This window comes from Pteropus medius, unplaced genomic scaffold (genome assembly GCF_902729225.1).
Source record: "Pteropus medius unplaced genomic scaffold, Ma_sr-lr_union100, whole genome shotgun sequence".
Classification (NCBI taxonomy): domain Eukaryota; kingdom Metazoa; phylum Chordata; class Mammalia; order Chiroptera; family Pteropodidae; genus Pteropus; species Pteropus medius.
Window position 1 is genome coordinate 4,724,432 of NW_024350921.1, and position 144,179 is coordinate 4,868,610.

Here is a 144,179-nt window from a genome sequence, read left to right on the forward strand (position 1 = left end):
GTTATAATAACCATTAAAATCAAGTATTATAAGTCCAAATTTGTTTTTTTTTAATAATTGCTCTGGCTACTCTATGTCTTTTACACTTATATGTAAATTTTATATTGACCGTATCAATTTCTATAGAAATCTCTAGGAGTTCAACATGGAAGACATTAAATTTACATATCAATTTAATGAGAGATAGTCATCTTTATACTATTGAATTTTCCCTTTCATAAAGAGAAAATTGTTTCCAGCATAAAGGTCTTGCATATTTTTCACTAAATTTATTTCTAGGCCTTTAATGCTTTTTTTGATAAGATTGTAATTGGAATTATTTTTATATTACATTTTCCAGTATTTGGTTGCTAGAATATGTAAATATAATTTATTTTCCTATGTACTATATCCTGTGACCTTGCAAAATCAACATATTATTTCTAAAACTGGAAATGTTCACTTTGTTGCTCAAAAAGTGATTTGTACATTAATAAGAAAGTTCTATGTATATTATAAGATCATCTATAAATAAAGACACTAACTTGTTTTTTTTCAATCTTATATAAAATTTGTTTGTTTAACTTACCTTGGAAATTGGCCAGGACTTCAGGTACAATGTTGAATACAAGTGATAAAAGCAAACATTCTTGCCTTATTTCTAATCTTAATGGAAAAAAACAGTCAATATATTACTATTGAGAGTGTTTTCAGCTGTAGGTTTATGTACACGCTTTTTATCAATTTTAGAGAATTCCTATTTATGCCCTTTTTGCTGAGAGATTCTTTCAATGACAAGCGTTGATCTTTTGCAAATATTTTTTTTTGTAAATAATAAAATGATCATAGATATTTTTCTCTTCATTATGGAATGTAGTGGATTATATTGATTTTGAAACAACCAACCTTAGGTTTCTCAGATAAATGTTTCTAAATGCTTCTATAAATATATGGATATAGATATAAGTATAGATATAGATATGTGTATCTACATTTCTAGATATCAATAACATTTATTATCATGTAATAAATAAAAATAAAAGCATTATCATAAAATAAAGGTATATATATTATATAAATATATAAATATATACTTACTAATATTTTATTGACGATTGGGATATTGGACTGAGATTGCCTTTTCTCATAATGCCCTTATCTGAGTTTTTTATTAGGGTTATTTTAACTTTATAAAACAAGCTAAATGTTTTCACTCCTTTATTTTATAAAAGAATTTTTGGACTATTGAGATTATTTTTTACAAATAATTGATACAATTCATTAGTGAACCTGGCTGAGCCTGGTATTTCTTCATGAGAACATTTGTAATATGCCTACATTTTTTTAATAGACATACAGTTACTGTAATTTTTTATTTTGTTTTGTATCAGTTTTGATAATATGTACCATTCAAGAAATTTATCTACTAAATCATAATTTTTTTCTAAATATTTTCTTATAATTATTTTTATTATCTATATAATATGTATCAATATTCCATTTCTTATTCCTGATATTAGTAATTTGTATACTTTTTTTGTTTTGATTATTCTTTCTAGGGATTTACCAATTTTATTAATCATTTCAAAGAAACAACTTTTGGCCTTTTTTTTGCTATTATTTGACTCTTATTTAATTTCATTGATTTCTGTTCTTACATTATTTCCTGTCAACTACTTACTTTGTGCTTAATTTATACTTCTTTTTCTAGCTTTTAAAGTCATATTCTTAGGTTATTAAATTTAAACATTCCTTTTGTTTATTTTCTTGGGTTTTGAAGGAAGTTTATAATTTTTATGAGCAGTCAGATTATTCTTGATTAGGATTATGATGATAAGTTCTGTGATTGTAGGAGTGATATGAGATGCAAATGACATTTTGTTCCCTTTGTCTCTCAATGGCTAAGGTGTTTAGGTAACAATGTAAAAGTACAATTGAGGGAGTATGAACATAACTCGTGAAACTGCCTTATTGTCGTTCAGTGCTAGTCACTACTATCAGTGTTCTCTATCTTTAAAACATAAAAAAACTTATTGTTAGTATACACTGATATGTCAATAAACACAATTTTAAAGAATAACTATTAAAAATTCAAGACAATCTCTTAAAAATAGAATATTTACCTTTAAATTTACAATAAAAGAAATGAGATTCTGGTTTGAAATGGTTATTTAAAAAGATCCTGAACTCATCTATTCTCAAGTAAACACTGAATCTACAGCTACATATAGAACAATTGCATCTGGAAAAAAAACTAAAGGCTAGTTGAGCAAGGACTACGCAGTAGACAAAGGAGTAAAAAAACACATGAAAGTGAGTAGAGGTGTTACCTGCAAAATATACCAGGTTTTTAAGGAAAGATTACTTTTCTTATAATTTTAAAACATGGAAAACCTTTAATGGAGAAAACACTTTTAGTAACTGGGAGACCATTGGTTATAAACGATTGTCTTATATTTCAGTTCTTTCTGCAGATATAGTTTGTTTAAAATGCATTTTAGGTATCTTCCTATTTTTCTTTTAGTTAGTTCAAAAAAAAAACAATACCTGCGTACATAGATATTGAAATATAAATGTTTGAAAAGAAATTATTTTTATAGATGACTATAAAATGAGTTCTATAGGAGAATCATAAAAAAGAAAAAAACAAAAGAAGATGAGAAATCAGTAGCTATAATCCTGCTTTGAGAAAAAATTGTAAGCAAATTTTGGATCAGGTACTTATTTAACTTCTGAAATATCTTAGATCTCATATGCAGCTTTTTCTCAATGACTCTTGCCCACATATAGAAATAAAGAAAAACACTAGATATTTCAGAGCTCAGAATTAAAAGAAACTTATTAAGCTTTAGTCTGTATCTCTAATATATGATCCTTAACTTGGGTCCATGAGACAATTCAGGCCATCCAAGAACTAACTTGAAGGTGGGGAAAAACATCACACCTTTTATTTTCACCATTTCTATGTGAAATGTAGTGATTACTAGAATTACAAATGTGGGACAGCAAACCACAGTAGTATTATGATAGACATGACTTTGTCACCACTTGAAATCAAGAATAATTTTATATTACATTGGTTGCAGCAGATATTTCAAAATATTATTTAAACTCATGCCCACTTTAAAATCACAGTAGTAACTTAATTCTCTCTGCTAGATCTTATTTTCTGCATTAATAATGAAACATATAGGTGCCCATCTGTTTTTTAAAATATTTTAATAACATCGTTTTAATGTAATTTCTTTTCTTTTCCTATGTATTTTATTTTATTTACTTAAACACACACACATGATTAATAGCATCTTGTAGTGAATGTCTGCCTTTGGACCCTATTTTTTGAAATATATATGCAGAGCGCTCATTCAGTATTCATGCTAAATTGCCATATTTGTTAAGTATTTGAATCAAACTACCAGCTTGCTTCTGCCCTGAATCAGTCTCATAGACTTAATGATGAGGGCAAAACCTTATTCTTTCTTTTTATTGTAGATAGCAATACCTCCTTGCCTAAGGTTTTGGAAGAATAGAATAAGAGGGCATGCATGAGAGCGTCCTTGGGGTCAAGTTCTGGGCCAAAGGAGAGTGCTATGAACCCTATCATTAGTAGAGGGTTTGTATCTGCAATGGGTTTGTATGGACAGTGTGCCTTTCCTCTGACTGACAGTTCACCCACCAGCAGGAACACAGCAAACAGCACAGATTCCCTAGGGTTTTCCAGGAATTATATTCAGCTGCATGAGTTAGAAGAGCATCAAGGTAATTTGCATGTGATTTGCATTAGAGTTGGTATTTGTTCACAAAAAGATATTGGCAAAGTTCAAGTAATTTTCAGCTTCATTTGCTATTGCTGCACTGAGGGCTGTGGCATCTTGCTTTCCTCCTCTGGCTTCCTTTTCCCCTATGAATGTAATTAACATAAGAAACTGAATTAGACAATCGAGAGAGGAGAGAAAGCACAGGCCAAAGGAGGGAGGATGACCCAGGATTGTAAAACTCCCACACATTTCCCTCCGATAATACCCTTTGTCCCGTTAACAATTTACAATAGCTAAGACATCAGGTTACTGTTTCTTGATATTTTATGATTTACCAATTATGAACCCATCTCTTCAGGTATGTCATTGGTATTTGCTCTTTCTGAAATATTCTTCCTCCAGATAGTCATTCATTCATTCATGTTACTCATGTCTTCAAATTAGGGTTGCCAGATGTTGCAATAAAATTATAGGGCATCCAGTGAAGATGGTGGAGTAGGTCAATGCTGTGCTGACCTCCTCTCACACCCACATCAAAATTACAACTAAACTACAGAATAGCCAGCATTGGGAGTCCCCTGAAATCTGGCTGAACAGAAGTCCTACAACTTATGACACAGAGAAGAGCCACCTGGAGAACAGTAGGAGGGTGAAGACACAAAATGGGCTGGTCCCATCCCATGTGTAGTGATTAAGAATCGTGAGAAATATCTTGACTGTGGAGGTTTCCCCGGAGGAGTGAGGGGTCTTGGCTCCACACCTGGCTCCCCAGCCTCGAGTCCCAGTGCCAGGAAAAGAGGTCTCCACAACTTCTGGCTGTGAAAATGAGCAGAGATTGTGACTGAGGGAAATGGTGGGGGGCAGAAGTTGCAGACATTCCTCTTAAAGGGCCCTGGGCATGGACTTACTGCTGTCAGACTCACTCACTCTGAGCTCCAGTGCTGGGACAGTGGCTTGAGGGGCACCAAGGACATACAGGGAGAAACTGAGTTGTTTGGCTTCAGGACAAGGGCTGGAGGAGCAGCTGTCTTCTGGACAGAAATGCTGGCATTGGACATTGTTCCTTTGTTGAGCCTTTCCCCATGCAGACACAGGTGGCCACCAAATGAGTCTCCATTTACCTGGCTAACACTGGTTGCCCTGCTCTAGTGATTCCCTAAGACCCCAGCCCTACCAACGTGCGGGCTCACCCAAGCAGCTTCCAGTAGCTTCTTTATACAAATGGCCAGTCTTGGCTTATGCTGCAGACTTTCCTAAAATCTCTAAAAGGCTCACAAAACCTAAACAAACACCATCTGGCCTCAACATGCCCAACATCGCTTGCTGAGCAGCTCCAAGCCCAGCACTAGTGGAACTGGCCTCACTTTGTGGCTTGGTTTCTGGAGGCACTGCCAAGTCCAGCATGGGTAACAGCCATCTACGGATTGCTGGGTGGCTCATGCTTGGTGGCTCTAGGCAGGGCACAGGCTGCAATTGAACTTGGTCTATGGCAAGGTCCCTCCCAGGAAGCCCCAGCTTACATGCCCAGTGGCTGGCTTTGGTTTAAGCTGGAGCACTACCTGGGGTCACATCTGAGGATGACACACCCCAGGTGCAGACAAAGCAGGCACTAGAGCCCAGCTAGAGCAAATCCTGCTCTGTTGGGTCAGCTCCTGCACAACAGCTCCTCCACTGGTCATAGATAGTCACAACCTATCAGCCTGAGGGTCAAACTCTCCCATTGACGAGCAAACAGCAACCAAGACTCAACTATAATGGGAGGGCACACACAACCCATATGAGGGACATACCTGGAGCACCCAGCTCAGGTGACCAGGTGTGCCACTGAGACGCATAGCATGCTTACTATATAAGGCCACTCTACTAAGACCAGGAGACATAGCAGCTCTCTCTAATACATAGAAACGAACACAAATTGGCAGCCAAAATGAGAACAAAGAAATATGTCCCCCCAAAAAGAACAAAGCAAAGCTCAAAAAATAACTAAACAAAGTAGAGCTAAGCCATCTACCAGATGCAGAGTTCAAAACACTGGCTATAAGGATGCTCAATGAACTTAGGGGAAGAGTAGAGGAACTCAGTGAGAACTTTAACAAAGAGATAGGAAATGTAAAACTAGAGATAGAAAACACAAAAGTGGAGATAGAAACATAAAAAAGAACCAGTAAGAAATGAAGATGACAATAACCAAAATGAAGAATACCTTAGGAGGAAGTAAGAGTAGATTATTTACAACAGAGGATCGAATCAGTGATTTAGAAGATAAGTTAGCTGAAAACACTTAATCAGAACAGTAACAAGAACAAAGAATGAAAAAAAAAATGAGGGTAGTTTAAGGAACCTCCGGGACAACATCAAACACCAACATTCACATCATAGGGATATCAAAAGGAGAAGAGAGGGAGCAAGGAATTCAAAACCTACTTCAAGAAATGACTGAAAACTTTCCTAACTTGGTGAAAGAAAAAGACGTACAAGCTCAGGAAGCACAGGGAGTCCCAAACAAGATGAATCCAAAGAGGCCCAGACCAAGACACATCATAATTCAAATGACAAAGGTTAAACAAAGAGAGAATCTTAAAAGTAGCAAGAGAAAAGCAGTCAGTTACTTACAAGGGACATCCTATAAGACTGTCAGCTGATTTCTCAACAGAAACTTTCCAGGTCAGAAGGAAATGACTATAAATAATCAAAATAATGAAAAATAAAGATCTACAACCAAGATTACTCTACCCAACAAAGCTGTCATTCAGAATCAAAGGACAGATCAAGAGCTTCCCAGAGAAGAAAAAGCTAAAGGAATTCATCATCACCAAGCCAGTATTACAGAAACTATTAAAGGAACTTCTTTAAGAAGAAGAAGAAAAAAGAAAAAAAGATTAAAAAATATGAATAATAAAATGACAATAACTACATATCTAGCAATAATTAATTTAAATATAAATGGATGAAATGCTCCAATCAAAAGATAGTGTGGCCAAAGGATAAGAAAACAAGATCCCCTCATATGCTGCCTACAGAGACTCACTCACTTCAGATCAAAAGATATACAGATCGAAAATAAAGGGATGAAAATAGATGTTTCATAAACATGAAAAAAAAAACTGGGGAAGCAATATTTATACAAGAGAAAATAGACTTTAAAACAAAGGCTATAACAAGAGACAGAAAGGAACCAAGTAATCTCACTTCTGGGTATTTATTTGAAGAAACCTAAAACACTACTTTGAAGGGATATGCAAATTCATATATTCATTGCAGCATTATTTATACTAATCAAGATATGGAGGCCACCTGGGTGTCCATCAGTAGATGAATGGATAAAGAATAGGCGGTATGTATATACAATGGAATATTACTCAGCTATAAAAAAAAGAATAAAATCTTGCTATTTGCAACAACATAGATGGACTTAGAGGGTATTGTACTGAGTGGTGTAAGTCAGACAGAGGAAGGCAAATGTCATATGTGGAATCTAGAGAACAGGATAAACAAACAAACAATAGAAACAAGCTCATGGGTACAAGAGAGTATTGTGATAGTTGTCAGATTGGGGGATGAGAGAATGAGTGAAGCAGGGACATTAAGAGGTACAGATTTGTCGTTACAAAATAGTCATGGATATATAGAGTATAGCATGGGGAATATAGTCCATAGTATTGTGATAACTACGTATGGTATCGGTTGGAAGCTAGTTGTATCAGGATGACTTCTTCAAAAGTTATATAAATGTCTAATCACTGTTTTGTACACCTGCAATTAATATAAGATTGTATATCAACTATAATCAAAAAAATAAAAATACAAAATTTACAAAAAAAGAATACTAAGTTTTAACATATTGATGGTACTTAGCAGAATTTGTTCAGAAGCTGGGAGACCTTTTTTTTTTGTAGAAAGTTATATCTTATGTAACAAGAGATTTGATATTGGAACAAATATATTGTTATCTTATAGATCATTGTAAATACATTTCTCATTTAATTTTTCATTTAATTTTCTGGTATTTCTTTCCTTGTAATAATGCTGAGTAAGTTAAAATACTTAAAGTATAAAACCTTACCATTTTTAAAGAACAAAAATCCATTGAAAAAATATCAGAATTGGTGCCAGTTTCCAAGAAAACAATAAAAACTGGATGTGCTTTTTCGTAGAAAAAAATTAAAAAAATTAAAAATATAGAGCATCCAATTAGATTTGAATTTCAGATGAACAACAAATATATATTTTTTTGTATAAGTATGTCCCAGGTGGTATGTATATACAATGGAATATTACTACGTGGGACATACATAAACTTAAAATTTATTCGTTATTCATCTGAAATTCAAACTTATCTGGGCATCCTTTACTTTATCTGGCAAACCTACTTCAAATCATTCATGTTTTTGTCAAATGTAATGTACTTTGCTCTCAATCTAATTAGCATTTCCTAGCACTATGTCTACCTTGTTCTGCCTCATTTCTAAATCCACAATACTTATCGTTGCCTGACATAATAGTATTTATTTCTTCATTTGGTATAGTAGTCAAGTGTTCGCTTTAAATAGATGACACGTTCAAATGAGTAAATTTAAGGGAGTTAATAGGGAACTATTTATAAGATGTGGACAGCATTATAGGAGAACATGGAATGATCAATAAACTTGAGGCAGCAAGGCTGAGGCTCCACTATTTTAGCCAGGACAAAAAAGGCCAGGGAGGAGCAGGTGCCAGGACTCAGAGAGAGCTGTGGTTGGAAGAGAGGGCTGTCTTCCAGGAGCTGTGGCTGGAGTTAGAAGAGGGTAGCCTGGCAAGGAGGAAACTGAGGAAATAAACACCCCATCTCTTTCCCTTTTTCTTCCATTCTCCTGCCTATGCTTCCCATTGGCCAAATACAACTGGAAGTCTGTGGACAAAGGGACCTGTTGCAGTCCACAGACTTCAGTATTGGGGAACATTGGATGAGTAGAAAGAGTAGAGAGTAGATTTGAAAAGGCTAATAGAAAATAGCCAACACGTTTGGACATTGTCAATCTCTTTCATTAGAAATTAAGCTCCATTGTTACAGTAATTTTATTTTGTTTACTGCTCTATCTGCAGCCCATAGACAATGCTTGCCATTTGGTGAGTGCTTTGTAAACATTTGATGAAGAAGTGAATTTGTTTGACTAGTGTATTCAGCTAAGACATGGTTGAATTGATGAAGTGGTCTAGGCTAGAGAGGGCTGCTTCCAGTCTGCTCTTCCTTAGCATGAAGCAATCATTTAAGAGATATAAGCAGTGTTAGTTTCTAAGAATATGTCCAATCCATCCCTTAGAGCCTGGATGTCATAGAGTAAAACATGATAACAAGACATTAGGTCATCTAGCAGATATAATGGAGTTGTCTTCATAGAAGGATAGAATACTTCCAAGGAATACACAGAAGCAGTCATATTTAGAAAGCCAGGCAGGTGCTCTGCATCAAGGACATGTTGCAGCACCTAGCACCACTCATTTCCAGAATTAGGACTCCAGGATGGAGGTATGAAAGTGAAATGGGTAAGATGATGGAGGGCTAATGTCCCAAATAGATGGATTTTCTCACTACTATGACTGAAACTTTGGCCCCCTAATCAGAGTAAGAACTCTTTGATCTACTAAGGAATCTGACTATCAGCTAGAAAGTGAAGACAGAATCTGAATAATGAATATAAATCAGGTTATTAGAATTGAAATTTGAAGTAAGAAGTGGCCTTGCAGTGAGGAAGACTCATGCTCAGTCCCACTGTCGATCTTGATCACATTATACTCTCCCCTAAGGATCAGGTGAGGGTTGTACCTGCAGCCTCTTAGAAACGGGAAGTAGAGAAAAGGGGTAACTGATGTTTATTAAGCACTTGCACTGTGGCAGATGCAGCCCTGAGTTATTGATACCCTTCCTCATTCAATCCTCATAACAACTCTGTGAGCTACGCACCATTTTCTTATCTTATCAATGAGGAAACTGAGACCAAAGTTCAAACACTTGCGCAAACTCTATGGGATTACTTTCTTCATATTTCTTCGAGTAGAAAGAAGAATTTAGGTTTCTAAAGATAATTTTCTTTTGGTACTTTCTTGTACTCATTTCTGCTGAAATGAAGCTATTTCTTTCATGATGACACCAGGCTAGATAACGAAAGGTTCTAAATAATGGTGTAGAAAAAGGGCATGCATTTAAAGGATTGCTTAAAAGATTTCCCACCACTGATTAGAGGTGATTTATAGCAAAGAATGTTTTATCTGTTTTGCATTAAGGCCATAATTATACTCTAAAATAACCTGATTAAGTGGCTATTGTCTGGGAAAAATTATTGTGTGTTTGGAATGGATTAGGGACCTGCCTGACACCGGGGATCCTATTGTCTATAAATATTGAATGATGGTTTTTGTAACAAAGCCTGGGAACCACTGTGTGAGTGGTTTTAAGTTCAGCTCAGAAAATAAGCTTCCAAATCTATTGACATGGTTCTTGAGGTCTCCAGATCACATTTTAGAGTTTCCATTTTATAACTGACTCTAAAACAAAATAATGACCCTATTCTGAACACCTTTATACCTTGGCCTTCTCTCAGACAAGAAAAATAAACTGAAATGGAATTATTTACTTAAATATCTGATCATGATATTATTAGCTCAAAGTAGCACCCGAAATTCCCCAGACCTCCCGTGGCTTATAAATAATTGAAGTTAACATAGCACTAACAGTGGCAAAGATGGAAACAATGATTATTTGGTCTTACAGAGAACCATTCATTTAAGCTCTTTTACATTAATCAAGATAGATTGTGTTTTAAAAGACCTCTAATTACTTTCCTGTTAATTATTTATATTCACCAAGTGTTTTGTGCTTGCTTGTTAGTTGGTAGCCTCGTGCGATATGTCGGGGTATTAAATGTTGATTTACAAGTCTGGCAATTTTGAACCAGAACTGACTTGCTCTGTTCCATCCTTGGCTCAAGTCACTCATCCTCTATATGAGTCTTCATCTACAGTAGTTTATCATTAACAATATGCTGAAAATGGAACAATAATACCTTATATTTTTATGGTAACTTCCATGTAAAAAATTCTTGTTTTTTTATCTCAGACACATGGGACTTCTATTTCCAAGAGGCCATTTAATATAATCCTATCTCATTCCACATAAAATGTCTTTAGCATCACTGGTCTAGATAAGTTGATTTCATGACACACCTCTCCCCACTCTTATACTCAAAGCAGAAATTACTAATTCACTTTGGAATTGTCCAGCTGGGCCCTGATCCAATTATAATACTTCTTAACACAGAGCTCCAAGCAATTTCCTCCAATTGAATGGTTTTTACCTCCACTGTCAACTGACATTTATCATCCACTATTCATACTTGGAACACCTTAGTGGGGGTGAGCTTACTATGTCTCAAGACAGCCCATTCTACTATTAACTCTGTTTGTGAGACCAGCTCTTCCTAAATACTCTCAACAATATAACCTATCAAGTGACATTCTAAAATTTCTGCCCTTGCTTATCCTTTTATCTACCTTTTTATTTTCTACTCTATTTGTTTACTTCTATTTATCCCTTACCTTGAACATATCAACTCCAGTCATGGTGGATAGAAAATATAATACAACTGCTCATATTTTATAGGTTCTGTTTTATTTAAAATCTGTTCAAGTTTTAAAATAAACAATTCGTTGTAGGTTTTTCCTACCTGAAGATCCAGGTAGGAAAGCAAAGGCTCTCAACCCATTTTTTAAAAACTATGATAGAGGGTCATCATGAGAATACCAAAGGTAAAGAATTAGAAAGGAAGTTAGAGTTGATTCTTGAGCTGCATTTTGAAAGTCCAGAAGGAGTTTTTCCAAACAGATAATAGGGGAAGCACAGAAATAGGACAAGGATGCTATGCCGCCTCTAAAAGGTCTTTTAGTGATCCTAAAACTTAGAATGGAAGACTTGACTCCTTCTGCAGAGTGTTCGATTCCATAGATCTGGGGTGAGGCCTGAGAATCTGCATTTCTAACAAGTTTCCACATGATGGCAATGCTGCTGCTCCAGGAACCACTGTGAGAACCACTGTTCCTAGCCTTAGCATACTTGTGTATACCTGTCCCCAGGTCCACAAGATTATGCTTTTTTTTTTTTTTAATCTGTTTTGCTTTCAGGGCAGTGAGCATGGAAAAGTATCAGAATGAACATATTGTTCAGGCAAAATCTTGAAGCCTTGTCAGTTTGCCAGGGTGATCTGTGCCGGCTTGGCCAATGTGTGGTCACAATGGGTCAGATTGGTGATTGTCAGAAGTGAGGCTGTAGCAGTGGAAAGAAAAAGCATGACTAGTAAGTGGGGTGGGAGGAAGCCTCCCCTTCGAGCTCTGCAGTGGGGTTTATAGCCATTCTCAACAGCGACTGAGATCCAGGCCTCTGAGTCTTCAAAGGTGTGTAGCATAGTGGCCTCCTAAAAGTCATCATTGCTTCTACTGGGAAGAGTGATCTGTGCACTTCCTTCCCTCCTTCCCTCTAAGGATGGCACTTGCTTTGACTTACATAACCAGTCACCCTTCTATTTGTTCAACTCAAATTCCTTTATGCTCCTTTCTCTACCACCCCAGCACCCTTCTTGTTTTAATTCTCATTGTTCCTGCTCTTTAATGAGATTTCAGATTAAATGATCTCAATATTACAATTCTATAAACTATCGGTTTTGCCAACACTGATGCAATGAAAAATGTTTTGCCTTGAACTCAGACCATTCTGTGCATCAGCTTGGTGTTTGGTATAATGAAGCAATTTGTAAGCAGTTAACCCCACCTTGTGAATCAGTCCACATTTGTACATCTGTAGGATGGACTCCAGTCTTTCTGAGTCTCCTATCATGCCAGCAGCTCTAGAATTTCAATTTCCTCAAACAATTCTTTCCTTCCCCCTATTCTGGTCCTTACTTCAGACCACAGTACACATAAAGATGATGCAGATGCAACAAAGAGAGAGATTTAATCATTTTTATTTTTTTATTTTATTTTTATGCCTACAGCGCCCGGTCTTCCTAGGTGGTCTCCCATCAAAGTACTAACCAGGCTCGACCCTGCTTAGCTTCCGAGATCAGACACGATAGGGCATGTTCAGGGTGGCGCAGCCATAGATGAGAGAGAGATTTAAAAAGGGGAGAGAGATGCAGAGAGAAGAGACAAGGAGAGGGGCTGCTGAAGGGGCTGCTCACCCTATTTTGTCACATTTGCTTTGGAGACATGTTTTAAGAACACACTTGGCATGTTCCTAAAGGAGAACTTTGCAATGTCTGTTCTTGCTGTGCGTTTCCTACTGGGGCACATTTATTCCTCTGAGTGCAGGGAGTTTAAGAAGTTATGTGCCTTCTCACAGCAGCTTTGGGGCTGAGAACTGTTCTGTGTGCTCAGGTGGAGGGTTTGTCCTTTTGGTCCAGGTGATGGTCTTTCCTTTGGGGACCTCAGTGTAGCTCCCATATTATCTCCAAGGCTTTTTCGATTAAGAGTCGATTTGAGCAAACGCTGTCAAAATCTGCTTCTCCAATCTAAAGTCACCCTCACACTTAAACAGAAGGATCATGTGTTTACAAACCATGAGGTTAAATAGCCTTACAGGATTTGGAAAGAAGAAAAAATATTCTCGCAATTTTTTAGAAGTTTCTCTGTCTCTCTGAATCTCTGTCTCTCTCTCAAGAAAAAATTGGTTTAGTTTAGAATATCACGTATTTGTTCCTCTCTATCCCCCTGCCCTCATCTCATTATAGTTACTTCCGTACTTTTAAATATATTACCCCGATCCAAATGAGTTTTAGAATATTCCAGTATTTACCACTTATAAGATGTTATTGTTACTTGTTGATTCCACCAGACCTTCTTCTTTCTCAAGTACCAAAGTGATACTGGGCATATACTTTTCTTTAAAATGAAAGTAGATTTTCTTTGGTTTTGCTCTTAGCATTTACACCATCCCTTAGGTAAACTGGAGACACTCTGGGGCGATAGAAAATCCTGGTCAGGACCTGTTAGTCAATGTGGTTTGTTTTCCAAAGCTCTCCTTTTTATTCCCTTTGCTTGGCTAGTTACAAAGTAGTCTTAAATAAAAGAAAGGCCAGAAAAATTAGGACAGGTCAAAGACATGAGCGAGGTCTGACAAGAAGCCTCTGTCTTCACTCAGCTTAGTCCCTGAGCCTTTGTAGGAGGGGGCAGTTGCTGCAGAAAAATCAGTATGTCTTAGGCCTCAGGGGTGCCAACTGGAACACTTTAATCTTTTTGCTTAAAATCCAGACAGCTTATCTTTCCTGACGTTTCTCCTGGGTAATAGGAAGTGTGCTTAATATTGTAAATTCTGCTTTGCAAGTGCTTTTGTCTGGTACCATTTTAAATCGTGTGAATGTTCTTTCTCTTCCCCACTCCTACCCCTTCACAGCAAGCAAACCCAGCACACGTTTGGCCTCCATTCAGTTCTTCTTGGGTGTAAAAGTCCTGGCATTGCTGTCTCCGTTTGGGTTGTAGGAAAAAACATTTTTCAACAATGCTGCTGAAACGCTGCTTTCTCTACTTCAGTGCTTTATCTGGCAAAAGGGTTTGCTGGGACTAAAAAAAGGGGTATAGGGGGGAGAAAGGAAAAATAGCTCTGGGAGGCAAAATGCCAACTCTTCCCTCTTAGGATTCTGCAGCGCATCTCTCCTCTTTCCAAATTTCCAGTGCCTCACTGCACAGACTCTTTGCATTTTGCCTAAGAACTATTTTATCCTGTACCAAATATTTTTAAATTTTAATCTTTTTTTTTCAGTTACAGTTAACATTCAATATTATTTTATATTAGTTTCAGGTGTACAGCATAGTGGTTAGACATTTATGTAATTTACAAAGTGATCCCTCCAATTAGACTTGTACCCACCTGGCACCATACATGGTTATTAATTACAATATTATTGACTATGTTTCTTACGCAGACTCCTTCACCAAACTCTTGAAATTCTTTTTGACTCTAGGTCTTTCCACATCAAACTCTTAAGGATGTGACAACCCTCATTCCAGAAAAAAGCAATCACTCAGTATAGAGTCCAATGATATAGCCAACTTCAATGAGGATCCTCACAGGAACTGGGGCTCCCAGGGGCATGTATAAAATTATACGAAGTGACATATCCATCTAACTAGCCCCCAGGTGCTTCATGTAGTCTTACTTTGTGCCCCTTGCCCCATGGGTTTGTCCTCCTTTTTCTTGGTTTCTGCTCAATGCTTACAAGCTGTTTTCCCAAGCACGCTTCTCCTTCCCAGGGGTTTTGAACTGCCTGTCATGGGCAGTGTTGAGGGGAAAGCAAAGGGATGGAGGTGAGGGGCTGTAGTGGAAACCTCTCCTCATTTTCCTGAGAAAGCCTACATTCTGCTAGCATGGATGAGCTGAGACCCTCTACCATTTCATCCTTTTGTCTTTGAGCTCCGGAGAGGGGCCCACCATCTTTTCTGCTTCTGTTTCTGAGATATTGCTTCCAGTTGGCTCCACTCCTGCCTCACATACCACTGATCACTTGTAATGCAGGCTCTCGTAGGCCCAGGCTTTCTGAGGCTTTCCGAGGTCTATGACTGCTGGTTCATCAGGGAAAGAGAAAGGAGGTAAAAATATGTGTACTGACAATTCAGATGGTCTCATCTCACAATAAAAGAATTCTTGATGAATATAGCTGAGCCCTGATTTTATTCTCATATCAAAACCTTTTTTTTCCTCCACAATTTCTAATAGGTAGATGTTTACTATAATATATGGAAACACACATTGTTCTATCCCATTTCCAAAATATGAGATATCAATTCCTACCTGAAAACTATTTTTGTAAATATATCAATATATTTCTAGCCACTTATGCAGTAATTGTATCCTGAGAAGTCTCTGTGTTGGCCAGAAAGGGAATTCAAAGCCTATGAGTATGATTACTACTATCCCTCTGAGGCTATGTCTGTCTTTGTTCCATATTAATATTGAAAGAGACTGCGATTATATAGTGCCTCTTTAAATTAGGCTATTTCAGAGAATAATATGTGTTTTACAGTTTCTAAATGGTTAGAATTTGGGGGCTTTAAACATGTGTTATAAATTCCTAGTTTTCTTCCATTTTATTAAATAATATTGCCTTATATCTATGACTTGGGTAATTTATTGAAATATCTTTGTAGTTTGGTGCATAAGCAATGTGTATAACTATACCATAAACCTTTGAAAAGAGTGTGTCTTCTCATTTCTAGTATATAAATGTCAAATATGTTTATTAAATAATCATCATTAATGATAGTATTCAGACTACGTCCTTGCTTTTTATTACCTTCTTGAGATATTAGACTCAGAGTGATATTCTAAAGTTTCTCACTGCTATTGTTTCAGCCAATAAACTGTTCTATTAACAATTTTATTTAGTTGCCCATCTGGCATTTTCTAATTATTACCACTTTTTAAAAAAATTAATGGAGTTTATATTTTAAGCAGTTTTTGATTTATAGATAAACCAAATAGAAAGTACAGAGAATTATCCTATGTGCTCTCCCCCACCCCCAATTTCTCCTTTTATTTACATCTTGTATTAGGGTGGTACATTTGCTATGTATATGTTATACCTTTCGTAATTATCCCATAGTTCATGGATATTCTGTGCTGTCTTCTTCATTCTTTTCCTCTTTGCATTTCAGTTGTAGATGTTTTTATTGACATTACTTTAAGTTTACTAATTTTTTTTTTTTCTTTTTTGGCTGTGTCCAGTCTATTGAGCCCATCAAAGGCATTTTTAACTACTGTACAGTGTTTTTGATTTCTGGCATTTCTTTTTCATTCTTTGAGTTTCCATTTCTCTGTTTACATGATTAATCTGTTCTTACATATTCTCCAGGTTTTAGTCATTGTTGTTTTAAGTTCTGAGTCTATTAGTCATTGTTGTTTTAAGTTCTGAGCATATTAGTCATTGTTGTTTTAAGTTCTGAGTCTGATTATTTCTGCCATATTTAAGTCTGGTTCTGGTGATTGCTCTATTCTTCAGATTGTATTTTTTTTCTTTTGCTATGCCTTGTAATTTTTTTCTTGAAAGCCAGATATGACATACTGGGTAAAGAAATAGAGATAAATAGGACCTGAATGTAATATTTTACATTTTTTTGCCTTGATGTTAGGCTGCTTATTGTTTGCTATAGTTGTAGGTTTCAGAGGCTGAGATTTTCTCTGATATCCTTGTTTTTGTCTCTTCTGTTTTCTTTGGGTTTCTCTAGAGCTTCTCAAATAAGCCTGAGATGTGCAAGTATTCCAGTTATGTTATCCTGTTATTATCAGGGAGCACTGTGGAGGTGATGGTAAGGTGTGGGGGCAGGGGAAGTATTCTATCTTTTATGGTTAGGTCTTAGTTCTTCAGTGAGCTAGTGTCTTGGGCTATGACCTTCACAAGGTTTGCTCAGATTTGTCTGCCCCCACCTTTTGTGTAACAGGAAGGTTAGAGAAAGCCGATTTGTTGGTTAGGCTCTGCTGAGATCCCAGTCAGTCATACTTTAGTAAAATGATTTCTCTTTAGGGCAAGCCCTTTAACAAGAACAGAATGCTCTGGGTATGTTTACAAATGGCTGTTTTCCCATTCTTCTCGGTGAAAGCATGAGGAAATGTTTCTCTCATCTTCACTGTGAGAATCTGATAAGGCTCCTGGAGGTAACACTCTCAAAAGTTTGGGGGTCTCCCTGGAGTTTTTAACTCTCCAACTTGGCTGCACCAGGCCTCTAGAAACTCAACAATGAAGTCGAATTTCTCCCCACCAGCACCTGTGCCGGGGAGGTTTCTTCTCCCAGGACTCTGCTCTGGGGAGTCTTCTCAGCCTGCTTGCTTCTCTACTTTGGGAGGCAGCAGCTTACTCTGTGACCTTGTTCTAGGTAGATCTAAGAACAGAGGTTGATTTTCTGTTTGTTCAGCTTCTCTTTTGCTCTGAGGATGGCAGCGACGACTTCCAAGCTCCTCATCTACCAGACTGGGAATGGAAAGTCCCTACAACCATATCTTTTATTACAAAGTTAATTCTTATTCATTTTATTAAAAAATAAAAACTATCTTTAAAACATTTTTAAATACCTGAAACTTCATATCCATTTTAGAAAGGGTCTTTGTTTTTCATGCATAAATAGAAGCTCCATCTTTGCGATGTTTCAACAATAAGAAATTGTTCTAAAAGATTATTTTTCAGTCAAAGATTCTTTCTGAGTTGTAGAATAATGCATTCCTGTTTTAAACAGTTCTTTATATTGTGGATATACATATACAGATATATGAATGCTTAAGAAACTAGATCTAGAAGGATACACAGTACATTTTAAGCAGTAATAACCTTTATGGAGTTAATGTCATTGGTGATGAAGTTGTGAGGAGAGACAGACACTTTTCACTCTGTATAATTCTGTATTTTTTAATTGTTAAAAGAATAATGATTTACTAATATAAGATATTCAGATAATTTTAAGAAACGTGTTTTTGCTTTGCGTTAAAAGCTTTCTTTTCTCTATTCTTCACTTTTACTCAACAAAAATCCCAAAATCTTACATTCTAGTTGTTTCCCACTTTAGGGAAGCTTGTAGTCCACGATCCCATGAAGGAGCCTAATCTTCTCCCTAGTCAGTATCTCCTACCTGCCTCCCAATGCCCTGGGGACCCTTCTAGCTCCTAATGCTCCATTGCTGAATGGTAAAGCCTGGGGAGAATAAATGTGACATCTGTGCCACCCCATAATATAATGAGAATGCTGTGAGTTAACAACTGTAAAAACTTGCTGTTTTTCTATAGAATTTGTGCTTTCAATCCTGGAAAAAAGGAAAAACTATTAAAAACAGAATTGACAACTTTAGAGAAACTGATTCCAGATTATCAGAAAATGATCCTTCTTTCTCCTTCTTTTAAACACACAGATTGAAAGGTATTTGGGTTGAGAGATGGAAAGAGAATCAAAGATGGTATTTGGCTACTACAGAACAGAGGCTTGAGAGCACTGTAGAAATAGTTCTGGAGGGGAGGGCTGGAATAGGGGGTGGTGGCCCTCACTGTGGGAGGGTGGGACAAGGAAGGAGAAATATAAAGCAGGGTAGACACAAGAACAGAGGAAATGAATGACAGAGTTGAGGAAGGCAGCAGCTTCTACTTTCTGCAGAGACCAAGAAATACAAGTGATGAAGAATGATGACAATTCTAAATGGAGCACGAACATTTGATTGGCAACATCCACAACTGACTTGTGTCAGGTTGGTACCTGGGTATGGTGTTGGGCAAGGTGAGGTATCCTCTACCTATAACCTTCAGTGTCATCTAGAAGGCTGTGTTTAAGAGACTCAGTACCCTCTATAGATCCCATTTTGTAAAACGAGACACTAAGAACTTAAGAACTTCAATTTTCACCTCACTGATAAAGAAAAGGCTGGGCTTAATCTCAACTGATATTAATTATTAGTATTAATATGATCTATAGTTACAATAGTTCTTTTGGGCATATAATTTTGTTACTTCATATTAAACTTACAGCATACTTAAATGTCTAGTATATATCTCATTTGCAGTAGTTGAGTTAGGTCAGAGGTTGATAGCTGAGACCATGGAGTCAGAATGTTTGGGTTGAGTTTTGGCTTACCTACTGGTTTTAGTTTTCTCATTAGGAAACTGAAGAAAAATAACAATCATTTTTCCATATAGATTGTGAGAATAAATTATCTAAGTAAAGCATTTAACACCGTACCTGAGGACACGACGAGGTACGGTGTTAAATGCTTTACTTAGATAATTTATTCTAATAAATATTAACTAGTGTTATTGTTGCTATTATCATTATTACTTTCTTCTCAAACTCATCTTTAAATTTAAAGTACAATACGTGATTCATTTTTTAAGCACATAAAGTTGTTTCTAGATATTCATTAATTTTTACAACATATTAGTGATCCTTACCAACTTCATAGATAACACTGTTGAAAAGCATATCTTTGAGTTTTTACAAAAACGTTTCTATCTTGAATGTAGAATGTTACTGTAGCATCACGGGAGTGGGTGATTAACATTTATCAGTGGTTAAAAGCATGAGAAAATGCAGACAAAAAACTCAGCCAGTCATTTATTGAACATAAAAAACCTGGTCCTCGTAGATGTTAAGGATTTGTTTAAAATGTTAATCTTCAAGCCCCCAGGGAAACTGTGATTAACACATAATTTAAGTTTATAAGAAAGACAAACTCTTTATTAATCCCTCATTGATGTGCGTGCAGACTCGCTGTCACACCAAAAGAAATCCATAAGATTCAATGATATTTACCTTTTTACTCTTAAAATAATTACAAACCCTGATTCTTTGGTGGTTTTGGTTTCCACTTGATAAATCTGTCTTTCAGGGTTTTTTTTGTTTTGTTTTTTGTTTTTAATGAAATAGGTAGTCAGACGCATTTTCTTCATACTTTCCCATTTGACAACTTCCTCTACATCCTTTAAAATCCAGATCAAATATGACTTTCAAATAACACTTTAGTGAATTGTTTTACTTTGGTGCCTTAATCTTTTGGATACACATTAGCTTTAGAACATATCATATTGCATTACATTTTTGCATTTCTTGTTCATTAAACTGTGACCAACCTTGAAAGCTGGGATTCGTTATTAATCTCTGTGCACCCACTGTCACATTGTAAGGACTTAAATAATTCTGGTTGAGAATAGAAGAGAAGGAGAAATCCTATTACAAAATGCTTTGGGCTAGAAAAGTACATTGCACAAACCACCACAAATAATTAAATAGACGGTTCACTATTCTTTAATTCCTGCGTTATTCTTTAATGTAAAATATATTTTAAAAGTTGAACAGGAAGGCTAAGACAGAAAATTTTGAAGAGAAGATAATTGAAGACTATCTATCATGTAATTTTGCCAGGGTGAGAGGGTTTTAAAAGTGCTGCTGTAACAGGTGAGAAGTGACAACTGATCACAACTACATAGTTTTAGATGGGATATTTGAAACCATTATGGTTATGAAGTACCTGAAAGGGGCAGCAAAAACAATATTAAGTAGCTGACAACACAAGGATGAACACTTAATAAATATGAAATTCATTTTTTACACATTATATTTTTGCTGAGGAACTTAACAATGGGAATGAAAATTGATTAAAAATCTCGGGCCCCTCAGCATCTCATTCAAAATAATAAGAAAATAAGTGGACTGAAAGTCATAAGAAAATCAAGTGTCATTTCATAATCTCTGCATATTTAAAAGATAAAAGGATTAATTCTTGATCTAAGTTGTAAATAAATTTAATCAAATCCCGAACTTGTAATTTTTATCTTTTTTTCTCTTGGTTAAAATGTAAAATGTTTTCTGTTAGTAAAATGAACAAAATTTAAATATTGCAGTTTTCCCATTATACTTCTTTTGACTGTTTGAATAAAACAGCATGGGTTGATGTTTACATATCTGTATAACATTAATATTTATGAAGATGAAATAGATCAGCAAAGATTAATAGGTGGATAAATCCTAAGTCAATAGATGAACTTTGCGTTGAATTCTTAGCATTCTTTGTGAACTTAGAAAACCACTTCTTTCTAAAAGAAAGTCATTTCTAATTCTTATATAAAAAACATCTTACCTCAATTATAAAATAATAATATGCAAGTTAGTAAACTTCTCTTTAAGGAAAACTCAAATGTAAAAATAGAATACTAGAGGAAACATAAGGGATGTTTTCTTACATTTTAAAATAATTTAATAGTATCCATTACTAAATATAAATATATTTATTATATAGTTTATATAATAATAAATATATAAATTACAAACAAATATGGTTTAGTTCGACATAAAAAACCACATTGAATTTTTCAGGAACACATTTTTTTTACACAAAATCTGTACACCTGCATTTAAGATTTGATCTATCAAGATATAATTACTAAACACCAACAACTGTCTAGTGTTGTGATTCTTGATGTAAGAACAAAATAATTGAACAATTCCTTAACTTAAGGACTTTAACTTTAAAAGTATGAAGTGGTAGATGAGGTATGTGCAACAATTAGAGAAAAATGTGAATATAAATAAACTACAACAGCTCACATAGTGCTCTTCCACTTGTATCTATGGAATATATTTACTTGCTTATTTGGGCTCATCAGCAACTATACATTAGCCATCTGTCTGAAAAATGAGTCATGTGTGTGGTGGGGTTGGAGTGGCCTTAAGGTGGAAGGTAGAGATATCTACTGAACTTTTGTTGTTCAATGTACTATGATGGACTGTTTATTTCGTTTAATTCACACATATCTCTATGCCAAGGCATTATTATCCCCATTTTAAATAAAATGCATATTAAATTCAAAGAAGATAACTTAATTAAGTAATTAATAAAGACAAAATTGGAATCCTAGCCAGTTTGGAGCTCACAAAATCAGATCTTTCCAAGATCTGAAAACCTTCATCACTGTCATCCTCACCAACAAACTTACCTTTCTTGAGGGAATTCTATGTCCCAGACACTGTGCTAGGTGCCTTTCACATAACAGCTTTGTTTAGTTCATAACTCTCTGAGGTAGGTTCCACTATCTCCATCTCACAGAAGGGGACCAAAATGTAAGCAACTTGAAAAATCCTACAGATCACACCTGAATGCAGTTTTTTCTACTGGGATTTATTCCCTCATCCCACTCCTGAATCTACTTAGTTCTATATCCTATGTTCTCAGCTAGTAAATTACACTGTCTTATATCAAGTAGGTTTACTCCTGCTCCTCTCCCAGTTTACTTTCTGTTCTTCCTCTTATGAAAAATTTAGAATAAACTAGACATATAGATATTGTTCAGCTGCAGACTAGAGCCTATTTTGCATGGTTCCCTCAGGAATTCCAGAATTTCACAAATGAATCCTGGAGCTCAGTTTGCATAATGGCACATGATCTATGTAACATACAGAGAGACAATGGCCATGGTAGCTCTCCACATCTGAGTCCCAGGAGAAGGAACTCTCAGCTCTTTCCCCTTTCCCATCTGTATTGTGTCTTCTCAGTCCTATTGTTGGAGGCTTGTGGGGTGGAGTTAGGTTGCGGTTAAACTTGAGCTGACAAGAAGAATTCAAGGATCTGACAGATCAACGTGTTGAGTATGATGTTTCTTGTGGGTACAGACATCACCCTGTTAGTGGCAGTACTTGAGGCATAGAGGAAGACTGTACACTTTGGGCCCAAGTCTTCAGTGAATAGGGATCATAAGAGGCTTATAGTAAAAAGCCTCTTGGAGGCTATTTATGGAGTGACATAAATATGTATGGGTCTTAGGGGAGTGACTTTTATTCTCTCTCAAGATGGAGCTGTCAATTCTTTCTTCATAGAACTAGTATTTAATTCATAATAATGACTGGTTTCAAAAAGAAATTCTGTGGCAAGCGCTGTCTGAGAAAATACTGTAGGAAGGAGTAAAAGCACTTTTCACTTGAGAGATTGGAAGGGGTGTGGTGTCCTCTCGAGAGAAACAGTTTTCCTGCTGAGTTCAGAAGTTAAAAGGGACATTTAAAGAGGAATTTGAGGTGTTAGGGGAGTATGTTCATCGTGAAACATATTCTGTAGGGTGCTGTGAAATGTTTTGAAGGTGGGGAAATGGGAGATATGTCGTCAGAGGATAAGATGACATGACACGGGCTTCCATCTTAGAGCAAAGAACAAAGAAAATAGGAGTGTGTGTGTGTTGGGGAGCAGGGTGGGGCATTTAGCTAGACACAAGGTTACGAAAGTAATAATCATTTGTTTCTAATTGGAAGGGAGGTTCTCAGACTTCTCAATAGTTAGTTGTGGCCGAAAAGCATTAAGCTTAGAGAGGATTTAGTTCTCTTAACCAGGATGTCTTCCTTTTCTATAATGTGTCAACTGTGGTCTCAGTTCTGTGGTCTGTTCTCTCTACACAGATGTAACTCTAAGTTACTAAGCTAATAATGTTACAGAGTTAGATGGGGGTGTAAAGAAACTTTTCTTTATTACATCCCAGACCCATGATCCTCCCCTCCCTGGTGAGGCTGGCAAAGACAAATTGTTTTGTCCATGAAGTCTCACTTACTATGGGGAGTAGGAGAGGAGGATTTTAAAATATTCTCTAGAAGACTTTTCTTTGCCAAACTACATTTTTAACCCAGTTTCATTTTAAAAATCATATTTGATACAAAAAGCAAACAAACAAACAACAGCAACATAAAACTCTTCTGTTCCAAAAGTGTTTGGCAAGGATATTTTTTGGAGATGGAAAGGAATGTTGAAAACATTCTCAAGTTTTTAAAATATTGATAAGCTATCCTGCAGGGATGTCTAAAGGTCAAATCAAGAAGTGGGTAGACTACCGTAGGAGGTAGAAAACACTGTTATTTTTAGTAAATGTTCCTTACTTCAGCCAGAGAAAATAGTATGTAATCTAACGATGTCTCAGTTTTCAAAAGATATTTGTTTTGTTTTCTTTTTTCCCCTAAGCAGAAGTTTCCAGAGAGTCTCCGTAAGTGCCTTACGCAGCTATGTTTTCCATACTTGAACGCTGGGGGTTAAAGACACTACCACTTGCAGTTGACAGAAACAAAGAGGAAGAAAGTGTCTTAAGCTCAGAAAATCTTTTTTTTTTAAGTTTTAAATTTCTTTATTATTTTTATTACATTTAAACAATTCCTTATTTATAGAAAAGTCAGTGAAGTTCATTTCAAAGATGAAATTGTGAGACTAGCAGTTATTTTTACTTGATAATTAGGTAATATCCTTAACACACTTTTTTTTTTTTTTTTTTTATTACAACCTTGAAGAGTAACTTAAAAGAAATGTATCTTCTTCATTCACCTCATTTCGATTTTCAGGAATCAACGCCCCTAGACACATTCATTTTCTTTTTTTCTTCCTCCTCCTCCTTTCCTTTCTTTTCTTTTCTTTTCTTTTCTTTTCTTTTCTTCTTTCTTCTTCTTCTTTTCTTTCTTTCTTTCTTTCTTTCTTTCTTTCTTTCTTTCTTTTTCTCTCTCTCTCTATTTCTCTCTCTCACTCTTTCTTTCCTCCCTTCCCTCCTCACTCCCTCCTTTCTTCCCTTCCTTCATTCCTTCATTCTTTTTCTTTCTTTTTTTTTAACCAAATGTGGCTGAAATCAGCCTGAGAGTGCTGAAGTCACGTTGTCTAGCCGATATCTCCAACGGAGAGGGCAAAGATGTTCTCTTTTTGAAGAAAGTACTTATATAAATATCATGTATGGACGTATTGTTTGGCAGCATATGGGCTCTTTGTATTCTATGTCCTCAATCTCCCAAGCTCCTTTCATCACTTATATATCTTAATAGACCCATGTGCCTTCCTGTAACTTCCACAGCCCCTATATTTTTACACAAAGCCTTTACTTAAAATAAAACTCAGAGACACACGTTAATACATACGCACACAAATGCACACACCATCCTTTGCTGCTGTCGGCATAGAAATCTAAAATACTTATACATTAACGAAGAGAATTTATGTTATAATTTAAAACATTGAATTGTACGCCTCTGACATTAGAACAGGGGTTAGCAATCTCTATTAGCAATCTAGTCAAAGTTTTTTTTTATTACAAGAAAGAGAGAATTAAGTAATTTTAAATTAAAAGGAGAACAACCAAGTTAGCTGGTAACATTTATTGGAGGCTTACTATTTGATAGCAGTGTTTACTATATGCACTCATTTAATCTTCACAACCTTTTGAAGCAGATGCTATTATTAAATTCATTTCAGAGTCGAAGCACCTTAAGCATGATCTGATTAATAACTTGACCAAGGTCACACAGTTGATAAGCAGCAGAGCCAGCATTTGAATTTAGTTGGTCTGAGGGTATTAGAATCTCACAGGAATTAAAAGATGCAAAATAAAGGGCAACCAAGCTTTATGATATTTAAAGGGACCATAGCTATTATTTTCTTATACTGCACAGATTTCACTGCTCACTCATTTGCCATGGAATATAATGCTTGCCCTAACTGCCATAGTAGGTTATTCAGTGTCCCACTAAAATTAATGTCTATCCAGACCTGTGAAAGTGAGCTTATTTGGAAATAGAGTCTTTGCGGATGTTATCAAGTTAAGATGAGGTCGTACTGGATTAAGGCGGGCTCTAACCCAGTAATTAGCATCCGTATAAGAAGAGGGGCACGTGGACACAAACATTTAGGGAGGGGAGATAACCATGTGAAAATGGAAGCAGAGATGTGAGTTATGCTCCTGTCATCCCAGAAGCACCGCAGACTGTGAACAACCAGCAGAAGCAACAAGAGACAAGGAAGGGTTCTTCCCCAGAGCCTTCAGAGGAAGAACAGCCCTGCTGACACCTAGATTTCAGATCTCTAGATTTCAGCTGTAAGAGAGTAAACTTTTCCAATTTTAAGTCACCCAGTTTGTGAGATGTTGCTACAGCAGCACCGAGAAACTAATGTAGATGTTAACAATCAGGATTCGGTTTAGGAAGCAGAGACTGCTTGTGGGAGGCTAATCATGGCTCCCAGACCAAGTCCATGTCCTAATCTGTGGAATCTATGAAAATTACCTTATTTGGGGGAGAAAAAAGGTATTTGCAAATATAATTAAATTAAAAATTTTTACATGAGAAGAATACTTTGAATTATCGGAGTAGGCCCTAAATGCCATCCTAAGTGTCCTCATAAGAGAAAGCCTGTAGACATTTGATACACACAGAGAGAAGAAGGCGATGTGAAGACAGACGCAGGTAGCCAGAAGGCAAGGACTGCCAAGCAGCTATCAGAAGCCAGAAGAAGCAAGGAACAGATTCTCCTCTAGGGCCTCTGGAGAAAGCACAGCCCTGACAACATCTTGATTCTGGACTTCTGGTTACTAGAGACTGTGAGAGAATAAATTTTTGTTGTTTTAAGCTCCCAAGTTTGTGGTAATTTGTTACAGTAGCCACAGAAAACTAATATACTACTCCAGATATTTCAAACGGGAAGATATGTCAATACACAAAGTAGGTCATCAGAAGGACTTTAGCAGCAGATGCTAGAGGGCTGCCACTAGGTTACCCAGAGGTCTGGAGACTGCAGAAGAGTATTGCCTAAATTACGGTGGCCCTTCAGTTCTGGAACTGGTGACTAGATAGTAGCACATGGTCTCTGGCAGCTGCAAATATTAACTGCCACTACTATAGAGGCAGAGGCAATTAAAAGGGATTTGTAAGAAGAATAGACATACAGTGGGAGAAAATTGATAGAATATGCAACAGACAATATCCAGCAACACACGAAGTATGATATTCTAAATACTCCACAACAAGTAGCTATCGGGACCACAAATTAGAATGGATATTAGTCCTAAACAAAGGTATGTACATAATGGTGAATACCTGATAAACATTAGCTTTGATGATGTCTAATTTTACATTAGGGGGAAAGATTTTATGATTTTTCCAGTTCATTATTATGAGCACGGCCATGCATACTGATGGGCCTACCCCTTGGTCAGGTGTTTTCACTGGCCAGTTCCACTCTGGTTGAAGTAGACAGTAAATCGTTAACACATATGTAGAGAAATGCCCCTAAAAGAGGGTAAGTGTAGTACACATTTCTCAAATATATACTATCTTTTATCAGTCCTAAGATGCCATCCGTTTTAAAACATGCCATCTCTTTATATCCTACTGAGAAAAAAATAAATGCTGCCAATTTAACTATGATGTGACATTTATTGTAATATGCATTCCAAATTGAGTAATGTTAAAATGTGAAAAGATACTTGTTGTAGTATCAATGAACTATAGTAACTCAGAAGGCAGAGTGGAAAGACCTGTCGAATGATTGACTCTTTGTACCATGTTTTCACTAGAAATTTTGGCAAGAGAAAAAATCAATAAAATATAAAAACACATTATTCTATTTTAATTTTCTTTTAAGTCTTATTTCTATGATTATAAATGTGATAGCTTATTGTTAAAAATGCAGAAAATTTCAGGGAAAAAATAAGCTCATGGACACCATGGAAACTCGTTTTAATGAAAGCAAAATCTAGGGAGACATATAATTCTTGTGAAAATGACTTCCTCTTTACTATCTCAGAAAAAGATTTTTTTATAATTATATGATGTAAAGATTGTTGCCACTTTTAGCTTTGTTTAATAAATTCTTTTGAACTCCTCTGATGCTATGTAATGTTATTTTTATTTTAATAAATAGCCGAGTTTATAACACATTTATATTATACATGAATGAATGGGATTTGACTGCATTGACCTTTCTGAAAATATTTGCTAACTTGGCATAGACACTTTACTTATCTAGACCTAGCCATGCTACAATTAAAAAATAATAATAATAATAATAACCTATTGATGAAAGAATGTGTGCGGAATTTCTAATTTTATGTCTGTTACATAGTACATGCTCAGAAAATGCTAGTTAGTATTCACATTAATAAAAATGTAGGATTTTAATTTAGTAGCACTTCTGCAAATGAGTGATATAGAAATAAATAAGATAGATCTGACTTGCCCTGTAGGTCCATCAGTAATTAACTGTGGAAATATATAAGGACTCACATAAAGTTATAGTTGCTTGTACACATTTCTCATAAATCTCAGAGTTATATTAACTGAATGAAATATATGAAAATGCCTACAACAGTACTTAGTATAATTGGCACTCAAATATCAGGTTCCGTCCCTTTCCGTCTTTTCTGTATTTATTTATTCCTTTAACCTCAGCAGAGGAGCCTGCTTCATAGCAAATGGAATAGATTGACTCTAAGTCCCATAAGAGTTGAGACTTGTTCACTGCTATAACTACAGTAAATATTTCAATTGGCAGGACAAAGTAGAAGGAGTGAATGAGTGAATGAATGACAAACACTTGCTGCTTTTATCTTGTCTATGTCATAGAAATGGAAGGCGAGAGCAGTCAGAGTGATGTACCTAAAGATATTAATTACACATTCCTGCATAGCAAATTACACCAAACTTACTGGTTTTAAACAATAAATATTATTATTTCACAGTTTTTATGGGTCAGTAATTCAGGTGTGCATTAGCTGGGTACTTGTGGTTCAGTGTTTCTCTTGAAGTTGCAGTCAAGCTGTTGGTCTGGGCTTTGGTTTCATCTGAAGACCCTAGTGTGACACTGTGTATCTGCTTTTGTGCTGACTCAAGTGGCTATTAGCAGTCCTCAGTCCCTTGCCATGAGAAACTTTGTACAAGACCACTGCATAACATGGCAGCTGGCTTTACCCGGGAAAGGATTCAAGAGAGAGAAAAAGACACTGGGTGGCTGAAAATAACAGAAATTTTTTTCTCTCACAGTTCCGTAGACTGAAATCTGAAATCAAGGTCTCAGTGGGCCATGTTTCCTCTGAAGGCACTGGAAAAAAATATCTGCTTGGCTTTTCCAGCTTCTGGAGTTGCTGGCAATTCTCATAATCCCTTGGCTCATAGATGCATTGCTGCAATTTCTGCTTCCATCTTTATATGGCCTTCTCCCTGTGTTTTTGTGTCCAAATTTTTTTCTTCTTATAAGGACACTAGTCATGGGATTAGGCCTACCGTAATTCAGTATGGCCTCATCTTAAATTGATTACACCTACAAAGTCCTTGTTTCCAAATAAGGTCACATTCACAGGTTCCAGGGATTAGGATTTCAACATACATCTCTGGGCAACATGATTCAGTTTTTAGCAGGGGTAATGGGGATAATTTGGCACATGAAACCCTCCTGGGTTCTTTCTAAAATTACCTACAGGTATCAAATTTGGTCAAGAACTTCCTCGATAATGAGTGTTATTGCTCCTTCCGCATGAGTCTACCTCCTGGGAACAAGACCAAGGAAGAAAGTAGAGATGACAATAAATCACACAATGGACTTCAACTAGAAGCAAAACCATCAGTACAGGATGCTTGCCGCTGTTTGTCTGTCGCAATGAGCGGAAAACAGGTCCGTGGGTCTCTTCTACTTCATTTGGAACTGCAAAGATAAGTCAACCAATTTCTGACATACTCTCTCTCAACTCTTACTTATAAAGCAACATATTTTATACAGACGTTCATAGATCTCCATAATAAGAGGAAGCAAACAGAAAAAAATCATTATATATATATAAGGAGATATAGTAATTCAAAGGAGGGAAATTTTATGAAAACTCAGAGTGAATAATTCCCCCTGAAATAGATTTACTCTAAGAAATAGGAGGAGAAAAATAATTATTGATTAGTCTTTCAACCAAAAATATTAAAAACATTCAATTGGAGGGGGGGAAATCTGAGATCAGAGGAATTCAGGTGAAATTCAAAAAAACAAATTCTGCATTAAAAGTATTATGGAATTACCTCTAGGACAAATTTTGAGAATTTGAAGGATTTAAAAGAATTTTTAAAAATAAAATGAAAGAAAAGTTTAGAGATATACAGATTTTGGAAATGCAGAGTAATGTTTTATAGGCTTTCAAATTAACAGAAGAAAATTTTTCCAGTAAGTACAGAACACAAAGGCTCACAAAGCACCAATTAAAATTAACATATTAGTAAACAATTTCCATCTATAATTTTTTTAAAAAATTTTAAGGTTAAAAAATATCTCATAGTTATCCAATTATAAACAGCCTGTTCTAAGACCTTCTTTCTTCATCATCAAATAGTGTCTATTCGACGTGACTTCCTTTATTTCTACCTAGCCATGGTACAATTTCAAAAAAAAAATAGTAATAATCTATTGGTAAAATAATGTGTGCAGAATTGATCTATTTCAATGCAAGATTTCCAAATTGTTATTTATATGCAAATAAGAAGAGAAATAATATTTCCCATTAAAGGGTACATAATACACATCAACAATGAATTTTTTCCTAGAAAATGTATATTTTAGTCAACCGAAATAATAAACTAATTCGGTGGAGAAATATAGTAGAAAAAAATTAACAAGAACAAATGAAGTCAGTTATATAAAAAGTAAATTATAAGTATTTGCTTTTAGAAAACTGTGCAAATAAAAAAAGTTTTTGAAACATAATTGCACACTTTGATATTAATAATAACACTGTTAGTTAAAGGTTTATAATGCATTAAATACTTTAATTACATAATATCATATTAACAATTCAAGCCTAAAATCCAAGATGAAACAAGAAAACTGTTGGGAGAGGTAGAAGAAAGAATGGAAGAAAAAAGACATGCTAAATTTCTTTTCACACATATGGTGAAGACAATAGATATTATTTCATTCCTTGTTGTTGCCAATTAGAGGAAAATTATGTATATGTAATATATTAATATAAATAAATATATATATATGTATAAAAACAATTAGACCCACACATTCCAAATCACCAATTTCTTTATTTTAATTGTTACTGTATAAGAAAAATGAGCTAAAAATAAACAGTTCTTAAGAAACAAAGAATAAACAAAAGCCTTTTTATTGAGCCATGCTCTATATAGATGTCCATCTATTTTCAGGACTGCCTCCTTCCCCATCAGTCCAGGAGCAATCATACATATTAGAGACTACATCAGTAGAATATTAAGGAAATAATGTGCCTTCTCTTTTTCCTCAGAAGTACCTGGTTGCTGCTAAGATGTTTGACTCTCAGATTTCTCTGTGGCTTATACCTCTGGTCCAGCTTAGAGCTGCTGAATAGTAAAGATTAATTTTCATTAAGTCAGGTTAATCTTCAGCAAGGCTGAAAAAATGACTTCTAGTTAGATAATCTGTCTGAATGGGAAGAAAATATTGAACTATATCAAGCAATTTAAAAAAAAAAATCCATTCCTAAAACCCCAACAGTGAAAAATTGAGTTAAGCAAATGGAATTCAATGGCTGCAAACCAGTTAGCATAAAATATATGAAATTTTGAATAGTGAACCAATCTATTTTTGGATAAAACTGCATTTAAATAATCTCTAAATAACTGATATCCCTAAACTAATTTTATAATTCTCCAATGTTCAGAAACTTTCATGTTAAGGATTTCAGATTATTTATGTCGCATATTAAAATGTGATGCTTTAGTTTATTGTCAGAGGAGGTGAGGAATGGCTAGCCATTATCTTCAGAGTCAAATATCAACTCTACATGAAGTTTGGTTATTATTTTTATTATTCAATCACTAGCAGGGTGGAGCCTCACATTCATCCTTATAGAAAATATCTTTTAGAACTAATTTTCCATTTCTCTTTATTAGTATTGTCTCTTTTTTTGTTCTTGCTGTTGGTTAATTATATCCCATGTCCATTAAGCTCTGAAGATAATTCTAGATGACTGAATAAGAGAAAAGGTGGAGAGATGACCTCTGGAGATGAGGTCATGGAAACACCAGGAGCTATATGCAATTGGCAGCCTGAGCTAACAAGTGCACACTTTTTCACTGGGCTCAGCAGAGAGCCCAATGAAACATCTGTTCTTGTAATAAACTGAGAGATGGGTACCCCTTAGACCTAAAATTGGACTTTAATGGGAGCCCCAACAAGGACAAAGCTTTGGAATGAAAACATATGGGTATTGGGAGCACAGCATAGGGAATGCAGTTAGCATTAATGTCATGGCGAGGTGGAGAGCCAGAGGAGAGAAAGAACAATCAGGGGATCGTTTTATAACCTACATAAATGTCTAACAAGTGTATACTTGAAACTAATTAAAAAAAAAAAATCTGTGAAGGTTGATTAAAACAGTCAGAATCCCAGAATACCATATAGATTGTAACGAAATAAAACCCAAGAAACAACTTCATGAATATTGGAGAAAAGCCATGATTCACCTATAGGAAAGCCACACAGGAGAAAGGAAATCAAGATAAGGAAAAGTGAGATAAGAGTCATTTACACTTCAAGAAATAATTGCAAATTCAGTTTAATGAGTTCTAAAGGCAAAAGGAATTCTGTTTGGGGACCATAAAATTACCACCACGTCCTAATACTTTTGACTCTCCAGCACTTAGTATGACCTCTAACATGAAGTAGATACTTGTTACATACATGGTTCCAAGAGTAATATATCTGCAGTGAGGACAGGTATGCTACCTGAGACAGAGAAGATCATCTGAAGATCCTGTAAAAACTCAATAAACAGAAAACTCATTTAAAATGAAGTCAACAGTCTGGAAGGGGGAGCTCTCATGTCCTACATTGATCTCAGAGCCCAATAGGAAGAGCTCTTTGTTTACAATGCCTCTCCCAGCTTCCTCTTTGCTAGAAAATCTTTTCTTCTCTTTTGTTTCTCAGGACTTGTATGTGGTTCACCATTAGACAACATGCCCCGCACTGCAATTTTATTCTTCCTGAAAACAAAACAAAACAAAACAAAAAACAACCATTTTTCTGGAGAAATATCCGGCTGCCTATTTGTTTAAGGTCACCATAATTTAATGTCTGATAGTGGAATCCAGAGAAGACCTCGAGCAGCGCTGAGCTCATGGCTCCTTTACTGACTCTAAGATTTGAGGGTTAAGACTTTCTCCTGGATCTAAGCTCTCACTCTACATTTTGAAGCACCCTGTTTGGGATCTGATTTCAGGCTTTATTCTTTTCTGGTTAGGCTTTGTTTGTTTATGAGTCCTCATTGACTCCTTCGGGACCAGGCTGTAGCATTGGAGCTATGCTATTGAGCTTTCGCCCGACTCCTTTGGGATCAGATGAATAGTGTCCTTCAGCCTTCCATACAGTTCCTTTGGAACTATGCTGTTCAACCTTTGACCCGACTCCTTTAGGACCAGGATTTTCCCACTGGAACCGTGTTGATATTTTGCTTTCAAGCTGTGCGGGCCTTTGATCTAGGAAAACAAAACAAAACAAAACAAAAACAAACACAAACAAACAAAAAAAACCCAAATCTCTAAAAAATGGAATCACAATTATCTAAATACTTTGAGGGCATCCCACACACACATTACAGAGACCTCCACCAGTTTTATGTTTAAAAAGTACAGTTCCTCTTCATGTACATTTCTAACTAAATGGACCAATTTGACCCAAAATAATTTAGAATACCATTGACCATTATGAGGAAATTTGAACTCCCCAAATATACTTTTCTAAAAAATGAATTGCACAACCCTATGGTTCTGAAATTGGCAAAACTGAATAGAATGCCTATTTTAATTGGTATTTTAAGGCTTCAATGTTACCAAGAGTCTCGAATGTCCTTTATGCAAAATAAAATTTTAAGATTAACTGAGGCAAATAAGCCATTAATAAAGACAAAATGGCTTTCAAAGTCTCATGTTCCTCTCCTTTGCACCATCACGTCCTTTCTCCCAGCTTCTTTATCTCAGATTCCTCTTCTAGGACCATTTTTTCCCCTCTGAACCTACCACTACCTGTGCCTGTGAAGTTAATCTTTATCAGAATCAAAAGGCTAAACCCTTAATTTCACGTATTCTCTGGACTAAAACTAAATTGTGAGCCAAGTTAAAGAACTTCCTAAAGCAACTGAGGACCCCTTTGCTAAAGAATTTAACGTAGTTGCTCAAACTTACCAATCCGACTTCTCTGATTTGTGTCAGTTAGTCCACAGGTGACATATGTCAATCCCCAGGCTTGCTGGTGAGGGCCAAGCCAAACTTTGGATGAAGTTTGCCAGATGGGAACATCCTCAAAGGGATTTAGAAAAACAAACCCCTAACTCTGATAAACTTCTAGAGACCTCCACTGAGCAATTACAGTAGTTTTCCCAAAAGCTTTTTGATTGGAACAACATTCAGGACTTGCTCACAAAGGTCAGATGAACCTGGCTATGACTTTTATAAATGACTTCAGATTGTTTTCAAAGAAAATTCTGGTCTATGTTCAGATGTAGATTCCGCTCAGGTAGATTTTAACCTTATGTTTATTAAGAGCCTATACCAAGATCTCTCCTTTTTACTTAAAAAGACCAGGATGGAATGGGAAACAATGCCACTCCAGGTTTAGTAAATTTGATAAATCAGTTTGCTCACACCCTACATGAGTCATCTAAAAGGAAGAACACTAAAATTCTTAATTTTCAATTCCAGCAAAGGAAGGTCCTCATATGAAAACAAAAACCTTCTTGGTTCTGTTGTTGCAAAGGGCTAGGACATTGGAAAAGAAATTGTCACAAATTTAAGTGTTTCAGGCACCTTCATCCTTCTCATCAGCCCTTCCAATGTCCTAGTTCCCACTGACTGATGGGGCTTCAAGGAAATACAAGGGCTCTTGCCAATCCTCCCTCTTAATTGGCTCAGAGAAACCACTCTCCAGACCAAGAAGGAATCTCTCTCTGTCTCTCTCTGTCTCTGTCTCTGTCTCTGTCTCTGTCTCTGTCTCTCTGTCTCTCTCTCTCTCTCTCTCTCTCTTTCAGTTCTGACAAAGGAGCTACGCTCTCAGGCTCAACCCCACTGCTACAAAGCAGCTCCACCTCGGAGCACGGAGAGAGTTCCAAAAGTGAGACTCCTTGATAAACCTCAGTGGTCTCTGTCTCTGAATCTATCCCTTTTGTCTGGGCACTTTGAGTGATACTTACCCTTTTCTTCTTAGTCCCTCCACCCTCATTCATTTATTGGGCAGAGACTTTTTAGAAAAATATAGTGCCAGAATTTCAAAAGGGGGAAATAATTCTAGAATTTGATAGTAACCATCAAAATAGCCAATCAGGTGAATTAAATAACCCTTTGACATTTGTTATTTTCTCCATTTCTGACAGTACTATAACTGAATATGGGAGCACTGCTTATTTGGCACTATTGGATAAACTACAATTCTCTTTACAGGCAAAATTTCCACCAATATTAGAAGACTCCACAGTGAGCCTCCTATCAAGATTCACATAGATCCCTTTAAACCCATCTCCAGAATCAATCAATGCTCCACAAGTAAAGAAGCCTTTCAAAGTATAAAACCCATAATAGATTACATTGCACTAGTCCCTGTAACACCTATGAGACTCAAGGGCCGAGGGTGGAGGTTTGCCAAGGACTTCCCAGCAATAAACAACATTGTTACCACTTGACATCCTGTTGTCCCTAATTCTCATACACTATTAGCATCCATCTCAACTGAAAGTAAATTTTCTACTGTAATTGACTTATGCAATGTATTCTTTAGTATCTCAGTTGTTGAAGTTGGTCAATACTTTTTTGTCTTTACTTGGGAAGAAAAACAATTCACCTGGACAGTAATGCCTCAAAGTTTTATGAGAACCCTTACTTCTCACAAATCCTAAAGGTAATCTGGATAACACAAAGTTTCCTAGGGGTTCCACTTTGTTGCAATATGTGGATAACTTGCTTCTTTGCAATTCTTCTCAAGTCTCACAGGAAAACAGCATCCACTTGTTAAAGCTTTTAGCCTTTAAGGGACATAAGGTCACCAAGGAAAAACCGCAGTTTGCCCAAACCCAGGTTCAATATTTAGAGGATCCGATATCAAAACAAAGCTGCATCTGGATCCAGATAGGCTTCATGGTGTCCTAAGTGTCCCAAATTCCAAAACTAAGAGTCAACTGTAAGGTTTTCTTAGGTTAGTTGATTATTGCCAAGATTAGATCCCATACTTCTCTCTTATGGCCAAACTCTGTATGTTTTACTAAAAAGCAACAACCTTAAACTGATTTTAAGGGAAGAAGAGGACAACATGACCTTTAAAGCCTTAAAAGAGAACTTAATAAACCCACTTGCCCTTGGGCATCCGAACTATCAGATTTCCCTTTCTCTTTTTGAGTACGAAAAAGAAGGCAATGCCCTTGGGGTGCTCACCCCAAAACCCCAGGACCACCATCAACCCACAGTGCATCTCAGCAGCTGGACCCTGTGGTGTGGTAACAACCTCTTGCCCAGAACACTACTGCCACTGCCCTGAGGAAATCATTGTGGGATCCCTTCTAAATATCTTTGTTCCCCAAGCAGTAGAAGCCCTCCTGAATTCTCATCATACTCAGCATTTTTCAATCAGCACCTCGCCTCCCGTGAAATTCTTTTGTTAACTGATCCTCAAATAACTCTTTCAAATTGAAGAAACTTTAACTCTGCAATTGTCCCCCCACCATTACCAGTGAAGTCCTTCATAACTGCTTAACAGTGATGAATCACCTCCTGACCCCATGTGATAATCTGCAGGAAATTTCTGTGAGTAATCTCAACTACTCATGGTTCACTGATGGTTCTTATTTAAAGGGTGGCAATGGCAAATATTGTGCTGAATAGGCAATATCAACACCTTTCAAGGTAATTCAAGTGATGTCCTTGCCTTTGTCTACTATGGACCAAAAAGCTGAATTATATGTGCTCATGCAGGCCTGCATCCCAGCCCAAAGCAAAACTGTCAAAATTTATACTGATAGTAGAAATGAGTAGTATCTCAGGGTTTTGTAATATGTGGAAGCTTAACTTCCTGACTTCCAATGGAAATAAAATTAAAAATGGTCCATATGTTCAGGAATTTTCGGATGCTATACTTTCACCTGTTGCTTTAGCTATTGCCAAGACCCCATGGCATTCTAAACTTGACTCTCTGGAAGCCAAGGGAATTTGCTCTGCCGAAACTTCCACAAAGATTTCTGCCCTTAAAGGAAACAGTATGCGTCGAACCTCTGTCATGGTCCAACAGCATATTTCCCCAAACGATTATTTAGAAAAACTGGGTTTGAAATCCCTAAAACTGGCCTCACAGAAGGAAAAATATGATTGGAAATCCAACAATTATTGGTTTGATGAAAAAAAGAAAACTCTTTTTTAAGCCAAATAACAACATAGTCCTATCAGAGTTTCTACAATTTCCCCTCCTAACTACAGTATGTGCATTAAACTGTCCACTGATAAAATAATAACATTCATTAGTCAATATTACTGAGGAAATATTAATAAGTCTGCAAAAAGTTCCTACCTCACTTGTCCCACTTGTCCAAAGTACAACCCAGGGAGACCTGTTTGCATTGCTCCCTGACATTTTAAATTGGCTGGTGAACCATTTAATGCAATGTCTCCTGTATCATGGGTATAAACATGCTTTAGTTATGGTCCGTATTGTTTTCTCACTGGACTAACTTTCCCTTGTCTACAGGCCACTGCCTTTTCTATGACTAAAGTCCTTTTTGGAAAAGATCATCCTTGCCTGAAGAAAGCCTATTGAACTCCATACTGATTTAAGAACCCATTTTACTGGTCAGATGCTTGGATAAGTCTGTGCTACTTGGCCAGTTTTATGACACTTTCACTGCACTTACCACCCTCAATTTTTCAGGTTTAGTCAAACACACTAACAACTTTATTAAGACTAAATTGGTGAAATTTATAGAAGCTCTCCAAATACCTTTGCCTAAAGCATTGTTGTTCTCTCTAAATCTCAGATTCACTGCTTCAGAATTAATAAACTCTCACTCTTTGAGATAGTTATGGATGCTCAATGCACCCGGGCCCTGTCTTTTTTTTTAACTATAGCTGACAAAAGGAGACATACTTCAATATTGTAAAGTCCTAATTGCTTCTATCAAAATTAATCATATTGTGGTCAAGCGATCTTCTCATGGTGTGCTCCAGGGAGATGAAGACCTTAAGAAGCACACTTTGCAACCTGGAGATTTTGTCTACTGAAGAAGACACCTCTAGAGACGTGCTCTTTAATTTTACTAGAAAGGCCCCTATTAGATACTTCTAACAACCCTTGTGCAGCCAAACTCCAGGGAAAACACTCCTGGATTTATGTGATGTATCTAAAGAAAGCACCTAAACCTGTCTGGACCTACACTCCATAAGGTGACCTAAAGGCAAAGGTTTCCCCCAAATTGAAGCAGACAACATGTGATAAAAGAGCTTTCCCAAGATGTCTAGACCAAGTCTATTGACAGTAGTCTGTCAAATATCTGATGCTGACTCAGTTCTTCAGATGACCTTCAACGACTGTGATCTTAGTAACATACGGACATAGGATAAAAAGTACCTGAGAGTTCTCTCTCCTGTCTCTCCTTGTTATTCAAATATGACATCGATAAGTTTCTGACTTGTGCACTTTCTCTTTGATATGAGACATAACACCCAGGAAAGGCCCTTCCTGGCACTGAGGGACAAAAGGCTGCTGAAACTAGAAAAACACGACTCCAGATAAGCAACGCTTTAAGAGAAAGATTTGACCAAAAGGGGGAAATGTAAAAATTAAGAACAATGAACCTCATTTAAAATGAAGTCAGGTGACAAGTAGGAGGAGCACTTATGTCCTATATGGATAAAGGTGCCAATAAGAATAACTCTTTGCTTATAACAATTTTCCTAACTTCTGTTTCTCCTTTATGAAAGTTTCTCTTTGTTCCTCAGGACTTGCAAGATATTTGCCATTAGCTCACATGCCCTGAATTGCAATTCTTTGTTGTTTCCCATTAGACCCATTTTGCTGGAGAAATATCTGGCTATTTGTTTAAGATCAACAATCTTTTCTTAGATACAAGTTAATTAGTAAACCGCCATCTGTAAAAGTATCAACCAGAACCAAAGCAGACAAGTTAGTCAGGCTTACCATACATATCTTATAAATTTTCTGCACCACAGAAAGGGGTTTAAGTGAGCCTCAAGGGTGCATATCTAATCACATTGACTTTAGTGCAGACCTCTGCGGTACTGTTTAAGATTTTCTACAATGATTTCAATTTTACTTACCCCAGAATAATATCTTATATTAAAGTAATTTTTAAAAATACTTTTTTAAAACCTAAAACAATTTATGTCTGTTTCAGTGAGACCTAGGTGGAGGAAAGCTGGAGACCCTTTCATACTAATCTACAGGCACAAAGTTGGGATTCGAGGAACTCAGTCAGGAGAGTAAATGATGGAAGTGAGGAAGGAGAATATCAAGCAGTTCAAAACCTGAGAATCTAGAGGGAAAAGCAGTGAACTAGTAAACAGTCCCCAAAAAGAATCAAAGTGAATTTTTTATGCAAGAAGACTGGTTTGCTCAGTAAACATGCAAATGTGTTTTCACTTTCCTTCTTCTGAAAGTTTTGGTGACAATAAATTAAGGGAGAGTGATTTCTTTGATTTTAGGAGTTGTGAGGATAATAATTAGATTTATATACAAAAAATTATAACCCAGAAATATGCTTAATGATATATGCATTGAAACCTTTCATGTTTTTCCTATTATATAACAGAAATATTTATAAGAAAAAAGAGGCACTCAATAACTAAAAATAAATAGACTGATTTAAAAACGATCAAAGGATATATTTAAATCTATCTTTGACCTTGCTAAGTGTTCAATGAGCAAATAAATGGATACTCAACATCACTAAAAATTAGAGAAATGCAAATCAAAAACTATAATTAGATACCACTTCATGCCATTAAGATGGCTTCTATTAAAAAAAAAAAAGAATAAAAACAAAGGTTGGTGAGGATGTGGAGAAATTGGAACACTTGTGCTCTGTTGGCAAAAACATAAAATGATGCACCTCAATGGAAAACAGTATGCTAGTCTTCAAAAAATTAAAAAGAAGACTATTATATGATCTAGTACTCTCACTTCTGGGTATATATCCAAAAAAATTTAAAACAGGATTTTAAAGAGATATTTGCACACCCACGTTCAGAGCAGCACTGTTAACAACAGTGATGACTTGGAAACAACGCGTGTTCATTGATGGATGAATGGACAAAATGTAATGCATACATACAATAAAATATTATTCATCCTTACAAAGGCATGAAATTATGGCACATATTACAACATGGATGACCTTTGAAGACAAAGCATAATGTGAACTAAGCCAATCACAAAAAGAAAAATAATATAATTCCAGTTGTATAAGTTATTGAAAGTACTCAAATTCATAGATACAGAAAGTACAATGGTGGTTGGTAGGGGCTGGGGAGAAAGGGTGATAGGGAGTTGTTGATTAATGGGTATAGAGCTTCAGTTTTGCAGAACATTTCTGAACTGTACACTTAATAATGGTTAAGATGATAATTTTCATGTTATGATTTTTTTACCAAAATGAAAAAAAATAATAAAGAAAAAAAGAAAGGAATGACAAGCTTATTCCAAATAAATATACTTCTCAGACATGATAATTCGTGATTCTTGGTGACAGTAGATGGCTTCCTTCTGAGTATTCTTTGGTTGCTTGTGAGTATTTAGAAACTCTAGACCAACTTTATTATGCAAAACTCATCGGCAGATGTCAGGCAGCCAGCCGAGTTCTTAAATGGTTGCTTTGAGTATGTGGTATGGGGACCCATGCCAATTACTAGTAAAAAGGCATTACTAAGAATACTGACACGAAAAAATTCAAGGTCTGCATGCAGATCATGGATTTATCTTTTTATCAGAACTCAACCAATTGGCATCTGGTAACTTCAAAATTCTCCTCGTGCTTTGAGGATGAAAGAACTTTAGTTCTAGCACATGAGGTAGGTGGAGACAGCTGTTTATTTGGAGAGTCAACCATGCAACATCCTAGCAGTTTCCTACTAAGCCCGGCCTAGGCATGAACGGTCAGACAAAATTTAATATATGATGAAGTTCAAGCTCAAGATGAGTTGAATTACAGAGGATTACAGAGAATTACAGAGAATTCCAAGAGGACTAGGGTTGTAACAGAGCCTCAAGTCTCAAGAGTGGCAAGTCCACTTGCTTTTCTCATTAGCTCTTTTGGAAGAGAGATTTAGTTTCTAATCATACATGGTGGTTATAAGTTGGCTTTGAAAGTAAAATTCCATCCTGGCTGCTTGGTTAAATATTTGGAAAATAATATTCTCCAGTGAATATCAAGAACTTGCTTTGAACTTTATAGAGTCACTTGAGGAACTCATTCTTTTGTCGTCCACCTCCACATGAAAAAAAAATATTAGGCACTACATTTTAGAGGATGCCCATGTCTGAGAGGCTCACTAACCTTTTTTTAGTGTTAATTAAAAACATGCCCTCCATTAAGAAGTGTGGTAGGGCCACATGTTGAGCGCGTTGTTTATCCCACAGTCTGTCTGAATAGGATTGACCTAGGATCCGCTCTTCTTGATTTATCCCCAAAATGCTACTTTGGCCTAGAATGTTGGCTAAAAAGTCTCCAATACTCTCAACTAAACTCTATAATTCCAAGATAATCTGTTTGAAATGAGGTCCCCAGAGCTTGCTTTGTCCCTACATCTCTTCTTAAAGTTAAGTAGGATAGAGTTTACAAAATACTATCATAACTATCTAGTTTTATGTTTTTAAAATTGGGGGACCAAACATTTTGGGGTTCAGTTAGATGGGAAAAAAATATTTTCAGCAGAAAAGCACTTATGAGACTCCTGTTAAATCATCTTGGATCACATCAAAAACCTATCTAGAAGACTTACATGATGACATAACTACTACAAATGTTGAATTGATGAGGCTTCTAAAGGCTTAAGAATCCATCCCCAAGAGGTAATTTGTGTGGTACCATTTGGGCATTGCTATGCTGTCTTACCAAGGGCATGAAGTTCGAATTTAGAGCTACCTGAATTTAAAACTTCATTCTATCACCTACCAATTTGTGTCATAGCTTTCCTTTGAGTCTCAATTTCCTTATACTTAAATTATAGATAATACTATATCATATATAATTTTAACAGTAATGTTGGACACACATTAGTTGTGCAATATTTTTGTTTCCTTTTGCATATTATAAACAAATATGTAGTTTCCAAACCACCAATATCGTGTTACCTCAAGTGAGATGCTAAGAATCAAACCATCTTTAAATTGTGACACAAAACACAATTGAGGTTTTTGTCTTTTTGTTTTTTTTTTGAGTTTTTGTTTTGTTTTTTGGTGGTGGTTGTTTTATTTGCTTGCTCTTGCTAGATCTCTAGATAGCTTTTCAGTTATATGTCATATTCTCTCCTCGAATTGATATTTATAAATATCCGCTAAACATCTAGACAGATTTGTATTCTGCCCATCTTTTAGGGGCCAATCATGGTGTCTTTCCTGACCAATCTTACTTATGCGAGTCTTGTTCTACCTGTGACCTTGACGATCATGTTTGGACACTGATGGGTTACTTTCTTTGGATAGCTGAGATGAAGAAAGTCTAGAATCTGTAACCAACCCTGCCCAATATATCATGGAAAATGCTGGAGGGCATTCTTAGCTGCAGACACACTTACAGGGTCAGTGGAGTTGATACGGCTGACAAGGAAAACACTAGCAGGCAGGAGGCAGGAGAGAAGTCCACAATAGTAGATTCCACCAAAGAGAAATTAAGAAGATAAAAATAGGAAGAGGTGCAGGAAGACTATCAGCATTAAGCAGTCAAACAGAAAATTTCAGATTCTCATTCATAGTACTGGGTTTTAGCTCATATCCATGGGTTTAGTGCAGAGAAGAGATCATGAAGGGATTGCCAAGCCTATCAATGAGGTGATCAAGACAAAGAGGCAGGCCTAGAGGGACCGGGTCCCTGAGGAACCAGGAGAACATCCAGGTTTTGAGACTTAAATATAAGGTCAGTCTTGTAGGTATAGCAGTGCTTATCTAAGGACTGTTCCTTAGATGTGAAAAAAAAAAAAAGATAGTTGACCAAGTTGTCATGTCTTCTGGTTCTTATTTCTTTCTGATCTGCTTTGAGATATATTGTTCCAAAGCAAAACACTTATTTTTGATTTTTTTTTCCTTCCTTGATTGAATAATCTGAAAACAGAGACTATGTTTTATCCTTTAAATGATGAACACCTACTAGGTGCCCAGTGAATATTCGTTGTTTTATTAATATTGAACTGCAACTAAATTCCAACTCAATTCACTGTGTGTAAACAAATTCCTTTATTCTGTGAGCTGTTTTTTTCTCTCAAAATTTATCTGTGAGATCAAACTCTACAGCACACAACTGCAAATCTTTCATAGTATGAAAGAGGAATAGAAAAGTTCTCTTGAACTTCTCTCACAACATCAGGAGCAATTTTATTTCATTTCTGGGAAAGTATTAAAGCAGTTTTATTGAACCAGGGAAGCCTATTTTTCTAAGTATACAGGTTCCATTCTGGGCAAATTACTGTTTACACATATCTGCTTTTGAAATATATGCACATATACATGTGAATGTGTGCTCACTGAGCCCAGTAGAACAGAGAGAAACAAAAAAGATTCCACATCATCCTAGACATCCTTGTCTTGTCTGCTCTTAAAGACTATTAACTGCAGCCCCCACAGCAGCATTTGTTGGGACCTTTCTCTGTTCCAGAAGTTGCTACTTGGAGCTCAGAGCAAAATGCCTCAAAGGCAGGCAGCAGCCCAATTCTCAGCCTAGCAAAACCATTCTGCAAAGCTGCATTTGACAGCAGCTTCAGCAGGAGGGACAGAAATCTATGGTCTAGGCTGGTGCAGTGATGAGAGCTGGGGCTGGATTCTGAAGAAAAAGATAAGGTGAGTTACCCCTCATAGCAGCACCTTATGCAAAAGCAAGGTCAGTTTGACCTCGTAAACCAAGTTCTAGCATGACCGTAAAAAAGGTGAGAATTGTCCTACATAGTGCTTTTAAGGCATAGCCAACACAAAGCGATATGCTTAAGAATATAGTGCATAAATGTCTTGGGTTATAAAATACTAAGATAAAAATTATAACTAGAGAAAGGCTATTAACTAGGTAGGCTTGTGGACAGTAATACAAGCCAAACACATCTCCGTTTCCTCTTGCCAGATCATCGGAGTGTAGAAATGCTTCTCAGCTGTAACTTCTACCTTGCTAAAATAGAGAAGAGGGAAAGTTTCTTTCTTACTGGGATACTGTTCCCAGTCTTCTGGGTGACCTTGTACAAAGGATTGTTTGGTCCGCAGTCTACATTATCCATCCAAAACTGTGAACTGCCTGCCAGTTCCTAGCAGTTGGGGACAAGAGAGACATTAGACTGATGGAAGAGGCAGATCTAAAGGGGTGACCAGCCCAGGGTTTCTCTGCTGACAAGCTACACTCTCCCTCAGCTTTAGTTTCTCTTTTTATACTGATTACTTTTTGGTTCCTTGGTGGGCCTAGGTTCCTCAGTTATCTTTTCAAATGCTGTGTCCTGCTTGAATAAGTGAACAGTGAGTATCTTCACCCTCCCAATGATAGCTAGCTGACCTGTCTCTAAGGCCTGATCTCATACCACTTACCCAAGAGTTTACAAAGAAGCTTCATGTGGATCTAGAGGTTGAAAGAACAACAAATGGAAAAGGAGAAAGGACCTTAGGCTGAGAGCAACTCACATTCAATGACACAGGATTTGGGATAAATAAATAAATCTACAGTTGGGTAGTTGTTTCCCAAATAATAAGTTATTTAAGAAATTAATATATTATTTGGTGTCTTTCTGTAAAAATTTGATTAGTTAGGTCCATTTCCATGTGTCACCTTATTTTTAAACCTTCTTGAGACAAGGTGGAAAAGCTGAAAACTGAGGCAGTAATTGAGCTATCTAAAATTGTGACTGTTCATAAAAACATACATAATAGTTTTGGGTTCTATTATTGTCACAACATGATTGGTTCATAAATATCACGATATACATAGATGGTTTTCAGTTCTTTACCTATTGATTTCTTTCAATGACAAGGTAATAACCTCTTGCAGGTGCTGAGGTGTCCTTAAGTTAAGTGACCAGGTGTTGAAACAGATATCCACTGTTACTAGACCTATTTCAGTGTTGCTGATTTAATAGTAATGTGCACAGCACTGCTGTATTACCTTTTTAATTGAAATTAACACTGGAAGGTCAACAGCAGCTGAAATGCTTGTTAAAAGCAGAGTCCCTGGCCCAACCTCCTATCTCCTACAGCTATGAGAACCACTATTCAAGACTCTTCATTCTCATCCTCAGAGGAAGAGCAACTTGAACCTTAGCAACCTTCCAGAACAACATTCTTGAATTGTGAACTTCATCATATTTATTTTGATTTCACACAAAGCAAAAATTACCTAGTTCTATAGCTAGCAAAGTGGGAGCTACAATTTGTATGGAATCTACTAATTCGATGTTGTCTGTGAAACATTTATGAAAGCAGTTTCAAGCTAGTGGTTCTTTCATTTCTTTTTATTTTCAGCTCCTTTGTTTGTACACATGATAAGTATTAGGTCTAAAAATTCCAGATAGCATGGATTGAGCTTTTATAATTGACTTCTCTTTTGTATTCCAAGGATGTTCTCATCCCAGACCTGTGGATAAAATGTAATTTCACTGGAAATATCTGTTTTGTTTCTTGCGGTATTATGATTAGGGAAGTGAAAGAGCTAATTGATTCAGTTTAAATCTAATTAATTTAGAATCCTGGGTTCATCTCTAGAAACCAAGTATCCATCCAACTTTATGTTTCTTCATCCAAACTCAGTTTGAAGGTCAGCTCAATTTGTCCTTCAACTCTTCCCATGTTTAATATCACTCGACCTCTGATTATGGTTTTTCTAAGATTTAACAAACCCTCCTCTGTTTATATAAATTATACGCATAACTGTTCTACCCTACAGCAACCACTGTTCTCTTTTGAGTCTGCCAGATTTATTATCTATAATCTATATTATTTTGTTGACACTTAATCATATTTTCATTCATTACATCCCTTCCATTGTTATTTAACTTTTTAATATTCTATAAACTGTGACTGCAGAAATCATGTGTTCTATTTCTTTGTTTTCCCCCAAAGGCTATAACACAGCATGTAGAGCATACAAAATATATACAGTTAAATAACTATTCACTGTTTTACCTCTGCAGATTATATTTCAGTTCTGAAAGATTGAAAGCATTTAAACAGACTGTTTGTTTTTGGAAATCAGTTTCATGAAATATAAAAAAAGAAAGCATACTCTTGAATATTCTTAGATATTTGAAATGTCCAGTTTCTTTAAAAATCATGAATATGTTTTTCTTTTGTATGTTTATATATTTTGCAAAAATATATGTATATGGATGGCATAAGTTTGCTCTTCAGAAACAAGATTCTGTTCCTATATATGATAACACACATGTTATAAAAATAAATAAAAGTTCAAAAATTTTTTCACCCTGAAGGGAAGCTGCTGTCTGCACTTAGAGATTGGTCTTCAATCCCACAGCTACTGGAGGCTTATTTTTAGTTACTTTCACAAATGCCCCAGGTTGTTCTTTTCTTTTGCTCTGTCCTTTTATTCCTCTATGATTGTCTCCATTTGAGAATTTCCTATAGTTGTACCTGATTTTGATATTCCCCATTGGTTATTTGGATTCTGCTTTGAGCTCTTTTAGGTTTTTTTCTACTTTCAATAATCTTTTAATCAAATAATTTACATTTGTATTTAAATTATTTTTGTGTTTTTGGGAAAAAAAGACGAAAAACTTAATTTATCAGTCTCGAAAAAAAGGAAGGAAGAAATGTCACTGCATCTTCAGGCTGCCATCATGAACATATAAAGTACCCAGTACCAGATCCTCTTCCACCTCTTTAGCAACCATACTTCTCTAAACACAAATATAATATATGACTTCTGAATGTTTTTGTAATATGTGTATTCATATTAAAATCTAAGCAGACATGAAGTGAAATAACTTGTATTAATGTAATAAGTTGTCTATACTGAGAAGAACAAAATTACATAGCATAACAACTGTTCTACAAAATTCAAACTGTGTTGTCTCTGAGTGTATGAAAGTGGCCAAACAGAATATCTTACTCTAGGAATGAATAATTAAGGGGTAATAGTGCTCAGAAAACAAGACAAAGGACAACTGAGTAATAATAAGTATTTCAATGAGAAACACAAAGACTTAATACTAAGAATAAGCCTGTAACCATTAAAATGTTATTGAGACAGATGTGCAGTTAGAGTTACGGGGAATCCATATTTAAGTTAATGTTGTTGGCTGGGGTAATGTAATGTTTCTTTCTCAGCTTGGAATTCAAGGGTTAATTAAAATTTTATTGGATGAAGGTAGGCAAAAAGTACAAGCCTCCAGTTATAAGATAAATAGATACCGGAGACGTAAGGTGCAGCAGGATGACTGTGGTCAATAGTGCTGTGCGACACATTTAGAAGTTGTTAAAAGAATAGATCCTAAAAGTTCTCATAATAAGGAAAAAACATTTTTTTTCTTTTTTTCTTTTTTGTTTCTATATAAGATGATGGATGTTAACTAAATTTATTGTGGTAATTAGTCCACAATATACGTAAGTTAAGTCATTATTCTGTACAACTATATCTCAGCAAAACTGGAAAAAAAAATGTGTGAGTTTTAGTCACGGCTAATACTTTGATCTTAAGAGTAGACTCATCAGTCAAGAGAGGGCACAGCAAATTAATTCCCTACCCAGAGACCTGTGGACTGAGAGAAGGTTTGGTCTGGTAAAATCAGTGCCATCACCCAAAAAATGATGTGGGTTGTGAAATACCGTGCAGGAAAGAACTAAAACCTAGCTCTGTAGGTCCAGATACATGAGCTCCCCAGAGTGGACTGTGTGGGATATTTCGTAGAAGAGACCCAGGGGACAGTGGGCACTGTTAGACAAACTGTGAGTTAATCAGGAACAATTCTTATAAGAAAGAGGAAGAAAGAAAGCTCAGATGTATCCCCTACATTGCACGCAGTTGTAAATAAACTGCCACATAGATTTAGTAGTGCCTGAGGGAAAATAATATAGCATCCATAAATCTTAAGGGCATGGCTTATGGAAATGAATTATTTTTTTTCTTTGTTTTTGACTTATCAAGTGTTAATAGCAGCATGTTATCACATGAACAGTGAAAATGAGTAGAAAATCTTTGAAGATTACTCTGTGCTATAGATTTATACCTATGTCTTAACGATTTGCAACATTAGAATAGAATACACAAACTGAGGAAGTTTCTTTCCATTTCTAATTTCCTGTCACATTCTTTTCTTGTGATGATTGATATAATTACATGGTGTTTCTTTTTTAGTTTGCTATATGGTCTATTACATTGATTGATTTTCAAAAAATAAATTAACTTTGCATTAGTAAGATAAATTCCATTTTGTTATGATGAAATATCCTTTTTCTATGCTATTGTATTTAATTTGTGAAAATTTTGTTTAGAATTTTTGCCACCATATTTATAAAAAATATTGGTCTGTAATTTTATTTCCTTGTACCATCATGGTCTGGTATAGGTAAGAGGCCAATACTGGTTTCATAAAATTAATTGAGATGTGTCCTTTCCACTCATAATTTCTTAGGCATTAATATAGAGATTTGGTAGAATTAGCATTATTTCTTCCTTAAATATTTGGTAGAATTCATCAATGAAGCCATTGAATCTAGTTATTTTTTAGTTGTTTAGGTTTTTAATCACAAATTGATTAGGTCGTGTCTTTCAAAAATTTTGATAGGTCGTGTCTTTCAAAAATTTTTCCCATTTCATTTAAGTTGTCAAATTAATTGGCATAAAGTTATTTATAATATTTCCTTGTTTTTGTTTTAATATCTGTAGAATCTCTAGTGATGTTACTTTTCTTTTTTCTGAATAGTAGTTATTTATGTCTTCTCCCTTTTTTCTTTTTTGTCTGTGATATCAGTCAGAGTAGAGATTAATTTTATTGATTTTTCCTCAAAGAATTAGCATTTGTTTTGATTTTCTCTATTTGTTTTGTTTACTATTTTATTAATTATTCTCTAATCTTTATTATTTTCTTTATTCTGTTTACTTTAATTTTAATAGGCTCTTCCTAAGAGGCCAACTGCATGGTCATTAATTTGAGATCTTCTTGGCATCCTATAAGTATTGATACATTGTGTTTTAATTTTTATTCAATTCAAAATACATTCTAGTTTCTCTTGACTTCTTTTTGAATCATGAATTATTAAGAAGTATATTATTTTGTTTTCAAATATTGGGATATCTTCAGATGATTTTCGGTTATTGACTTCTAATTCCATGTGGTCAGACATTATAGTTTGTATGACTTGAAATCTTTAAATTAATTTTGATTTTTTTCCCAGAATATGTTTTTTCATATGCACTTGAATAGAATGTTTATTCTGCTCCTGTCTTCTACGTCTTTACTGACTTTCTTGTCTACTCGTTTTTAGCATTAAAAGAGAGCTGATAAAATTTCTAAATTTAATTTACATTTTTCTCTTTCTCCTTTTAGTTTTATTAGTTTTGCTTCATGTATTTTTGATGTGCTGTTATTAGACCAAAATGTTTAAGATTATTATTTCCTCTTAATAATTTGACCTTTTAAACTTTTTTATCTCTGGTAATATTCTTTGTTCTGAAATCTACTTTGTCTAATATTAATACTCTGCTTTCTTTTGATTAGTGTTAGTATAACATAAATTTTTCTAACCTTTCATTCTATTTGTGCCTTCGTAATTAGAGTTAGTTTTGGAAGTTTGAGTGTATAGTCAGCATACAATTAAGTCTTGCTTTTGAAATCCAATCTAACAGTCTCTAACCATTTAAATCTAGTGTGATTATTGGCATGATTAGGTTCGAGTCTACAATTTTGTTTTGATTCTCTGTTTCTTCTATCTGTTAGCTTACTGTCTCTTATATTTTTGCTTTCCTTTATTATTACTTTTATGATCCTCTTATAATTTTTGTTGGCTTATAGCTATTAATATTTGTTTTACTATTTTGGAAATAGTGTTAGTATTTATAGTATATAGTTTAACTTATTATGATCTACCTTTACATGTTATATAAAGCACTTCACATGTAAGAATCTTTAAATAGTACTCTTCCACTTCCTCCTTCTAAGTCTTTATGCTATTTTTGACATACGTTTTGCTTATTCCCCAAGTACATTATTGTTGTTTTTGTTTAAAAAAGAAATTATATATTAAAGAGATTTAAATAATCAGAAAAATGCTCTATGTTTACCTATGTAGTTGCCATTTCCAGTGTTCTCCATTCCTTTGTTTACATCTACATTTTTAAGGGGTATTATTTTTTCCTCTACCTTTAACATTTATTTTTGTGAAAAGCTGATGTTAATGGATGTTTCTTCTTTTGTATATCTAAAAAATATTTATTTCACCTTCGTTTTGCAACAGTTGTTTTGAAATGTTCACATACCATATAACTCACCACTTTAAATATACTATTCAGTGTTTTTTAATATATTCTCTGAGTTGTACAACCGTCACCACTATATAGTTTTAAAATATTTCATCACCTTCAAAGAAACCCAATTTCTGTCAGTATTCTATTCTCATTCCCCTAGATCCCAGCCCTTGGCAAACACTAATATATTTTCTTTCCATATATACTTGCCTATTCTGCACATTTTATATAAATGATGTTATAGAATACATATCTGTTTGTGTCTGCTTTTATTCATTTAATGTAATGTTTTAAAGTTCTATCCATGTGGAATTTGTTATGTATCAGTACTTCATGCCTTTGTTTATGGTTGAATATTAATTGATGGTTATACTATATTTTATTTATCCATTCATTTGTTGGTCACTTGGGGGTTTCTTTATTTTTTGTTATTATGAATAATGCTATTATTATAAATAATAAATTTTTGTATGGATGCAGGCTTTCAATTCTCTTGAGTATATACCCAGGAGTGGAATTGTTGGTCATTTAGTACCTCTAATGTACACCTTTTAAAGGAACTGCCAAACTTTTTTCTAAAGGGGCTACGTTCTCAGCAGGAATGTATGAGAGTAACAGTTTCTTCACATATACCAACACTTAGCATTTTTCATCTTTTTGATTACAGTCATCCTAGTGGGTGCAAGGCATATCTTATTATTATTTGTTTTGCATTTTCCTAATGACTAAAGATGTTAAGCATCCTTGCATGTGCTTATCGGACATTTGTATGTCTGCCTTGGAGAACTGCTTTCACATTTGAAAGGTATTTTTTTGGGGTGGGGTATAGATCTAGGTTGATAAAGTTTTCTTTTAGTACTCTAAAGATGTTGTTCCAATGTCTTATTATTTGCATTAATTCCAACAAGAAATCTGTTGTGTTAAATTAATTCTAATGTATATGATATCTATCTCTCTGGTTGCTTTTAAGATTGTTTTTTATCAATGCTTTTGAGCAATTTTGGTTATAGTATTAGTTGTAATATTATTTTGGTCTTTCCATGTCTCTTATGTCTTTATTTATCTTTTGTACAAATGTAACACAGTTGTAATAACTGTTTTAAAGTCTTTGTTTGCAAATTCTAACCTCTGTGTCATTTCTGGTTCAGTTTCAATTGATTGATTATTCTTCTCATTATGAATTCTATTTTCCTACTTTTATAATTTTTAAAAATGAGACAAGTATTTGCATATTTAAATGCTATTGAAAAAAATCCTTATATTAAAAAAAAAGGTAAATAACTTAAACACTTAAAAATAGGGTATTGGTCAAATTCATGCTGACATATCTATTCAGCGGATACAATTGAATATTACGTAGCCTTTAATATTGATGGTATAGAAGAATACCTGAAAGCACACTAAAGTATTCTTGATATGGAGTTAAGAAATAATGATAAAAAACACTACCTTGATATTGATGTTTCAAAATAATGATTTAATATAGGATTGGAAGAAAATTCACCATATTATTAGCTGTCAATCTTTCAGTGGTGTAGTTATAGGTTAATTTTTTATTCAATTTTCATATGGTATACTTTAAGATTTATTCTTTTATAAGGAACATACATTACATTTATAGTCAGAAAATAAATACATACATATATATGTATATATATAAAGGTGACAGAAAATGATAAGTCAAACTAGCAGTAAACTCTGATAAGTTGTTAGTAATATCTAGTCTTTCTCTTTCCACTTCCCTCTGAGAGGAGGTGTGCGACCCTCATCTCCACAGCTACCCATCCCAGCAGTAGTCATTACTTACTCCTTTTAGAAAAGACAGACCAGTCTCTCTGGGGAAGTATGGCCATTCCCAGGTGCATATCTGCCTTTTACAACTTGTCTGAAAACTGTCTCAAGCATCAGAAGAAATCTCTAACCATTGATGAGGTATATGAATCTGTACTTAAAATAATGCCTGACTAGGCACTGCACTTAGGGGACCCAATTGAGAACATATAAATGCAATCTTTCTGCAAGCGAGTCCAGACCTCCCATAGCCCACCGGGCTATGCAGTGCATGGCAATCTACTCACCATCATTGCTTAAATTTTATTGCACTCAAAATACACAGATTCATAAATAATCTGCTTTGATGAGGCAAGAAAAGCAATCTTTGTGAGATTTTTCTGTCTTAGATATTAAAAACATATTATATTTTGTCTTATCCTTCTAAACTGTTATACAAATTCAGCCCCCATCTTCATTAATAGGTTTCTGGAAGGATCTAAATGCTGAGTGTAGTGCAGATGAAGTATTAAATTCCATGGTGATTGAACAAGAGGGCAGGGACTTGGCTCCATTGTCCTCTACCCTACTGCAGTGTTTTCTAAGCTTTCACAATACTACAAAGTAATTTTCCTTTTTGACACAGTCTACCTGGGATCCCTCACTTCTGCAGCTATCAGGTATGAAATAAAGTTCCTTTATTTTTTATCAGACACAAGCAGCCTTGGAATATCCTTGGCTATCTTGTTTTCTCTTACCTTCAGTTTTTTATTATCAGTGTGCCTTTCTGCTTTTGCATTCCTTATCCACAGAAAGGCCCTCACATCAGGCTTTTGCATTTGGTTGAGAGGTGCAGAGGATGGAGGGAAAGTAGACATCTGTGATGAATTTCTTACCAGAGGTCATATATACCGGTGTGGTAGAGATCTGCATAATTATTCTCTTTTCCCTCAAGCTATATCTTTGTGCGCCTCTGCCTCAGCCAGCTCTTGCCCTCATCTCCGGCATGCTCATTCATTCTGTATGCTTTTCAAAAATGCACACACAGACACAGATTGTGAGAGCATCATCACCTTCATGGAAATAAAACATTTGAAAGATTTTTTCCCTTCATTCTACAGCTTAAATTCTTCTTCATCATCATTCTGCCGTACCATACCCATATCTTTTTTACACTTTATTCTTAAATCTACTCATTCATCTATGGATCTTTCATCTTTTAGGATCATGTAGCAGTATCGCTTTGAGGAGCAGATGATATATAATAGACATGACATTACTTTGAAAGTGACAAACAGCCTATACAGAAACATGGTGTTTGTATTGTTATTTCACAATTTCTATAGTTAATGCATTTTTCCTGGCTTCTGAACACAGAGTGAGGAATTCTCAGCTCACTCCCTTTCATCTAATGCCATTGGGAATCCTATCTCATCAAGAATGCTGAGAAGAAAAAAGATGGGAGGCGGTTAACTCATTTTAAGCATGGCACATTACATAGATGACTGCTGTTCAGTCCTCCTCATGATCTTATAGTGTAAATATGATTACCTCTTCTGCTGATGAGGATGCTAAAGTTCAGGATGGGAAGGCCAAAGTCATAGTCAGAAAGTAGCATGATAATTTCTCTATGGTTCCCACTATTTACTCTGCATAGTGTTTTTCTAAGAGCCGCATAGTGCGACTTCTGTGGTCTCACATGATAGAAGGGTACCCATATATGTCTAGATATGTTTCTCCAGTGGAGTCAACTTGATGGTTTCCCTTTGCCCTTTCTGTCATCGATTCCCTGGGCCGACTGAAAGAAGTTATTGTTGATGTGGGGGAAGGAAAAACTTTTCCTCTATCCTCTTAGATTCAGTGACTGGAGCCAGTACATCAAAGTGATAAATATAAGAGGAGGAAAAAACAATGTTTATTTCTTCATGCAATGCACATACACATGAAAGTATAACTAAAAGGAATAGTTAGAATTCAGAGCTTAGAGACATCTTAACAATAAATGTGTAGAAGTGACAAGCAAAGGTAAAGGGTATTTTCTTTAGTTAGGTATTTGGACTTCTAGGGATGGTTAAGTTGTGAGAAGATAAATATATGGAAGACAAGTTTTTTCAGTAGGTTTTCTAATATAGATCCAACTTGGTACTGACTTTGTATCCAGTCCTAATGGTTATCTCCTTCTGGCATGGAAAAGGGGAGGAGAAACACCATCATAAAAGGAAATATATGCCTGTGTTGAGGCAGAAAAAGAGAGGGTACAGTTTTTCCTCTATCTGCTGTTGCTCAATTGCCTTCAACTCAAAATAATCCTTATGCCAAAGTGGCATATTTTGGGGGAGCATGTTCTGATCCCCTTCACTGCTTCCCATCTTTTAAAGAGGGAGAATGAGCCAGCGTGTGATTGAGCGTGATGAGAGTGCCCTTAAGTCACAGAATTTTTTTCTGTCTGCTGTCATCTTTGAGATACCAGTTCATCTCTAAGAAGAAAACAGGCTGATAACATTTGTTTTAATGAGGAATTATTTTTGAAATTGCTATTATGAGAATATTGTTTGGAAATTGACCAAAGTAATGCTTTGTGAATTATGTGTTCAGATAAACATACAAAGATTTTTTCTGATCAAAGTAAATATTTTAACATTGTATGCCCACAAAGGACCTGGAAATTCTAAAGTATATCACATTATGTTTTTATGTGATAGAAATAATTTTTCAGATATCTGGTCTATTTATTGTGCCCCTTAAAACTGTTTTCTATCCTGTATTTCATTTTATACATAATCTGTGATGTGCCCCCCCCAAAAAAATATTCAGCTTTATTTTTTCTTTCTCATTTGATGAATACTTATTGGAGAAGCAATTGATTTAGTTATCAACATACAATGAAGATATACTAAAAAAAGTCAATTATATAAAAATCAGCTAACCAGAAACTCCCATTAATAAGACACTCACATATATTCGGCTTTTTTGAAAAAGTGGTATTTTATAAGAAAAAGTACTTAGAACATGTACTTAAGAAAAAGAAATTCAGGATATGATATGAATTAAGATCTTCACAGCCCCTGAATATTTGCATCCTCCTGCTCATTCTGAGTTCACTGATGATCAAAATCATTTACTTACTCATGTTTTTTCTCGTCTGGACTCTGAGATTCTTAGAGACTGGGTGAGACATGTGCTCGGTTCTCGCAGCCGTGGCCCACAACACGGTGCCTGGCTCAGAGTAGGTTTTAGGAATGAATTGATAGTAAAAAATGATGATCCAGAGATTCTATCTGTTTCTCATTCATCCAAAAAATGTGTCAATTCTAGTAAGTGCCATGTTTATTAAGGTAGGTGGCAACATCACTATAAGAGAAACTATAAGGGGACATCACTATATTGAGGTAGAAGTTCCAGAGGGTAGTGGGTGCCTAATGTTCTCTGGGCTATTCCTTGATTAGAACAATAGCTCTCTCAGGCATTTTCTCCCCTCATCACCAAGGACCACACCTCCCTCTGGGGGAAATCTTTGCTCTTTATAGTGATGGACCCCAGTGATGGAAATGGCAACATAACTGTAAGTATTCCATAGAGCTGGTGAGCAGATTGAAAGAGATAATACCTTCCAAAGTGCCTGACACACACATGTTGACTTCCATGTCCGCCTAAAGAATGATTCTTACACTGACCTATCAGCATAGAGAATCATTGTTTTAGGGTAAATCTTAACTCATCCTTGGAGACTAGGCTGCCACCATTGTAAAGTTTTAAGTTTGCAAGGGGACAGCTGTGTCTCAAATGCTTCAAAGAGCAAATTGTTATTGAACATCTGATCACCTTTGGGGCTTGCTCCTTGGGCTGGATTCTCAGAAGCAGATTTACTGAGTTGAAACTTAGCAACAGTTTGAAAGCTGTGAACTTTCCCAAAAGTTTGCCTTGATTAATCATTCAACCAGAGACCCTTGTATTTCTGCATCTTTACTGAACCATATATTTTCCCTTTCTCTAAAGTTGAGAGTATTCTATGTGGAAATATGAAAAAAAAATAATGTCAAATCTAGACACAAAGTCCATTACACACTTTCATTGACCACGCAGGGTGAATGGCCATAGAGATTAGACTGAGCAAGTGGACACAGGTAAAGGCAAGAGTGAGGAGGTGTAGACTGCACTGTCTGCCCTAATGGCCCGCACACCAGGAGAACCCGACAGATGGCCCGATTCATCCCCTCAGAAGAGCAGGAACTTTCTCTAATTCATAACACTTTCTGACCTTAGGTATTTTCTTTTCCTTCTATTTAACTTTAGTGTTGGATCAATTTCTTCAAAGAGAGCTGAGTGTTTCTGCCAGAGAGTCAGATGAAACTCCTTGTTTCCTATGTTTAGATCAATAAATGGGCAAAAATAATTTAAGAACTATTGACCTTCTTTCTTGTTGGCACAGATTATTTTCATCTTTCTGTATGTTTGCAGCCATAGGGGTATTGGGAAAAAAAGCAAAAGGTAAAAATTATATTTTTGATCTCACTAGAGTCTCCCTGTTGCAATACTTCATATATTTGCCTGCTGAGAAAATGCGCTGCAGTTCTTCATGACAGGAATGAAGATTTATGTCTTGTCATTGTTCTATGCACACCGATCCCATCTCATGGCTTCAATAAGCTACAATGGTTAGAAGCTTAAAAAATGGTCAGCTGGAGGCAACAGATGATTTCTGAATTCAATCAAAAGACAAGCCTATCAGAGAAGTTTGTAGTTCTCTGAAACCTGCACAAGTATCCTCAGACTGTGCTGAGCTGATAAAATCATTTCTCTCCAAACCCAGAAGGCCAGAGTCCTTGAGCTCCCAAAGGTTTATGCCTAGACAAGCACAACAACCCCTTCAAAAGGCACTATGTGGCTAATTTATAAATAAACAACCCCTGGTTCGAAGACCTGTCAGTCAAGTATAATCCTGTGGTGCCTGGAGTCTCTGGAATGAAGCACTCAGGACTAAGTTAGCAGAAAACCTTCTGTTCAAAATTAGAAGATGCCATCAGCTCATTTTGTTTTTTGTCAATGGTCTGATAATCAGGCTATTTGTTCCAAATAGTGCTCTCACAGAGAAATAGGCAATAGATCATTTTGTTCACTCTCTCATCTGACACTTATTGGTACCTTGAATATGCAGTTTCCATGAATAGCCCTGTGTCCAGACAAAGAGACTAGTTGACTGGGGTTTCTGCCTCTCTGAGTAGTCACAGATTGAGCTGTCAGTTCCTGATGGATGAAGGGGCCAGAATGGAATAGATGGGAGAGGACTGAATCTGCTTTGCAAATAATGGAGGGATTCCAGAGAAAGGAAGTGCTGGTCTGTCTAATAGTGAAGCTAAGTGAGTGGTGCAAGTTCCTCATATTTCAAGAAGAGTTTGATGCCTTATTCATGCTTTCCCTAAGGCAGACAGTTTTGAACTTAATAAACCACTTTTCATTATGTGTGACATATTTGACCCTTAAAAATTTACTGAGTCTGGTTTAATTCAATGAATATTTATTGAGCATCTACTATATGCAAACTAATCTTTAAACTTCCAGACAGGAATTCAGTGATGACAAGAAAGCAGAACATATCCTTATATAGCCCTCAACCCAGGAAGAGGGATAATTTAGTTTATACACAAATAACTAGAACCTGAAGTAGAAGGTGATAAATCTTCATAAAATGGTGTGAAGATTTGGAGAGAAGCAACATTAGTGGGGTCAGAAAGGCTTTTGAAGTTGGAATTTCAGATGGGGCTTGAAGGATTAAGTAGGTGGTTGGCTGTGTTTGGAACAGATTGGAAGGCTGCAGAGGACAGCATGGGTAAAGGGAGAGGGATACCAGGCAGGGTTTGTCTGTGATATGTATAGAAATAGGTAGGAGACAGCACTAGAAGGTGTGTGGGGAGATGTGATGGATAACGCTGTGCAGAGAAGTTTGTGATGAATTCAACAGACAGTGAGACCCCATCAGATGTTCTTCACATGACGAAATACATACTTGGGGCTTAGTATGTACTTGACAGAACTAAGAAATACCACAGACTGTGGATTTGGTTTAGCAATGTAGCTTCAGAAACCCTCACCATGTCTTGCTTTTTTTAACACCCTCACACACATTTGCAGGCAACATCTATTTATTTCTTCTTCCACATTTGTGGCCTCAGTAGCAGCCCAAGGATGAGCACTGCCCAGATTTATCATTAGGACTTCTATCCACCTTTCTCACTGCCTTCCTAGTGCTATAGGCTTCTGCTTATCTGTACCTGTATCTTTATCATTTAACCAGCACTAGGAATCACTGGGGGTAATTGGTTAAAAATTCTTATTCCCAGAGGCTCTTAAATAGATGGGTAAGGCTAAACTATCTGCTTCTAAAATGAAGCTTCTCAAGTGATGTTGATGCCCGTGGTTCTTTGACCACACGAAATGTGCATCTAATCTTATCTCTTGTCAACCAAGCGTTGCACAGACTTTGTATTCCCACAATTTGGATCACCCTCCCACCACAAGATATGCAGTCCACATTGCCTATAAACCCTGCTTTTTTTTCTTCTTTAAGAGACTCTTATCACTATCAATTCCACTTTTAGGTGAAGATTGTGCTTCATTCATCATTACACCCTCACAAAAATGTTTTCAGTAATGTCCCAGTGCTTGACCCACCAGGCTGTAAAACATCCAATGGCAGGATTACTTTCTCTGTGGTCTTTACTCTCAAATTTGCCTGCACACTTGGGGGTAGAAGATAGAAGAATCTCTATCTTCTGAGATTGCTACTCCTCAAGGACACATGAAGGGCACTAAAGAGAAACACACGTTGAAAAGTAGATTGTTTCTATACAATGAGAGCATCTGACAGTGAGGCACAAGCTAGTGGCTTTCAAATTTAGATAAATCTCTCAGTAATGTATACACTACACTGCACAGAGATTACCACACTGCACAGTAGTCTACACACTACACTGAATGGCAGCCTACTCCCCTTGCTCTTTTTTCTTGTACATAAATTCTTTCTTTGGAAGCCCTTACTAGGAGAGGCTTGGGGAAATCTGTTTGTCTTTCATCTGAAAAAGTAAAAGGGGTCAAATCTTTATTTTACTCCCCAAGAAGTACTAAATATCTTACTGCTTTACCAGCAATACCTTGCCATATCTGCTGGGGTGAGGAAGTTCAAGAACATATGCCAGTTCCTCAATAGGCCATTAGACCCTCTAAAGGGAGGCACCCAGGAATGTATGCTTTTACAAGTTCTTCGGAAATACTTTATTTTGAGTTATTCTGTTAAAATTTGGGGAATCACTGAATTTTACCCCGGTGTCATTAGGCTTCTTTTCTTAAATACGAGCTACAGTAAAGACTCTTATTCTTCATTCACTGTTGCCTCAGAAAGTGTTTACGACTTGCTGTTTTCAGAAATGAAAAATTAAATGTCTATGGATCAGTTATTACAGCCAATGATATTTATATGTTAAATATCTCTCTTAGTTTGGATGGATATGCCCTGTAAATTTTAAAGTAACTTGGAAATTTAAAAAGGTAATTTTCTAATGTTTGCATGTAAAAACAACTTATCTTTCCTTGTTTCTGTGTCTTCTTCTTTCTCTTCCTTTCAAAATATACAGACAGATAACTTAATTCTTCATGTAAATTGGCTGGAAAAAATAAAATTATATTTCAACTGAGAATTTGTCTTACTGAGGATAAGAAGGGATGTAGAGGAATTCAGTATATATTTTAATTGAAAACCATTTCCGAAAATGGCTTAAAGTAGTAGTAATAAGTTTTCAGATAAAGTTTTGGTTTTGACATTTGAAGTTTGTTGTACATGTGAAAAACATTAAATTGTGTTGTCCAGATATTTGCCTTCTCTCTGTAACAAAGATTTTTTTAAACAGTGAAACATACTGTTTATTCAATTTTGTGTTCTGCTGCAATGCTTGCTCTTTTAAAATCATACCTATTTACATTTTTATTATTTTTCTAACCTACATTTTAAAATTATAAGGTCTGTTTTGATTTCATAGAGCTTTAAAAGGCTATATAGATACATGGCAATTATAAAATATTAAAACTAATGTTTTGGAATGGTTTATGAAAATTATTACCACTGTTTATATCTAAATCATCAAAAAACATTTTTAGTGATTCCACCCTACCATATGTATTTCCCTATACTCAATGTGGGCTTCAAAAGAGGTTGAATGAATGGTTTCTGCTGTAATGAATATTGCATTCCATTTGGTGATATAGGAAAGAAAATAAAAGGTCTCTCAAATATATTATATCAATGACAAGAGCAGGAGTAGGATGGGGTGAGAAGAGCAAAACTGAACCTGTAAGAGTAGCTCCTCGAAGGATGGTACTGAGTAGTGCCATGACGAAGCAGATTGGGGGCTGAGAATGCCCCTTTATCTTTAATTTTTATCATCTTTTCTTCACATTGCTTCTAGTTTTATTGTTTTTTTAATTTTAAATATTAGAACAATGAATATATTTAAATTTCAAAATTTAAAAGATACAAAAGTTTTCATAGTAGTACCATTCAAAAAGTGAAATACTTATGCATAAATCTAAAAAAAGTATATCTATGTGAGGAAAATTATAAAACTATGAATGAAATGAAAGAAGAACTAAATAAATTAGGAGATATTTCATGTTTATGAATAAGAAAGACTTAATATTGTCAAGATGCCAAATATTCTCCCCTGTCAGCTATAGAGTCAATGTAATCTCAAACAAAATCCCAGCAAGTTATTTTTGGATACCAACAAAGTGATTCTAAAGTTGATATGGAGACACAAAAGACCCAGAGTAACCAACACAATATTGAAGGAGAAAAACCAAGTTGGAGGAATGACAATATCCACCTTCCAGACTTAATATAAAGCTACCGTAATGAAGACTGTATCAGTGAAAGAATATACAAATAGATCAACGGAACAAAATAGAAAGCTCAGAAATAGATCCACATAAATATAGTCAACCAATCTTTAACAAGGGAGCAAAGGCAACTCAATGGAGAAAAGATAGTCTCTTCAACTAATGGTTCTGGAACAACTGAACATCTGCATGCAAAAAAAAAAAATCAATCTAGGCACAGAGTTTGCACACTTCAGAAACACCAACTCAAAATGGATGACAGACCGAAATGGAAAATGGAAAACTTTAAAACTCTTAGAATATAATGTAGGAGAAAATCTAGAATGTTTGCATCTCTATTCATCTGGGATATTGGTCTGTATTTGTGTGTGTGTATGTGTATGGTATCTTTGTCTTGTTTTGGTATTAGGGTAATGCTGGGCTTAAAAAAAATTAGTTTAGAAGAGTTGCTTCTCCTTTGCTTCCTCCTCCTCTTTCCCTCCTCCTACCCACCTCCATCTCTTTCTCCTTCCCACCCCTCAGGCACAGTCATAATGCTTAACTAATAGGCTTCCTTCACAGAAAGACAGAGCTCCTGGGTTTGTTTCCTCTTGCTGGGCTCTGGAAGTGATAGCTGTTTAAGAACTCTTTCTCCATTCGTTATAGTTCTGTGAGACCTAAGAGCATAAGCTCCAGGGCTACCAGAGCCAGGCAATATAATGTCCCCTGGCAGTAGTTGCAAAAAATCAGGGTGCTACACAGCAGTATGAGCTCCTTTCTGGTTGACATCAATTATTACAGTGCCCAGCTTCCAAAGCCAGACATGAATGTCATTTTTCTGTGTGTTGTAGATAACCCCTCAAATGTTTGTTTTTTGAAGCAGTGTCTGGATTTACTATTTACATTCCTCCTCATGCTACCACAGGGACTGGTATACACACAACAGTCACACAGAAAATATCTAAATTAAAATAAATTATACGGACTATGGTTTTGTCGCTTCTTCTTCCTTTACCTGTCGTAGTACCTGGCCTGCATTTGGTTAGGATCCTTGAACATACAACAAGTTAGTTCTTAGAAAAGTAAGCACTCAAGAGGGCTCTGGCTGGATAAAATGTTTTCTTACTGTCAGATTCACCTTACACCTATGAGATTACTGGTGTCCCTTGTCATTAATCACCTGTCACTTATGTTCAGTTTCTAGCCCACTGTGAGTCAGAGTGACTTCTCTTTCATGCTATTAATTTTCAATTTTGCCTGCCTAGGGATCTCACTACTGTTTATGCTGGCCACTAACTCACAGACATTTCTTACTTTCTTCCTTATCTGCCTAGATTTTGAACTCTTTCTGCATCTTAGGTCTTATAAATTTATACTTTCTCATTACTACATTACTCTTCTAGTTTAAAAATGTAACTGGTCTCCAGAGTGACAAGAAAGCAAAGTAAAAGGAGATGATGAACACATGCATTTCTACATGGTAATATCAATACATACACTTTCAGATGCTATGAAAAGTATACAAACCAATGTATAGTTAAGAGAAAACTTTTGAATATAATAGAAAAGCAGAGTTTATAACATTAACTCGTATAAATATTTAGAGAACATTTTCTTTAATTTCTTTTCTAATTTGAATGTTCTATGTATATATTTTTAGAAATAGAAGGAGGAAAAATAATTTTATAGACTTCTACTTTCAAATGGCATCTGAGCAGAAACTCTGGATTCAGTCTTCCCCAAATCTTATGAAAGTACTCTAGGAGACATAGAAAAATAAAAATTGTACTCCACATAGAAAATAAAGTGCTAAATATAAGATATTTCCACTAATTATGCAGATGATTGTTGTTAGTCTTTCCAGCCATGTGCCTTCCAGTTCAGAAATCCTGGTTTTCATACTAACAAAAAAAAAAAAAAAAGAGAGAGAGAGAGAGCGCGCGCGCTTCTTCATGAGTGGATGGTGTTGTCAGAATGGTTTTCTTGTCCTCCTTGCACTAATTACTGTGGTCTCCACATTCACTGTTTCCCATGCTAACCTACTTTCTTTATTCAGAGGACACAATCTAGGAAAATAACTGGGTTAGAACTATGGAGACCAGTGGTAGAACTCTAATTTTGGAGAGGTATAATTTCAACATAGTAAGAGATAGAGACAAAGAAAAAAACCCTGGTAGCTATACATATTGAGAACTGTAGATTTTGGAGAAGGCTTACTGTACAAGGTGTGAGAGAACAAGCAGTGGGTTTCAAGAGAGATCTTGTAATCCAAAATAACATGCTTATGCATTGCATGCCTGACATTAGAAATTGGTCTAGAAACTGGGTTTATATTTCTGCTAGCTAGCTGTTGATCTACAAAGTAGGGCTAAGAGTAATTAAATTCTGTCAACTGTGCAGATCTCTGCTCATTCACAGTAAAAAAAAAAAAATAGAAAACTTATCATCTTGAAGACTCAAATGAATACCAGACACCTGAAAATAATTTATCATGGCAAATGGAATATAACTTTGGAAGGCTATTTAGCAATTTAGCACCTTCAATAGAAAGAAAAATGGCCTTAATAAAATAGAAGCAGAATGTTATAGAGAGATTATGTAGATTAGGTAAAAAAAAAAAGTAAAGAAGATAGCTGTGAATAATTAAGTATAAATTGAAAATTGTAATAATAAATTGTTTTACATTGGTTACAGTAATGAACACAAATGATGCCATGGAAAATTTAATCACTAACATGGCGAACAATGTTAGGAAGTATCGCAATGTACAGGTACAAAAAGAAACCTGATGATACTTCCACTTTAGAAGACAGATTGGAAGTTTTCTTACAAAGCTAAACATAGCCTTACCATAGAATCCAGCAATCACACTCTTAGATATTTACCAAATTGAATTGAAATGTTATATTTGTACAAAAACCTTCATGCAAATGTTCATAGAAGTTTTATTCAAAATTGCTAAAAATTAATGCAACCATGATGTTTTTCGATAGATGAACGGATAAACTGTGGTACTTTCACACAATAGAATCGTATTCAGCAATAAAAAAGAAATGAGCTATTAAGCCACAAAAAGATATGAGTGAACATTAAATGTGCACTAAGTAAAAGAAGCCAATCTTAAAACACTCCGTACTATATGATTCCAACTATATGGCATTTTGAAAAGGAACAAAATCAGAGATAATGAAAAGATCAATGGTCATCAAGGATTTGAGGGGAGGAATTGAGGGTTGAATAAATAAAGCACAGGAAATTTTTAGGGCAGCGAACTTTTCCATATATTCTGTAATGGTAGGTACATGACCTTATACTTTTTTTCAAAATCCATAGAACTAACAGAACAAAGAGTGAAACTTAATGCATGCAAAATAAAAAAATAAAAATTATTCCCAGGAAAGAATTCAGACAGTGACAGAAGTCTCTAACTGTATTTTTTTAAAAATAAGTGAAACATCCACACTGAATGAGATAGTAGGAAACCTGCTGACCTAAATAACATTGGAAATAAGTGGAGTCTATAAGATTAATAACAAAAGAAACTGTATATCAGCACTGTATTCTGGTTGATAAAATTATTTCTTATGAGTTAATAATTCTGACACTGTTATTCATGTATATCAGAAATAGACAATTAAGTAAATAGATGACAGGTAGTAAGACAGTTTTCTCAATATTGGACTGGAATTTTACAGATAAACAACGAAGGATGTCAAAATGTACCAGGTGGTAATAAATGAGAGTTGGAAACAACAGTATAGACTCATGTTTAGCTTAATATAGATACTAATGGTTGCACATATAAATGCAGTTGACCCTGGGACAACATGGAGATTAGAGCACTACTAGTCCCCTGCACAGTTGAAAATCTACACATAACTTTTGATTCCTCCAAAACTTAACTACTAATAGCTTACTGTTGACCAGAAGGCTTAATAATAACATTAACACATATTTTTCATGTTATGTGTATTATGTACTATATTCTTATAATAAAGTAACCTAGAGAAAAGAAAATGTTATTAAGAAAATGATAAGAAAACAATACCTTTCTAGTATTTATATTTTTTTAAAAAAAATCCGCCTATAACTGGATCTGTTAAGTTCAAACCCATACTTGTTCAAGGTCAAATGTATTTTTAGATGTCTGTATGTCCTTGGGTTAATACACACACACATATTTATTTAATCTGTCAGCTGTGGGAGCCTAAATAAGTTATATCTTAATAGCAATGAGCACAATTAAGTGCCAAGATGTTGTTTTTAATACCATTGTCCAATTAAATGAATCAAAAGAAATGGCTGATTCTAGGACTTAGTATTAAATATACAGGATGAGCCTGGAGCATCTTGTAGTGTCAGAAAGTGAGTGTTTTCCCTTTCTTCTACAAAATCTACATTAATGGAAAAGGCTATGTCAAAGAGACACAGGAACCAATTTAAAGAGCTCCAAATTGTCAAAGCTGGAATAAGTTCAGTAACAAAATAAAGTAGTATTTAAATATAACCCAAAATAATACCTGAGTTTATACTGATATAAATAACTCATTAAATAAATGAATGAGAAAAATTTCCCCTGTAGGAAAACTCCAAATTATTTATGAATATACTCCACCCTTAAAGAAGGAAAGCATAAATCCTCACCCCTTAAGTGTGGACTGCACATAGAAACTTCCTTTCAAAGAGTACAATGTAATTTTGCAAAGAAACTTGACAAACACTGTCTCAACTAGGTTGTTAAGGTCAATGTCAACAGTTATGTCATGTTGATTGCATGTATTTTCATATAATGTAATGAAAATGACATTTTTCCTCTGTGGTCTTCTTCCTAGAAATCTACAACCCCACTCTACACATGAGCTTAATTTTCCTTACCTAGAGTGTCGTATAGACTTAGTCGCTCATTTCTAATGAAAAAAATATATAGCAGAGATGGTGGTTTGTGGTTTCTGAGACTAGATCATAAAACACTGTTGAAACAATTATTTGCTCTCTTTCTTATATCACTTTCTCTAGGCAAAGCCAGTTGCCTGTATCATGAGGATACTCAAGCAGCCCTATGAAGAAGTCCATATGGCCTTCTTCCAACATTCATTTTGAAATAAGACCTTCTAACATTGATTATGCCTTCACATGATTGCAACTTTGGTCAATCTGGTGGGACAGAAACACTCAGCTAAGCTTTTTTCAAATTCTTGACTCAAAGAAATTGTGAGATAATAAATGTTATAATATGCTGCTAAAAGAAAAAGGAGAGGGAGAGAGAGAGAAATTATATTAAGGGAAAAGTTGATAGACATGGAGGAGAGACAATAAACTCCAATCTAAAATGGAAAAAAAAGTAAGAGTCAAATATACAAGTGGAAACTTTCTTGAGCTTTAACAGTATCTGACAATGTTGACTCAAAGAATTGACTATATTTTGAACAACAGCAACAAAAAGAGAATCCAAATTTTAATCCAAAAGAGAAAGAGACATGCAAGTATTCTGGCAGCAAGAAAAGACGACCAAAAAAAGAAAAAGAAAAAGTAACAGATCGTTTCCAAAAAGGACATATAGATGGCCAATAGACATATGAAAAGATGCTCAACATCACTTATCATGAGAAAAAATGTTAAAACCACAATGAGATATCACCTCATGCCCATCAGAATGGTTATCATCTATAAATCAAAGAACAAGTGTTGGTAAGGATGTGGAGAAAAGGGAACCCTTGTGCACTGTTAGTGGAATTGCAAATTAGTACAGCAACTAGAGAAAATAGTTTGAAATTTCCTCAAAAAATTAAGAATAGAACTACATTACAACCCAGCAATTCCATTACAGAGTACTTATCTCCCAAAATTAAAATATTAACTTAAAAAGATACATGCACCCCTATGTTCACTGCAGCGCTATTCACAATAGCCAAGATGTGAAAGCAACCTAAGTGCCAATCAATAGACGATTGGATAAAGAATTCCTGGTACATATATACAATGGAATATTATCGTAAAAAGATAAAATCTTACCATTTACAACAACATGGATAGACCTGGAAAGGTATTATGCTAAGTAAAATAAATCAAACAGAAAAAAAGACAAATGCCATATGATCTCATTTATATGTGGAATTTGAAGAACAAAATAAACAAACAAAATGGAAATAGACTCATAGATACAAAAAAGAAACTGATGATTGCCAGATGGGAGGGAGCCAGGGGGATTGGGTAAAAAAAGGTGAAGAGATTAAGAAGTACAAATTGGTAGTTGTAAAATAATCACAGGAATGTGAAATACAGCATAAAAAGTATAGTCAATAATATTGTAGTAACTATGTATAGCGCCTAGTGGGTATTAGACTAATCAGGGGGATCATTTCATAAATTATATAAATGTCTAATGACTATACCGTACATCTGAAAGTAACATAAAATAATATCAAATGTCAATTGTAATTGAAAAATAAAAACAAAAAAAGTGGTTGAAAGAAGAGAAAAAGAAAACAATGCATAAGTAAAATGAGAATTTTAACTGAAAAAAAAACATAAAAAAAAACAGACAAATTCTGTGGCTAAAGAATAAAATTAGAGAAATGAAAAATTCAATAGAGACCTTCAAAACAGACTAAAAATATAGGAAAAAGAATCAAACTCAGACTTCAAAGGAAAAAAAATGGTGATGATAGAGGCTCTGTTCATCCCTCTGGCAACCAAATCAAAGTTGTGACAGAAACAAAGAGCAGCAGCAAGGAAAAATTGCCTGGGATCTAGATGAATAAGCCGTATAAATAGGGAGAAGTACAAGAAATCACCCTGCAACGGCAGAAGGTAGGACAGGGAGAGGACATGGGGCTGCCCAGTTTTGAGCAGCTGAGTGACATGGAGCCTGCAGCAGTGGCAACAACACATGCCTCTTAAAGAGGCTGTGTCTGCAAGAAGATTTTCAAGGTGTCGGACTTGCTGGCTCTGAGCACCAGTGCTGATTTTCCTGCGCGCAGAGGGCACCAGGGACTTACAGGGAGACATTGTCTGAGTGAGAGCCTAAGTGAGACTCACTCTGTACAGAAGTGCCGGAGGTATTCATTGTTCCCTGTAGAACCCTGCCTCATACCTCTATGCTGAACACAGCTCCACCATAGCCGTGACATCATCAAACTGGATAACAGAGGTTGCTCTGCCCAGAAGAGTCCCTGAAACTCCACCTCCCCCAACTCGCAGCCCCATCCAAGCCACATCCAGGTATATCCTCAGCAAGTCAGGTGCTGTTTGCTGAGTAGCACCTAGACTCACACTGGAGGCAGCTGGTCTCGGTTTCTGGTGTGGCCTTTTGAGGCAACTATAAGCATAACTTCTGTGGATTGCTTGTTGAATTTTAACAGGTGGCCCCAGAGGGGCACAGGCTGGGAATAAATTTGGCCTGTAGCTGAACCCCTCTCAGGACTGTGCCACAGGACACCTACTTCACAAATTCACACTAATAAGACTGGGTGACTCTGGAGCCGGGTGACTTAGGAGCCTTGCTTAGTACATAGAAACAGATACAGAAAGTCAGCCAAAATGGGAAGACAAAGAAGCGGAAACCGTATGAGAGAACAGAACAGAGATCCAGATAGAATGGAGTTAAGTAATCTAACAGATGCAGAATTCAAAACACTGATTATAAAGATGCTCAAAGAACTTTTGGGAAGTGTAGATAAATTCAGTGAGAACTTCAACAAAGAGATAAAAAACATAAAAATGGACTTGGAAATTATAAAAGGGAACCAGTCTGAAACGAAGAACACATTATCTGAGATGAGAAGTATATTAAATGGAAGAAGCAAAAGAATAAATAAAGTAAATAAAGAAAAGGATCAAATGCCCTATTTAGTGGTCAGGAAAGCTAAGAACACACAATCAGAATGGCAAGAGATAAGATGCCAAGACTATAAAAATAATTTAAGGAGCATATGGAACACTATTAAGGGTCCGAATATTTGTCTGATTGGTGTAACTGAAGAAAACCAAGATGTTGAACAGCTTGGCATTTTGTTTGAAGAAATAATGATAGAAAATTCCTCTAACCTAGTGAAGGAAATAGACATAAAATCCCAGGAAGCTCAGAGGATTTCAAAAATCAGGGATCCAAAGAGGCCCACACCAAGACACATCAAAATTAAAATGCCAAAGTTTAAATACAAAGAAAGAATATTAAAAGCAGCAAGAGAAAAACAGATAGTTAAGGAAAAATCCATAAGACTAGCAGCTGATTTCTCAAAAGAAACTATGCAGGACAGAAGGGCTTGGCAAAAAATATTAAACAAGATGAAGACCCAGGATCTACAACCAAGAATAATTTATCCAGCAAAGCTATCATTTAGAGTTGAAGGACAGATAAAGAGCTTCCCAGACACAAATAAGCTGATGGAATTTATCACCACCAAGCCAGTATTACAGGAAATGTTGGAGAGACTTCTTTAAGAAGAAGACACATGTATCAAAAATAGGAATGAAGAATGGTAATGACTACATTCCTATCAATAATTACCTTGAATAGAAAAGAATTAAGTGCTCCAACCAAAAGATAGAGTGGCTGAAAGGATAAGAAAACAAGACCCCTACATATGTAAAGGAAGGGGATGGAAAAGATATTGCTTTGATGGACCTAGAAGGTATTTAAGTCAGACAGAGAAAGATAAACACTATGTAATTTCACTTATATGTGTAATCTAAGGAATAAAAAGAACAAACTAATCAAAAACAGACTCACAAATATAGTGAAGAATTTGGTGATGGACAGAGGGGAAGGGAGTTTGAGAGGCTGGGAGAATGGGGTGAAGTGTTAAAGAAGTACAAATTAGTAGCTGATGGATGGTCATAGGGATGGGGAGCACAGCATAGGCAATACAGTTACCATTAATATGTTGGCTAGGTGGAGGGTCAGGAGAAAGAGGGAACAATTGAGGGGATCATTTTATGAACTATATAGGTGTCTAATCAATGTACTGTATACTTGAAAGTAATTAAAATAAATAAATTTAAAAAATAAAGCTACTATATGATCCATCAATCATACTTCTGAATATATATTCAAAAGAAATGAATTCATTATCTACAACAGCCACAACACAGAAATAACCTAAGTGTCCATCTATGAAGGAATGGATAAAGAAAGATGGTATGGTATATATACATACATACAATGGAATATTACTTAGCCATAAGAAAGAAGGAAATCCTTCCTTTTGTAACAATGTGAATGGATGTTGAGGGCATTTTGTTATGTGAAATAATTCAGACAGAGAAATATAAATACTGTATGATCTCACATGTGGAATCTAAATAAAAAGGTCAAACTTATAGAAACAGAGTAGAATGATGGTTGCCAGTGGCTGGGAGGAAAGAGAAATGAGTAGATATTAATCAAAGTATGCAAACTTCCACTTATGAGTAAGTTTTTGTGATCTAGTATTCAGTATGGTGATTGTACTTAGTATATCCTTGAAAGTTGTTATATACTTGAAAGTTGCTAAGAGTAAATAATAAATGTTTTACCACATAAAAAATTATAATTATATGAGGTGATGGATGTGTTAACTAACCTTATTGTGATAATTATTCCACAATATATACATGTATTGAATCACCACATCTTAAACTTACACAAAGTTATATGTCAATTATATCTCAATACAATTGGGGAAAATTACAAAACAGAAAACATATATGCACATATTCACATATACATGGAAATAAAAGACAAAGAAAATATATCAACATATTAAGATTTTTCTCTGGGTTACAAAATTTTTAATTATTTTTGTCTCTTTTATATGTGTATTTGCAAAGTTTTGCTAATGGGCATATATTGACTTTAAAACTTAAAATTTTATTTAAAAAACTATGAGATTTTGAGGTAAAAATGATAGTACAAAAATTGTACTTTGGCAAATTTGTACTTTTATTTGTGAAAGCAATGTAAAGTCTTTTTCAGCTAGATATAGACTCAGATATTATGCATGTATCATTCCTGAAAAATTGATTGAAAACCTATCCTGGCTAAGGCAGAGATGAATAAAAATCAACAACTCATGGGTAGAGAAATTGTGCTTTGAAAGGATATCGATGCTTTTTTCTCTGCTTCTTAGAATATATTTTTAGAAAATAGTCTCAAATTTGTGTTTTCTTGCTATTATTGTACCTCATTAAGGAATAATCTTAGAATGGCAGTAAATAGTGTCCTTATAATGACAATAAATAACGTCATTATAACAATGACCTATACAATTGATGAAGAGAATGATTTGTTAATGACATGGAAAGTACATTAATTAAAATGTCAAATTAACAAAATTGTGTAGAGATTCAAATCTCAACATATTCACTTTTAAGTCTTTAAAAAACCAACTGGATAGTAATATGCTAAATAGCATTTTAGGGTAGTGGGATACGGGGTGATGTATACATTAGGGAATAGGCTAACTGTTAAATCAAAGAAGTAAAAAATATAGTTGTTCAAATTAAACAGAAGGGTATTTATTTTTCATATAAAAGTCTGGAGGCAGGAAAGTGGTTCAGAGCCTATAGGAGGCTGTACTCTTAGAACTTATTCAGGAACACTTGTTTCTCTACCACACCCCAAGGTGTGGTTTTTGTCCACTTCCACAAATCTGTGTTCTAGCCCATGGGAAGAGAGGATGGGCTAAGCAGTTTTCTTATAAAAATGTGATCTGAAACTTTATCTTGCTTTCAGTTTCATACCCTCACCTGGCTAGAAGAGATTCTAAGGAAGACTGTCTCAAGCCAGGCTTCAATGTATCCTACCACACAGAGGGTTCTAGTACTAAAAGTAAGATAAGAAAAGAATACAGGGTCATTTAGCTATTTCTATTACCAGAGAAAGGGTTTCTTTTTTCTTCTTAATATTTTCTTTCATTTTTAATTAAAATGAGTGTATATCCTATTTATGATTTGTATAGGCACACACACACAAAACTAGGGTTTGCTCTGTAATACATTTTTTTTTCAAAAAGATAATCTATTCTGGGTACCTGCATCCTCTCTCAATATTTCACTCTTTTAGTCAGATTTCTGATTTGAAAGCCAAAGAGAGAAGAATGAAATCAATTATTTAACACCTAATCTCAAAGTGATTTTTCTGGAGATTTCTATTAAAATAAGTTGCTATTTTTATTTTATTTATTATATTTTTATAGCAGATCAGCCATCCTGAATGTTAGTTTGAGTAGTAAATTGAAAATATATTTACTTAGTTATACCTAGTTTAGCTCCAGGAGGAACTGACTAAAATGCTCTAGGTGGTGGTGAGAAGTGGTCCTGGGTTAGAAATTCCCACAGGTAATCCAGACTTGCTACATAGAATCATTTTATCTCTGGTTCCTGATTGTATGCTTTCTAATTAGATGGATAGCAACACTTTCCTCACTGTAGATTTAAAGGAAATATAAAGAGATTCTTCAAAGAGTGCAAAAACTTCACACCTATTTTTCTGATTATAGGTTTTGGCTTATAGATCAAAACTTATGTTCATTTTTTAAAAAATTTGAAACATCAGTGGTTTTAAAATATTGCTAACTACAAGAGGCATAAATATTATTAAAGTGCTGAAAATATTAAAAGTGAGTAATCTTTCTGAAAAATTTTTTCAATTGAATTTCTCAACTAATTACAGTGAAAATGTGGCTGTTATTTAATTGTCTGTTATAACTGACAAAAGCATATGATGCAATGACACATGAAACATAAAAAAAAAAAAAATTGGCCGTGAATGGGATGGTTTTATAACTGGTAGAAAATGTTGACTTAAGTTTAAGATAATTGTTCTGTTCATCTAGATCCTACCGATTTAACAGGCTACTTGTATATTTCTGTCGCTATGATATTTTCTCCATAGTTATGAAAGCAACTTTTAAGTAAGTAAAACCATTTAATAATCTTGATGGTAGAGGTCAATATTAACAGCTATTTATGGGATAAAATATCACTTCAAGATAAAATGGAGTGACTAATACAACTAATAATAATGGCTAGCACTTACCATGGGCCAGGCATATTTGAAATACATTGCCTATGTTAATTTATTTAATCTTTACACAATCCTCTGAGATGGGTACTATTATCATCCACATCTTGTAGATGAAAAATGTCACTGTTAAATACTTTTAGTAATTTTTCTGAGTTCATAGGTGTTTCAGAATGTTCAGTGAGGGTGTGTGTGTGTGTGCCTGCCATAGAAGGCTAGCAGAAAGTAGATTGTAAAAAGAAGCAAATAGTTGAAGGAAAATCCCCAATAAGTCAGTTATAATCCCAAAGATGTGGTTTCATTCTTGTTGAAGAGCCTTCTGGAAGATGAAGTAGGCAGTGTTGCTCTGAACAACAGGCCAGAAATGGGCTTTGCTAAAACATTAAAAGTGATATCTTCTCGAAAGGAAAGCCATTTTGGTAATAGTAATGAAGGAGAAAGAAAAGAAAAGAAGAAAAGTCAGGATAAATAATAGCTCATATTTATTGAGTGCCTGTGGGGAGATAGATACTGTGCTTGCATTACAGGGATCCTCCCCATTTACAGATGAGGAGACAAGAAATAGAGACCTACTACTGCTCATATTATGGCCAGCAGGTTGCAGAGCAGGCATCCCACCCAGGAATCCTGACCTTGGACGAATATTTCTGAACACATGAAGGTGTCAGTAAACAAGTGCATATTAACAAAAAAGTATCAGCTCAACACTCAGCTCTCTACAAAGTCTTCCTTTGTACCAATGTACTGTAATGATTCCCTCACTTGGGACTAGGCCATGTCGGCAGATCCTTGTTTTCTCTGCTTCTGGTTGTTCCATGTATGCATAACTTGTCTTTTCAGGTATAGTAAGCACTTCTGTAAAACAAGTGTCTGCTTTCTTCCACTTACAGTTTCTATGTGCAACTTTGCTCAGCAGAGCCCTCATACAAGCTCTTTAAGAAAGCACAGTGAAGTAAAATAGAAACAGTTATATGGACGTTGACACAGGTGAAATACAAGTTTTTTCTCTTTTTCACTTTGCCAATTATTTGGACAAGTTCTGTAGACTTCTTTCTTCATGCCTTTGTTCATGGTATTATCTTGGCCTGATGTATCTTACCATCTTGTTAATATTCTACAACATCCATTTTACATGTCACATTACCTAGGCAATTTTCTCTGATCCCTACAGGCAAACTGATATCTCCCTCTACCGTTCTTCCAAATTATAAATAATACTTATCTCAGGGCTCCTCCTCTTTAAAGCAGATGTTCACTTATTATTTTCCATAAGGTCTGTCGCAGCTCCTGGCATCCTGCCTTGCACACTCACCCACCTAAAGGTCTTTACCTATACTCCTCACTCTGCCTAGAAGCACCTATATCTGCATGACTTGCTCTCTCACTTGATTCAAGGCTTTCATCAGAGAGGACCTCCTTTCTGTTTTCTGCAGAAGCCAACATTGGGACAAGAAATAGCAGTAGAGGGCAAGTAGCTTTATTTGAGATGTGGTCCCTGGGAGTCCTTGTAGGGGAGGTAAGAAGTAAAGGAAGACAAGAAAGTGCATATTATTAAACAAGTGGGCAGCTGGAGCTTCAGAAACACTTAATAGGTAGCCTGCCTTAAGGTTAGCAAGATGGGTCATTTATGTATCACCTCCCTGGTGGGAAAACCAACTGTACTATATCTATTTATTCTCTCTCTCTCTCTCTCTCTCTCTCTCTCTCTCTCTCTCTGTCTCTGTGTCTCTCTCTCTCACCTATCTATTGTCTATATCTCTATCTATCATCTATCTATGATCTATTCATCATGTGTACATGTATATATGTGTGCAGTGGTCATGGACTTATAGGATGGTAGTGAAGGCTAGTTCCTTAGATACAAATGTTTTGGTTTGTAGGTGAGCAAACTGAGACTCAATTTGCATTCAAGTTCATGTTGTTAAACAGTGGCAGATCAGAACTGGAATCCAATTGCCTGCCTTCTAGAGGAGCATTCTTTCTACCACATGGAAGAGGCTTTTTTCATGAACTGCTGTATTATATGTGTCAGTCACTTTCTCTTTGCATGGTACAGTTCTTATAAGAAGAGCTTTTTAAACGTGAGTTAATTCCCAAAGTGAACATCTGAGCTTGAGTGATAGGATTATTCCTTCTATATACATAAAGAGAGACATCTGTGCGAGGCTGAAAGATTGGCTATAGGTCACAAAAATGATTTGTTTGAATTCAGAGGCCGTCATTGGATGTTGGAACAACCCTTTCTTGTAGCTCAGAGAACAAAGTTATGCAAATCAGGAAGCCATGTTCTGACTTCAGACCATCTGGCCCCTGACTAAATGAAGGCAATTTCCCCATAATCTTTATTTTAGGATGTACTTTCTCTCTTGACTCAAGCCATTTCTACATAAGGCCAATTCAGTCTGAGTGATTTTCTTCCAGTTAATGGACTTTATTTTTGCCTAAATTGACTGGTTATTTTGCATTTATCTTCACCGTCAACTGAGAAGTTATTTATGGAGGGGAAACATTGAAATCAATGTGTTATAATAGGGTGTCGAATTGCAGTAACCCATGAAAATTGTCTCATAATTGTCCTTGTCTCCTGCAATTTATTCTCTCCCTTTCTAATACAAAACGTGAGGGAAGCTCAACCGACCTGATGGTTATATTTTTGTTTCCAAAGATATAAGCTCCAAACTTAAAGCATACCACCCATGCTGCCCACATGGAAAACACTGCAACGTTCACTCAGGGCCTAAAGTGTGCTCAGGACTGTACATGTGCTGACCTGACCACTCTTGACATTCACTATGTTCTCCTTCTTGCTCTGTACAGTGGCTCAAAAGCCATGATTAGGCTTATTCTATTAGAATAAGCAAACATAGGTTTAATCAACCTCTCAAATTTTCTCAATATAGTATTTATGGACACTTCTATTTTTATACATTTAAATCTTGAGAAGTAGATCCGAGATTGCACATTTACTCCCTTAAGCAAAAGACAGGTTTCCAAAGTGTGTGTGTGTGTGTGTGTGTGTGTGTGTGTGTGGTGTATGTGTATGTGCGTGCTTGTGTGTGTTTCTTAAATAGTGAATCTGTGCTAGAGAGAGACAGAGATAATGCCAGAAACAGAGGGAGATACAGAACAAGAGAGAGAAACCAGTCTTTCTGTTTGGTCACTTGGTTGACCACAAACTTGCTTTTCCTAACTGGTCAGTTTTTTCTTTATTATTTCCTCTCTCACCTTACCTTGGGTTATTTAGTTATTCTTTTACTAAATCCTTAAAATAAATGCTTAGTTCATTACTTTTCAAATTCTTTTTTTTCCAAGCTAGGCATTAAAGAGAGTCCATACATTCTCCTACCCATGTTTCTTAATTCGTGAAACTGACCAGTCACCTCCAAATGTTCACAGGTGGGCCTGGATCCTTGTAGGACTTGAAAGGTTCTCTTCCAGGCTGACTGAGGCCAATAAAGATCCTAGTCAACCAGATCTGCTCCATGTCACTTTGGTAATCCCGTCTCTAGCCTTATTTCTGGTAAACAATGAGGCTAGAGTTCAGTTTTTCCTGACACATTGGTTCTGTCACATAGTTGCCCACTATAGAAACCAGATCCTTGGAACAGCAACGGCAGCAGCAACTCATGCTAATGGTGGCTACATAAGGTCTTGCAGGTTGTGCACTGCACAATTCTAGGGAGTGTCAGGCACCTCACAGCTTTTAGAGATTCATATATTTACTATAAAAAAATTTTTATCTTATGAGGAATACAATATCTGGAGGAAGTGGCATCTCTTTTTAATTTGCACATCACCAGGTAGGTTGTCAGCAGGGCTGCTTTCTTTGACTGAGCAAGAGAAATTCTGAACGTTCACCCTTGCCCAATGGCTTCGTAGCGATCTTCAGCCAGCAGCCTTCACTCACTTATGAATCACAAGTGGGAGACCCTTGACCCCAATCTTGTTCTTCCTGCTCAGGGCTGGAACTTTGCCTCTGCTGTAGACAACGTTGTCTCCAACCCCTACATTCTCACACTTGTCACATGCACACACCCCACTACACACACATACACATTTAAATGCTGCTATTGCTTCTCTATATTACATGTAGATAATGCAAGTTCATAACAGCTTTGATTGGTTCTACCATAGATTCTGACAGAGTTGCACTTGCCTAAGCTTCTCCTTTGAAAAGTGCTTGGTGTACACCATCCTTCCTGTTGGGTCTTATTCTCCTCTTCTGGGCACTCTTGGACTGCCACAATTATCTCTCTTTTAAAAACACAGATATAGTCTGGGTTACAGAGAATAGTCCAAGCCATGAAGCCTAAGACAGGATAGTGGCCATTCTTCCATGCCTTGTGCGCTCTTCACTCTTCCTAGGCTGCTATGACTCCTACTCTTTTAAAACCAGTAGGCATAGGCGTAAGATTTGATAGGTTCTAGAATGGACTTACATGGCTATTTGATGAAAAACCAGGGTGTTTTGCTTTATTTTCCAGAAAAGAAAACAGCAAAAAAGGTAAGAAAATGTCTCATACACTGCTGTAAATCGGGAAAAATAGAAACAGAGTAAGTAACCTGTGTTGATAGAGATAAATATTTTATGTCCCATTATTTGCTGAGCCATGAGTTTGCTTGAGGTCACTAAAGTCCACTGACTTGTTGGGCTATATCAATTTGGCCAAGGCTTTTTTATATCCAGATTGACAGATTTGCTTACAGTTACACACAGAGACACACACACAAGGGTGGGAGAGCGACATATAGGCTAATATCCATGGATAATCTACTGGCTTCCTTAATGAAAAGAGATATTTTATCTTCTCATTATTGTCAGCCAGTCTGAAAAGTATTGCATATGACATGTCTTTTATGTGGTCCTGCTTACCTATGCATTTCTATGGCAACAATCAGTGTAGCACCCAGATCCTCATTTATTCTCTCAGTGTCCCCATTTGGTAGGCAGCTGACAACTAGTATAATTTCCATTCCATAGGTGAGTAAAACTTTACCATCCATTGTCAATATTGTTGGGAAGGAAGAAATATTTAAAATAGCTACAAGCAGGCATAACACCACGTTAAGAGTTTGGGTGAAGTCTTTCTTGTTTTTACTTTCTGTGTTTCCTTATCTTTTGGAAGCCTCATCTTGTACATTGATCTCACCCATATCCTGCTTTCAGAAGCCTCTGTCTCTTCCATTTTAAACAGAGTAGTAGGAGGCATTGCTCCAAGTTTCCCATGTTTGTAGATAAGTCTATGGAAGTGTCTCATGTCTCACCACTTCTCTGCTCCTGCCGACTACTGATAGAAGAACCCACCGCAGTTTGGAGTGCACGTTCCATTTCTGACTAGGCTCTTCACAGAGGCAATTTGTTTGCCAGTATATGCTTCTTCTTTTAGCAATTTTAAAACATTTATGTATTTATTTTTTAATCTCTGCCTGATTCCAAGGCCTAGCATCCAATCAATCTATATTGATATCATTGGAAGGGTGTATTAAGTGTCCTGTTTGGAGGTGTGCACCGTGTCAGATGAGTAAAGATCGGTGGCCAGTTTGCCTTTCCTGAGGGTAAGGGGAGACACATCTGTTGACATGTATAAGACATTGAGGACCACCCAAGGGCACAAAAGAATTTTAAATAAAAGAATAACATTGAAAGAATAAGTAATTTAGGAAATCATTACCAACTTGCTAGATATACACATTAGTTATAACTTCTATATATTCATTGAAATATTGAGTTAATGTCAATATTGTTTCAAATGTGGGAAGCTTTAAGTCACTCAAGGAATATCTATTCATAAAGTGGGGAGACATTTTTAAAAAGCAATATGCCAAGAATTTATCCATTCACTTTAACAATATTCTTATCACACTTGGAGATGATGGGATGTGATTGCATATAGGCATTTGAGATTTTTCTATGATATAAAAATATAATAGGAACATTGCATTTTATCTTTTTCACTGTCCATTGTTCTATCTTGCCAGCATTAATAATGATAGAAATAATAATAAACTAGTATGAACAATTTCCAGTGAATTTCAATATGCCCCCAGCTCAGAAAGAACTTCAATCAAATTGGAAGATTGTGACCATACATGACCAAAAAAAAAAAAAAAAATCCACGAAGGTAATGGATGTAAAAGATTTATTTTTTTCTATATTAGAGTTTGTATGTTTCTTTGTGAAAATTTTAATTCTCAGTCAAATCACACAAGGGGAAATATAAGTAATAATTATAATAAAAACTGAAAAAAAAAAAACCAATATTGGATTCCAACTCCACACTCAACAGAATACCTGGGACTTTAAATCTTTCAAGTCCTCCCTCAGCCCTCAGCAAGGCTCTTTTCCTGGAGGCTGTTATAGTCTGATTCTAACCTCATCTCTTCCTGGTCTTCACATTTGGCATTTAGTCATAATTGGTGCTTTTGCTGTCTGCTGGTCCACTGTAAATGCTGGTGGCTGCTTGTGCCTGTGGGCCTCTCACCATACAGCTGTTGATGCTATTTTCCGTGATGCAGGAGAGAACTTTCTTTCCACCAAAAAATTCTTTCCAAATGGTAACCTTAGTCTTGATGTCTTGTTGAATGAGCTTCAAGGAATTGAGAACAAAATTCTTTAGGGCTAAGGAAAACATGGAAAGGAACCACACAGTGTGAATCTTGGAGTTCTCTTCACTTGTGATTAATCAATATCTCAAGATGGAGTTTCAGTCTTTGTTAACTCAGAATAGGGATCTGGATGCTGTAGAGCCCTTTTCCCAAGCCTGAGATGGTTGAGCCTCCATTTTAAATTTCAAATCTCTTCCATTGTTTCGCTAAAAAAAATTGTTTTACTTAATTATTGTGAACTAAATTTCCCCCCAACGTATTTATACGTTGATATCCTATCCCTCAGAATCCCAGAATGTGACCTTATTTGGAGAAAGGGTCTTTACAGAGGTAACCAAGTTGTGGTGAGGTACTGGAGTGGTTCCTAATCCAATATAACTGGTGTCCTTACAGGTAGAGAAAATTTAGAAAGACTCATAGAGAGGAAAGACAATGAGAAAACACAGGAAGAAGGTTATCTACAGTCAAGTGGCCTGTGTTACCAGTCCAAAAGTCTTTGAGCCTCAACATTTCAAAAGGCCAAAACTCAAACTGTAAGAGTTTTAAGTTAGAAAAAGTTTATTGATCTAGAAGGTGCCAAATTGATAAGATGGAGGCAGGGGGTGATAGTGATTCCTCAAATCTTTCCTAAGAAAGTAAGACTTCAGACTAATTTTCAGTCTAGGGAAGGTAAATGGAAGGGGCAAAAGGTGATTGATGGGTGCAGACACCTGGGCACAGCAATGGTCTGAGGAAGACCACCGCAAAATCTCTAGATCTCTTTGTTCCCATCAGGTCTTGAGGCTCCTGAAAATCTTTGATAAACAATCATCATTTTGTACACATTTCCCCCACCTCCTCAGGAGAGGTACTTTCCAGCAAGGGGCTTTTAAAAACTCAAGCCCCAAGCAGAATTCCTCTAATAATTAGTAGGTCTATAGCAGGAGCTATTGGCCTGAAGGGCCTTGGGAACAATGCAGGCTGGAATAAGATGCAGTCAAAGAGAACAGGCTTTTTATTCTGTCAAACCTGAACACATTCTCCTAATAGCCCTCAGAAAGAACAAAGCCTGCTGGCACATTGATTCCAGACTACTAGCCTCCAGAAATGTGAGACAATAGATATCTCTCCTTTAACACCCAGTCAGTGGTACTTTGCTATGGCAGCCCAAGAAGACTAATAAAGTGGTCAACTAGGCCACATTAATTTGGACTTCTATTCCTTTATAATCTTTATAAAATCAAATACATTTGGATGTGTGATAGTTTAGCTATGTACATGTTAATCTTTAACAGGGTGATGGATAGGATGATCGTGTTATTAGGATGCAAATATCTTCAGAGTGACCAGGGGTGCTGTCATAATTACTCTGAATAAACAGAGATAACCTGAGACTCTTTTAGGCAAACAGAAGAACTTGTCATTCTTACAGAGTATTCTTAACAATAAAATGAAAGACTCAGTGCCCTTTGTGTTCTCCTTTCTTTCATTCACTGAAGAAACCGGGTCGTTAGATAGTTAGGTAGACATGAGGGACTGGGGAATGAAGGCTACACCCAAAGACCTCTTTTAGAATCTTCCTGAAACATCCATTTTACAGTTAGAAATTACCTCTACCTCCTGAGGCACAAAAGAGTAAAAAGCCATAAAATAGCAGCTGGTTTGGTTCGGCCACAAGTGCTTGCTTGCTCAGTTGATACTACGCTAAACCTGCCAATAACCTCAGTCTCATTATACCATCATTATCATGCATATGCCCGGAAGTTCATGAATCTAATTATAACAGACTAAATTCTGGGTAAGCACATGCACAGTAGGCAATTGTGAGACGGACATCACTTGTAAATTCTTAATCTTTTAGCAGAAAATGAAATGGGACATCTCTTGCACAGTTAATCTTTTCCCTAAACCTAGTTAAGTTTCCTTTCCTCCTTTTTTTTTGGAAAAAGGCTCCCTCCCTCAAATCTTGATAATTGCCCTGAAAACTCAGATCCTCTGGCTATTGATAAGGGTCATCAGCCCACTGTTAAACAGAAATAGTGTTAAACCAGGGAGCCCCCTTAGAGTCTGAGGGGGAGAGGGGACTTTAAGCCAAAGGTCTTTCTTTTTATTAAGAAATGTATTAACCAAGCCTGTTTCCCTTTACTCACTTAATAGGCAAATCAATAATAGAAATTAATAGATGCATGATTTAAATAATGAGTTTGTATCTTCTTTTCCTTGTCTAGGGGCTGAGGTGGCACTTCAGCAGGAAACCCAAGACCCCACCCTGACTGAGGCACAAGGGGAAAGAGCTCCATGAAACCCCTGTAATCAGGGACTATGGCCATTCTTAGAAAGAAGCAGATAAGGAAGAAGAGACCTCCCATCCCTCAACATCCATACTAATAATAAGGGGTTCATGGCTCTTAGAAAAGAGGTAGGCAGGAAAGTTAGTTAGGGGATTTTGGGGCTGCCTGCAAAGACACTGAAGTCTTCCTGTCCTAGAAGGAGTCTACCCTAATCCGCCCACAATTAAGCAAGCCAGAAGGCATTTTTTAACTCACATAAAGAAACCAGTAGGCAGAGATTTAGGTACCAGTTTAAGCCAGTCACTTGCACCTGCACAATAAAGACCCCAGTGACCTTCAACTCACCTGAGTCTCATTATACCTTCATTATACTATCATTATACTATAATGCATATGCCCGGAAGTTCATTAATATCATTATAACAGACTGAATTCTGGGAATAAACATGCACGGAAGGCAAAATGATGAATCACTGAGTCCTGCCAATCTTAATTGTCAATCAAGGAAGCCCACTCCTCTAAGAAAAGTAACCACCCACAGCAAAAAGGGATAAAAACCCCGAAGGCTTTGTTACCAGGCCTTTTGAGCCACACTTCTCTTGCTCAGGCCCACTTCCACGTCTGGAAGTGGACTTTCCTTTCTAATAAACCTTTCTTTTCTACTGTATTTCGGTGTCTTGCTCAATTCTTTGTTCGAGAGATCAAGAACCTGGGCAACGCTGTGGAAGAGGACCCCACTCTCCGGTAACAAAGAGTCATAGAACAGCCGAATGTCAATCAAAATGACCTCACATGCCAATCATCTAGCACCACCCCTGTAAACACATGTCCAGAAGCCACTATAAGACTCACTCCCAGTTCCATGAGGCTTCAGCCTTCTTTGGTTAGCCAGTTTCCTTCTTGAAATGTACTTGCAATAAATCTTACTTTTCCTAAATCTCGCTAATCTGTACTTCTTTGCTGTGTAGGCGGAAAGAACATCTCAGCGCCACTGGGGCAACAATGAATTTTAGATCGCCCCAACGGTAACAAGGTCATTTGCCTCATAAAATTTTTCACAACTACATTTTGCTAATTACATCTTTGTGATGTTATTTTACATATCTCTTTAACCCTTTCACTTTCTTTAGACTGCTAGTTAGGTTCCAGGAATTTTATCAGATTCAGGTTTAAATTTTTTGCAAGAATACCTCATTGGTAGTGTTGTGTACTTCCCATGGCATGCCATCAGGAAGTACACGATGTCTGCTTGCCTCTTCTTTTGTGATATTAAGGTCGAACAAAAAATACATGTACTAATGGCCTGATCCAGCTCCTATAGACTTCCCTCCAGCCTTTCATCCAATGATGTTGTCAACTGCCGATGACTGTTGGGTAGGCTCTTATTTTAACTTTAATTTGCAAAATGATAATGTTCTGTATTTATCCGTTGGAATTATTCTATTAAAAATGTTTTTCATATATTTTTATTGTGCTGCATAATTTATAAGGCATGAGAAATCCTTGATTCTCTTTATTTGCCAGTTTTCAGAATACAGTGATGGCCTAATAAACTCCAGAGTTAACTAGAGTTGGGATTTATTTACTTTCACTAGCCTCTCGTGAATTTTAATATACTCGATGTGTTTCAATTTGTCATAGTCACTGTATTCTTAATGCTCTAATTGTCCTAGGCTTGGCCAATTAAAGCCCTTTCAAATGGCTTACATGTGTGTGTAACCCCAGAATTCTTTATTGGTGTCTTTGCTTTTAGTTACAAGATGTTCCAGACTTATCTTGTACATTTTCTGCCCCAGACCTGGGATCAGTCATTTGTCAAGAAGACTTGGTTCTTTAGTGAGAAACATTATTTAGAGACCACAACCTGAAACTAGGCATGCTTGTTGTAACTGAATTAATCACTGCTTCTGGGCCTTTCCAGTAGAGAGAGGTAGAAAATGCATATTTTTAAAATAAAATTATATAATGAGCTCATATTGATATTTCCAATTCAAATTAAGGTTATAATATTTTTACATATCAGCTTTGATTTTATACTGAGAATGTTGGTTCCTAATACCATTTACATAATTATTTGCTTTATCTTATCATATTACATATATAATAGTATTAAAACAGCAGTATAATTTTATTCTTAAGAATTTCATTATTGATTGCAGTTTAAGATATTGTCAATTTCCTCCTCAGGTTATTGAGTTGGGACATTTAGCCTAGGGAAGTTCCCCCTTCCCTCCAGGATGGGTCTTTGGAATTTTTCCTCAGTCCCTTTACTTGGTCCTCTTCCTGAAGCTCTGGAATTTCTCTATTGTCCCTAACTCAGCCATCTCCCTGTTTTGATTTCAAGCCTGAGGCCCCAGCATGAGAAATAAACCAAGGCCAGGAAACCAGATAGATGGACTTGACCACCTCCTCCCTTTCAGGTGGCAAGGGAAACAAGCCAGAACCCAGAGGCAAGCTGGATAGCCTTGGGACACCCCTTACCCACAAGAACAAAAGACTCTCACTCTGAGCTTTTAAGTGTGTACTTTCGCTTTAATAAAACTTGGCGCTTTCCTGCTTGCTGTTTGTCCTGTCATTGAATCTTTCTCGTTGGCATAACACAAGAACCTGGTCACACAAGCTCTGGGGTTGGGGTTTCTCTTTGGACGCCTGTCCTGCCTGAGCTCTCTGGCATCAGTATGGCATGGTACACTTTTAGATTTTACTCTGATATGTGTCTTTTTTTAATGTTTTTATTTTTATTTTTTTTGTAAACTCATGTATTTTAATTCATCCATTTGAAACATTCTGAAAAATAGTCCATAGGTTAGGCCCGGGTCCGGAGGGTCTTGTTAACACTTTAGACTTTTTTAACAGCAGGATTCTGCCCAGGAAATGATTGTGAGCAGGGCTCCTCCATGGCAAGAAGTGGGTGTTTTTAAAATTTCTCTTAATTACTTTCTTAATTTAATTTCTCTTATAATGAGCTAGATTGAACATCTTTGAATTTTTAAAGGCCATTTGCATTTCTTTTTCCTTCTTTTTGTGAATTGTCTGTTCTTATCTCTTGCCCATTTTTTAAATACACTTTTCCTTCTACTTTTATAGTTTTCTGGTCTACTTTTGGAAACTTTCCAAGGATTAGCAATACTTTGTAATATGGATTACAAATAGATGTTTCATATTTCATTTAATAACATTATTTATTTCGCTTTTTTTCCCCCCAGGTAGAAGTGTTTGGAGTTTTTTGTTTTGTTTCCAGTAAAACGTATCCTTTGCCTTATTACTTCTGAGTTGTGAGTATAGACAGAAAACATTTCCCATTCCCAGGTTTCGAAGAGATTCATGCATATTTTTTAATGCTTTTATTACTTTATTTGTTCGTTAATTCATTAGTTTTTCATTTAATTCTTTGAGCTATTTGGTTTATAATTGTGTGTGTGTGTGTGTGAGAGAGAGAGAGAGAAATGAACCCAATTTTATCTTTTTTTCTCATAGTTTTTCCTGTTATCCAAACAGTCCTTGTTCAGAAGTCCATCTTTTTTTTCCCCCACTGATTTGAGATGCAGACTTTTCATATATTACAGAAATTTCTACATATAGTAGGATTTTGTGTTTTGTTGCATTGGTCTGTTGTTTATTCATGTGATATTGGTGCTTTTAATTACAGCGTTTTGGCCTCAACCCAACTGTAGAGGGGCCAGGAAATATATAGCACATTTCAACATTATAACGACCTCTACCTCTGAGTCAATAGAAATGTTGCTCTTCACTCATTTAATGATATGAAAAAATCTGACAATAGTCTTGTTCCCCGCCCCCTTCCATGTAGCTTATTTATTTTTATTTCCTAAATGGCTGAAAGCTTTTTTTTATTCTTGAAATTCAAATTTTAACAAGAATAAATATCATATAAGTAGTTCTTGAATTTTCCCCCGGAATAGTTAAACTAAAACTCAGATTCTTTATTTCAACACATTTTTATTCTGCTATACATTTGAAAATTTCTCCATTTTATATGTTCAGATTTCTCAACACAAATTATTTTTTTATATATTGTCATGTTACTTTTACTTGTCATTTCCTTTGATCTGCTCTTTTTTCTTTTGAAATCACCTTGATTATCACTTCCTTTATTTTAATAGATTAGAATTTTGATACTTCTGTTTCATGTACTTCTAAATTATGTAATTAATATTTTAAAAGTATTAGTGGAAGTTTTTAAAACTCTTTACAGTCTCTCCTTAACATCATTCTCTTGTTTAACCATATGTCCTGTGAGCTCAGGTTTTCATGATATTATGACCTAATTAAATTCACTTTAATCTGAAAATTCAAAGACGTATTTTTTTCTTTCATCTTTTTTTCATACCACATTCTTATTTGTATTCTGTATATCGTTTTCCTCCCCTTCTCTTCTCGTCCCTTCTCTTTTTTTTCCCTTCTTCCCCTTTCTAGAATGTGAGCAAATTTGCCATGACATTTCTTTTCATTTTGATCAGGCACTAAAATATGATTCCCTATCTAGACTTTTTATTTGATATAATTTAATTCATGTTAACTTATTATTCTCCCAATAGCTATGATTGCAGACTGGTTATTTTCTATTTCTCCCACTTTTTTGAGGCCTAAGCTACAGTGAGTATGGTTGTGGGGAACTCAGACAAGACTATGTATGGTCCTATTATTAGAAGACTGGAATCTATACTTACTTCTGAGCTGGTTTTAAATATGTCAGTGGTTGCCTTATCAAGTGGGATGTATATTTTATTTTCAAATAGGGGTACCTATTAGCTTTGAATCATTCCTGAAATCCAACAAGTCTAAAGTTTTTGCCTCTATAAGAGAGAGTCATCCCTGCTGATTATATCTCTTGTTTCACCTATTTCTCATCAGCAACATTTTCACTTCCTACATTAAGATTTATATTTTTTAAGGACGGTAGTCCCTAGATTCCTTAAGTTTACATTACCTTATTAGATTTAGAGATCAGTCATACTTTTCAAATTTTGTTTATTTCCTTTCTTAGCTATTTCTTTTCTTATTTCTTTCTCTTAGAAGTTTGCAGCATGAGGCTGTGTTCCTTGTTAGCATGCTGCTGGCACATGTTTTAAAACATTATTATTGTCGCTTTCATTAAATATTGAGGAGTAGATTTGTGATCTGGCTTCCTCCTACCATGTTTAAGCAGAAATCTCGATTTATTTCCGAAAATCTGATAGTAGAACAACGCACAACGCAAACCCATAGGTATTTCTTAAACATTTAAAAGTGTGGCTTCTGGGCTCCCATTTGAGATAGATATAGCAAAACAGAAGCCCTGGAAATGAGGTCTAGTTTATGCATTTTAGATAAATTTCCTGGAGGATACTGATCACACCAAAATTTGAAAATTTGAAAATCTCTGGATATGAAATCTTATGAAAGTTTCTACTTTTCCAGTTTTGAGCACATTAAAGATTCTAAATGCAATATTTCCTTTCTATTAACTTTGCAAAACATCTAATTAATGTGCTTATAGCAAGGAGAACAGAGATCCTTTTTGGCATTCAGGGATGCCCTCAATTCCATACATATGTGCTCAGCTTAGTTAAGTAGAAAAATGATCTGATATTCTTATTCCAAACAGCTCTTTAGATGAAAAGGAAATATATACTAAGTGCTGATGGCTGCACACCCAGAGGCCCTGTTAATGCTAAATAATCATAATTTGAGTTAATGTCTGGATTTGTATATAATAATAATATATAATAGTGCTTTAAATAATAATTTTTCTGTAGGTTTCTCATGAAATGAAAATGGGTTGTGTCACTGTTGAGTGAACCACAGGGAGCTCAGGTGGAATGAAACAAAGTGTTTTTTTCAATGTTTATTTCCATTTCATAAAATTGAAGTATTGTTCATTAGAATTAACTCCATTTAAAGAATAACTAAACTTGTCATACATTTTCTCACAAAAAGTGTGTGATTTTAGTGCTTATGTAATTCTCAAAATTAAAATGGTAAAGATGTACATATTAAACAAAGGGAGTAAATTCAAATGTAGGTTTGGTCCTGAAAAAAATATGAGGAAAGTGATAATTTCAAAAACAGCCTTCATCCTCTTCTCCTCCATGGATAGACATTCCTCCCACCTGCTTCTAGGAACCTCCTTTACAAATATTACTTTCGATGCAGGATCTGCCTCTTTTTTTTTGTGGCTCTCACTGAGTGCCACTTTTCCCAGGAATATTAAGACATAAATCAAGTGTTCTTAGGTGTCATCAACTTTTGAGTACAAATTAAGTTAATTTTCTTAGAAGAGAAAAATAGAAATTAAAATATATTATTATAGTAAGATGAAACATAATTTATGCAGAAATATAATATAGAGTAAAATATAGGAAAATGTAATTATACTTTGTGAAGTCAGATATATACGATATTAATTTTAGGTAGATGGTGATATCTTAAGGCATATTTAATTCCATGGTAAAACCTCTAAAAATAATAAATAAAGATATAGCTAAATTTCTAAGAGAAGTAATTAGATGAGAGACAAAAAATATTTAATTAACTATGAAAAAGGCTAGTAAAGAGAAACAGAGGCAAGCCAAAAAAAAGATGGAACAGATAGAAAAAAATAGCAAGATAATAGACAAACCATATCAATCATTATATGAAATGTAAATAGACTATATTTCAATTAAAATACATTATCTGACTGGATAAAAAAGAAATATTTAACTATAACAGATTTATAATAACTATAAGTACACAGGTTAAAATTAAAAGACTGAGAGACAAAATATCATATATATAGTAAGTAAATACAAGCCAGCGTGAGTACATTCATATCAGGCAATACTGATATTAGTACCAATATTGATATTAGTGACAATATCAATCAGATAAAAATCATTAAGAAAGATAAAGTGGGTCATTTAATAACTATTAGACTAATTCAATAAGAAGACAATACAGTAGTAACTTTGCATGCACCTAATAACAGATTCTCAAAATATACAAAGCAATAACCAATAATATAAAGGAAAAAATAGATGAATCCACAATAAGAGTTGGATATCTTTCCGTAACACATAGAACAATTAGACAAAAAAAAAAAGTCTGTAAGAACATAGCTCTGAACAATATTTACAACAAAACTTAACCTGAATCAAAACTTTGCAGAAAACTACAACCGACTATGATTAGGTGCACATTCTTTTTAAATATACATGGAAATGTATCATGACAAACTATACTGGCCATAAAAGGAATATTAAATATTTGAGTTACTGAAATTTTACAGAATATATTCTTTGAACACACAAAAACTAAATTGGAAAATAAAAAGCAATAACATATCTAGGAAACATGAAAAAGTTAGAAATTAAACCAGACATTTCTATCTAATCTATGGGTCAAATAAGAAATTACTCAAAAATTATAATGAAAATGCAACATTTCAAAATTTGTAGAACATTAGCAAAGCACTGTATAATGAGGAAATTATTATTTAAATGTCTATATTAGTAATGAATAAAGGTTTAAAATTAATGATTTTAAATTTTTACTCTTAAAAGCTGTAAAAAGAAGAGCAAGTTAAATACAAAATAAGTAGAATGGATGATATAATATGGATTAGACCTGAAATCAAAGCAATGATAAACAGACTTACCTAAGGCTGTTCTTTGACAAAATTAATAAAAATAACCTCCAGCAAACTTGGATTAAGAAAGAGAAATAAAACAAATAAAAAATATCAGGAATTAAAAGGTGACATCACCATAGAAATTAAAAAGACAATAAGGGACTATTGTAAGCAACTTTATGCCAAAATTTTTTTTAAATCTTTTTAAAAAAAGGAAATGTTCTTGATTAGTAATTTTATAAGATGGGCTCAGAAAAGTATCTTAATGCCCATTTATCTATAAGAGAAATTGAATTTTTAATTAATAACTTTCCTCAAAAGAAAACTCTAAGAACAGATATTTTTCAATGCTGAATTCTACCAAACATTTAAGGAAATATAATACCAATCTTATACTAACTTTTACAGAAATTTGAGAGGGAAAGAATACTTACCAACTCATTTCATGAAACTAATACATACCTAATACAAATTTATCAATAAAATATTAACACATTAAATTTAAGCATATAAAAAACAGATAATTCATCATGATTAAATGTGATTTACATCAGGAATGCAAAGTTGGTTCAATATTTAAAAATTGATCAATATAACTCATCACATTACGTAATTAAGGAAAAATCTAATTAATCTTAATTAGTGCAGAAAAAGCCTTTGAAAAATTCAGCACCTAATTACCATAAAACTTTTTAGTTAACTAGAAATTGAGTGAAACTCAATTGGATAAATGCCATTTACAAAGAAAACTATTACCTACAATTTTCATTCATAAATATTTATATCCCTTTTATCCACTGTCTATATCCTTTATCATTAATTAGTGACTATTGTCTTTTTTACTGATTTCTCTTTTGAAATCAGCCTTTTTTGGTAAGACTTCAATTTTTACCATATCAACATTTTGTTTTTATACCATTTCCTTTTAACTTGGAATCAATATGTTATATTAATATTTATTTTGTACAATATTTTGTCCCAATGTCTTTTTTTCTTAAATAGATCATTTTATCTCTTTTACTTTTATTAATAGAATAGATATTTGACGCTAGTTCTAAAATTTTATCTCATTTTTAAAATTTTAATTCTTCTTCTGTTTTCTCTCATTTGTTCCATAGTACATCTTTGTGTAGCATGTAGTTCTGTGTTTCTTTTAAAAACACAGTATTGTGTTACTTTTGTGTATCAGTTAGGGTTTATTTGCAAGAAATTGAAATCTCTCTGGGTAAGGAGAAATGAGTCTAATATACAGTATGAAAGCTGATAAAATGGGCTAGAAGAATTTTCTCTAGGCTGGCCTGCAGGAATGATGCCCAGAACTGCACCTTAATACTGACTTACTGAAGATTAACTGACAACTCTATCAAAGAGGGGACCAGTGAGGAGAGACTACTGGAACTGGTGATAAAAAGAACACTCTGTCATCATTGGGAAACAAAGATCAAGAAGCTCTCCTGTCACATCTGCTCTTTGACATATAAGAAGGAAGCAAAGGGCACTGGGACACTGCTCCAGAATCATTTTTGCCAGTAACAACTACCAAAAATAAATATTTCATTGTACCCAGCTCTTATCTTCTAAGTTTTGAATGAACGCATCTACTTAGTAGACCAAGCTTCATGGAATTTAAGGAAATGTTGCTTGCAGCTCTCTTCGGAGAGCACAGAGAAAAGTTGGGCTGAATGGTGATCATAGAGCTAGCTTATGGGTTGTTTTCTAATTAACAATTAAATAATCCTTACAGGTGATATTTCCTAGGGATCTCCTAACTAATTTACATAATTTCTCTAGAGCTATACATTTAGCCAAAATTATTTGATTCACTTAATATAGATATTTTACAACTATACAAATTTATACAGTAATTCTAGCCTGAATTTTTAAAACTGACCTCATTTCAAACTACAATTTCATAGGTATTCATTCAGTTGAACGTTATTATTGGATATTACTTTATTCTGCTGTTTCAGAAGAAATTTACTCACACTTCCAACAACCTGTCTTTCTTCATTATCACCATAGTTTTAAGAAAATTTTAATCTATATAGCTTGAATTATTTCTTTTATTACTACAACATAGCTCAATTGCCAGGCACACACAAGCCTCTATATAATATGAAACATATGTGTATAGTACAGCAGGAAGAGGACTGAGAAATAATCATGAACCATTTCGAGTGTTCTTTATGCCCTCGATTCCATGCCTGAGTGAGAACAGTGGACTTCGGCTATCAATTCAGTAACATAACAAGGCCGATCACATTCTGAGTGCTAGTCTTTAGAAAGAAATAAAATAGAAGAACATTTTGCTTCAGGTAATCCTATGTATAGTAAAGGAATCTATAGTACCTCTGGGAAAATAGTCGATTGGCACAGAAAGGAATTAAATCGTTTTCTTATATCTTTGTGCAATTTTGCTTAACTACTCTATGAAGTCTAAATGCTATTAAAATGCCTGAGAGAAAATCAGAGAAACCTTGTGCAGAAGATCCTGTCAAGCTGAAGGAAAGTTTTGCATTTTGTATTACCCTAATTTTGCCTTAAAATCTATAAATTAGTGAGGAAATAAGTAGAAAGAATGAGAAGTCAAAAGTCTATCATTTCTTTTGCATTTTCTAGTGGAATCAATATTTCTGCTCTCAGTTGGTAGAAAACTTGATCTGACCCTTCTCTGGAGTGTCTGGTGAACTTTCCAATGCTTAACATTCATTTGCTTTTTCCCTATAAAAGCCTAATGATAAATTGTGTTTGATCCACTTTCATATATTAAGCTAAAAGTATAACTATTGAAAATCTCCCATTCGTGAATCATTTAATTATTGAATCTCAGTAGGTATTAACTATGCCATTCTGCCTAAAATAATCCTAAATTAAGAATTGCAGTCAATCTTTCTGCTTCTTTTAAGATCAATGCCAAATACCATAGGATTGAAGCTTCCACAAGAACTGTTATTGGCCAACAAAGAAGCTAAAATAATCAGTTTGCCATAGACATGTGTATGAAGGTGGCACCATTATTTCCATTTTATAATAGAGAAAACTGAGCTGGTAAAAAGAGAGTTAAAGTGCAAAAGCTGATGTTCCCCAGTTCATAGAAAACTAATTATTCTCTTGGTGGAATGGTCAGGATCTCTTATGACAAATGTTGAATGAGAAATCTATTACTTGTCCTATCCATTATTTATTAAGTTTACAAATAGATTTTTTAAAAATTAACTAAACTGACTCTCAAAGAAACGTGAGGGATATTTTAGGATACAAGTAAGGAGGAATTTAAAAGATTTGTCCGAAGGATAGATTGGACTGGGATGAGTAAAGAGAAGTCTGAATCTGGAGGAGGATTACATTCTAGTAAAACATCAGCTTATTCTCAGAGAATGGTGTGCAAAGATCGATACCATGCCATCTTTCCAAGAACTCTTTTTTAGTTTTAGTTCAGGTCAACAAGTGTTCATTGAGCACCACCTATACCACATGCACTGTGTGAGCTGTGTGTTGGGCATACAAAACTGAAGACTCCATGGTCCTTCTAGAGGAGCTCACAGTGTGGTTGTGAGCCTGTCACATAGACAGGTGGTTTCTGCCCCAAGTGGTAAAGGTGGAGAATTTTATTCAGGGTTCTAGAGAAGTCCAGAGACTAGAAGTGCTCCTCTCTGCAGGGATGATGTTTCTTCTGTGCTTAAGAATTATCTGTAGTGCCAGAGCATGACTTAGGTGATGTGCTTCTGAAAGAAGACATAGTTGAGGTATTTTAAGGGTAGCATGGGGGTGGTGGCTGGGAATAGCTCATGTGGCATATGTCAAGATACTGCTAAAAAAAGCTAGTGAATCCACTTAAAAGTAGAAAGACTTAAGAGTAGCAGCCTTCATTATCTAGCACCTGGGAGATCATTCTCTCTCTCTCTCTCTCTCTCTCTCTCTCTCTCTCTCTCTCTCTCTCTCTCTCTCTTTTTTTTATCCAGAATGGTGCCGAGCTCTACAGGGACAAAGTGGGAGAAGGAGTATAGGGAGAATAAACTCTTATCTCTCTCAAGTTCAAGAGTGAATGCATTCAATGCTTTTATTGACCCTCCAGGAAAACCAGAGCTCTAAACACTTTTGAATAGTTTACATTAACAAAGGCACCTTATAACTTTTACAAATGCCCTGTCTTTATTTTATGTTTATATCTTGGGGAATTTATTACTTTATTGAAAAACACGTTTCTTAAAATGTTAGTGCTGAATCTAATGTTTAGGCACACCTTCTTGTTTATGTCGTATTAGTCCACCTGGCCAATTGGACTAATATAACATTTTGAGATGTACTTTCTACATAGATGTCAATGCTTAGGCACACTAAAAAGGCTTGAGATACTGGATACAACTTAATAAAAGTTTCTCAAATGATAGAATATTGCAAAATGAGACTTCAGAGTGGAAACATATGCTGGTTTTTGCAAAACGAATCAGCTCATTTTAAATAATGATATAGCCACATTCCTTTCATTTTGTTTGGTTAATTATAAAAATGTTGCCTAATTATTTTTAAATGTTGTGTAAATATAGTTCATTTAAAATGTGTGTTTTTATTCTTTAATTTCAAATTACAAGCATCATAAATGCGATGTTTGGTTTTGTGACACCTTCGTAATTCTGTGCACTCCTGGTATAGCATACAAATGTCTTCCTTTACTTTTCAGCTTTATGGACTATGTAATAAAACTACCAAATTCAGAATGTCATTTACCACTGAATCACTCAAAATTCCATTATTTAAACTTCAAGAAATTTTCTTTGTGGAAGTTGAGGATTCTTAATTATTATCTTATGCGGAATAATACAATGTTAGAATAAATGTTATATTTAAAACTAAAGGTAGAACAAATTTTTGGGGGGGTACCATTTCTGTTTGTGTAAGCTCTGAATATTCTGTAACTAAAATTATTAACATTCTACATTGAACTGAATATAAATTTTGCTACATAAAGGAGCTGGTACAGAGTTGAGAATGAGTATAGAGTTATTCTAATGATTTATATACTGAAAACTTTAAAAGCATCTGTAGTTTTAGTATCTTCATGTGTAATATAGGCATACACCGTTTTACCTGTCTTTGGGGATTTTCCTTCTTCCGAAAAGTTCAGGACATAGAGTCAGCCTGCACTGAACTATTCAGACAAGCGGAGTGGCAGAGGGGAAAGAGCAGTTTCTGGAATCAGAGAGATCTGGGCTGAGAATCCTGAAAAAATGGAGGTGCCCCACCTGGTGCCTTCTCCTCTCCAAGCACAATTTGCAATGTCAGGGTTTTTTTAAATATATACTTGGAGAAACAAAAGACTATAGCAGCTACTGGGGCTGGAAAAACAGAGTGTAGTTGTGGCTCAACATAAAAGGGAAGTAGCAGCTATGGAGGGCCTGCTAAATGACCTCCACTCTCATTCAACTAAACAAAACACAACTGCACCAGTGTTGCCTGAGAGTGGGGTTCCGTTCCCCTCTCGGAGCGTTGTCCAGGTTCTTGATGTTTCGAACAAAGAATTGAGCAAGACACTGAAATACAGCAGAAAAGAAAATTTTTATTAGAGGGGAAGTACAAGTCCAGATGTGAAAACTGGCCTGAACAAGAGAAACGTGGCTCAAAGGCCTGGTAACAAAGCCTTTAGGGTTTTTATCACTGTTTGATGTGGGTGGTTACTTTTCTTAGAGAAGGGAGCTTCCTTGATTGACAAAGATTGACAGGACTCAGTGATTCATTTGCTTTCTGCGCATGTTCGTTCCCAGAATTCAGTCTGTTATAATGAGATTAATGAACTTCAGGGCATATGTAACATATTATAATGATGGTATAATGAGGCTCACGTGAACTGAAGGTCATTGGGGTCTTTATTCCAGTGGAAAATAGAGAATCCAGGTTCACTGCCCTCGGACTTCTCTAGCTTCCTTCATGGCCTGCCCCACTCCACACCACATCCAAATCAAAACAAAGTACCTAGAAGTTGACTCAGCTAGGCTTGCACCTAGCCATCTCTGCTCATACACATTGCTGATTCTTCCTGGGAATAAAGAGCTCAGACATTTGAAGAGTGTACCAAATAATAAAATGGCACACACTTAACTATCTTAAATAGATGAATTTGAATTGATGAACCCAATCAAAATTTAAAATAAGCATAGTAAATATGCTCAAAGAGGTAAGAAATGGTAATGGTAATATAAGCAAAAAGAAAAAAAAAAAGAAGAGAACAAAGAAAAAGAAAAGAAAGAGCAGTACTAAAGAAGAAGGAAGTTTATGCACTTGGTTTGACAAATATAACAGCTGAAAGAAAGACTTTGATGACTATGCTAAATTGTTAAGGACAAATTTGTGAGCATTTCCTAAAGGCATCAGGGAAAGCATTAAAGGTAGAAAACCATAAGATAGAATATAGAAGAAAAAGTGTCATTCATAGCATATTTTTCTTCCAAGAAGACTAGAAAATAAAAGTAAATGGAAAGAAATTGATGAAAAAAAATCATGATGGATAACTTGAAGGAGATAGAGATGAGACTTTTAGAGTAAAAAGGCTCATAGAGGGCTTATAAAATGGAGAAGAGAAAACTCACAAATGGGCCCATTAGAATATAATATAAAAACATTAAAGACCTAAAGACCACACTAATCATCCACCAGGCAGAAAGAATCAGATTGGCAATTGAGTAATACTTTCAAAGTGTTGAAGAAGAGAAAATTAGACCCAGGATTATATTTTTTAAATGTTTAAGTTAAAATAAAGCTAAAGGTACTTTCAGGAATATACAGCCTAGATGGTTTGACACAGAAAGGCTGTTTGCAAATATCCTTGGCAAATTCTTTCATTAGTATGGGAATCAGATATTTAAAATCTTTCTTTTGGACTACATTAAGTAAGAGAAAATTTCAGAGGATAGCCCTCTCCACCAAAAGTTATGAGATGGAGTCTGATCTAAGATATGAGCTGAAGAGAGAATTAGTGAAGTGTTTAAAAGGCAGCAAAGAGAGGCATGAAGAAGCTGGTTATTATGGTGAGCAATGGGGGCTCAGTTCCACTGAGGAGCTGGGTAGAATGTGCATCAGAATTGTCTCTTAAAGAACCAGAGTCTGAGAATTTAACACTGATCCTCTTCCCCATGATTGGAAGCCTCCCTTTGAGTGTCAACTCTTCCGTACCTTAAGGGTGTGTGGAAAGAAGTCAGGGCTTTGAGTTTGAGGTGGGTGTCAACAATGGCATGGAACTGTCCCTGGACTTAATTAGCTTGACTAGTAATCATTCCGCTATTTCTATGTATAACAAATCATCATGTTATACTTCTTAAATATATATAATTTTTCTTTAAAAATATACAAATGAATGAAAACAAAACAAAGCTTGCCTTTTCTTAAATCTAAATACTATTTTCCAAATTTGAGGAAAAAAGAATTCAATAATTAATGATGACTTTGTAAAAAACAAACAAACAAACAAAAACCCAAAAATAATATATATCTTCTCATATGCCTTCCAAAAAAGTACTTTTTTATAAAAAAGATAAATTTGATTTATGATTTTTTATGTCATTATGTTGTTCTTCTACATTCCACTGATAGCTCTTCATAGCAGGTGTTTGTGTAAAGCACAATGACACATTTCCCTTTCTTTCTTTTCTAGCTTCCTTCTTTCCTTCCTTCCTTCCTTCCTTCCTTCCTTCCTTCCTTCCTTCCTTCCTTCCTTCCTTCCTTCCTTCTTTATATTTTTTTCTTTTTGAGAGATTTCTGCAAGAGGATAACTCAGGTGAAATGGATGTCAAAATATTTAAAAAACTGAGTTGGTAATTATAAGGGGAAACAGCCCAGAATAGCATGGGGGAATGACGAAATGCCAAACTAAGAACAAAACTAGCAAACTGCAGATGACATGTGTGCATAGTAAAAGCTGTATTGAGTAAATCTAACAAAAAGTCCAAGAAAACCTTTCAGGGCTGGCTGTTAATGTATACAATACAGTCTCAATCTAGTTAGTTAAATACTGTAAGAAATGGGACTTTGCAAGCTATAAAAGTTTGCTATGTGCAAATAATGTAGATAATAAATTTTATGGGAGCAGTATTGTAGCTTCTTTCATGCTATCGGTTTGTAGGCTGACCATATGCCCTAATTTATGCAGGATGGTTCTGGTTCATGCTTGTTGGCCCTCTGTAATTATTAATACTGACCCCTTTTATTACAGATGTATCCTTATGTGGATAATAAATGATCATACAATATATTACCAAAATGTTTACATATATGTATGCTTGAGTTATTTTAGATGTATGGGTTGTCTTGGGTTCATGATTAACCTGCAGATTTTTAGGGTAAAAAGGACGTTAGGGATCTAATGATGGTGAAGTTCTGCTTAAACAGCCCAAAGCTGAAACTAAGTCTGTCAAGGCATTATAAAGTAATAGCCTACACATGCTGAGCAGACAGGCCAGCATGATTGTTAAACAACCTTTGAGGAGAGGAGGAGGGTCTTGCATGAGAAAAACAACAGTGTTCTGTGAAAAGGATCTGGATTAAGTCATGAGCAAAATGAGGTAACCAATGGTGATCATGCAAATCTGAGTCAGCAGCCTGATAAATAGGGAGAACAATCATCTCTTCTCTGTGTGAAACTTTAGTTGAGCTTTTCAATATATGAAAGTAGAAAATTAGTCTCCATTTTTAACCAAACTAATCCAAACTATGAAAAGGATTAGGGAAAAGAGAAATTCAAATAATGCAAGAGTGCTTAGATCTATGAATAATTGAAGTTAGAGAAATGGGAAAATCTAGAATGATGTTAATATGAATGATTTATGTCTCCAGAGTTTGCATTCACATGATAATGTTATTATTATAAAAGAAATATTTGTAATTTTTATTTTTAAAAAAATATTTTATGAGCTTCAGGAGGAAGAAGTTGAAGAAAATGAAATTTTCAGAAATTCAGTCTTCAGGATATAAGAAAATGAGATATTATGGTCATGACCCACCTAAATGTTGTAAATCATATTTGGCAAATTCTTGTATGTCAAAAATTGCTTTCAATCATCATCAAACATGAGAATCTGGTAAGGTAGAGCCAAAAAGCATATCTTTTGTGTTAGAGAAAGATGTTTTAAACCCTCGCCTAATATTGAACTTTCTCAGATGCCTGTCAGTGAGAGCTGAGAGAATAAGAAAGAAAACCCTGAAGAGCTTACTGTCTGGCAGGTATTTGCTGTGCTTTTAAAATCTGTGTGTATATGTGTGTGTGTGTGTATACACTCTTTTATTTTCTATGCTGAACTCTATATTCACACGCGAGTAGCAATACCAAACTTTATGTGTTGCTGACTGAAAATTTAGTAACCACCCTACAGAGTATAAAAGGTAATACTAGGATAAAGAGACAAGTTCACTGTTACTTAATCATCTAATGCGGCAGTGTTTCAGGATAGCTTTCTCTGATGTATTCACCAGGAATCTTTGTCAACAGTACAGATGTGGTCCCTGACTTGTTCTTGTTTGGGACAGGTATAAACAGCTAAAAAATAGTAATTTGATGACTCTTGCAAACTTAAGAGTTATTGAATTTTTCTCAGTCTAAAAAAAGAAATTTTTTTAAAAAGAGTTTGGCTTAATATTTTAGACTGTCCAAAATTTAGTAGCCTATTTTAAAAATCTTCCTCTTGACATTGGCTATATAGATCCACAAAGTTGAAAAAGCTAAATCATATCTTAATTGGACAGAAATTATGTCTACCAGAAGCAACAAAATTGATGAAAGATGTTTGGAATCTTTTTTTTTTTTTTTGCAGGTTGTGATAAAGTAAATCTGGATCAAAATGTTCTTACCCTTTAATTCCTTTTAGAATATTTGATGTTCTGCTCCACTGTCAAACCATAGGAAAAAAAATGAATAAGGAATTTCTAAAAAGCTATTCGAAAATTTAGAACATTTTCTGCCACAAGTGTCATTTCTTCTGTTGGTCATGTAAAACCCTCCAAATCTTTGTTCTTAATGAGTCATCGAGAACTCTGTAGAACTAAATCTGGGTATAAGATGCGAAAGCGACCACATAATGGATTAAATATGAAACCAGGTTTCTTTGTGACAGCTAAATAATGTCATGAATTAAATATATTTTCCTTAAAAAGAGACAATCATTTCTCAATAAGTGTTTTCATTTGATTCTAGACAGTATTTCAGCACAGTGCTGCTTATCGTGTGGCTTATCAACTGAAGCTGGTCTGCAAACTGTAGCTCCTGTGAGGCAAGATCAGCAACTGAATCAAGTCTTAGGAACTTTTATAGTCATTTAAGTAATTAAGAGTAATTTTGTACCTGTTGAATCTAATAAAAAAAAGGAGCTCTATTATATCTTTTTAAATGTCTTCAGTAATTTGATTTTTACATATTTTATAAAAGTAGAAATTTTAAAAAATGTTATTTTGGCACACATATTTTGAGAAGCATTTTTCTAGCATACACAAAAGACTTAATACATGAAATATTTTTAAGAAATCACATTTAAAGGAAAGATAAATTGCCCATTGAGTTTTGTTTGTTTTTTAATAGCTACTGCTGGAAAGTAGATCCAGAGAATTTTTTAAATCATGGTAAATGAAAAGCTTAAAATCAATAAATGTTTGTCTAAGTTTTCATTTTCTTGCAAATTTTGAAAAGAAAATCAATCTTCGATTTAACAGCCTCTCTAACTCCTCGGGGTGGCTTGTTGAAAGAGTATTGCTCAGGACCACAGAGGAAGAGCAGGTTATCTGCCCTTTGTGCTTACTCTGATCTAAATGACTTGTGATTTTCAAAGGCATTTGGAAGATACTGGACATCTTTATCTTTATCTTTTTTTTTTTAAGGAAGAGATACCTGTTACATGGAGCTATAGATTTTTGCTAGAAAACTATCTTCCTAGAACACAGAGGAATAAGTTGCTTTTCATGCTAAAAAACAACAAGACATCCTGTTATTCTACACCTGAATAAATTTTGAGACTGATTAGCTTAGATCAATGCACTACCAGTCCTTCCGCTATGGGCAGGTGGTCCCTCCTATAAATGAAATCTGAAGCTATTCACTCCAGGGACTGGGTTTTTAAGAGACTATTTTTTTTAAACCTCTCTGAGTAGTGTTCTTTTTGAAAGTTTTGTGCAGAGCTACCTTGTTACTCTATTGCCAGGTAACAATTAATTGTCTTCGTCCATTCATTCAGCAATAAAGATTTATTGAGTATTATTTATATGCAAAACACTGGGCTAGTAGTTACTAGGTACCCAGTGGAAAATTAAACACCAAGATCTCAGCTCTCAGGTAGATAACAATTCAACGGGACAGGCAGACAATAAACAAAAAGACAAATATTTAATTACGAAACGTGCAAAATTCTAAATAAGAATCATGAACGGGGCAGTGAATGATAGAGAAGCTGTGGCGTGGCTCTCTGCCTCTTCGAGTCCTTAATCTGTTTGCTCATCTCTTCCCTAGAAATGATGTGCAGTTTATCTCCCATAGTTCTGTGAAAATCCCTTCATTGTCTAAGCCAGGGGTTCTCAAGGGTAACTGACTACAAAAACTCATACCCAGGCCCATCTCAGACCAACAGAATTGGAATCTCTGAGTGCGGTGCCCAGGTGTAAGTATTTTTTAAAAGATCCTCAGTTGACTCTAGCATGTGGTGAAGGTCGAGGAGCTCAGCTCCTATACTAGCAGACTTCTATCAAAGGTGCCATGGTGAGTACCCTTCTGGATAATATAATTTCTTTCGGGTTATGACTAGGTTCTTTTGGAGCAGGATTCACATACTTCACACTCTCTCCCTACCCATCAACCGGCTGCAGAAATAAACAGGTGAGCTATGACTTGCCAAGAGAAGAAAAAATATCTACAACTGGAAACTGTTTCACCTCTTCAAAAGAATATACTCCCAGGTTTCCTACTTTTCTTCTTGTCATCACCTTTCTGAGACCAAGTATTCTGTTTCTTTATTCTCATAAAATTAAACAATGTCTCAGAATTGCAGTGTTTGTGCATTAAAACTATATTTAAAAATCACTCCTTCCACCAAAAGTAAAAAAAAAAAAAAAAAAAAGCCACAAAGTGCCTCCTGCCTCCTGAGAAAGCATGGTGTATTTCTCTGCCATTGTTACTTGTTGAAGCTCTACTCATTCTCCATGGTCCAATTTAGAAGTGATTTTCTCTACAAAGTCTTCCTGGGTCAAACAAGGGAGAATAAAGATATTTTCCTCTTCTGAACTCCTAAGGCATGCTGTCTGCGTATCTTTATGAACTCATCAAAAATTGCCTCTTATTACAAATATTTTTATAGGTATAGGGCATTCTTTTTCCTCCCTTTCAACCATAGGGTTATTGAAGGCTGTATAGCATTTATCATTGTTTTTTGCAAATAAGTATTTTTGAAATAAGTAATTCAAGTAAGTCCATGAATAAAAATGTTAATCTGAAATATACTATCAATGATCAATTGCTTAAACCAAGTCAATAATATACTTCAGTAATGTACAAAAATCTCTTCCTAATTACTTATGGACTCATTATTTACTAAACTCTGCATATGATCAGTCAAGCAAAAATATTAAATAGTTATATGTTCTAGGCACTGCTATGTTTGTGGGGTTGTAGGGGAAAAATAGTAATTAGCATTGTTCTTAGGGACATATAAATCGGTGAGGGATATAGGCATTAATCAGTTTATCAGACAAAAAATTAATAACGACAACTATATAAACCACTTGAAAGGAAATTTTCTTTCTTCTTGAAAGCCTACTAAATGGAATTGACCCAGCCTGGGAGTTAGGCTTCCCACAGGATGAACTGTTTTATTGAGACCAAACATGAGGGAAGGGCATTCCAGAAAGAACAGCACATTTAAAGTCTCTGAAGAAAGAGAGAACAAGAAGGTAAAAGAAACTGAAAAAGTGCCAGTGTGACTGAAGGTAATTGTGAAAAGTATATGAAAGGCATGGACAGGGGGAAAAGGTTGATATGTGGCATGATCAGACACACATTTTGTGCAGAGCACTCTGGCTGCAGTGTTAAAAACAGATCGAAAGGCAAGGTGGACTGGGTAGCTGTAAAAGGCCCAGTCAGGCAATCAATCGGTGTGGGTAAGAAATGATATGGTTTGGACTAAGGTGATGGTGATGAAGAGAACTAGATAGATTGAGCGATGTTAGGGAGATACCCGTGACGTGTGGTGGTGGGCACTTGGACATGAGAGGAGGTGTCCAGGAAGCTTCTCGCATTTTTATCCTGCTCATCTGTTTGAGGGTGTTGATAGTCACTGGGACAGGAAACACTGGCAAGGGGACATGTGAAATATTAGGAGTCTAATTTTAGGCATAGTGCACATTATGCTTAAAATATCATTTGTCCTTCTTGCATTTATTCTATTTGCCTTGTACATTCGTTAGGCTCTGTCTCAAGAGCTGAAACAATCTTACAAATTTCAGAAAATGAATTAATATAACATCTGTAACTGGTATTTAGCATTTCAGTCAGAACTGATGCTCATACTCCAGTGCTTACACACCCTGGAGCTTAGGTGTTTTCAAGAGGGCTAATAACCTTGACCAAAAAGACGCTATGAGGAAACTTAAAAGCTTAATTCAGTAGGTAGAGAAAAAATGGCCCTGGATCTCTTCATTATTAAGCATGTATTTGAGAGCATAGAAAAATGATTCAATATAATATAATTGTTCTGAATGATTTGATTTCAATGCAAGTAAATTTATTTCTGACTTCAGTGAAATTTGAACTTTGTAAAATAATCAATGCCAGAAATAAGTAGTTTTTAAATCTAAATTTCAATAGTGTCTTTCTCACTTTAGAGAGATTGTGGAAGAATAATTATAAGAACAATTATCTTTATTCTTATACATTTCGTAAGAACAAAGATAATTACTATTGTTTTCCTCTACAATCCCACAATCTTAGCACAGTGCCTAGAACATATAACCATTTAATAATATTGGTTGACAAATTGTCCCAGTATCTACCCAATGGACATGCATAAAATTGCAGATTGTAAGAGCTGTCTCTTTTGTGAACTACAGCATCTGTTTTTATTTTGCACAACACATGACAGTATTCTTTGTTTTAAGTATCTATTAATGTCAGTTAAACAAATTCTGAAGATTAAAAAAATCCCCAAATAAGATGTTTTTTCTTAAAAAGGTTGAAATTTTTTGTAAATATGTATTGTATGATTTATATAACAATTTATATAACATGTGAGTCAAGTGCTTTATTCTTATCAGTTTCAAATTTTTAAAAATTGCATTTTTTATACTTTATAAAAAAAGTTTTAAGTTAATAAAACTATAGTTCTTGATTAAGTTCTACACAAGTTTTTTTTTTTTTTTTTTTTTCCATTGGAGAGATAAATGTAGCCCTGTGTGATATGTACAACGGCAAGGTCAATGTCAGATGCTGACATGTCCACATCCATTTTCATGTTAGGGATTACAATAGGAGTTGCTATTATGGCAGCTGAGTATTCACAAGGAATAAGATGTGATGGATCCTCTTATCAGTGAATGCCTATGTGTGCAAAACAAATTTTCCCAATTAAACTTGCTGGGCCAATAAGCAATTAGAAGTACATAATAATACTCTATATCCTATGATATAGACATATCCTAGTATATCCTCTGCTAGTGTTGAGCCAAGAATGTCCAACAATTGTTTTCTTTTAAGCACAAAAGAGCCCTTTATTTCTAAGTTGGCCTGTCCAGATTGCAAACCAATGTTCACTTTGCTGCTTTATGGTGCTCCCTTTTGTGTTACTATGGCTGCTCTATACTGTTGTGATATTTAACAAGCTTTTATTAGACAAACTCCTTGAGAGTTTTTATTAAGTGGATGACCCAACTTTGAGAATCAAGTTAAATATAAATACAAATATAAACACAAACATGAACATAAATACGAATACAAATATAAATACAAATATAAATATAAAACTATAACTATAAAATTATAAATGATGAAAAAGAGGATAATATTTATCACTTGCTGTAATTCCTACAGATGCTGATTTTTGCATTCATCATAAAATATTACCAGTATTTCCTCACCTGGTGATGTAGTCAGCCTGGACTGCCACAGCAAAATATCATTGACTGAGCAGCTTAAACTACAGATATTTATTTCTTACAGTTCTAGAGGGCAGAATGACCATGAGAGCAGAATGACCATGATCATTGTCTTGCTGTGTCCTCACATGGCAGAGTAAGACAGGCAGAGAAGAGAGAGAGAGAGAGAGAAAGAGAGAGAGAGGAGAGAGAGGGGGCACATTCTTTCTGGTGTGTCTTCTTATAATCTCATCAGGGGCCTCATCCTCATGACTTTTCTCTAAACTTAATTACTTCCCACCTTCACATTAGGAGTTAGGGCTTCTACATATAAATTTCATGGGGGTGGGTAGGAGAGACACGGTTTAGGACACAGCATTCAGAGTCTACTACCTTCTGATCTTCTCACTCTGAGTTGAATAGGAGAGGATGAAGGGACCGCATAATGTGCACAGGCTACCTTTGAACCAGTGGGCCCATATTTCAGTCGTTCAAGTTCAACTGCAGTGGTATTATATACTATTTCATATTTTCATTTTATTGTTCCTTCTCTTCATAAATGTCAGCACCGAGCTGATTGAGAAAGGAAGGTTTGATGGTAAGATGCCCAGTTGGAAGAATGCACAAAAGGCCGACATGAGGATGAAATGGCAGGCACCAACTTTATTGTGAGGAGCGCGGTATTGCACACCTTTCTCCTGCTCCCCTTCTTGTGCTCTCCTTCTGCTCTCCAGGGGACTGCATGGCTCCACACATAGCAGAGTACAATAGTGGCATTCAGCCATATATGTGTGATACAATAAGCTGAAGTATGTTTACATAATTTAGGCACAGGTGCCCTACTACACTAATGTAATATTCTAAATCTGGGGTCTTATTCCTAGCTGTGAGCCTGGATCACAGCCATACCTGGGACCTACCAGGCTTGAGACCCACAATAGATTTTTTGATAATAGGTGTACATGTTTATTTTATGATTAGTTACTAAGCAGGCAATTCTTTTTTTCAATTTATTATTTTTTATTCATAAAAATGCCTCATAAATGACTCCTACTGCTAAGTTTCCAAATTGTGATTACTGATATAAATCAGTCATGTAAGGCGTGTGAGCAGAGAATTGCTGACTGATTGATACTACTTGCAATTTGATCAGTCCCAATGTCTGCCAGATGCACATTCATAGAATTGCAGGTTATAATAGCTGTCTCTTTTGTGAACTACAGCATCTGTTTTTATTTTGCACAACACATGATAGTATTCTTTAAGTATCCATTAATGTCCAGTTAAACAAATTTTGAAGGTAAAAAATCTCCAAATAAGGTATTTTTTTATTTTAAAAGGTTGAAAATTCTTATACACATATATTGCATGATTTCTATCACTAAATTATGGGAAGATATTTATATGAAAAATTAAGCAAACTTTAAGTAAAAGTATGTTTTCATCAATTTGAGGTACATGTATAGCAGTGGAAATTTTTAGCCATATAGTAACTCTATGTGTAACATTTTGAAGAACAGCCAAAATGCTTTCCAAAGCAACTGTGCCATTTTACAATCCCATAAGCAACATATGAAGGCTTTATTTTCTCTATATCCTTGCCAACATCTGTTATTTTACCTTTTCTGATCATCCTAGAGATGTGGAATGGTATCTCATGGTTATAATTTGTGTTTCGCTGACTAATTATTTATTTTATTTTATTAGTTTCAAGTATACAGTACATTGGTTAGCATTATGTATTATACAATACATTTTAAGCATTATTTCATGTGCTTGCTGGACATTCGTATATAGTCTTTGGATAGACGTCTATTCAAATTCTTTGCTAATTTTTCCACTTTTATTGAGATATATTTGACATATAATATTGTGTAAGTCTAGGCCATACAACATTATGATTTGATATACATTTATATTAAGAAATGATTACCACAATAAGGTTAGTTAACACATCTATCACCTCACATAGTTATTGTTCTTGTCCCAGGAACAGAGATCTGAATGAACTGCAAATTGAAAAGAAGCCTAGAAATAACATTTTGCTTATCTAGAGCACTTCTATGTTTAACAGCTTGGAGCACTTGCAAATCATTACTCAATCTGCCTCTAGGAGACATGGCAATATGCTAGTTACATCATTTCTTTTGAAGGCTGGAGAGGGCCACAACATAGAATTTGTGACTGTTACATGAAGTCATCAGCCTTGTGATGAGGACGAGAGTGCCTTAACACTCTGCCTGCTCATTTCTTTAACATTAATGAACAGCATTTTTTTTATTTTTTATTTTTTTTTTTAATTAGAGGATGCTAAGAGTTGTATAAAAGGTGAAGACAGCTGAGCTTCTTTCCTGCTTGGAAATTGCATAGTCACATCTTCTGAGACACTTTCCTAATTCTAAAAGCATATTAGAGTAATAAGAGTAATTTAGACAAAGAGAATGAATTAATGCTGAGGAGTGGAGAACAAAGAAACTAAGAAACCGCTCAAAAATATGTCAAGGATTTAGTTCACAGACAAAGCTGTAAATTTAGTACCTTATTATCCAAGTTGTAATAGAATTTCAAAACACTAATTACAGCCCTGACTCTCCTCCAAAGCACATCGTTTTACTCGAAGGCCAGTTAGGAAATAGAATTAGAAGTAAAGAGATCTATTTTCTAGGCAACTTTCCCTTCTTCCTTGTCTCACTCAAGGACTTAAAGATGGGTGAACACCAAAGGTGGCATAATTATAAGACTGTTAGAGAGAAAAGGTGATTCTTGAGCTATAGGTTACATCCAGAGTGGGACAGTAACACCTCCTGAAGAACATGGACTTGGTAGTCAGCCTAGAGTGGCTTGAGGCAGTTATCCATTGAATTGAATACATGAATGATGTTAAGGCATTATAGTCAGATGTTGGGACCATAGGGTCCTGTTCCTACACCTTCCAATCAGTCAGGCTCGAGGCTTTCCTGTCTGCCCTAAGGGACCACCTGCTGCTTCTCCCTTAACCCAAGTACCCCCATTTTCACAAGGACTCTTTTTTAGTTTATAGATAATTTTCTTCCATGTACTCATTCAGCCCTGAATACTATTTTGATTGTGTAATTTTTGTTGCTAACACTCTCTCTATCCATCTTAAGTGGTTTGGATTTCATATACATATTATTTCCAATACAACTAACATCTAGTTCATAGCCACACAATTTACATCTACCCTATGAGGAGAGTTGATCAGAAACTAATAAGCTTGCTCAATTTATTAGTGGTTGAGACATGAGCGCCATCTTTCTGATGCTATTCCTGGAGCTTTTTCATTAAGCAATGTGGGAAACATCTTTGCTGGAGTCTGTTATGCTCTCCATTCAGTTCTGTAGCCTTAACTCTCTCACCAATACTGTTGAAGAAAGTGGTAAGCTGGGTAGCATTGTAGCAAGGACTGACAAGTTTAGAGCAAGTGTATGTAATCAGCAGTGTTCGTAAGTACAACGTTTTGTGTGGTTTTAGAGACTTCTTATAATACACCATAAATTAAATTAGCTAAATCTCTCAGAAAGTTAGGGGCCATTTTAACATCTAAAATATTATCTTTACATTTCTTTTGTAATTTCAGAACACAAATCATTTATCAGTTTTAGAACTTAGCAGTTTCTATGGCTATCTACTCTTTCCCCCCAATTATCTTTTGAGAATAGAAACTAAGTTGAAATTCAAAAGTATTTTTGCAAGGTTCATGTTTAAAGAAGATAAAGAAGAGTACTGAAAAGTAAAAAAAAAAGAAAGAAAGAAAAGAGAAAATTAAAAATCTAGCAATTTCTCTATAGGGAATAATTTTTTCCTGTTATTTTCACGCCTGCATAGCCTATGGAAAAATTAAGAATAGACTTATTTCAACAAATGTTTATTTTGGAACATGTCTAAAAATACAAATGCATAAGTTTGAGATATTTAGATTCACATTCTTTAAAGTGAATTGCCTCTGTTCACTCTTAGAGCCCCTCAAATCTGCAACTCTGATCACTTTCATCTTTCCTTCTTGGAGAACAAATGTATGTTAACATTGAGGGAACTGACATTTTTCCTGACTGACAACCAGGTAATACTGCTGACAAAATGATTAAAACCACAATTTTCACCACTGCAAACTTAACATAATGACGGGAAAGAAGAAATACTTGCAGTATGTATAGAAGTCAACATGAGAGCACAACCCTCCATGAACCTTCAGAACTGCCAAGTAAAAAAAAAGATATGAACCAATTACTCAGGAGTCAGTAAGATCTAATCAGAGACCTGAAACTGGGTGTTTTCTGGAATCACAAGAGCTAACATCGTTATTAAGGTGGGTGATTTTGTTTATTCGGGGTGTGCTCTGAAACACTACAAATGTGTAAGTATACGTTAATTTATACTTTTTGCATAAAACAAACCCAACACCCTCTCTATGACTAAAAATAATTTAAATTTCTATCCATCGACTAGTCTCACCTGTCTAGGTTTTAAAAACAGATATAAAGAATTAAGAAGCAGAAGAATGCCAGCAGACTCTCGATACACTATTTTTTTAACCATAAAGGACTGAAAGATACAGTTATTAGGAGAAGGAGGAAAGTCCAATGAGAAACAGTTGATAAGAGTTCCAAATGGAAACAAGAGAGAATAAAAGAGCAGAAGATATTTTCTATGAAATAATAAATATTTTTAAAAATCATATTACATGGGCCCATTGAGTGTCCTAAATAAAAAATAGAAGAAAAAATTAAACCTCTCATGGATATTAGTTGATTGTCTCCCCAGTGCCCATCTCCCCCGTTTCCAACACTTGCTTATCTATGATTGGGAGACTTGTTTCCTGGGTAGAAGACTCCACCCTGCCAGCCTTAGACTTTATTGCATATTTTATCCCCCCAAGTTCAAAAGTGGACACACTACTCATGCAACCGCAATTAGTGACTCCCAGAAATGTTCCTGGGAATGCTTGGACAACCGAGTCATCTTTTAATAAGAATATTAAATCCAAAAAGGGAAGCAGAGAGCAGCTGGCAGCCAACTCCACACCATGACCTGATGCTAGAAAACTAATGGAGACACAGAAAGATTTAAGGCTCTTGTTAGCATCCAAGTCTCTGCTATTGGAACACACTAATCCCTTATTGTTCAAGCTCAGCTGGGCTTGGATTTGTTTCTCTCTATGCAAGAGAAATATTTATCTAACTGAATAAGACTAAAACAAAGTTCATCGAGAAATTTCAGAATACCAAGGATGAAGATATAGTTCTAAAACCTTCTTGCAAGGAAAAATAAAATAGGTCATCTACAAACAAATGATAATCAGACTGGCAGTCAACTTTTCATCAGAATTACCAGATGTTAACAATGGAAAAATACTTCCCAGTTTTTGAGGGAAATTGTTTTTATCTTAGAAATTTATGTAGCTAATATTTTCTGAAGTGTGTAGTCATGACATTTTCAGATTTACATTTTTGTTAAATTCACCTCCCATATACTCTTTCTTAGAAAGATACTTAAATATGTGCTTTGAGAGAAGTGAGGGGCTCTAACAAGGGAGAGGAAGACATGGAATGAGGGCTGGGGTTCGGTCAACCCAGTTAATGATGAAAGGACATCCTGGAACAGCAGTGGCTAGCAGCTCTAGGAGAAATAGGATGTGAATGGGAGGAAGAAGGACTTAGGGAGGGACACCTAAGCAGGAGTGGCTGGCTTCTTATGAGGAAAGTTAATATGATAAAAAATATTGGGGAACAAAAAGTACAGAGATAATTATGCAAGTGAAAAAAATTAAGCTTATTTACTACAAGCTTATTTACTATAAGTTTACTATAGACAAAAGAAAATATTAAAAATGTCAGGCACACAATTATTATTAGAGTAATAATGTGAACACTGATTATTGTTCAATTATAAAAAGATATATGGCTCTATTGGAAGAATGTGACGTGACTTCTGGAGCACCAATCCACATCATGACATACTCAAATGCACCCATATTACATAAAACTCACAGATAACTATGAATGAGTATACAGTTAACTATTTAACAAATGTTATATTTTATAATCAATTGAGCAGTTATGAATATTTTTCCAGCTTTTTTTCATATGTTGGAACATTGTTTTTTTTTTCAGATTTGAAACATAATCCCTTGGAAACCCCAGAGGTCCTAAGTAGTCATCTAAAGTGCCTAATAGAGATCACATCATGGGAGTGGTGTTAGAATAATACAACACATCTTCAACTGTTATAAAGTGAATCAACTGGAAAAAATAATGAAATTATGATTAATGACAATATCAACAGCTAACATTTATTGAGTACTTACTACGCGACAGGCATGTGCCGAGCATTATGTATGTATTATTCCATTTAATGACCTAACCAACTTTGTGGTATTGGTATTATCTCTTTTAGAGATGATGAATGGATGTACATCAATGTTAAATCATTAGCCTAGAGGCATCCATTCAATCTTTCTCCAGAAAATGGTAATATCTCAAACATAAATCAAGAAATGTCAGAGAAGCATGTTATTTAGAAATAATGTCAAAGGTTATTAACAAAAGAAAAAAAGAAAAGCATTTAAGTGAAGTGGGTTTGTGATAGGGAGTGGTAGCAAAAATCTTTTAATTTTTATTGTTAACTTTTTTTTGTACAGTTTGATCTCTTAACTACATGCTTGTATTACTTTGCGAAAGATTTAAAAATTAAAAATAAAAAAATGAAAGTAATGAATGGCATAATTCAATCCCCAAATAAATTTTTTTCATGTTGCTTTTCATATGGAATAAAGTTTGGGTGATTGTTGGTCAACTGCCTTAGTATCTGAACAATAACAGCAGAATGCACCAGAGGGACCACTGTAATTCCCCAAAGCTGGTTCTTCTTGTCTGAATTCTTACCTGTCTTCAGATTTTGTCTTGTCACTCTATGGTGCTTTGCACTCAGTTTTAGAGTACAATATTAATAAAACAGAATAGAATAAAACTGAAATAGTGATGTAAATCAATAAAACATTTGCATTAATATATTAAAAATCCTTGTCTTTTGGTACTAGTCATTCTAAGATGTGTGAGATGATATCTCACTGTGTCTTTGGCATTTCCTAGGTGACTAATGATATTGAACATCTTTTTATGTACCTGTTGGTCATCTATATGTCTTCTTGGAAAAAAATATTCAGATCTTCTGTCCATTTTTTAATTGAATTGTTCGTTTTTTTGCTATCAAGTTGTATACATTATTTGCATATTAACACCTTTTCATATATATGATTTGCTAATATTTTCTCCCATTTAGTAGGTTCCCCTTTTATTTTGTTGATGTGCAGAAGCTTTTTAATTTGACGTAGACCCATTTCTTTATTTTTGCTTTCATTGCTTTTAGTTTTGGTGTCAGATGCAAAAACTCATTCCCAAGAACTATGTCAAGGAATTTACTGTTTATGTTTTCTCCAGGACTTTTATAGCTTCCGGTCTTATATTCATCAATTTATTTTGTGCGTAGTGTAAGATAGAGGTCCAGTTTTATTCTTTTTCATGGTGCTGTCCAGTTTCCCAACATCATTTATTGAAAAGACTGTCTTTTCTCCAGTATATTCTTGGCTCCTTTATTATTAGGTAATTAACCATTTATGTGTCAGTTCATTTCTGAGCTCTCCATTCTGTTCCATTGATATATGTGTCTCTTATTATGCCAATACCATACTGTTTTAATTACTAGAGCTCTATAATAAAGTTTGAAAACAGCAAGCATGATGACTTTATTCTTCTTTTTAAAGATCACTTTTGCTATTAAAGGTCTTTTGTGGCTATATGTAAATTTTAAAATTGTTTGTTCTATTTCTGTAAAAATGCCATTTGCAGTTATCAAAAAGACACCCCTTGTGCACTGTTGGTGAAAATGTATATTGGTGTAGCCACTGTAAAAAATAATATGGAGGTTCCTCAAAAATTTGAAAATAGAACTATTATATGATCCAGCAATTTCACTTCCAAGTATTTATCAAAAAAAAAAAAATAAAGCCCACTGAATCAAAAAATATATGCATACCCCCAATGGAAACAACCTAACTGTCCAACAATGAATGAATGGATAAAAAATTGCAAGATTATATATACATATAATTCAACCATAAAAAAGAATAAAATGTTGTCATTGTGACAACATGGATGGACCTTAAAGGCATTAGGCTAAGTAAAATAAGTCAGACAGAGAAAGACAAGTACCTTATGATCTCTCTTGTATGTAGAATCTAAAACATACACACACACACACACACACACACACACACACACACGCTTATAGATACAGAGAACAGATGAACAGATTGGCAGTTGCCAGAGGAAAAGGTGGAATTTGAGTTGTGGACAAATAGATGAAGGGAGTCAAAGTTAGGAAAAAAAAAAAAAAAAAGGCAAAGTCAAGAAAATAAAAGGAAGACTAAAGAAATGTTCCAGATTAAAAAATTCTAAGGAGATGTAAGAACTAAACACAATGAGTGATGCTGAATTGGATCCTGAAGCTTTGTAATGATATAAGGAAAAGGAGTACGTGATATAGCCTAATGGCCTAAACAGCCAACCATTCACCACCAGATTATAAATGACAAAAAGGCAGAAACTGCGCCAACCTTGTTCACTTTGTATTCCTAATGATTAGCACCCAAAATGCTAATATTTTAATAGTTAAATATCCTAACATACTTGAATCTTTATACTCAAATTTGATCTAGACAGTAAGAAAGCAAACTCATTCTTTAGGATAGTATCAAATATTTTGTCTCATGTTATAATGGAGATTAGAACAATGATATTTTGAATCACTCAGCCACTGTTTATTTTTAATAAGTATACTACATACATGTCAAAACACTTCTGTTAGTGTAGCATCATCACTCATTGCCACTGGTGAGCACATAACAACATTACCAGTAAGATGACAAAAATCATGACTGACAATATCCTTCTTCCTGACAATCTTACTGAGACTCAGAATCTAAAAAGATATAGTAACGTTGGGCAAAACGAAGATATTTTAAAGTGTGATTCTCTCTCAACAAAGGAAAGTGAGTTTTTAAATATTCCAAACTTGTACTTAAAATTTTAATGCATACAATAAAAAAGGCAGATCACATGACATGGAAATAATAGAAAACTTGTCATCTAAACACAGGCAAAGAAGTAGTAGAAATGTCCCAGATGAAACAGAAGTGATAAGATGAGGAACAGGTAAGATATGAACGTTGAGACAAATGCTAATGGCTGGCATCAAAGAAGTTTGTCAGTAAATTGTGTAGGGTACATTGAATTAATCTCAGCATTTTCCATAAGACTGTCATCAGAGCTGTTATCAAATGTCTAGCTGAAGTCAAGGCATTTATATCTATTTCAAAGTCTTGTACAGATTGCATAATCTAGCCATAAATGAAATTAAAACTTTCTTCCCTTCATTGTTCTTAATGAATTAATACTTTGTTCTAATAGTCTCTGCTTTTGAGTCTACGTGCTTAGAAAATCTCATAACAAATTACCACAGAAATTTTATCATTATGTAATCGTTATGTAAAATTTCTGTGATAATTTGTAAATCAGTTAAATTTCATTTTATTTCTCTATCTTATAATAAGAGTAAGAGTTGTCATTGAAGCCTAATAATCAGCATTTTTTACATATACCAAGGCTTTTTGTCTCCGAAGACATGGTCACAAATCAAAGACAATGGTTGCCATTGCTATTTTCAACCAGGGAGACCAGTTTATGACTCTCCTTCCAAGTGTCCTCTTATCCATTGTCCAAATGTTACTGCATTCCTCTACAACCTGGGAGGGGGTGACAGGGGAAATAATAATACTCCTGTCAATTTTCACTATTTATATATTAGGGAAATATGTCGAGCTACAAAATTTTAGCCTTTTCATCTCTATCAGGAGAAAGTGCCGTTCAGTACTACAACTTCTGAATGGCTTTAAGTACAACTAATATGTTTTCATTAAGACAAAATTTACTCAAATGGCTTCTCTTAGAAATAAAGAACTTTTTTTTTTTTTTTAATCTAACTCTACCAACTCTTTCAAGCCATTTAGGAACTTGCAATAAATGGGGGGAAAAAATGACTTCTAGACCAGAGGTAAGTCTGGAATCTTCTGTCTTATATGTCTCTCTAATTGTGTCAATTGAGTAGGCTTTAAGGAAATAACTTTAAAAAGTTAATCAATTGGACCAAATTTTTTTATTTGAGTATTTTAATACCACAACTTTTATTTTTCTACAAAAGGAAAATTTTTACAAGACCAAAGACTCAAATAGGAGAGATAAGAAAGTATAAGCACACTCATTAACTACTGCAGTGGTTTCCAGCTTTGGAGTCACAGACCAGAAACAATTTGAAAAAGTTTTCGAGGAAATCAAACCACATTACCAACTTTTTATTTTACTAAGTAAGCAAAAACAAACAAGCAAAATCAATCTACCAAACAAACAAACAAACAAACAAAACTCTTCCATGAATTCCCATCAATTTATGAAAGAAAGAACATGTTCTTAAAATAATAATTCTTTAAATTAAATGATTTTAGCTTTATGAGAAGCAGACTATGTTCGTAATTTCTTTTATAAGTTATTTCTTGAGAGATGAAAACCATAACACAAAATAGTCTGGATACCTTTATTACTGTGTGGAAATCAATGATTTAAAGGTTTGATACTTCACTCAGCACTGCTAATAGAAACAGTTCAGATAATGAAACAAACATTTTCACTAGTTCTACCTCTTCCAGGTAAATGAAAAGTGTCACCAAGGACCAGGAAAGATAAAAAGAGATACATTTGCTGTATCCTCACACCATCCCTCAACAGAGATTGAAATCTGCAGGATAAAAAAAAGTTAAAAGGTTTTTAACTTTTATATCCTTTTATATAACTTGAATTGTATCCATTCATTCATTAATTCTCAGAGCAGTAACTGCATGTATAATAATATTTTAATGTGAAGAATTAAATAATAAATGAGTAAAATGTAAGGTGTCTGACTTCAAAGATTACAATCTATTTAAAAAAAAAAAGTATTCCAGAAGCAAAAAAGAAAACATAAGCATATTAAATAAAATTAAGGATAAATTATTCGGCATTATCGAAAGTTGAAAATAATAAGGAAATAAGAGTGGGTTGAAGATATACAAATTTCTAGCAGTATTTTTTCTAAGCCAAATCTTAAAGAATTAAATCATTTTGTAACCTTGAAAAAAACATTTTATCCCCCTGACTTCACTTTCCTTATCTGAAATTGAGAAAATTGAGATAAATCTTTTTTCTTGATCTAAAATATGATACTATGATTCTCTAACAGAATTTTCCATCAACCAAAAATGACAATTCAAAGAAAGTCAGATTTTTTTTTTTTAAATCAAAACAAGTAAATAGTTCTTCTGTCACCCATATTCAAATTTCTAGAGATTACTCTAGATGAAAAATTCCATATGGCAGTTATGGGAAGTAATGTACTTGACAAATAGCTCCTAACATAATTTAAGAGCAGAAGGGGTATGCTTCTAATTCATACCACGCACTACTGCCAGATCAATCTTCCTATAAGACTGGTTTGGACACACTAGACTCTCAAAACACCTTGATAGCATTCTACTGTATACAGAGCTCCTTTTGCAATGGGCATTAAGATCTCCAGTCACTCACTTCAAACTGCCTTAAACCTGTGTCCTACAATTCTGCTCTTAATTATAAATTATTAACTGTCAAAGAAGATAACTTCCACAAAATATTTTACACAAAAGATAAATGTGTTAAAAGGATAGAGGGATACCCTTAAAATACAAGGCAGTAAGTACAGCTGTTCTTGATGAGGGCTTCTCTAAGGAATGAACATCATAAAGAATCAAGAAATTTATATATTTATTTATTTTTTTATATAATTCTAATACCACGAAGTCCACTATTTTAAAGTATACAGTTCAGTGGTTTTTAATATAGTCTCAAAGTTGTGCAACCATCGCCATTGTCTGATTCCAGAATATTTCCAGCACCCAGAAAGAAACTCACACTCATTAGTCACTTCCTACTCCTCCACCCACCATTCTGTAACAGTGATTTATTTGCTGTCTTCATTGGTATTTTCTATTCTGGAAATGTTGTAAAAATGGAATAATGCAATAGAAGGCATTTTGTGCCTGGCGTCTTACAGTTAGAAAACGTTTTGAAAATACATCTATATTGTAGCATGTATCAAAACTTTATTTGTATGGTTGAATAGCATTCAATTGTATTGTTATGCCATGTTTTGTTTATTAATTCGTTTGTTGATAGACATTTAGAATGTTTCCACTTTTTGGCTAATATGAATAATACTTCTATAAACGTTCATGGACATGTTTTTATATGAACACGTGTCTTCATGGGTCTATGCCTTGGAATGATATATGCTTAGGAGTGAAATTGCTAGATCATATGATATTAACAACTGAATTGTATCCTCCCCTCCCTCCATTCATATGTTAGAGTCCTAACCCTCCATACTTCAGAATGTGGCATTATTTGAAATAAAGTCATTGCAGATGTAATTAGGTAAGACTAAGTCTTACTGAAGTAGAGTGGGCCCCTAAATTCAATAGCACTGGTGCCCATATAAAAAGGGGAAATTTGGACACAGTCCCACAGGAAGAACATCATGTGAACAAGAAGGCAAAGATTATGCTGATGTTTGTACAAAGCAAGGAACACCGAAGATTGCAACAAATCACCAGAAGCTACGAGAGAGGCATGAAACAGATTCTCCTTGAGTCCTCTGAAGGTCGCAAACTTCTAGCTTCCAGAACTGTGAGAGAATAATATTCTGTTGTTTGTCACCCAGTATGTGGTGCTTTAAGGCAGCCCTTTCTAATTAATTCATATGATAACCCTATGTTTAATTTTTGAAGAACTGTCAAAGTGTTTCTAAAGTATCTACAACATTTTACATTCTCACCAGCAATGTATGAAGGTTTCAGTTTCTCCACATCCTTGTCAGTACATGGCATTGTCCAACTTTTTAGTTATTGTTATCCTACTGGATGTGAAGTGGTACCTCATTAGGATTTTGAAAGAATTTTCTTATAATCCTTATTATTTCTGTAAGAGTAATAGAAATGTTACCTTCTCACTTTTGATTTTAGTAATTTAAGTCTGCTCTCTTTTATCTTGTTCAGTTTAGCTAAAAGTTTGTCAATTTTGTGGATTTTTCCTGAGAACCAACTTTCGGTTTTGTTGATTTTCTCTATTTTTCTTTTTAATTCTCTATTTCATTTATTTCTACTCTAATACTTACTATTTCTTTTCTTCTTGCTTTGGATTTAGTTTTCTCTTCCTTTTATAACTTCTTAAGATGGAAGACTAGGTTATTTATTCAGGATCATTCTTGTTAAATTTAGGCTACAAATTTCCCTCAGCACCACTTTTGCTGCATCTTGTAAATTTTGATATGATGTGTTTTTGTTTTCATTAAACTCATATTATTTTCTAATTTCCCTTATGATTTCTTCTTTGACTCATTAGTTATTTTGAAGTGCGTTGCTTAATGTTCACAAATGTGTGGGTTTATCAAATTTTCTAGTGCTCTTGATTTCTAATTTCATTCCATGTGGTCAGAGAACATAGTTTTTATAATTTAAATTCTTGTACATTTATTGAGACTGGTTTTATGGCTTAATATATGGCCTATTTTGGACAATGTTCCATGTGCACTTGGCAAGTGTGGACATTCCGTTATTAGATGTTCTATAGATATCCATTTGGTCTATGTTTATATGACTCTTTTTGTACCAATCTTTTTCCTAATCATTCTATTATTGAAAGTGGTTTATTAAAGTCTCCAATTATTATTGCTGAAGAGTCTAGTTCTCCCTCCAATTCTGTCAGATTCTGCTTCATGAATTTTGAAACTTGGTTGTCTGATGCATATATATTTCTAATAGTTATGTTTTCTTAGAGGATCAACCATTTTATCATTATAATATGTCCTGTCTGTAGTAATAATCTTTGCCTTAAAGTCTATCTTGCCTCGTATCAGTATAGCTCCTCCAGCTCTCTTTTGGCTATTATTTGGTATATCTTTTTCCTTTTTTTTTTTTTAATTTTAAACATATTTTTGTCTTTGAATCTAAACTGTGTTTCCTCAATACAACATATAATTGAGTTTTGTCTTCTCCTTTTATTTATTCTGCCAATATGCCTTTTAATTTGAAAATTTAATATGTTTCATTTTGTGTAATTATTAAGGTATGATGCATGAATACCATTTTGCTATGTTTCTTATATACTATATGTCTTTTTTTGTTCCTAAATTCATTATTGCCTTTCTTTTTGTTAACTAAGTAATTTTCTAGTGAAACATTTTATTTCTCTTGTCATTTGTTTTACTACATATTTTTGAGGATTAGTGTTAACATCTTAATTTACACCAATTTTGTTTAAATTACTACCAAATTATATTCAATGCTATGCAAAATTTTTGCTTGTATACATATCTAGACTCTTTTCCACATTTATTGTAACAGAATATATCTTTACACATTGCTCCCATCAACTTAAGCTTATAATTATTGCAGTATGCACTTGTATTTTAAAGCAAATAAAAAAAAGTTACAAACAAAAAAAAGTTTACATTCTGTCTTTTGTATTTATATATATAGCTATTTATCTTTACTGGTGCTTTTTGCTTCTTCATGTGGATTCATGTTACTGTCTGGCATTATTTCTTTTCAAAATAAAGGACCACTTTTAGTATTTCTTACAGAGCAAATCAGCTGTCAGTGAACCTTCTCAGCTATTTATCTGAGATTTCTTAATTTTTTCCTCAATTTTTTGTGTAATAGTTTTGGTGGATACAAAATTCTTGGTTGGCTGTTTTGTTTTGTTTTGCTTTGTTTTCCTTCAGCACTTCTAATAAATCAACCATTTTTTCTTGCTTCCATGATTTCTTCCATTTTTTACTCATATCTTGTCAGATCCAAGGTATTTAGACTTTCTATTTTTAGTTTCTCACTTCTGTTCTCCTTACCCAGGATTATTTCTAACACTCATTGCATCAATCTAGACCATGAAGTAAAGCCTAGAAGTCCTCAATTTGTACATATTTATACCAAAAATTTGCTCCAAAAGCAATCAGCCCTACAGAGTTCTCAGAATCTTTGGCTAATCACCATCAGAGATTTTCACTGCCTATAGCAACTTTATATTCTAAGGTACCCCCACCCTTAGAATCTTTCTGGGCATTCTCTCTTCTCTGACTTCTATTTTGTCTGTTTATTATCTCCCAGATGAATCTCCCCCAATACTCTCTAGGTCTTTTTAGACAACATGATCAAATATTTAATTCTCTTTAGCTCTTATCCTATAATTCAACTTCAAGCTCTCTGTTCCATATCCAAACCTTTCAAAGTGTTTCTAAAAACAAAAATGGCTTCAATTTAATAAGATCTAACCTCTTTTGGAAGCAATTATCAATTCAATATGTCTCTTTTTCCATTAAATGTTTGTGTTCACATTTTTGTGCATAAAGTTCCATTATCCTTCCTCTTTACACTTAATTTCCTACAGTTTATAATTTGACACATGGAATATGACTTATTTCATAAGGTCACTTGTTTCTATAACTTCATTATAAGTTTCTTGAGAACAAGTAAAAAGTATTCAATATGCGGTAGGTGGTTCATAAGTAGTTTTTTTTTTTAAAAGATAATGACCTAGATTATGTTTAATTCACAAAATAATCACAATAAGCACAATAATCACAAAACCAAAATTTATTGGTGGAACTGAGTGGTATAAATCCTTTTCATGTAACATGAGCAATATTTACAATAGAAGTAAATAAGACAATGATAAGATGCTTGTGAAGGACAAATCAGCTTGACTATTATACTCTATTCCACTGATTATTGTGGGAGCAAATATCTCATTTTGATCCATTCTGGTCTCCAGTGACTCTTTATTCACCTGGAAGGGCTAGGTTCGACCTTGCCTTTCATATGACCTTTCCTTTCATATGTTTTATTACTTTAGCTGTTAATCCCACCATAGGAGTTATAGAAATTCCAGAACCATTGGTCCCATCCAGACTGGATTTTATTTCCTTTTACTCAGATTTGATGAGTTTTTTACATACAAAGAGACAAGATAAAACTTTCAATAATAATAATAAAAGAACACTGGTGCAACTGATTTGGATTCAAAAGAAAATCATCATCCAAAATTCATTGTACTGACTTTTAATCAATAAGCAAATAGGATGGAAACTCTTCTTGCTAGAAGGATTATTTCTTTAAAAACGGATTGTCTTCCTATAGTAATGAGATCTCACATAGGGAGAGCATTCACACTCTAAGCTTTGTTACGTAACTAATTAACTCATTTTATTTATCCTGGAAGTGAGGATAAGCTTTATAATCCTTTTCTTTTTTTAATGAAGCCATTGAAATACAGAGCAATTTGATTTGCCTTGGTCATAGTAATTAATAGAAGTGGATTTCTCTGATAGTGATATCAAAGTTGATATTCACAGTATCATCAGTGACTGTGGGGCAGCAGTAGGGGCTTGGTATAGAACAGCCAAGTTTAGGTAGCTCTCAACAAACACTTTTTTGAAAAAACATGAATAATCTCTAAATAAAGGAATCTATGCCACTTCTACAGCTTGTAATGACGATCGAAAGAATGCTGAAGATGTTGGTGATAATGATAGTGATGATGGTGTTGATATTTATCATAAACTAACTATTAGCCAGGATTATGGTGGGTGCCTAGATTGAATTAATTTATTAAATTTCTGTAGAAACATTAAAAGGTAAGAGCATTGGTATGGGTCCAATCAAGAGGTAGAAACCACACAGTAATTTGAACAGAGGAAGCTTAATATGAAAAAAATATAAAAAATCATAAGAGGATAAAGGTATAAAATGAACTTTAAAGGGTAATATAGAGCTGAAGGAGAATGTATAAAAAATGAAAAACGTGGAAAGGGTGCTTCCTCAAGGTTGAGGTACAGACATCATTTGACAGGGTGAGTTTCAGCCCACTGCAGGGTGGAAGCATTTTCTGTGTTGCCCAGGCCAGAGCTGGTCCACAGTTACGGGGCAAAAGTAAGCTAACAACTGGAGCATGGGTGAGTGTTAGGTCGTAGGCAAGCATATAGAGATTATCAGGGCAGCATTGTTATGTGACCTGGGATACACAGTATGCATCTTGTGAGGACTATGGAAAACACCATCTGGGACACAGGTAAACTGAGGCAGGTAGGAGGTATCCAGGAGTTGCGATACCACTTCTGGAACAAAGACTGAACTGCACTGGTGTGTTCACAACCTGCGAGCTGTTGCAAGTGATTACCCAGCCCAGGTTAGGGCTGTATGGTCACTGAGATACTGCATGTTTGGGGTCATGGTTGGGGCAGAATGTAATAGGATGTCCCCAAAGACTTGCAGTGCTGACCACCAGTGCAGCAGGCACAAGAAAAGAGCAAAATCTCAGTGAACCAGAACCAGGAAGAGGAGCTTTCTTCCACTGCAATGTCACTCCAGTGCTCTCTACAGATAAAGCTTTCACACTGTGCTAACTGTAAAGGAAAAATGTATTATATCAGAGCAGGTACTGAAGAGTAAATTTCCAGCTGAAGGCAATAAATTAAACTGTCACAGTAGGAATATGATTAATCCGATTTTTTAATTTATTACTTTTTATTTGTGTTTTTATTCCAGCTTTATTTAGCTATGATTGACAAATAAAAATTATGTGTATTTAGGTTGTATGATGTGATTTTTAAGGTGTAAGTTGCCCCATCCAGGAAGATACCCATGACTTGTTTTTTGTTTTTGTTTTCATTGTTGTTGTTCTTCATTTATTTGTTTTCAGTATTGTTGTTCTTCGTTTATTTGTTTTAGTGAGCCAGAAGAAAAAAGGTTGGAGAAAGTTCCCACTGGCTCTTTTTGGCTCTGGGGGTGATCTCATTACACTCCTAGGTGCGTGCTAATTAGAAGCCAGACACTCAGGCAGAAGTTTTGGAGTATGCAGTCAAAGTTCCTTCCAGGATTAGACTGGGAGATAGTTATTTTTTTTCTGCTTTTCTGTAGTGAGTCCTAGGGGATAGCTATAAGTACTGACACACCTGTTAAAACTGGTATTTTGTTTGCTATTGTCCTGGAGGACTTGTGAATACAAGCCCCATTGGTTTTCAGAGCCAAGTGATTTGAGAGCCTTTTCTTCAAATAACAGCCTTAAATGTTGGAATTCTCAATATGTGGTTCAAACCCACTGCTCCTCAGGGAGAAGTTGGAAATTGGGAGTTCCCTCCTGATAGTATAGAACTGCGCAGAAGTGGAATTTATAGTGAGAGCATGTCTCAGCTTTTATTCCTCATTTTGGTATGAATATTTTCCCAGTTGCCCTATGTGCAGGAGTCCTTAACTAGTCTCTAGATTTCTCAGAGGGAATTGCTCCAAGTGTAGGTCTATATTCGGTGAGCCCTTGGGTGGAGGAAAATTCAGGATCTCCTATATCACCATCTTAACTTTTAGATCTAATAGTAATAGAAATTGTTTACTGAATACACAAGAACCTGAGGTAAAGCCATCTTCTTAATATAATCAACTACTACAAGGGGTTGTATTAGACAATGGGGAACAAAAGAACTACACTAAAGTGAGGACTGGTAGAAAATGTCTAACATGTAAATTTAATGTTATTTTAAAAGTACACACAAGCTGAAGTGAAATTGGTTTAAAATTAAGCTGTCAGTCACATCAAGCATATCTAGGAAGGAGCAAAGAAGATTTCATGCCGCTACTATTCTGACTGAATTTCCAAAATGCTTATATAGAAACAGACTGGTAAATAGAAATATAATGATAGATGCCTTAAAATTTTTTTCATGTGTTCTTTCAAGAAGTTCTTATGTCACTTTTAAAATCTTATACCAAATACAAAAATGATTTTTTGAGGTTCAATACCTTCCTTACTCTACTGGAGAAGGGCTTAGAAATGTGACATTTAAAGTATCTGGGAAAAGAGAGGAGAGGAACAAGTATTCAGAGTAGTCTCATGAAAATCCAGGAGGAGCTGAACATTCAGGTCTTGTAAAGGGCTGGAACTCAGGCTCCAGTGACTGGTTCTTTATCCTTCTTTTTTTTCTCTCATGGACTCTATGACTCAGGTCTTTCCCACTTTCGTTTCATGTTGTGCACAATCGTTGTTCTGCTCTTCATCTATTAATACAGATTCTGCTACATGTTTATCTTGCTTATGAATCCATTAAAGCTCCTTTAGAACTTAGTGTCCACTACTCTTTCTCAATTTCCCTCTGGTTCTTTTATTCAAATTCCTGAGAACAAATCTGTTTTGCTCAAGCTCATGTTATCAAGCCAGGCTATACGAGAGTCATTGATTCAATCAGTTGTGGCCAGAGGGATAGAGTTAGATTATTTATTGACCACTCAGTAGGAGATCTTGGTAGAACAGATTTTCTGAGACAAAAATTGTGAGGGGCATGTACTCCAAAACCTTACTGGAATATAAATTATGAAGGAAATAGACTGGGCTAAAAGGGTAGGAATTATATGGCCTTAAGCCATCCCACACTTAGGGCCCTAAGTTGTAAATGAGACAAACTGGACTACTAGATGACTATCAATAGCTTTCCAGCTCTAACTGACTTGACTATAGGAATCAATTAGATTCATATAAATGACAGGTCTGAATGTCACAATTGTGTCATGGCTTTGTCTGTCTAGTTGATAACAGATAGTAGAGATGGCATATCAATAGGTTTGGCAATAAGTTTAACAAACAGCATATTTGTTACAGTAGCTTCGTGTTGCTGGGCTAGTCACACTTAGAAATATGGTTTATTATTTTTGATTTATTCTCTCTTTGGAAAGAAAATATTTTCTTATAAACAATCTCACTTCACATTAAGAAATAATTTATTCTATTCTTCTCTTACTATAGATATAAAAAAAAGTGGACAAAAACACAATTCACCTATTTTCATTAATGTAAAAAAGATTTTTATAATAGAAAAATAACATAATTTATAAGGTAGAACTAATAATAAATGCAAACCTTGTCCACTAAACAAAAAAATGACTATATATCACCAACACAGACACACACTGTCTTTGTATTGTCAGAAACTACAATAAAAATAAAATAATTGAAATAATAAAGAAAGTACAATGCCATTATAATGCAATAGGTAAAGAGAGAGAGTGAGAGGTTGAGAGGGAGAGAAGGAATTTTCCAAAAAAAAGAAAGCAAAACAAAAATCTTCAATAAATATTTGGACAAATAGAAATAAAAACCGTAGACCATTTAGATGTTAATCAAGTAATTAATTGAAATGATGAATATTGAAATGCACAATAAGTCAAATAAAACCATGCTCTGAAGAAAAATCATTCCTTAAATACTCATCTTTAAAAAAGAAAGAATAAAAATAAATGAGTTCAGAATCCTATTTCAGATGTTAGACAAATAATAAAAGCAATCTTAAAAAAAATAAAAAAAAATAATGAAAACAGGAAGCATAAATAATCAAATAACTGTGTGTATAAAAATGAGCTAAATAAAACATTAATTAATGAGAAAAACTCAAATGAAACATACATACATACTTTACTTGAGAAAATCCATTTTCTATTAAGTTTATTGGGGTAACATTGGTTAATACAATTATATAAGTTTCAGGTGTACATTATAATTTGACATCTGTATATTCTATTGTGCGTTTACTACTCAAAGTCCAGTTTCCTTCAGTTACCATATATTCGATCCCCTTTACCCGCTTCACCCTCCCCCTACCCCGTATATTTGACCTCTTTATCCCATGTACCTCCTCACTTCACCCTCACTGCTTACCTTCTGATAACCACTAGTCTATTGTCCATGTCCATGAGTCTCTGTTTGTTTGTCCTGCTCATTTGCTGCTTTTAAGTTTATTATCACACATATAAGTGATATCATGTGATTTTCAACTTTTTTTGTCTGGCTTATTTTGCTTAGCATGATTATCTCGAGGTCGATCCATGTCGTCGCAAATGACAGTATTTTATCTCTTCTTATAGTTGAATAATATTTCATGTGTATATGTACCAAAGCTTCTTTAGCCAGTCATCTATCACAGGACACTTCGGTTGTTTCCATGTCCTGGCCATCGTGAATAATGCTGCTATGAACATTGTGTACAAAATATCTTTTTGGATATGGGTTTTCAAGTCTATGAGGTAAAAACCCAGTAGAGGGATTGCTGGATTATATGGTAGATCAATTCTTAGTTTTTTTGAGGAATCTCCATACTGTTTTCCACAGCAGCTATACCAGTTTATAGTCTTACCAGCAGTGAATGAGGGTTCCTTTTTCTCCGCATCCTCTCCAACATTTATCATTACTTGTCCTATTGATTATAGCTATTCTAACAGGTGTGAGATGGTATATCATTGTGGTTTGCATTTCCCTAATGGCTAGCGATGTGGAGCATCTTTTCATATATTTGTTGGCCATTTGTATGTCCTCTAGGGAGAAGTGTATGTTCAGGTCCTCTGCCCATTTTTTGATTGGATCGATTTTTTATTGTTAGTGAGTTATATGTGTTCTTTGTATATTTTGGATATTAGGCCCTTATCAGACTTGTTGCTTGCAAATTTATTTTCCCATTCAGGTGGCTGTCCCTTTACTTTGTTGATGAATTCTTTTGCTGAGCAGAAGCTTTTTAGTTTGGTGTAGTCTCATTCATTTATTTTAGTTTTTACTTCCCTTGCTTTTGAGGTCAAATTTATAAAATGCTCTTTAAGTCAAAGGTCCTTGAGGTTAATTTCTGTTTTCTTCTATGCATTTTATTGCTTCAGGTTTTATATTCAGGTCTTAAATCCATTTTGAGTTAATATTGGTGTATGGTGATAGACAACAGACTACTTTCCTTCTTTTGCAGGTGGCTTTCCGGTTTTCCCAGCACCATTTCTTGAAGAGGCATTCTTTTCTCCACTTTATGTTTTCAGATTTTTTGTCAAAAATTATTCACTCATATAAATATTAGTTTACTTCTGCACTCTCGATTCAGTTCCACTTGTCCATGTATCTGTTTTGCTGCCAATACCATGACGTTTTGATTACTGTCGCTTTGTAGTATAATTTGAAGTCAGGCAGAGTGTTGCCTCCAGCCTCATTCTTTTTCTTCAGAATGACTTTGGCAACCCGAAGTCTTTTGTGCTTCCATACAGACCTGATGATTTTTTGTTTTATTTCTTTAAAAAATGCCGATGAGATTTTGATGTGGATTGCATTAAATCTGTATAATGCTTTAGGTAATATGGTCATTTTAACTATGTAGATTCTTACAATCCAAGAACACAGAATATCTTTCCATTTCTTTGTATCTTCTTTGATTTCTTTTAATAGGGTCTTGTAGTTTTCAATATATAGGTCCTTCAGATGTTTTGTTAAATTCATTCTGAGGTATTTTATTCTTTTTGGTGCAATTACAAAAGAAATTATTTTTTTCTACTTCTTTTTCTGATGCTTCATTATTAGAGTATAGGAACACTATGGATTTTCGAACATTGATTTTGTATCCAGAGACTTTACTCTATTTGCTTATTGTTTCTAGTAGTGTTCTTGTGGCGTCTTTAGAGTTTTCTATATAGAGAATCATGTCATCTGCAAATAATGACAGTTTGACTTCTTCATTTTCTATTTGGATGCCTGTATATTTTTCTCTTGACTGATTGCACACGCTAGGATCTCCAATGTTATTGAATAGCAGTGGTGATAGTAGACAGTCTTGCCTTGTTCCTGATCTTAGAGGGAAGGTTTTTAGTTTTTCATCATTAAGTATAATATTGGCTGAGGGTTTGTCATATATGGCCTTTATCATGTTAAGTTACTTTCTTTCTATATCAATTTTGTTAAGTGTTTTGATCATAAATGGATGCTGTATCTTGTCGAAGGCTTTTTTTTTTTGCATCTGTGATGTGATCATATGATTCTTATTTTTCAATTTGCTTATGTTGTGTATCACATTAATCTATTTGCATATGTTGAAACATCCCTGTGGCTCTGGGATGAAGCCCACTTGATCGTGGTGTATAATCTTTTTAATATGTTACTGTATTTGGCTCACAAGTATCTTCACAAGTATTTAGAATTTTTGCATCTGTGTTCATGAGAGATATCGGTCTGTAGTTTTTGTTTTCTGTGTTATCTTTAGCAGGTTTTGTTATCACAGTAATATTGGCCTCATAAAAAGAGTTGGGAAGTATTGCCCCCTTTTCAATTTTTTGAAAGAGTTTGAGGAGAATAGTTATTAAATCTTTGAATGTTTGGTAGAACTCATTGGTGAAGCCATCTGGTCTGGACTTTTACTTTTTGGTAGGTTTTCGATGATTGTTTCAATTTCCATAACTTTTTAATTTTAAAGTCTATTTTGTTTGATATTAGTACCATTACTCCTGCTTTTCTCTGAATGCCATTTGTTTGAAATATCATTTTCCACCTTTTTTCTTTGACTCTATATTTGTCTTTGGAACTGAGATGTGTCTCCTGGAGGCAGCATACGGTTTTGCTTTGTTTTTTGATCCATTCTGCAACTCTGTGTCTTTTTATTGGTGAGTTCAGTAAATTTACATTTAAAGTGATTATGGAAATATGAGGTCTTCTTATAGCCATTTTATCTTTTGCTTTCTGGTAGCTCAGTGTTTTCATTGCTTCCTTGTCCCTGTGTTTTTGTTTTCTTTATTTTGGTTGGTTTTTGTGGGTTTTCCCTCTGGTTCTTGTTTTCTGTTATATATTCCAGTTCTGAATCTTTGGTGTGTGGTTACCATTATGAATATGAAAAGGATAGTTTTATATATATATAGTTTATTTATATATATAGTTTATTTATATATTTATAAATATAATATATAAATATATATTTATATATTATAATATATTATTTATACAATATATAAATATATAATATAAATAATATATTATGATATATAATTATATGTTATAATTAAAATTATATATTATAATATATAAATATATATTATATTTATATATACAGTTTATATATATAGTTTATTTTTATATATAGTTTTATATATATTATATATTATGTATATATATACATAATTATGTGTGTGTATATATATATACACATAATATATATATATATATAATGTGTATATATATATATATATACAGTCGTCCATTTTCTTCTGTGTGTGCCTCATCTCCATTCCTTTTTTCAAATTTAGATCTTTGAATTCTCCCCTTTTCACTCATTGTGATCTCAATCTGTCCCTATGTATGCTGAATGTTCATTACTATCTTGCTATAGCAGTTCTCTTCTTATTATTTAAGCTTATAATGCCTTGTTCTCAGTAAGGATTGCATTCCACTGCTTCTATTTGCCTGATAGTCACTTTACTCCTAATTGTGTATTTTTTGTTGTTATTGTCATTTTGTTTTAGGTGAGCTGACCCCTTTCAGTATTTCCTGTAGTGCAGGCCTTTTAATGGAGAATTCTATTCTCTCAGTTTTTGAACGTCTGAAAAGGTCTTTGTTTCTCTTTCATATCTAAAGGAGCGCTTAGCTGGATACATTATTCTAGGCTGGTAATTCCTTTCACTTAATAGTTTAAATATTTGATTCCATTCCTTTCTGGCTTGTAAGGTTTGCGCTGAGAAGTCCTGTGATAATCTAATGGGTTTTCCTTTATAAGTTACCATTTTCTTTTCCCTGGCTGCCCTGAGAATTCTGTCTGTGTCACTGATTTTTGATAACTTTAATACAATGTGTTTTGGTGAAGGCCTTTTTGGGTTGAGATAATTGGGTGTTCTGTTGACTTCTCGAATTCCAAGTTCCAGCTTCTTGAATCCCAAGTTCTTTAGATTTGGGGAATTCTCGACTGCCTTTTGTTTGAAAATGCTTTCTAGTCCTTGATACTTTTACTAGCCTTCAATAATGCCCATTATTCTTATTTTTCTTCTCCTGATGGTATCAGCTAGTTCTTGAATTTCTTTTTTATTATTTTTCATTCTTCAGTTTCTCTCTTCTTCTTTCTGATTTATTTCTAGATTTCTGTCTTTGATATCACCGATTCTTTCCTTCATTTGATCAACTCTATTTCCCAAGCTTGCTATTTCATTTTTGAATGCTTACAGTGTGTTTTCTTTATCTCCAGAAGGTCTATTTCATTCTTTTTGAAGGTTTCAATCTCCTAGCTCTGCTGATTTAGTTGTTTTTTTAATCCCTGAAATTGTTGATTTGAGTTTGTTTTGGATCTCATTGAGTTTTTTCGGAAGTACCATCCTGAATTCTCTGTCATTTAAATCACATATTTTTATGTCTGTAAGCTTATTTTCTGGAGATTTTTTTCTTTCTTTCTGAGATTCCTTGTCACCTTGGTTGTTCATGGTGTTTAATAGACTATTTCTCTGCCTAGGTATTAATGGCAGTGTATTCTGCTGTTTTTCCAGAGAGAAGATTTATTATATAAAGGTCTCTCTTTTTAGCCTTTGGCCTTTAGGCTTCTTTTGGTTTCCAGTAGGTGGTGTCTAAGCCTCTTGGATCCCTGCTTTATATAAAGCCTTAATAATGCTTTTTATTTAATCACCCTCATTACCCTCAGTTTCAGTTCCTGTCAGTGTCAGTGTTAGTCTTGGCAGCATTTGCTCAGATTCTCCTGGGGCTCTGTGGTGATCAGTGTCAGAGGGTATGGATGAGGAACCCTCTGGGTTGGGAGTTGGGGGCTGCGTCTCAGCCTTGCTTTTGCAACCAGGGCCAGTAAAAATCAACTGTTGTTTCTCTGCAATTCCACCCTTCTTCTCTGCTTTCTGCCCTGATTACTGTGCCTTGCTGCCAGCTGTGTGGAACTCACAGCCCTTCCAGGCAGAGCTGTTCAGGGAAGTCACCACACCTTTTCCCCTCCCCCTCCTCCTGCAGGGAGCTTAGGAGGCTGCGAGAGGCAATATCTTTATTTTTCCCAGTCTACTGCCTGACACCGGGGTTCTGACCTGTTGTAGCTCTTATGCGTGAATCCCATGCTCAGACATTCTGGTGTGCAGTTTGAGTGTTTTTTGTTGAATTTTAGATGTTCAGCTTATTGTTGTTTCAAAGGGGGAGATCTGAGGATGTCTCTTACTCCGCCATGTTTCCTGGAATCCTTTTTTTCAAGAAAATGTATTTTCAGGCAAGAAATCTATATAAATGATTTTCAAAGAAAATATAATTTACCAAAATTGACTTCAAAGAGATAGACTCTCAAAAATAATTTCAACATATAAAAAACTTAAAAATCACAATTGTATGCATGAGAAAAAAATAAACTAAAAGTTATAACTAAAAAATAAACAACCAAAAATCAATACTTTTAAAATATTTTTCAGATGTTTGAAATCACAGAGCAAGCATCTATGCAATAGCTGGATGTGGGGGGCAAGTAAATACAGAGATTCAAAGCTGAGATCAGTTTACCTAAAGTAGTATCTACTGAAGCTAATAACTGTTAGGATCATATGGTCATACCGTGAATTTTTGGAGATTGAGTGTAGACTTGCTTGAGAGCTAAGAACTGTTAGGATCCAGTCTTGGGGCAGGGTGGGGCACTTTTGTGTGTTTTGCCTCCAGGAAATCTATCAAATTTTCATAATGCAGAACAGAGGGGAAAATATAAAAAGCTTTGTGCTTCATTAAGAGAAGGAAAAAAGTTATCTACATAGAAACAAGGATAAGAATTATATTGGATTCTCATCTGAAATCATAAATCAAAAAGGAAACTGAGTAAAATATATTTAAAGTGCTGACAGGAAACAAACCACTAATTTAGTGTTCAGTAAAATTATTCTTCAAAAGTTTAGGAGAAATACTTTCTGAGACAAACCTGAAAGAATATGTCACTAATATTTGTCTTGCAAGAAATGTAAAATAAGTTCTTCAAAGAGAAGGAAAATGATATAAGTCAGAAACTTGGATTTTATAAATAACTGTTTAAGAAATAATAACAATGCATTGGGTGATTTTAGCATATGGATAAGTGAATAAAGAACAGTGATATTATAAGGAATAGGAAGAAAAATCAGAGCTCTTCTGCTATAAGGTAACTCCACTACTTATGAAGCAATATAGAATTATTTGAAAGTAGATTTAAATTAGTTCTAAATGTATATTGCAACTCTAGGGAAACCATCAAAAAATTTCAATATGCTCTGAGAGGAAAGAAAGTTAAATCGTAAAAGATGTTAAAATAAAACCAGAGAGACAGAAAAAAGAGGGAGAGATTTTTTTCTTAAAACAAGCTAAAACAAGTTCAAAAATTAAAAATGTTACAAACCTGGAAGACATTAATCCAACCATATCTGTAATTATTATAAATGTAAGTGGTCTAAATACAGTAATTAAAAGATAAAGATTGAAAAAACGAATAGAAAAAATCAGACCTTGACTATATATCTATAAAAAATTTGTTTTAAATATAAATACAGATAAATTAAAAGTAAACAGACAAATACCATGCTAACAAACTAAAGAAAGTTAGAGTAGTTATATTAATTTGAGACAAAGCACAATTCAGAACAAGGGAAGATTTATCAGTAACAAAGAGGAGCATTATATAATTATAAAGGATTGAATTCTCCAGGAAGACACAACAATTTTAAACATATATGCACCAAAAGACAGAATAAAATTATAAAACTACAAGGAGAAATCCAATTGAAGATTTCAACACACTTGTATCAGTAATTGATAGATCTAGCAGGCAGAAAATCAGTAAGGATATAGTTGAACTGAACACCATCATCAATCAACTGGATGTAATAAACATTTATTGAATATATCATTCAATAACAGAAGAAAGGCCACAACTCCATGCCCACAAATTTAATAACAAATGAAATGTACCAATTCCTGGAAAGACACAATCTATAAAAGTTGATGCCAAGAACATAAATTCCTTTTCACAAGAGAAATAGGTAATCTAGTTGGTTTATGTCTGTTACAGAAATCAATAATTAAGACTCTTCTCAAAAGAAAGCACACAAAGATTCCATTGATGAATTTTACTAAATATCTAAAGAATAAATATCAGTTTTCTAGAACCTCTCCCAGAAGTTGGAAACAAGGGAACACTTTCTAGATCATTCTACGAGGTCAATATTATTCTAGTAACAAAACCAGATAAAGACATTATAAGAAAGAAATGCTACAGATTAATATTTCTCTGAATAATGTAAGAATCTTCAAAATTTTTTATCAAATAAATCCAACAATGTATAAAATATATATATCATGATCAATTACAATTTATTCCAGGTATGAAAGTTTGATCCAAGATAAAAGCAACAACAAAAAATAATGTAGTTCATTATATTAACAGGCTAAAGAAAAAAATCATATAATCACATCAATAAACAGAAAGATAATTTTATTAAACCCAACACCTATTCATGATAAAAACTCTTAGAAAAGTAAAAATGGAGAACTTTCTCAACTTGATAACAAAAACCTATAGCTGACATTGTACTTAATGGTTAGAAATTAAATCCTTTTCCCTAAATTCAGACACAAAGCAGAATGTTCTCTCACACTACTCTTATTTAGTATTTTACTGAAACTTCTAACTGATGCAATAAAATAAGAAAATGAAATAAATGATATATAAATTGAGAAGGAAGAAATAAAAATGGCTGTGTTTGCAGATGATATGTTTGTAAATGTAGAAAAATGCAAAATTGACCAAACCCTTTCAGAACTAATAAGTGATTACAGGAAATTTTCAGGACACATAAGGTTAACATACAAAGTTTATTACTTTGCAGTATAATAGCAATGAACAATTAGAATTTGAAATTAAAAACACAATATCATATACATTAGCAGAAAAATTATTGAAATCCTTAGTTATAAAAAATATGGAATTCATATGAGGAAAACCATAAAAATCTGATAAAAATTAAATACATAGAGAGATATTTTATAATACTTTATTTTATAGGAACTATAACTATTTCCCTGCATATACTTAATACAATAAAAGATTTAGAGGAGGTAAAGTTTGGAATAAGAAATATTTCTTTAGTCACCTGTTCTTAATTCTATGTTTGTTCACATTTTCTTCTTTCATTAGACTAGATATACTTGGAGGGCAGACAACATATTCTATGGACCCCAGGGTAACCTATTGCTAGCAAAGTGCCTGGAGCAGACTTAGTAAATGTTTATAGAAAGAAAAATGAATATCTATATATAGAGAAGTTATTTAATTCATGAAGAATAGTGTGGCAAAAGATAGATTCAAGAGCAAGATTAGTTGAAATTCTCATGTGAACATGGAAAGCAGAATTACTTAATTATTTCTTTTAATGTTTGCTCTTCAACCCTGCTATCTGTACCTTTTCTTCTCCCTAGCCCTTGTCCTGGGCCAGCACTCTAGTATTGTATGTAGGTCCTCAAATATGTATGCATGAAATCTTGTAAAATGAATTTTGTATGCTTGTGTATCTAAATTACATAAGTGGCATGTTATAATTTTAAAAAGGAGTAGAGGAGCCACATCCAATATTATATTATGTGCTAAACTTCAAAAGTATGACCATTTTGAAGTATTAGGATTTTTATTAATTTCAGTGGGATTTTAAATTTAGATTCTAATGGTGCCACCATTTACAGGATGGTTTTGGAACACAGGATCACTTTGTGTTGTAGATGATTTTGTGGAAGAAAACAAATATAATTAATTTGAGAACTGATAAATTGCTAAATTTATAAAGGATTTCAGTACAGAGAAAAAAAGTTCAAGTAAGAAGGCTGAGAGCAGAAATCTACTTTATGGTGAACAAGCTGAACTATCACAATGTAACCCTGAGAATTCATGGACTTAGCCAGCAACAAGCTAGCCTATTGCAGTGGTTGTGGTAGAGAGTGACTCTTTTATTCTGATGTAAATTTATGATATCCCTCAAGCCCAAAGTGTACAGAAGCTGGGCAACTGTCCTTTTAGACACTCCTATAAACAGTGGGCACCCAAATCTAGACAGTCAGGCTCCAAGAGATCTATTTTCCTACTACCAACATAAGAAGAGACACCTCCAGAGTGGATGGGGCTCTTTCATTAGGAAGAAACCCAGGCTGTGTTCAGCAGATGTCCTGGCTTGGGATGTCCACCTCTCTGGGATAATGAGAGTGTCGGGGTGATGAGGGTGATGTACTTGAATCTCTGTTATGCTCACCTTGGCTTAATGAGTTTCCTTTTTATCAATAAAGCTTATTTAATTCATGCTGTGTGACAGTATGATGTTGAGGAATTTGTTCTGCCCTCTTGCATGACAGATGGTAGCCCTGGAAGGACCCATCTGATATGACATATGTTCAGGCTTCCCTGAGAGCTATAGTTATCAGATAGTGATATTGTCTGTTCCTTTTTTCCTTCATCCTGGTGCGTGTTGCTGTTCTTGCTAGAGTCTGGCAAGCTGTGAGTATCTTCATATAATAGGTAGTTAGCTGTTCAGTGGACAGAACAAGTTCTATCCACCTCTTCACCTGCTGAGTAAGAGGCAAGGCTCCCTAGTGTATGGATATGTGGCCTCTATGGCCATGCTACACACGATGACCAATGTAATATGGAAAACAAATATCCTTTCTGTTCTATTTGTCTTTGAAAATGAGAAAAATTCATGAAACTTTTTCTATTTTAGTGGGTTGTTTAAACAATATGTGACTTGAGTTGAAATAAAATATTCATTTATTTATTTTAATGAATATTATACAGCAGAACATTTCATCTCTCTATATATTTATGCTATTTTGTCATTTATGTTTTACCTGGATAATATAAATACATTAACTAGCCTGTTAAAGAATTACTACATTTAAGACTTAGAGTTTGAGAAGGAATTTATTTCATTATACCATAAAATAAATTATATTAATGTGGTCATCATCAGTTTCTTCAACAAGAAAACAATGGAGAAGTGACTCCTTTAGAAAATCTTCCAATAGTGCATTTGAGAGCTTCGTCTTTCAAATTTTAATGGATAGCTTACACTTTTCTCTTTGATCAATCATGGATGACAGCCTTTTTTTTGTTAGTCTTTAAAAATCTTTCAGTGTAATTTTCATTATGTTCTTAATATCTCTAGACATTAAAGAGATTAAAGGAAGAAACACTTTTTTTCTCTTCTCTTATCAAGCATATGAGGGTGTTTGGGAATAGCTTAAGGGAAAAATAATTGGGAGAGGCTACACTTACTAGAATTAAATAACTTTGCCATGATATAATTTTTAATAATGGAACTATTCAAATACTTGTCAGATAACCATAATTATAAATTGCTTTTGTAAAAAAGAAAAGAAAAGAAAAGAAAAGAAAAGAAAAGACAGATATATAACCTAGTAATAAGACTAGCTTCTCAGGAAGATATTTACTCTCTTAAGGGACAGAAAGAAAAACATGAGATAACATTATAAGAGTTCTGGGAAGCTTTTCATTCATATTTACTTTCAAAATTCAAAGCAGGCATCAACTTTGCAGATTTAAAGATAAACCAAGTGAAATAAATTTTCTTTATTTAGAGACAATTGAAATTTAGTTTACTTTAAAAAACTTTAAATTAAAGTGAGAGGGAAAAGGTATTGCTGGTTTCCTGGTTTTCTTTTCTTCTTCCTCTTCCATTCTTTCTCATTTTTCATATCCATTTTTCTCTTCTGCTTTTTCTTGCCTTTTATGTTATCTCACCTAATAGATTGTTTTACTCAAAACTGACCAAATAGTCTTTCATTCTTATCTTTTAAAAAGTAAATTTTGTCCTAAAGTATTTTATAGCAAAACTCTGTAATAGCACCTATGTTAATGTTACCTAAGTAAACTAATTTATTCAATTTCATTGCCCATACTAAGTTAAATACCAACATAACTTTTCAAAAATATTTTTGAAAGCCTAATGCCATCTTATATTAAACTTTTATTATCTTTTATTACAATTTTATTTATGTACAAATACATTTTATTTATGCACAAATCCAAGTGAACAGCTCAATGAATATTTACAAAGTGCATAGAGCTGTGTAATCACAGATGAGGAAACAAACCAGCAGCTCAGGAGACTCCCTTAGCTCTTCCCAGGTATATCTCAACCCCTTCTTGAAGGTAAACCCGATTTCAAATTGCTTGTATTAGATTTATTTTGCCAGCTTTTGTAATTTATATCAATGGAATAATAAGGTATATATTATTTTGTGACTTGCTTATTTTATTCAATACTATGTTTCCATGAAATTTATCACTCTTAATGTCTGTAACTTTTTGCTAATATAATATTCCATTTTATAATATACACATATTCTTTCATATATATATGTATATACACACACACACACAAATTTCTATTGGGTATATATATATCTAGGTATAGAATAAGAAATATGTAGGTTCATTTACTTAATATTGACAATAGTTTTACAAGTGATTTCACCAGTTTTCACAGCAAATCAGCAGTATACAAAAGGGTAATTACTCCATGTTCTCACCAATACTTGAGATTTCAGTCTTTTTAATTTTAGCCAAATTTACTGATATGTAGTGATATTACATTGCTGTTTTAATTTGAGCTTCCTTAATAACTAATGAAAATGAGCACTTTTTCATATGTTTGTTGGGTATTTAATTATTTGAATATTTCTTCCCTTTCAATTTCTTGTTTTAACCTTTGGCTCATGTTTTATTGCGTTACTTTTTAAATATTTTTATTAATTTAATATTTTATCAATTTAATATTAATTTAATAATTTTTATTAATTTAATATTTTATTAAAATATTTTAATATATTTTAAATATATACATATATACATATTATATAACATTTTATATATATACATATATACATGTATATATATTTAGGATTTTAAACTATATATATATATTTATAGAAATAGAGAGAAAGAGAGAGAGAGAGAGAATATCTTCTTTCATTTTGTGGACTGAATTTTAATCCTTTTAATGGTATATTTTAATGAATGTGAGTTTTTAATAAAGTTCAATTGCCCAATATTTCCTTTATTATAGTGCTCCCAATGTTGTTAAGATATTATTTTACATCAACTTGGTTTTATTTTCTACCTTTAAATATAAATTCACAAGAAAATTATTTTTTATGTGTATGATACAATTTTTATGTGGTCAATATTCTTTTTTAAAATAAATCAATACGTGTGTGTGTGTGTGTGTGTGTGTGTGTGTGTGTATGTGTGTTCCAGTAAAATTTTATTAACTAAAATAGGCAACAGGCCAAATTTTGCTTGAGAGCTCTAGTTTGCTGACCCCTGCCCAATAAGGCAGACAAATTGCTTTATTTTAAAGGTAACAAGCTAGCTAAATTACTATTTCACTGTATAGATGCTTCAATTCTTTCTTAGTTCTTTGCCTATGAAATATGAAGTAAAGCCAAGGAACTAAAAAGAATTGAAACATCTTTACAGTGAGCTAACCACTGAATGCAAGTGGACATATACCTTTAGACAGTGGTGTGCTGAAGTCAGTTCCTGCTGCATCTCAACCCCAGGTTATGCTCAGTAATGTCATATTGGTGACTTGAAATTGGCCATGGTGGGAGTGTCTATGCCTCAAAAATCATACATTGGCAAACTATACATAAAGCTTTTTATACCCTACAAAGAACCAGTTGTTAAACATTTACTAGCACGACACTGCAACCTCAGAGTGAATATATTTTAATTTTTAAAACAGTTTTAGGTTTATAGAAAAATTGAATAGAATGTACAGAGTTCTCATGTATCCCTTAGTTCCACTCAGATTCCCCTATTACATCTTTCATTTGTGTGGCAACATGTTACAATTGATGAGCCAATGTAATATGGTAGTAATATAATTACAATATTACAATATTTTTAATAATATTTAATTAAGGTCTATAGTTCATATTAGGGTTCACTCTTGGTTTTGTATAAGCTATAGATCTGACAAATGTACATGAATTCACCATAACAGTAACAAAATAGTTTCATTGTTCTAAAAATCCCTTGATCCACTTTCATCCCCTCTTCCCCTCTCCCACTGAATGCTGGAAACTAACAATCTTACTGTGGTTCTTACTTTTGGCTTTTCAGATGTCATATAGTTGGAATTATGCACTGTGTAGCCTTTTAAGATTGACTTATTTCACATAGAAAAATGCATTTAAGATTCCTCCATGTCTTTTTTTGTAGCTTGGTAGCTCATTTCTTTTTTTATCACTGGAATACAATGGAATGTGTATGGCTGCACCACAATTTTTTTTACCATTCAATATTGAAGGACATCTTGGTTGCTTCCAAATTTTGGCAATTATAATAAACCTGCTATAAATATTCCTGTGAAGGCTTTTGTGGAAACACAAGTTCTCAACTCTTTTGAGCAAACATAAAGAATTACAATTATAGATCATTTGGTAAGATAATGTTTAGTTTTGTAAGAAACAGTCTTCCAAAGTAACTGAACCATTCTGTATACCCACCAGCAATTAATGTGACTTCCTGTTCTTCCACATCTTCACCAGCATTTGGTCTTACCAGTGTTTTGGATTTTAACCATTCTAATAGGTATGTAAAATTATCTTATGATTGTTTACATTATAATTCCTTAATGGCATATACTATTAAATGGCTTTACATATAGTTGTTTGCCATCTGTATATCTTCTTTGATGAGGTGTCTCTTCAGATAGTTTGTCTATTTTTAAATTTTGGTTGTTTGTTTTTCTTATTGTTGAGTTTTAAGTGTTATTTTTATATTTCACATTTAGGCTTTATAAGGTAAATGTTTTGCAGAGATTGTCATCCAGTCTGTGGCTTGTCATTTTATTTACTGTACGCTGTCTTTTGCAGAGTGGTTTTTGTTTAATGCATATATTCAATTTCAGTTGACATATAATACTATGTTAATTTCAAGTGTACAAGATGGTGATCAGACATTTATACAACTTACAAAGTGATCGTTCTGATAAATCTAGTACCCATGTGACACCATATATAGTTATTACAATATTATTGATGATATTCCCTAGGATATACTTTACATCCCTGTGACTATTGTGTAACTACCAATTTATACTTCTTAAGCCCTCTCCTTTCATCCATTCCCCCAACCCCTTCTATCTGGCAACCATCAAAATGCTCTCTGTATCTATGAGTTTGTATATGTTTTGTTTCTTTATTTTTTTAATTTTACATATAAGTGAAATCATATGATATTTGTCTTTCTCTATGTGACTTATTTCACTTAACTTAATACCCTCTAGGTCCATCCATATAGCTGCAGATGGCATTCTTTTTTATGGCTGAGTAATATCCCATTATATATGTACAACTTCTTTATCCATTCATCTGTTAATAGACACTTAGGTTGCTTCTACATCTTGGTTATTGTAAATAATGATTCAATGAACATATGAATGCATATTTCTTTTCAAATTAGTATTTTGGGTTTCTTCAGATAATTACACAGAAGTAGAATTACTGGGTCCTTCTTTGTACCCAGCAAATTAGTTTAAGTGTAAATGGATTAAATGCTTCAAGCAAGAGACATAGAGTAGCTGAATGGATAAGACAACTGGATCTTCATATATGTTGCCTATAAGAGACCTCAAGTCAAAAAACAGACAGACTGAAAGTAAAGGAATGGAAAAATATATTTCATGAAAATGAAAACAGGAAAAAGAAAGCTGGGGTAGCAAAACTTATACCAGACAAAATAGACCTAAAAACAAAGTCTATTACAAGAGACAGAGTTGAAGTTTTACATTTTAATGAAGTCCAACTTATTATTTTGTTTTTTTATGATCATGCTTTTGGTTTAAGTTATCATCAAACCCACGGTCACCTGGATTTATTCTAATGTTACTTTCTAGGAGTTTTAGTTTTAAGTCTATAATCTATTTTGAAATAATTTTGCAAAAAATGTAAGATCTGTGACTAGATTCATATTTTTGCATGTGGAGTCCAGTCAGGATTCAGATTCTCCCCTATGTATATTCAGATACTCATTACTGTATATATAAAATATTTTTTTAAAAAAGAGTAAACATTGAGCTCTTAGATTAGTATAGTTTCTATCATGACACATCAGATTTTAATATCTTAACAGGTATTCTCTCAAATTTTTATTCACTTTCCAGGTATCTGGAAGCCTACCACCTGCCATGAGCAAGATGTGTAGACAAGAGTTTCCCAACTGTTTTGCTAATGACAATTTGGATATTGACATATTGACAGATAATTCCCTGTCTATACCCATTAGTTTCGGTAGCACCACTTACCCTCTAGCCCTCAGTTGCAACAACCAAAATGTCTACAGACACCAAAAGTCCCAGGATGGCAAAAATGCTTTGCTTGAAAACCACTGGTAGAGGCTGAAACTTGATTGAGTCTAATTGAAATTTTTAAAAATAGTTTTTAAGTGAAAAAATGCTTCTGCCATTGATTAGGAAGAGATTTGCACTTAATATTCTTAGATTTAATTTTTCAGTTGGGCTCTATAGTAGCCCCATTTTTAAATCAGATGCATTAATTATGTAAGATATATAGGCTCTTAGAGATACTGCTACATGTCTCTCTTCAGAAATAACTTTTAAAAATGAGGTTCAGTAGGCTTCTGGCTTTTAAATATTTTGTAGTTGAAGAACCTACATTCAATCCAGATATCTTTCGAAATAAGAAGTGGAGAGGGGGATGAGAGATTCACGGAGATATTTTTATTCCAAATTAAATGAATATATAAACTTTTTAAAATAATACTTTTAGATATATAGCTAACATTTAGAAATAATAGAAAATTCCTTGAGTAAAAGATTTCCAATTCATAATTTGCTTTTACCATTAATAAATTGTATCCTTTTCTATTCTATGTAACTTCTTTATTTAAAGATTCTATTATTTAAAAATAATGCTGCTTTCCTCTCATTTAAAATTTAGAATCTTGTTCTTCAGTGAAGGAGAGGTTTTTGTTTATTTTGCATTTCGAAGGCGTATACTGTTCTGGGTTTATTTGGGAGTTTCTCGGTGACTTAATCATAACTGGCTGAAATATTTTTACAGAATCCAATCCAGGCTGAGTTTGACAATACTGTGAATTACAGAATCATTCTTCTTGACCTAAACAGTTGTCAATCTATGAAAATCAGCACATTTTAGGCTGTTATATCAAAAAGTTAATGCTCAGGCCCTTAACTTTGTAGACTTTTATGACTCAGACATTCCTGGTGTAACAAGTAAAGACAGAGGCCAATAATCTCAGCAGGCCCTTAATGAACACTTGTCTAAACATATAGTTTTCCTAAGCATTTAGTCCCTCCAAGAGAAAGTCTGAAGGGCTCTTAGAATCCACTTATCATTTTGAACAAGTTGGCCGAAGCGGGATAAATGACTTACTCAAACTTCCATAACTGGCTGGTTGATGAGAGTAACAGGATCAGTATTTGTATTTTTTGCATTTTGGACTTCCGGTCCATATCTGTTTCTACTAAACTTCCCTGCAGGCGTAAGAGGCAGTCTGGTAGGTGGTCTACTCATAGTCAGAGGACTTAGAATCAAAGCTTTCCTTAAGTGGAGAAGTCAGAGCCAGAAGAGTCCAGGTGGAGATATCCATGGTGTATAACCACTTTTCCTAGAAAGTTAAAATGGAAAATATAAATGGATCAAGAAAATGCAAATTTCTCTAGTAGAGAACCAAGAAAAAAAGAAGATGAACATGACTAATTGGAGACAAAATGAGTTAGTAATGGATATCTGAGCATACTGAGATATCAGAAAGAATAGAAAGGTGAATTATATGATGTTGTGATTATTTTAAGTTAACTGGTAACTAAATACAGAAAAAAGTTCAGACTCATATAGAAATTTATTCAATGGGGCAAACAAACTGTGCCTTCTTTAAGATATGTTGATCTTGGAGAAATAAAAAGTCATTCCAAGAAAAATGGATTCTTCTTAAATCTATGGCTAAAATGCATTTTCATACAGTCAGAACAACTCTATTATATGAAGCACTATGAAACTATTATAATTCTTAGCTGAGAATACTGTTTCCACCCCCCTCCCACCCACCCTCCAAAAGATGAAGAGTTAGGAATTTTGTGACAGAGCAGAAGAAAATGACTTTATACTAGCTTTCCATAATGTTGTGCATCCTATGTAGGAGCTAAAAGAGTCTATACACCCCAAACAAACAAAAATTGTATCAATAAAAATATCTTCAATGTTTTAAATAGCTAAACAATTGATAAGATTTCTGTATATTGGGCTATATTTTCTCCATCACATTGAAAAGTAAGGTATAATGATTCAGGCACAGAGCTGTTCATATTTCTAATATCTTTGTAATCAAACATATTAGTCATCTGCCATGATTGGATCATCAATCCCTAGTATCAAGGTCATGAAAGTGTTTGGTCTTTGGAACTGATTGATGGAGTACATGGATAATTATTTATATGGCAATAATATATTAACCTGGCTGTTATAACTATCTTAAAAATCAGTAAGTTCAAGTTTAAAGGGTAATATTTGGGAGTATTTTCTCCCAAATGATGAAGGGCGATTAGGGGAAATAAACATCACAACAGAATAATTCAAACCATTAAGAACAAAGCCTTCATGCTCATTAGTTAACTTGATAATGGAGCAGAGCTGCTGCACTAGTGTAGCATTTATATTTTCATTATTGAAAATATTCTAAATGTTTGTGTTATCTGTCACTTTAGACATTATAAAACATCCTCTAATAAAGTGCCTATTTAATATTCTTTGTAGTTCTCTGTGGACATATGATATAATATAAAAATATATTTGGTCTTGATCCCTAGTTCCTGGCGCAGAATTCCTAAAACTCTTGATATTTCCAGAGTGTCTTTTATTATTCATGTGAGCCCTTTATATCATGATTGAGTTTATGCTGGTGAGGTATTCCCAAGGTAGCTTCAGGATGGGACTAGGCACCAGAAAATCTAACTAATTAAGGGATTGGAATTTTCAACCTCACTCACTGACCTCCAGGGAGGGGAGGGAGGCTAGAGATTGAGCTCTATAAAAATTCTTAAACAACAGAATTTGGAAAGCTTCTAGGTTGGTGAGCACATTGAGGAACAGGGAGGGTGGCTTGACTTTTCCTGAGTTTTATCATTTATAATAAACTGATAATAGCAAGTAAACCATTTTCCTGAGTTCTGTGAGCAGTTCTAGCAAGTTATCGAAACTGAGGAGGGGGTCATGGAAATATTTAATTTATAGCCAGTTCA

The 144,179-nt window shown here is 34.7% G+C and overlaps 1 pseudogene; it reads right to left on the reverse strand.

Annotated features, from left to right (window-relative positions):
- Positions 1-12,748: 12,748 nt before the first annotated feature.
- On the reverse strand, positions 12,749-12,867 carry LOC120584500 (uncharacterized; annotated as a pseudogene).
- Positions 12,868-144,179: the final 131,312 nt, after the last annotated feature.